Genomic DNA, 144,179 nt, shown 5'->3' with positions numbered 1-144,179 from the left:
TTTACCATATTGTATTACCATCTATAAACTTTACTATATTGTATTACCAACTATATTCATTTTACGAGACTGTATTAAACTATATTTTGATATATTATGAAGAATCTGTGTTAAAATTGTACTGACAGGGATTAAACATTTGACTCATTCTAACTATTCTGATTCGTGCACTTTCTTTCATAAACGAGCACGAACACTGTCAATGAACGGTCTATTTTCCATAATTTTTCATACATAAGGCGCATTAAGAGAAACAAAACGTGTGCCACACAAAATCACTTCGAGGTCAGTTATTACAACCAGAATGAATCCATGAATACTGATTCTGTTTGTAATAAGGCGCGCTGTCGTTTTTGGGGGAAATCAAAAGCTTTTAAGTGCGCCTTATAGTGCAGAGAATACGGTACATGGTGTGGACTTGCATCTGGACTTCAGTTTGCTGCGACAGAGTCTGGTCTAAAGTAACGCCATTTCTGAACGACGCAGTTTCACTCTTTAGTTTGGAGGAAAGACGAGGCATCGATGAAGAGCTCATTTCACACAAAACAGTGGCAAAAAGTGACTAATAAACCCAGAATAAAAATTGTTCATCTCACGGCGTTCAGTGTAATCGTCAAATGGTTACAAGCCATTAATTAAAATAAATCCTAGTTGTATTTTGGTACTCGTAACCGTTCTATGGACTAAACAGACTTTTTATAACAAATCAAAATGTCAAAAAAATTTAACAATTTCCGATTTTGCTCAATTTTACACATTATTCGTGCATTTTTTCCGTCCGGACGATCTTCAGTCGCCATATTTCGCCCTGTATTTGCTTGATAATGTGTTGCAAAAGTCTCAACGGACAGTGTGACCGCTCGATGGCTAAAACAGTCGTTAGTCGCAGCAGAAAATGACTCTCTGCAGCACGATAATGAGTCTGACATAATCTCCCTGAGCTGTGGACGCCTTTCTCAAAGTTGAACCAGAAGATCTGCACATCCTTCACTGCATCTGCATCGTTAGCTCTGCGACAAATGGACTTCAAACGAGGAGAAGGAGCGACTTCTGCTGCAGATCGCTCGTTAAAACATCTGAGTGGGAAATGAAAGCTACAGAATCGTTAAGATCTCGTGCACTGAAGTATAAAGCGTCAAAGCCTTGTTTGTGTGAATCGTGGGTTGAATATGAAGCTGCACTCGAGATGAATTATACAGGAGCTCGATATTAGACCTGGTTTAGACTTGTTTTTGTCCTGGTTTAGTCCCATTTTAGACTTGTTTTTGTCCTGGTTTAGTCCCGATTTAGACTTGTTTTTGTCCTGGTTTAGTCCCAGTTTAGACTTGTTTTTGTCCTGGTTTAGTCCCAGTTTAGACTTGTTTTTGTCCTGGTTTAGTACCATTTTAGACTTGTTTTTGTCCTGGTTTAGTCCCAAATTAGACTTGTTTTTGACCCGATCAAGTCCTGGTTTAGGTCCAGTTTAGACTTGTTTTTGTCCTGGTTTAGTCCCAATTTAGACTTGTTTTTGTCCTGGTTTAGTCCCAGTTTAGACTTGTTTTTGTCCTGGTTTAGTCCCGATTTAGACATGTTTTTGTCCTGGTTTAGTCCCAGTTTGGATTGTGTCTTGCCTTCCTGATCAAGTCCTGGTTTGGCCCTGATTGAGACTTGGTTTAGTCCTGGTTTAGTCCTGGTTTAGTCCTGCTGTAGTCCTGGTTTAGACTTGGTTTAGTCCTGCTTTAGACCTGGTTTAGACCTGGTTTAGTCCTGTTTTAGTCCTGGTTTAGACCTGGTTTAGTCAAACTGCATCAAACACCAGCAGCTGTACATGACTTGAGTGCTAAACTCGTTCATCATCTGCAGCTCGCATCAGAGCGACGGAGGAAAAACAAGCTCAAAAGCCGGACTCCACACTCTGAAGACGACACAAAAAGACAGCTAAACGTGGATAAATGTAGATAAAAGCAGACGTACCGAGAGAGCGAGGGCGGTGTGCGCTCGGCTGTGCTCTGACTCGCCTGTGAGAGCTCGGTGCAGAGGATGACGCTGGGCAGAGGATGACACTCTGCAGGGGTCTGTGTCTGTGTGAGGACTGTGTGGAGCTGGAGCTGGAGGTGGAGCTGGAGGTAGAGCAGGAGGTGGAGCTAGAGCTGGAGGTGGAGCTGGAGGTGGAGCTAGAGCTGGAGGGGGAGGGGCCGAGGATGAGCAGGGCAAACGGAGGCGCGGGTAACAGATGAGCAACACATGACAATGTCTGTTTGTTTATTTGGATCCCTCCCCTTCCACATTTAAAACACATTTCATGAAACAAAAACGTAATAAAAGCCGCACAATTTAGAATACAAATAATATTATGACTGAATTTCAATGTTCCAATAATATCTCACGTATTTGTGACGTTTGCTAGATCTGCTTTAGCGTGTTTAGTCCTGGTTTGGACCTGGTCATGTTCTAGATCTGCTTTAGCGTGTTTAGTCCTGGTTTGGACCTGGTCATGTTCTAGATCTGCTTTAGCGTCTTTAGTCCTGGTTTGGACCTGGTCATGTTCTAGATCTGCTTTAACGTGTTTAGTCCTGGTTTGGACCTGGTCATGTTCTAGATCTGCTTTAGCGTCTTTAGTCCTGGTTTGGACCTGGTCATGTTCTAGATCTGCTTTAGCGTCTTTAGTCCTGGTTTGGACCTGGTCATGTTCTAGATCTGCTTTAGCGTGTTTAGTCCTGGTTTGGACCTGGTCATGTTCTAGATCTGCTTTAGCGTCTTTAGTCCTGGTTTGGACCTGGTCATGTTCTAGATCTGCTTTAGCGTGTTTAGTCCTGGTTTGGACCTGGTCATGTTCTAGATCTGCTTTAACGTGTTTAGTCCTGGTTTGGACCTGGTCATGTTCTAGATCTGCTTTAGCGTGTTTAGTCCTGGTTTGGACCTGGTCATGTTCTAGATCTGCTTTAGCGTGTTTAGTCCTGGTTTGGACCTGGTCATGTTCTAGATCTGCTTTAGCGTGTTTAGTCCTGGTTTGGACCTGGTCATGTTCTAGATCTGCTTTAGCGTGTTTAGTCCTGGTTTGGACCTGGTCATGTTCTAGATCTGCTTTAGCGTGTTTAGTCCTGGTTTGGACCTGGTCATGTTCTAGATCTGCTTTAGCGTGTTTAGTCCTGGTTTGGACCTGGTCATGTTCTAGATCTGCTTTAGCGTGTTTAGTCCTGGGTTAGATTTAAGATTGGTTCGTTTCTAGTTGAAAAAGGTTGTTGGGGATGCGATCTTTCAGTCTAAATTTTCTCATCGTAAAACAAAGGAGTTCCTCAAGGGTCTGTTCTTGGACCACTTTTATTTACAATGCATATAAACACAAATGATCACAATGATGCAAAATATACACAAGTGGATTTTCACTCAAAACTGTGTTAATTTAAAATGACAAATGAATTCAAGTGAAAAAATAAAATAAAAAGGCTCTACTGAGTTATAAAATATATATATTCTTACGCTCGATGGTCATGTGATTGAAGTATTACAAATACTTGGAGATCTGAATCAATGATACATTCTCTTTTAACAAACACGTGCAAGAGACAAATAATCTATCATCTTAAAGCCAGATCCTCATTCTTCATTGGACAGAACTGTCTCGTTTCTAAAGCTCTCATTTGGATTTGTCTGATTATTTAATACGTTTGTTGAACTTCAGATCAAGAATTCACCGCTTGAGATCTCAGGATATTATCATTTTATAATAATATCGCACGGAGTCAGGAAAACGGCCTTCGGACACTTTGCTCCCTGTGGAACAAAGCACTATTGAAATTAAACTATTTTATGCCTTTTGAGGATTTTAAAGCTCGGCATAAAAACTATCCACGATTTGGAAGCTCTTGTTTCACGTGACTTTGTGTTAACGTCCATGACCCGCTGAAGAAACATCGAGAGGTTCCTCCCTTCACTGTGTTTCTGTTCTGGAGCAGCAGCGGAGAACATGAAGCAACGTGAAGAAAGAACAGAATATGTCACAAACATGTTGAAAATGCAGAGCTTTTTCCTGCACGAGTTTCAAGAGAACGTTTGAACACAAAGTCCAGAATGTTTCAAGGGCAAAAATAAATTGCTTTTTTTCTGTGAAGAGAGAATTCAAGACAGAAGTTTCACTCACACGAAGAGGTCGTTATGTGTTTGTGTTATATTCACACGAGAAGATGTTCTCTAGATGTTCTTTAGTCCTGTGTTTGGACCTGGTTTAGTCCTGGTTTAGTCCTAGTTTTGACCTGGTTTCCACAAGACGGCTTTGCCTGAATAAAAGTTGTTCTGGGCCAGTAAACGGTCCAAGACCTGACCCTGGGACCACGAGTCAGAACCCAGACATGTTCTCCTGACCACGCCCTCCTGACCACGCCCTCCTGACCACGTCCTCCTGACCACGCCCTCCTGACCACGTCCTCCTGACCACGTCCTCCTGACCACGCCCTCCTGACCACGTCCTCCTGACCACACCCTCCTGACCACATCTCCTGCTGACCACGTCTCCTCCTGACCACGCCCTCCTGACCACGTCTCCTCCTGACCACGCCCTCCTCCCCACGTCCTCCTGACCACGCCCTCCTGACCACGTCTCCTCCTGACCACGCCCTCTTGACCATGCCCTCCTCACCACGTCTCCTCCTGACCACGTCTCCTCCTGACCACGTCTCCTCCTGACCACGCCCTCCTCACCACGTCCTCCTGACCACGTCCTCCTGACCACGCCCTCCTGACCACGTCTCCTCCTGACCACGCCCTCCTCCCCACGTCCTCCTGACCACGCCCTCCTGACCACGCCCTCCTGACCACGTCTCCTCCTGACCACGCTCTCTTGACCATGTCTCCTCCTGACCACGTCTCCTCCTGACCACGCCCTCTTGACCATGTCTCCTCCTGACCACGCCCTCCTCACCACGTCTCCTCCTGACCACGTTCTCCTGACCTCGTCCTCCTGACCTCGTCCTCCTGACCTCGTCCTCCTGACCACGCCCTCCTGACCACGCCCTCCTGACCACGCCCCCCTGACCCCGTCCCACTGTGTCCACTCATCATTGTGTTGAGCTAAATACTGAACGTAATCTGTTTATGAGTCTGATGCTCACGTGCGACTGAACGAGACACGAGACTCAGCGTTATGAAGCTAAATGTGGGTCATAGAGGTAAATGTGGGTCATGGAGGTAAATGTGGTTCACGGAGATAAATGTGGGCCACGGGGATAAATGTGGGCCATGGAGATAAATGTGGGTCATAGAGGTAAATGTGGGCCACAGAAGTAAATGTGGGTCACGGAGATAAATGTGGGCCACGGGGATAAATGTGGGCCACGGAGATAAATGTGGGTCATGGGGATAAATGTGGGCCACGGAGATAAATGTGGGTCATGGAGGTAAATGTGGGTCATAGAGGTAAATGTGGGTCATAGAGGTAAATGTGGGCCACGGGGATAAATGTGGGCCACGGAGGTAAATGTGGGTCATAGAGGTAAATGTGGGCCACAGAAGTAAATGTGGGTCATAGAGGTAAATGTGGGTCACGGGGATAAATGTGGGCCACGGAGATACATGTGGGTCATAGAGGTAAATGTGGGTCATAGAGGTAAATGTGGGTCATAGAGGTAAATGTGGGCCACAGAAGTAAATGTGGGTCACGGAGATAAATGTGGGCCACAGAGTTAAATGTGGGTCATGGAGGTAAATATGGGCCAAGGAGATAAATATGGGCCAAGGAGATAAATGTGGGCCATGGAAGAAAGTGAAATGAGATTTACATAAAAGAGTAAAGACTTTGGTTAAATGTGGCGCTGTAACACATGGTTTAACACAACAACAACTTTCATTACTTGGACCTGGTTTAGACCTGGTTTAGACCTGGTTTAGACCTGGTTTGGACCTGATTTAGACCTAATTTCATAGAGTTCTATGTTTCAACAGCACTGTTTTATCAAAATTAAAATATTTTCAAAGTAAAGCTCTAACCGTAGCTATAATCCGACATCGAGGCCCTAAACTTCACCGTTATTGCACAAAACGTCACCGTGATCATGTAGAAAGACAATAAACCTTACCACTGTTGTACTAAAAGGCCTTAAACTTAATCATAACCTTATAGCGAGGTCCTGACATAAGTATAACACGACAACAAAGAGAAGACCTTTGAAAAAAGCCCCTAAAATATGGAAACATTGGATCAATCTTTCAAATGTGGGAATTTATCCCGGTTCAGTTTTAGATTTAAAACTGGTTTTGTCCTGGTTTAGTCCTGGTTTAGTCCTGGTTTAGTCCTTTGTTTAGTCCTGGTTTAGTCCTTTGTTTAGTCCTGGTTTAGTCCTGGTTTAGACCTGGTTTAGTCCTGGTTTAGTCCTGGTTTAGTCCTTTGTTTAGTCCTGGTTTAGTCCTGGTTTAGACCTGGTTCAGTCCTGGTTTAGTCCTGGTTTAGACCTGGTTCAGTCCTGGTTCAGTCCTGGTTTAGACCTGGTTTAGTCCTGGTTTAGACCTGGTGCAGTCCTTGTCGTGTTTACGCTTCTCACTCGTCTTCGTGTGGATCTAAATGCAGAGCTTTAATCTGTTTATGAGGCTAATATTCACGTGTGACATGTCTAAGCTCTTCGATTCAGACATGATTTAATCCTGGTTTAGTCCCGTTATAGTCCTTGTTTGGACTTGGTTTAGTTTTGAGACAATTTCCACTCGTTTAAGACCTTGGTTTAGTCTCGGTTTAGTCTCGGTCTACAGTTTGTTTACAGTTTGTTTGTTTGTTTGTTTGCAGTTTGTTTACAGTTTGTTTACATCAGTTTGAATCTTGAGTTTTCCCAAAAGTCGTCCAGTAAACTTGGTCATTCATGGTTTGGACCTGATTTAGTTCTTGTCCTCGTCCTGTATCGTGTTTACCTCATGGTGTTGATCCAGATCCAGAGCTATAATCTGTATGAGGCTAATATTCACGTGAGACATGTCTGAGCACGACGATCCAGGCGGGACACGAGGCGCTCTGACCTGCTTTTGTCCCGTCCCGGCATTTTCCTGGTCTCGGTTTGGACTCGATCTGGTTCAGCGCGTTTAGTCCTGGTTTAGATCCAGGATCGGTTTGGACTCGATCTGGTTCAGCGCGTTTAGTCCTGGTTTAGATTAAGTCTCGATTTGGACTCGATCTGGTTCAGCGCGTTTAGTCCTGGTTTAGATTCAGGATCGGTTTGGACTCGATCTGGTTCAGCGCGTTTAGTCCTGGTTTAGATTCAGGATCGGTTTGGACTCGATCTGGTTCAGCGCGTTTAGTCCTGGTTTAGATTCAGGATCGGTTTGGACTCGATCTGGTTCAGCGCGTTTAGTCCTGGTTTAGATTCAGGATCGGTTTGGACTCGATCTGGTTCAGCGCGTTTAGTCCTGGTTTAGATTCAGGATCGGTTCGTCACATTTGTTCTGGTTTGAGTCCAGTTCAGTCCATGTTCGTGTCGGTGCTGTATGACATCGAAAAGCGCCAAAGAAACGACCAAATACTCCAAAGTGCGTGGAAAAAGAACGTGTTTCCGTGGCAACATCATGACTGAAGAAAGTACGACCAAGCAGTTTCTCCCTCCAACTGAGACCGTAAGAATAACCGAAATATCACGATATCGTCAAGAGTTTCACAGTAGCACGTTGCGCTATCGCCTCCTTTGTTTATGGTCTTCGTTAAAAGAACAGCAACTACATAGACCATGATCCTTTGCTCCATTTCGATGCAGACAACGTGAAGAAATGACGGTTTTAGGCACTTTTATATCGGAATTCTTTGACAGAAATGATTCGCACAAACGGTGGTCAAGGCCTTTTTAAAGTAAAGGATTTCTACAACTCTGTATCAACAATATCGAAAGAAATATCGTACCGTGAAATGAATATCGTGACTTTTATCGCACAGCGAGACTTCCCTAACGCCAACAAACCACATCCTAATTATCGTCTTCCCTCTGGAGATGTCATGGGCTCGTCACCGAAACATTGAGGAAGGAGGACTCCCACCCGATGACCCGATGACCTTGATGACTCAACTTCCCTCCTGAACTCCAGGCCGTAGATAAAAGTAGGCGGTGTTGTTCTGGAATTGGGAGGAAACTCTCTGTAGATTCAACAAAAAACACAGATTTTCCCTTTTTTAACAAACGTTTCCTGGTCGAGTCACAGCCGCGTCTTATTGAAGGTCGTTGACTTGGCGTTTCCTCCGAGAAGTAAACGGATTGTTCTGTAGGTGTTAAAGTACACGTGAATATTAGCCTGATACAGATTATAGCTCTGGATTTGGATCAACACCATGAGGTAAACACGGTACAGGACGAGGACAAGAAGGAAATCAGGACTAGATCAGGTCCAAATCATGAATGAACCAAGTTTACTGGACGACTATTGGGCAAACGTTGGATAAACCAGCGCTAAACCAGGTCTCGGGATTCAAACAGACGTAAACTAACTGTAAACAAACTGTAAACCGAGTCTAAACCGAGGTTTTAAACGAGTGGAAACAAGGACTATGGCGGGAATAAACCAGGATTAAATCATGTCTTAACAAGGTCTAAAGCAGGACTAAACCAGGTCTTAACTAGGTCTAAAGCAAGTCTTAACTAGGCCTAAACCAGGACTAAGCAGGACTAAACCAGGTCTTAACAAGGTCTAAAGCAGGACTAAACCAGGTCTAAACCAGGACTAAGACTAAAGCAGGACTAAACCAGGTCATAACCAGGTCTAAATCAGGACTAAACCAGGTCTTAACTAGGACTAAACTAGATCTAAACCAAGTCTAAAGCAGGACTACACCAGGTCTTAACTAGGACTAAACTAGATCTAAACCAAGTCTAAAGCAGGACTACACCAGGTCTTAACTAGGACAAAACTAGATCTAAACCAGGTCTAAAGCAGGACTAAAGTGAAGGACTAAACCAGGTTCAAACTTGGATTATTAAAGAATTGAACGTGTGTCGTCTGTTGTATTTCTGAATCTGAAGATAATTGAGGATAATTTATCTGTTGTTTTTGTTGTGACTAAATTGGTGTGAAATAAGGAACAAAAAAGCACAATCACAATCACGTCAAAATCAAATGTAATATAAGTGTGAAAAGAACAGAGCGCTCTCCGTTTTCTATGATTACGTTTAATCATCCGTCTGCTGCGTCCCATTTAGCCTGCATTATTCTGAGGAGAAACGTTACAAACCTCTGCAATGTCAAATCTGAAATATGATCGTGTTTTAGTGACAGTTTCAAGACGATAGAATGTCGTTTAACACAAAACAATAAAAAAGCTGAGAAAGATGATTCTCTACAGGATCTTTAATCATCTTTAATACGGTACATTTCTTTTAAATGATTTTCTTTCCCATTTTCCCCCATAAAAATTTTAGACATATGAAATCTCTGGAGTCTTTGGTGCATCGAAAGAACAACCTCCACCTCAGCGTTTGCAAACAGAAATGAATAAATACAGATCGCTTATGCCAAATATGAATAAAGTAGACAGTTTATAGTCTTTCTTTTTCATCATATTTTCGTTTTTTCAGTTTGTCGTGTGCGTTTGTGGTTTAAAACCTGGATTAGCGTTTGAGTCCAGTTCAAGACCAGTTTGGGACCAGTTTGAATCCAGTTCTAGTCCAGTTCGGGACCCGTTTTGTTTTAGTCCAGTTTTAATCCAGTGTGGGTCCAGCTTTAGTCCAGTATTAGTCCAGTTTGGGACCAGTTTTAGTCCTGTTCGAGTCCAGTTTTAGACCAGTTTTAGTCCAGTTCTAGTCCAGTTTTAATCCAGTTTAAGTACATTTTTAATCCAGTGTGGGTCCAGTTTTAGTCCAGTATTAGTCCAGTTTGGGACCAGTTTTAATCCAGTTTGGGACCAGTTTTAATCCAGTTTTAGTCCTGTTCGAGTCCAGCTTTAGACCAGTTTTAGTCCAGTTTGGGACCAGTTTTAATCCAGTTTTAGTACATTTTTAATCCAGTTTTAGTCCAGTTTTAATCCAGTGTGGGTCCAGTTTTAGTCCAGTATTAGTCCAGTTTGAGTCCAGTTTTAGACCAGTTTTAATCCAATTTGAGTCCAGTTTGAGTCCAGTTTTAGACCAGTTTGAGTCCAGTTTTAATCAAGTTTTAATCCAATTTTAATCCAGTTTGAGTCCAGTTTGAATCCAGTTTTAGACCAGTTTGAGTCCAGTTTGAATCCAGTTTTAGACCAGTTTGAGTCCAGTTTTAGTCCGTACTAATCTTGGTCTAGTCCTGGACTCGAAGGCGCTGGAACTAACGACAGCGATACATTTTTGGATAAAACCGAAACTTTATGGGTTTTAAGTACAATTCTGACCAAATAAAGAAGAAATAAAGAAATACGATGACCGAAACATTTACACATAAAGTGGTGAAAATTAGAAATGGTTTATTTTCTTTTAACATTTTGATTTAATAACGTTGTCTTAGTTCCTATAAAAATGTGTTTTCAAGTCCAGTTTGTGATGCTAAAACTCTGTAAATGCACATAATCCCACATAATCTGCCACCACAGTCGTCTCCGTGGGCAACGCTGCATTTGTTTGGCACAAAAGTAGAGTCCAGTCTGTTTGTGAGCGAGGCACACTTTAATGCGGCTGCAGAGTCGCCCCCTAGTGGCTGAAATCAAACCTGTTTCCACTTTCAAGTCCACAATCCTGTTTTGTCCAGTATAAAGCTGCAGAAAAACCATTATTTTAGCCGTTAAAAGATTATTTCTACTCTACATTGAGATTTAGCAACAAAATAAAAGCTGAAATATGTCGACTGAAAGCTTTGATACAGAATATTTAAGAATTAAGTGTATTTTTTCATTGTTTACTGACATTTGGATTAAATAATTGCACCATATATGTTATAAAAAGGTCTTTTTGTGTGCGTTTTGGAGTCTGTATAGTGCAGAAAGCGCCTACGATCATCAAAATATGACTAGAATTATTTTTTGTAGCCGACTGCAGCCTCAGCAACAACTCCAGCGTTTAATCTTCTCCAGGTGCATGTCGCCCCCTAGAGGCTGGAGTCAAACCTGTTCGTGAGCCATCCTAAAGTAGTCCCAGTTTTCCATTATAAAAGGCGCAGACTTATTGGCCCTGCTGCAGCTTCCTCCGCAATAAAAAAGGCTCTTCTCCGGCGCGTAATCTCCTCCAGTCGAGTTTTACGACGAACCAAAGTCAGAGCTGAAGACTGTGGTCCACAGCGAGCACGAAAAGCCAAGAAAAGTCAGTTTTCCTTCGTAAAGCTGCAGATTTGCCAGATTTGATGCTACTTTTTACGGCGTCCGGCCTTTGGGTTCAGGATCTTCAAGAAAATGGATTCAAACCGTTTTTTATTTTTCAAATCTGGACAGGTAAAGGCAATTCTCCAACATCTTCCTCCAGCACATCTTCACGTTCCCGTCGCCCTCCAGAAGATGAATTCATGACCTATTTTTCCATCATTTTCCTGCTCAGTTTGTTCCACGTTCGGTTGGATCTTTGGCGTCGGCGGGAGCTTTTCAAGCGCCGTTCAGAGCGTCATCGTGGTGATAGTTCTGGCCGAGTTCTCCTCAGGCCCAGTTGACTTGGGCGCCGGTCTTGGAGTGGCGCTTGGCCTCCATGATGGTGAAGGCCTCCTGCTCCTCGCTCATCTCCTTCAGCCGCTTCTCCTCCAGGAAGGACACCAGCGAGTCCCTCATGTCCACCACCTCGATCCTCTGCTGCAGGAGGCGCTCCTCCTCCGCCGCCTGCTCCGGGGTTTTGTCTGAGGGAGAGAAGAAGAAGAACAGGGCGTTTGGAAACGTTCTCCGGGCAGCTGAGAAGAAGAAGAGCCTCACAAGAAACTGAGGACTCGAACTGCTCCGACGGTTAAAGACTGGACTAATATAACAGACACAACCACAACAGGCTCCATGGGAAAAAGAACTTCTGGACACATTTAAGAAATAATGGACAAAATGGGACAGTTATTTAGGACTTAAGAAGGGTTAAAAGAGAGCATATTTATTTTTGGATGCCACTCCCTTATTTTATTTCATTTGTCTGTTATATCTGTTATATCTGTTTTATCTTATTTTATGTATTTTATTTATTTATTTTATTTATTATTTTTATATTTTACCCGGGAGGAGCTACATTTAGAGTGTTCAAGTTGTTCTCGAATGGAAAAATCTGTGTTATTTGATTCATATTCGACAGTAATTCATTTAAAAGACAAACACTTAATCTTATTAAAGGCGTTTAAACAGAGTAAAAGTTCTTCACAAAGTAATGCATTACAGAATAGAAAAAAAAAGAAATATACTCAACAGAAGCTTTTGATGAGTATTTCGTTTTTTTTCTTTTGCTGCAATACACAGTCCAAATTTTAAATATATTCATCTTAGCTGCTCTTCTTTTAGTTCAATGAGTCGGAGCGCTCAGAGGCACTTAAAGTTGTGATTCGAGGTGTTTGATATTTAAATCTATAACTATAAGGTTTATGTCGTTTTGTTTCTAATAAAATCCCCTAAAACCTGAATGCCTCTCCTCACCCGTCATGTCCATGTATCTGCGCAGCTCCAGCTCCAACATGCTCTGTTTGTCCTCCAGCTCCAGCTGACGAGACCTGGCCAGACAAACAGCAAAAACACTCACAAAACGTGCCACAAACAAGCCTGGAAAAAGTATATCATCTGGGAATGTGTGCGAAGTACTGAAGTGCACGTGTTTAGAATACACAAGGTTCAGAAAATATTTAAGAATTTGGCTAAAATTCCATCGTTCAACAAAATAAGGGCGTGTCATGTGATGATATTTGTTAAATTGATGTTTAAGCGGTCTGAACATGTGCATTCTTGTGAGTAAATTGTCTCTGTCTTCATTGTTTCCCAGAATTTGACGCTACCGCCTGTCATTTTCCCCCTACTTCCTGTCATTTCCCCCCCTACTTCATGTCATTGTTTTCCTACTTCCTGTCAATTTCCCCTCATCATTTCCCCCTACTTCCTGTCAATTTCCCCTCATCATTTCCCCCTACTTCCTGTAATTTCCCCCTACTTCTTGTCATTTTTTCCCCCATACTCCCTGTCATTTTCCCTACTTCCTGTAATTTCCCCCAAATCCTGTCATTCCCCCCCTACTTCCTGTAATTTTAACCCCATACTTCCTGTCAATTTTATCTGTCATTCCCCCCCACTTCCTGTTAATTTTCCCCATCATTTTTTCACAACTTCTTGTCATTTCCCCCCCTACTTCCTGTAATGTTTTCCTACTTCCTGTAATTTCCCCCCTTCTTCCTGTCATTTCCGACCTACTTCCTGTCAATTTTCCTTGTCATTTTTCTTTACTTCCTGTCCTTCCCCCCTACTTCCTGTCATTTCCCCCCAACTTCCTGTCTTTTCCCCCCTACTTCCTGTCATTTTTCCCCTACTTCCTGTCATTTTTTCCCTACTTCCTGTAATTTCCCCCCCAACTGTTTCCCATTCCTCTGGTTAGGCTCTGACACTCACGCCACCATGAGCTCAGACTCCTCGGACACCAGGGCGTTCTTCTCGTGCACCAGCTGGATCCAGTTCTCGATCATGTCGGGAGAACTGTCTGCGGGAGAGAAACATTCAGAAAAGCGTTTAAAGGAGACGTACGGGACTTTTCAACTATAACATAACATAATGAACGAAATGTAAATGAATAATCTGCATATTAGGCAGATCATTCATTTACATTTCGTTCATTGTAAAACTATAATATTTATGAGAAAAACATTAATAATAGATGGGTTTATTGACTTCCTGTTCAAAACTGCAGATCTGATAAGCCACGCCTCTTTGCATTGTCATTTTACCGTGACAAGCAGCAGATTATCATTTACGAGTTTTTTATGATTGAAAAGTGTCAAAACTCTACCACTGTCACTCAGAGCCTTAATTTGTCAACGAATCAGAAAGAAGTACAGGGATGTGGGCGGGGATAGGGGGTAGGTGACTTTTTGGAAAACATGAACCAACAGTTTTAACTCAAAATACAACTTTGATCAAGATAATGAGTTTTAGATTGTTTGGTTTGTATTCTGTTTAAAGTAAACTGTTACCATCTTCCCGACGTAAAGTCCTCTCGAGCTGGACGCCTTTTTCTTCCAGATCCTTAAACGTGACCTCGATCTCCTCCAGCCTCCTCTGGATCGACTGCGTTGGACAAATGAAGATGATTAAAACGTAAACTAAAGACTCCGCCTCCAGCTATTGTAACAAAGCATCAGGAATGTGCTAAATATGGTAAACTTGTTTCACTTTCTAGAACACAGACCTGGGCCTTCCTCAGTGTATCTAGAACACAGACCTGGGCCTTCCTCAGTGTATCTAGAACACAGACCTGGGACTTCCTCAGTGTATCTAGAACACATACCTGGGCCTTCCTCAGTGTATCTAGAACACACACCTGGGCCATCCTCAGTGTATCTAGAACACATACCTGGGCCTTCCTCAGTGTATCTAGAACACAGACCTGGGACTTCCTCAGTGTATCTAGAACACATACCTGGGCCTTCCTCAGTGTATCTAGAACACACACCTGGGCCATCCTCAGTGTATCTAGAACACAGACCTGGGCCTTCCTCAGTGTATCTAGAGCACATACCTGGGCCTTCCTCAGTGTATCTAGAACACAGACCTGGGACTTCCTCAGTGTATCTAGAACACATACCTGGGCCTTCCTCAGTGTATCTAGAACACACACCTGGGCCATCCTCAGTGTATCTAGAACACAGACCTGGGCCTTCCTCAGTGTATCTAGAGCACATACCTGGGCCTTCCTCAGTGTATCTAGAACACAGACCTGGGCCTTCCTCAGCCGCTGCAGCTCGCTCATCTTGGCTCTTCGCTCCAGAGTTCTCATCTTCATCAGCTCCACCTTCTGAGCCTCCACAGGGTCGGACGGCAGAGGCTGGAAAAACACAAGTTTTTCAGATTCTAGATTCTGCTGCTGTTGTGTCCTTCAGTCACTTCAGAGATGTTTTGTGGATGTGGTGAGTGAGTCGAGGCACCGAGTCTGAACAATCAACTATCATTTTAGAATTTCTGTCAGCAATGATTTTTTTCAATTAGTTGAGTCGTCAAATAATGATTTCTCTTGAACTGTGAGACTTTTAAATACATTATCAACCAAATATAGTGACAAAATGCCTCTAGAGATTAATAGAGACAGAAAAGTGGTTAAAAATTGGTTAAACTAAGAAATTATGTATCTCTTTTTGACATTTTAATTTAATAATGCAGCTCTTTTTGTTGTAGATGTTGTGTTTCAGAGGGGATCGTTGCTGGGTAAATCTAGATGATAAAACCAAAAACACGCAGCCCTTACTTTCTCGTTGAAAAGGTCGATGTCGTCACGCTGATACATCTCGTCCTCGTCTTCATCGTCGTCATCGGCGTCGTTCTCTGAGGCGCACTGTGCGTGTCTGAACGTGGTTTCTGGAGAACACAAGAGCACAAGTCATCAGCCTCGCTAGAAAAACTAAGACCCGGCTCATCTGTGCAGTTCATCGGATGTGAATGAAAACGTTTGGAGGAATCAGCAAAAGTCAAAGTGTCTTGCTTGTCCAGAAAAGGGCTGATTGAGGTGCACTTTATTGTCCCCGTAGGATCGTCCTCTTAATGCACGGCTTTAGAAAAAGATCTAGTTATATAATTATTTGTGATCACGATTAGTGATTCTGTTCAACGTTCGCATTTAAATTTAAATTGTCAGTTCATGGGCCAATTTCCAACTACTAAAAAACTCAAAGCATGCTTGCATACATTTCTTTTTCCTCTCTTGATTTTTAAAACGTATAACACAAAACAAGAACAGAGAAAAGACAAAAAATATATATGTATTCGCGTATAAATACACACACACTCATTCTTTTATGCTTGTATAATAATAATAATAATAATAATAAAAAAGTAAAGGCAGGGCTGGGTAGGACCTAAGGGAACTATACAATATAATAATAATAATAATTAAAGCCGCGGTAGCGGTGATGATGGCTCTTGCCACCTGCGCAACCGCCTTCCAGCGCGACCGTGTTTTGATTGCGATAGCCCCGACACTGCATTCTCTTAGACTTTATTCTTTACACCCCCTCCTCCCTGTACCTCCGTCACCTAGCAACAGAGACCCGCCGCTAATGCTGATGCTAACGCTAATGCTAAGACCACGGCACGAGAGGAAATGTTCCATCAAAATAAAAGAGGAAGTGAAGGCATTCATTGCGCCTCTGCTGGACAATTGTGAAAATACACAATATCTGTAGTGCAGTTTTTTCATGGCATCTTGAGGAGAATATAATCCATGAGTTTCAAACAAATCAGACAATGTTGAGTTTTTCACACAATGGGTAGGGGGCGCTATAGAGTAAATTTGTTACATGGTATTAATTTTTTCCAATAAGATCATAAAAACACATTAGTGAGTGAAATATGAGCTCCGTAGATCAATCCATTAGGTGCGACTTGTCCTTGAAAAAAACGGAAAATTAAGCCTTTTTTGAGGGGAGACCGTAAGGAAAGGCTTTTTTTTAGAATTTTAATAAAATTTCAATGTCTCTAAATAAAAACAGTGTTGTTTCGAGCTTGATCGGACGAAAAACCTAGGACAAGTACGATTTTGAGAAAAAAAGTCAAACATGTTCCTGTTTATCATAGAGCAATGCTGCCAGGTGTGTTTTACTCGTCAAAGGTCAGAGGTCAAAGGTAGCTCTATCACTGTCCCAAGTCTCATGTGCCTAGGCCAAAGATTAAGAGTTTCAGATTTTTTCCTTAAGTCAGACCTGTTCCCAGTGCATGTTGGACACCACCAGGGCTGCCCTTTGTCACCGGTTCTGTTGACAGAATTTCTAGGCGCAGTCAGGGGTCGGGGAAGACCCAGGACACGCTGGAGAGACTATGTCTCTCGGCTGGCCTGGGAACGCCTCGGGATCCCCCCGGAGGAGTTGGAGGAAGTGTCTGGGGAGGAGAAAGTCTGGGAGTCCCTGCTCAGACTGCTGCCCCCGTGCCCCGGCCCCGGATAAAGCGGCAGAAAATGGATGGATGGATGTTTTTTCCTTTTTTAACTAGTCGGCACTGTTGCGACGGGCGTTCTCGCAAGATGTCGGTGTAATCCCTCATTCGTCCAGGCGCGTTCCATAGTAGAAAAAGCTTCAGTTGTAGTCATCTGGACTCAGTTTGAAAAAATAGACGTTTCGACTCTCATCCAAGAGTCATTGTCAATAAAAGAATTTAGATCGAGAACTCCGATATTAATACTGTTCTGTGGTAAGACCCGCCCATTGGGCGGAGCCTTCCTGAAGTAGAAAGAGTTGTTTGTTTCAACAGAAACTCACCCCTTGTATCTACCGAGCTAGCCTATTCAGAATTTTAATGGCCTATTAGAATCCTCTTTGTCTTTGTGAGACCCTGGCTCAACCACCCTGAGTACCTGATTAGCATCTAAATGTCCTGGTCCTGGTCCAAGGAAGCTATTTTTGTTAAAAAGGAAAGACCTTCTTTAAACAGAAATGGAGGGCTCAGATTCTATCTTCCTGGTATCTATAATGGAATACTGAACCCCTGGAAAGGTAGAGGACCAGGACCAGTGTCAGCATATTCAAATTTCAGAGATCTGGCGATTTCCCCATTTTAATAACATGGGCGGTTTCTGTCATCGCCACGGCTACGCCGTAACAAATGTGACATGGGTCTCATTGACTTTTCTGATGCCAAAATGGAATTTTGTGCCAAATTTCGTAAAATTTCAAAAAATTTAACATTTTACCCTCCATATAAAATTGTATGTCACTCTGCAGGGGGCGCTGTCGCGCCAAATTAATTTATTTCACAATGTGGTTTAGGGCAAAGGGTTTAACAACTGATTCAAATTTGACGCAATTCGGACTTTATCTGCGCAAACGGCAGCAAATATAAAATTAGGAAATTTCCTAAATTGTAGCTACAGTTTACAGTTTTTGTACATTTGGGGGCGCTGACGCGCCAGTTTTAAATTTTTTAGAAAAAGAGGATAACCAGAATGTAGAGAGGCACGATTTTTAGAGGTGTGCAAGTTTTTGTAACATTTTGTTAATGTTCACTGGGTGAAAAGAAGAAGAAAGAAGAAAGAACAATATTCCGATGAGAAAACAATGTTTCTGGCCCTGCGACAAGTTGGCCACTGTCCAGGGTGTACCCCGCCTAAGGCCCGAAGTTACTGGGATAGGCTCCAGTCACCCGCGACCCCGAAAGGGAACAAGCGGTAGAAAATGGATGGATGGAAAACAATGTTTCTCATTTTTCAAATATCATAAACTACATTTTCGGAAAGCGCTCACGCTTTCCTACCTCATGGTGTGGGTCCCTGGTCACTGACGGGTACTTTCATTAACTTTGAGAGGGCTCCGCCCACTTTGTGTTTTTGGCTCTCTATACAGTAATAATGTTCAATTTTTGCATTTTTTGCATTGCAGGGAACAAGCGATAGAAAATGGATGGATGGATGTTTATATGCACGGAACATGCAAGAGATTCTTGAGCTACTCAGCGCAAACGGGTGCTTTATATGGGGATGTATATGTATGTAAAGTGCTCATTTAGTGCGCACTTTTGCACTGGCTTAGCCTGTTTACAAAGGTAATGTTCCATTTTCCTACTACTAATTAGTATGCACGGGGCGTGCATGAGTGGAGGAGTGCGTTAGTGAGTGTTTGGAAGCGGGCGAGTGCTTCAATTACGTGCGCACTGCGCACTTTTGCAGCCGTGCTTACGGAATTAATGGGCCTCTTGCCAGCTTGTGGCGCTCGGGCCTAAAAATAAATAAACACATTAAAAAAGGAAAGATTGGAAGCTTTTCCCCCAAATGGACAATGTTTTAAAGTCAAGGCTAAGTGGCTCTTCTCATCCAAGGGTTTTGTACATTTTGTACATCTGTAATGGGCCATCCTATTGTCACCTGACTGTAACGCCCTCATCACTGAGTACTAGAGCATCAGAATGCTGTGGTACTCAGTACTCTACCGGCCAGGAAAGCTCTACTGTGGGGGGCGGATATGGCCTCCAATCCCTTGGCGCAGGCGAACCTCTAGTGGCTTTCTTCTTAAGCTTGGCCATTGTCTCTGTGAAACGAGTTAGTGAGTTGCATTTTCTGTCAGACCCATGTGTCTCAGATGGAGCACAGATGACTGTCACTTTGTGGCTGAATCCAGTGTTTCTGCTGAAGGTGTTATCCCGCTCTCATTGCAACCAGCCTCTGGCGTTGGCTCGGTCTGTGCCTCTGATTGGACAGGGCAGGGACAGGCTGTTGTTGTGCCCGGTGAGGGCATTGAAAATCTATATTACATGAACTGCAGGTATAAGGCGTTCAGAACAGTTGTTTGTAAGTTATGGTGGTGCTAAAAAGGGATGTCCTGTTTCCAGACAGCGTCTTCTGGGTTGTTGATGTCATTCGTCACGCTTAAGGCGTGGCAGGATTCATCCCACCGCCTGGTGTGAAGACTCATTATTCCAGAGGCATCTCCACTTCCTGGGCCCCCCATGAATGTGATGCTGAATCTTGGGCAAAGCCAGGCACTTTCACCAGATTCTACACCGTCAATGTGGCCGCTCTGTATCCTCTGTTGTGGTTCTTCAGGAATCCTCGGGTTCTTCTCACTAAGGTGTGTGCTTGGGATTCTTCATGACATAGCTGGTATTAGCGAAGGGAAAATTCAATGCTTCAGCACCGCCCTTCTGGCGGTCGTCCAGGATTCATAGAACCGTAGTTACAATGAGTTTATGACGAGAAAGAGAAGATACAGAGGAAGGGAGGGGAATTGTGAAAAAGAACATAAAAGACTGCATAGACCAATAAGTTATCTTTGCACTCATTATCTTGTCATTCATTAACTCGAATTTGCCACAGGGAAGATTAAATAAAGTTACGATAACACAATGGTTGTACATTTACCTTTGAAAACAAACCCAGAGTATATATGCTGGTGTGGTTCAGATCTCACTCAGGCTGGTATCGACTGCTCTGACAATAAGGTAAGGATTATTTTGTTTTGTCTTTCACAATTTAATGAAGAGAATTTGAGTTTCCCTTTTTGACAATATAGTAGTCATTTCAAAAAATTAGCTACAGCTTTAGTGCAAGAGCAGACTGCTGCAAACATGTTTTAACGCTGGTAAGTTGTACCTCTGGAGAAGCTGTAGTTTCTGTGACACTGAAACATTAACATCACAAATATATTTATTTAAAGTCATGACTTTTTCTTATGGACCAAAATCTGTCTCTCACCTTGTCTTGTGGGAATTGGGTCCGGTCCCACCCCCAACTAAGTTGTTTTTATAGACAATCTGTGATAAAATGTGAATATATGATTATATTTCTGTGATGTATTTTATCTGCATAATAGTGATATTTTATCTGCATCATTAGTTGAAGTGAAAAACGGGTGTGTGACAGCATTTGTTTGTGAATGTGTCGTAAAGAATGTTGCCCCAGGGGGGGTGTGACAGCCCAGAGGAGTTTGTGTAAACATTACCCCAGGCTTTATCTCTACGGAAAAATACCAAGTGCCTTGATGTGAAGCTGACCAATGAGAAATGTGACCCGCCTATTCCAGAATATCTAATAAAACCAACCTGCATGAGAAAAAACGGGTGAGACGCAGGAGGGTCACGCAGTCCGGCGTTTTCTCCCATGCGTGCCATACAAAAGTCTGATATTTCTGTGTCGTTTCATATTCTAAGTTGAATTGTGTTCTCTATGTGTTAAGGAATATCATCGGTGTATGTCTAATTTCTTGACACAATCACACTTTCACACTTGAAAATTAAGATAAGATAAGATAAGATAAGATATTCCTTTATTGTCCCACATGGGGAAATTTCATTGGTGCAACGCAAATTGTGACTAAACTGTGAATAAACCCAAATTCTAACATGCAATAGACCAGGTCTAAACCGTGTGCACATCAAGCACCTAAAGTTTGAGCGTGTCAGAGACGAGACCCGGGTGTGTGAGAAGGGGGAAAGCTTCACGCTGTGGGGCTGGGTGTGCAAAGGGGGCGCTGTGACGTGTGTGTGGGGGGCAGAATGAGGAAAGGGTGGAGCTTACTCGTCCGTGTAGCGTCTTTAAAGACTAGACGCTTGCTTAAGAAGAACTTAATGTTCGTGATTATTTGGGCTCCACTTTGCTGTAAATAAAACGAAATCATCCTCCACCTCATTTTGATTCTGTGAATAAAAACCCTCAGATTTAGAAGAAATATAAAGGGAAGGGATCTAGATATATTGTTAACTAAACACAACTTAATGTATGGACCTCATTTTTATGTACGCACACACACTTTATAAATGAGAACCTAAGTGACGAATGTTACGAAAAATCTAACAATATTCAAACCGAACTCTTAAAAAGAATGTAAAAAAATTCTTCAGGAAGAAGAGCAAAGTGTGTCTTGGTGAACATGTGGTTTGAATCTAATTATTGTCTGCTTTTCTTTGTCTTTAGCATCTTGAGAGAAAATTCTCTACAATCTTCACAGAAGAACAACATGGTAATGTTCTGTTTTTGTTTTGAGAAGAAAAATAAAAAATGACACGGATCACTGGAAACTTCATGTGACTATAAGACGCTTTCTGAAAATATTTATTTGTAACACATTTCTACATTTTCTAAAAAAAGAACCATCCTATAGAGTAAAAAGATCCAATGTCTGGATTCAGTGGGAAATACAGTCACCACTGAGCCACATTCTATTTTCTTCCGTTGTGGAATCTCACAAAAATGCACTTGATTTTTTCCTTGTAAAGTATTTTTTTTCACCCACAGGAAGAACATCCAAAATCCGCTCCTCCCCAAACTCCAGCAAGCACAAGGTGAGTGACTGTTACAACATAAGACGACCTGTTTTCACTCATTTAAATCTTTTTTGGACAGTGTGGAAAGAAAATTGTCAAAATATATGACTGAAAGCCTCAAATTATCTGAAGGCCCTCCTGCTTGTTACCAGCTGAAAGTAAAGGGAGAGAATCTGGACGGAGAGTCAGATGAAGAATCAAAAATGAGGAAATTCACCCTCGGAAAACGTGATCTTAAACACCCAAACAAAACCATCCTCCTGGTTGGAGAGACAGGGTCAGGAAAGTCCACTCTGATCAATGCCCTGGTCAACTTTGTGATGGGGGTGAAATTTGAAGACAAACTTTGGTTTGAAATTATTCCAGACGAGAAAGCTGGACCTCAGTTTAAGAGTCAAACCTCAGAAGTGTCTGTTTATGAAGTCTTTGGCTTTGAGGGAACAGTTGTCCCTTATTCTCTGACCATCATCGACACTCCTGGATACGGAGACACCAGAGGAATAGAACATGATGGCATTATCACAAAGAAACTCCTGGAACTCTTCAGTGCCCCTGATGAAGTGAGTGGAGTGAAGTCAATGGATGCAGTAGGTTTGGTCCTGAAGTCTTCAAAGAACAGACTCGATGAAAGAATCGCCTACGTCTTCAACTCAATCATTTCAATCTTTGCTAAAGGCATGGAGAAGAATATTGTGGCCATGATGACTCACTCAGATGGAATGGAACCAAACAATGCTCTCCAAGCTCTGGAAGCAGCTGAGATAAAGTATGCTAGAGATGAGGACCATGAGCCAGTCTATTTCCTGTTTAACAACCGCCAAAAAGACAAGAGAGGAAAGAAGGAAACTGCTGCACAATATGCATTCAAAATAACTGAAGAGAGCATGTCAGAGTTCACTGATTTCTTGGTAGAATGTGAGCCTCGGCCGGTAAAGGAAATAAAAAATGTATTGAAGGAGAGAGCCAGATTGACAGCCTGCATTGAAAACCTCAAAGAACGTGTCACAAGCATTGAAATGGAACAAGAGGCAATAAAAATGACAAAGGAAGAGCTGAACAGACTTGAAAAAGACAATTCAGATTCTGAAATTGAAGAAACAGAAACCTATAAAGAGAAGGAAGCATGTGACAAGAAGGCCCTCAGTTGTTGTTGTTGTTGTTGTTTTATGGCGGTTGGCATCCAAGTGTTGCATTACCGCCAGACTTTATTCCTCAGACTTTGTCGTAGTCCTCAGACTCTGTCGTAGTCCGTAAAAGTACTCCTTCCATTGCTTTGGTGTTACAAAGCCCATGAGGTCATGATATGTCTTTGTGACCGGCTTTATTCCAGGGAGACTCTTCTTCATCTTCCTCTCCTTCTTTGACGTTCGGCGCTTCCACAGTACAGCTTTATTCTTCAGGCTTCATTCTATAGGCTTTAATATGTCCACTGATGTCGCCGTGCGTCTACGAGACTGGGCGAGGACAGGAGACCACCCCCACCCCCATCTCGTCACTCCGATCACTCTGACTCCCCACAAGCAGACCCCCATCACTCCGACTCCCATTCAGCGCCCCCAGCCTGCTTTCCATATCTGCCCAATCAAGCTCCTTTGTTCCAAGGAATCTCCCTGCAGCTTTAGCAATGATCCTGATCCTTTCAGTTCTGCTTTGAGTCTGAGCAGCACAGTTTACAACATCCACCATAAAGAGTACAAAATCCTCTCTATCCACAACCAGGGTATTCTCATTAATTCTGGAACCTGCACACTTGGGACCTCCACTCTTGAAACCTTCACACTTCTTGGGAGCCACGCTGGCCTCTCTCATTTCGCCCTGGCTGGGAGCAGCGCTGGCTCCTCTCTCTGTATTTACTCTAAACTCGTTACTTGAAACTTTCTTGACTGCATCTGCATAGGATATACCTTGAGAGACCTTTATTTTCTGCACCTCAGCAGCTCTTTTGCTAAACCTGCATCCCCCGTAGGCAGAGCTATGTTCTTCCCCACAGTTACAGCACTTCAGTTTTGCACCCACGTCACACTTCCCATACTCATGATCTCCTGCACATTTACCACACCTTTGCCTCCCTCTACAGACCGCTGCAATATGCCCAAAGCGCTGGCACTTAAAGCAACGCAGGGGCGGCGGAACATATGGCCTGACGCTATAGCACATGTACCCAATGAACACCTTACTAGGCAGGCATCTCCCTTCAAGTGTTACCATTACCGACAAGCTGTCACATCTTACCCCAAACCGGGTCACCTTCAAACGCCTAGCGTCCACCACCGTAACTCCCGTCAAATTCTCCTTAACTTCATCCACAGACGTCGCCGTAGGGACACCTACGATAACTCCTCTGACCGTGTTTCTTTCAGCATTAGACACAAGAATGTCCTTTCCACCCAGACGTTTAGTTCCAATCGCCTTCCGTTGCTGAGCCGCGTCCTTGCACATGACCAGCAGCGAGCCATCTCTAAGGACACTCGCACTCTTGATCACTCCCACAGCTACAGTTAGGCTCTTTGACAATGCCACTGAATTCCACTCCTTAAAGGATGCACTATCCTGTGCAAGCTTTATGATCACCTTACAGTCTCTGCTCTCACCCCGGATATCAATAGCTTCAGCCTCATCCTGCTGCTCATTCCCAGAACCCTCGGACGAGCTAAGGGACTTTTTACGTTTCCGGGCACGTGCAGGCAGAAAAGGCTGCTCCTCCACGCCGTCCAGAACGTCTTCCATCCCCGATCCACTCTCCTCCGCCATCTCCCGTCTCTCCAGACCGGGTGTTGAGCAAGGTCTCCTCACAGTTTTGTACAATAATGGCGGTTGGCATCCAAGTGTTTATTCCTCAGACTTTGTCGTAGTCCTCAGACTCTGTCGTAGTCCGTAAAAGTACCGCCAGACTTTATTCCTCAGACTTTTCGTAGTCCTCAGACTGTCGTAGTCCGTAAAAGAACTCCTTCCATTGCTTTGGTGTTACAAAGCCCATGAGGTCATGATATGTCTTTGTGACTAGAATAGTTGTTGTTGTTTCAGAGACCGACCGGCTTTATTCCAGGGAGACTCTTCTTCATCTTCCTCTCCTTCTTTGACGTTCGGTGCTTCCACCGTACAGCTTTATTCTGTAGGCTTTATTCTTTAGGCTTTAATATTTCCACTGATGTCGCTGCTTGGTAGCCGTGCGTCTACGAGACTGGACGAGGACAGGAGACCACCCCCACCCCCATCTCCATCTCGTCACTCTGATCACTCTGACTCCCCACAAGCAGACCCCCATCACTCCAACTCCCATTTAGCGCCTTTAGCCTGTTTTCTATATCTGCCCAATCAAGCTCCTTTGTTCCAAGGAATCTCCCTGCAGCTTTAGCAATGATCCTGACCCTTTCAGTTCTGCTTTGAGTCTGAGCAGCACAGTTTACAACATCCACCATAAAGAGTACAAAATCCTCTCTATCCACAACCAGGGTATTCTCATTAATTATGGAGCCTGCACACTTGGGACCTCCACTCTTGAAACCTTCACACTTCTTGGGAGCCACGCTGGCCTTTCTCATTTCGCCCTGGCTGGGAGCAGCGCTGGCTCCTCTCTCTGTATTTACTCTAAACTCGTTACTTGAAACTTTCTTGACTGCATCTGCATAGGATATACCTTGAGAGACCTTTATTTTCTGCACCTCAGCAGCTCTTTTGCTAAACCTGCATCCCCCGTAGGCAGAGCTATGTTCTTCCCCACAGTTGCAGCACTTCAGTTTTGCTCCCACGTCACACTTCCCATACTCGTGATCTCCTGCACATTTACCACATCTTTGCCTCCCTCTACAGACCGCTGCAATATGCCCAAAGCGCTGGCACTTAAAGCAACGCAGGGGCGGTGGAACATATGGCCTAACGTCATGGCACATGAACCCAATGAACACCTTACTAGGCAGGCACCTTCCTTCAAGTGTTACCATTACCGACAAGCTGTCACATCTTACCCCAGACCGGGTCACCTTCAACCGCCTAGCGTCCACCACCGTAGCTCCAGTCAAATTCTCCTTAACTTCATCCACAGACGTCGCCGTAGGGACACCTACGATAACTCCTCTGACCGTGTTTCTTTCAGCATCAGACACAAGAATGTCCTTTCCACCCAGACGTTTAGTTCCAATCGCCTTCCGTTGCTGAGCCGCATCCTTGCACACGACCAGCAGCGAGCCATCTCTAAGGACACTCGCACTCTTGATCACTCCCACAGCTACAGTTAGGCTCTTTGACAATGCCACTGAATTCCACTCCTTAAAGGATGCACCATCCTGGGCAAGCTTTATGATCACCTTACAGTCTCTGCTCTCACTCCGGATATCAATAGCTTCAGCCTCATCCTGCTGCTCATTCCCAGAAGCCTCGGACGAGCTAAGGGACTTTTTACGTTTCCGGGCACGTGCAGCCAGAAAAGGCTGCTCCTCCACGCCGTCCAGAACGTCTTCGACCACCGATCCACTCTCCTCCGCCAAAGGCCCTCAGTTGTACAAGATGTGAGGAAACCTGCCATAAAGAATGTACTTGGGCCTTCTTTATACCTTTGTGTGACGTCATGGAAGGTGGCGTATGCACGGTTTGCTCTGGAAAATGCTCTTTCATATTCCATGTTCGTGAGAAATGGAGATATGTGACCAAGATCAGAAAAGTGACAGTGACCAGTGAAGAGATGCAGAAGAGATGGGATGCTGAAGCCAAGTGTAAGGAAAAGAAAACCCTGTTGGAACATCTGCAGGAGAAACTGGAAGAACTTCAACGAGACAAAAATAAGTGTCTGGATGATGCTTTTGAGGCCATAGAGAAGCTGGAGAAGATCGCTCTAAACGCAGACTCAGTGTCCACATATGTCCACCTGAAATTCCTCATTGAGAAGATGAAGGAGAAGAAAGACACAAAGAAAGTCAGAAAACTGGAGAAAATTAAGTATAAAATAGAGCAAACATGCAAAGGCGGAGCCAGTTACTTCGGGCGACATCACAGCACCTAAAACGTAGAATCTATTCAACATTAACAAGAAATGTTCTAAATCAGCTCTATAGTTTTGAAGTTATATGCACAAAGAAGATTAACAAACACAAAGCAATAATTGTCCATGGAGACATAGATAGATCGATAGATACTGTAGATACATAGATAGATTGATAGCTGTACCGCTCCATGACGTGCTCTCCACCATTTTGTTTTTCCTTGGCATTCGGGCAATGTTTTAAATGTATCTTCTCTGGCGCACAAACTGAATCAGTGCTCTTCAATCACATTTAGATGTGGCTTCGTTAAAAGCTTTGTAACTTTTCCTTGTAATGTGTAAAAGTTTCACAATCATCTGTTTGATAGGTTTTACTGCTAGACCAATAAAACTCTAAAGAGCTAAAGACTGTGACAATAGTTTAGTGATAACTCAATGGAAATGGTATGTGCTCCAGCGGCTGAGCAGGAGCAGCCTCCCCCCTGTATCTGAATGGCATCTGAACATTTTGACATTCCTATTTGACATAATATTGTTCGATATTGGATTCAAACGGAAAGTGGGTTTATAATACCAGATGACAAAATATTAATATTTTTTTTATATTTTATTTAATTTTAAATTTTTTTCCAAGATTGACAGGTGAGGCCCTGCCTCCCCTGCCGCCCCTGAATGCACGTCCCTGAGCCAAAGGTGACACCACTGGAAGGAAACGTGAACAAAACTCACTAAATTATATTGTTTAACTGTGCAGCTTTATGTTTTAGTTGGATAAATATCAATTTCCCACCAAAGGGAAACTAAATAAACCTCTTCCACTGTGCGTCTGATTGAAGCATTTGAACTGCAATTTACTTTTTTAAACACAATGGAATGTAAATATTTATGCTTTTAGTTTTTGTCTTGTGATTTACATTATACTGTGATTATAATGTGTTTTTAAGATTGTAACGCTCTTTGAGTAACAATTGTATAAACTGTGCTCAACAAATACATTTTGATTGATTGAAGATATTATTTGGTTATTTGTTTAATACATTTATCATCAACCATTATTTGTGCCAGTTCCCAGCCTGAATAACTCTTTGTGTATAAGTATGTGCATACATTCATCATTTTGCCCTGAGGTTATGACTTTCTTCCAACAAATATATATAAATAAAAATAAAAATAAAAATAGATAGCGGCGATGATCGGCCCTCGCTATTGGGCACCCAATTGTCCTTTCATTACACATACTTCTGAATCCGTGACGCTGTCTTACATATAAAGGGAAAAGTTTGCAGCTCCGCCGCACAGACACGGTAATTTTTAAGAGAAAGATTTGGATAACTTTTGATGGCCCACTCCTGAAGATGAGTCTCACCAAATTTCACGTAAATAGGGCTAACGCCCTTGGAAGAGTTCGTGAAAGTATAAGGTGTCAGCATGTTCAAATTTCAGAGATCTGGCAATTTCCCCATTGGAATAACATGAGAGTTTCTGTCATCGCTACGGCAAAGCCATAACAATTATGACATGGGTCTCATTGACTTTTTTGATCGGGAGGCCAAAATAAAAAAAAAACTAAATATTTTACTCTCCATATAAAATTTGATTTCACTCTGTAGGGCACGATGTCACGCCAAATTAATTTGTTTCACTTCAAGTAGGTTTTGGGCAGAGAGTTTAACAACTGATTCTAATTTGACGCAATTCTGACTTTATTTGTGCAAACAACAGCAAATTTTAAATTTGGGAAATTTCTGTAATTTTTGCTACAGTTTGCGGCTTCGCCGCACAGAGACCGTGACAGATATCAAAGTAATTTGGATAACTTTTGATGTCCCACTCCTCAACATCAATTTCACAAAATGTCAGCTTTTTCTGGCCAACGTCCTGGCAGGAGTTTGGAAAAGTATGACGTTTGGAAAAACTCCCGAGTCATACATAGCCATTTTTTAACCAATAATAAAAGTCCATTTCCAAATTTAGTATGAATGTATTTTTTTCCTGCCGCCAAAAGTAGTTCCAAATGTATCCATTTATTGAGTCCATGGCAGGAGTTCTGAGCCCCAAGTACAAAGCTCTAGAGTTTGGTGGGATGACGACGTTTGTACAGATCTAAACTGAAGTCAGTTAGTTTTTATACAGAATCAATACAGATATTTTGTTGTTTGAGGAGGAAATCACGGTACCTCACAAACTGCAGCCTCTGTGATTTACTTATTGCGTTCGTTTGCAGCCGTAGTATTTACTGGTATATAATGAATCAGTAAACACTAGAAAACCCACCCAGACTCGTGCAAACTCCACACAGAAAAACACACAGAAAGGTCCGGGACTCGACCCTCTTGCTGTGAGGCGAGTGTGCTTGTCACTCTGTCGCCACGATGGAGGACGGTTCAATGTAAACACTTTATTGTGCAGACATGAAACACACCCCTAATTATAGTCACACCACAAGCATTATTAAGGATGTAAAACGTACCACTAAGCCACTTTTAGATCTGTGAGCATTTTGTATGATAATTTGCATTGAAACTCCGCCTACAATAAAGGCTAATTTGGCAATTTCTTTAGTGACATAAAAAGTGCAGAACATATTGTACACTACACCACAGACACGCCCACTCACCTGCGGTCCCGGGGTGGCTGAGGACGCTGAGCCGGCCGTCGCGACTGATCCTCGGCGACGACAAATTCCACGGCGAAAACTTGGAGCGGGACTTGGCCTGTCCTCCCGGGATCTCCTTCCTCTTGAAGCAGCGGCGGTTCCTCTTCTCCCGCAGGTTGCTCGCCGTGCTGCCGCTCCAGTAGCCCTCCTCCTCCTGCCCGTCCGTCCCGTGCGACTTGGCCACGGTCGCGGCGGACGACGACGAGCAGGACGACGACCCGCACGGCGTCTCGGAATCCGAGTCGGCGCTGAAGAAGTTCTGCAGGTTGACCAGCTGGCTCTTCTCCTCGTCGGTCAGCTGGAGCTTTCGCAGCGACAGTTTGGCGTCGCTCGCGGGGGACGACGAGTTGCTGCCGAGCTGGACCTTCCGCGGTTTGGCCACGGGCGCGTCTCCGGGGCTCGACAGTCGCGAGAGGCGCGGCTTCGGGACGGGGCAGGTCGTAGTCTCCTCCTCCGCCGCCGAGGGTCCGGTCGCGGCGTTGATTCTGCGCGAGAGGTCTCTAAAGGCGGGCTTCGGGTCGGTCAGGTCGTCGGTTTTGAGGGCGTCCGGGGCTTTGAGGGGACGTCGCGAGGGGCCCCGGTCCAGCGTGTGCTCGCACTCTTCTTCGTCTGAAGGGGACGGAGTGTAGTCACTGGAGACGCGGGCTTCTCCGCTCGGGGCATCGCCATCGTCCAGGACCTGAAATGAGAAACACAAAAGAACAGAAATTAGAATTAAAGTTAACCAATTAACTGTAGTCGGTCCAAAACACGCCGCGAGCTGAAGAGGGTTTATGACTGTAAAGTGACTCCATCAGGACGTCTTCAAACGGCGTCACTTTAGAGTCATCTGTGTCAAATGCGGAATAAAAACCTCATATTTACAACTAAACAACTAATCAATTAATTAAAAGAATAATTGCTAGATTCGCTAATTTAGAAGTTTATCTAAGGTTTTATTTTTTTTATTTTTTACATTTTAGATTTTTATCCGCTTTTTTGCAGCATTTTTCATTAGGCTGTCAATTTGATCACATTATTATGGAACTAATATAAAAATATAGCCGCAAGCGGCAATGATCGGCCCTCGCTACGCCGCCGCCACGCCGCAAGAGGAAGGGGCGCTAACGCGCCCCAATTGTCCTTTTATTACACCTACTGCTGAATCTGTGACGCTGTCACATCTTCTCCCCTTTGTTTTACCATCAAAAAGCTATTTTATTTTGAATTCTTGGCAAAATGTGCGGCTTTGCCGCACAGACACCGTGACTCTTTGAATAAAAATGTGGATAACTTTTGATGGTCCTGAAGATGAGTCTCACCAAATTTCAGGTTAATATGTCTAACGCCCTAAGAGGAGTTCGTGAAAGTCTAAAGTGTAAACATGTTCTGGCGATTTCCCCATTGGAATAACATGGAAGGTTTCGGTCATCGTTACGGCAAAGCCATAACAATTATGACATGGGTCTCATTGACTTTTTTGATGGGGATGCCAAAATTGAGTTGTGTGTCAAATTTCATATAATTTCGCAAAACTAAATATTTAACCTCCATATAAAATCTGTAGGGGGCGCTGTGGCTCCAAATGAATTTATTTCACTTCAAGTAGGTTTAGGGCAAAGAGTTTAACAACTGAATATAATTTGACGCAATTCGGACTTTATCTGCGCAAACGGCAGAAATGTTAAATTTGGGAGATTTCTGAAATTCTTGCTACAGAGACCGTGACAGGTATCAATGTAATTTGGATAACTTTTGATGTCCCACTCCTCAGTAGCATTTTCACCAAATTTCAGCTTTTTAGGGCCAACGCCCTGGGAGGAGTTTGTAAAAGTACGACGTTTGGAAAAACTCCGAAGTCATGTTTAGCCATTTTTGAAGCAATATGGCCGACATTTGGTTGGGCGGACGGCGTTGCCGTAATAATATTTTTTACTTCTCTTGTCACCATCTACCTCTGCGCCAAATTTCATGATTCTACGATCAAATTTTTTTTGGGTCATTTCCCATCTCTCAATGCATTTTTGGTACATTTGGGGGCGCTGACGCGCCAATTTTTTTTATTTTAGAAAAGGGAAATAGCCAGAATGTAGAGAGGCACGATTTTTAGAGGTATGCAAATTTTTGTGACTTTTCGTCAATGTTCACTGGGTGAAAAATAGGGGGGTTGGTCCCGAGAAGAAGAAGAAAGAAAGAATAATATTCCGATACGAAAACAATGTTTCCCATTTTTCAAATATCATAAACTATACATTTTCGGAAAGCGCTCGCGCTTTCCTACCTCATGGTGTGGGTCCCTGGTCACTGACGGGTACTTTCGTTAATTTTGAGTGGGCTCCGCCCACTTTGTGTTTTTGGCCCTCTATACAGTAATAATGTTCAATTTTTGCATTACATGCTTATATGCACGGAACATGCAAGAGATGGGGAACGTATTCGTGAGCTACTTAGGGCAAATGAGTGCTTTATATGGGGATGACGACCGCTTCGCGGTCGTCATCCCAATGTAAAGTGCTCGTTTAGTGCGCACTTTTGCACGGGCTTCGCCCGTTTACAACGGTAATGTTCCATTTTCCTACTATTAATTAGTATGCACGGGGCGTGCGTGAGTGAAGGAGTGCGTTAGTGAGTGTTTGGAAGTGGGCGAGCGCTTCGCGCTCGATTTTGTGCGCACTACGTGCGCACTTTCGCAGCCGTGCTTCGCACGGCCTTACGAGATTAATAGGCCTCTCGCCAGCTTGTGGCGCTCGGGCCTAATAAGTTTAATAGACCTTCATCACATTCAATTACGACAAAATTACAAAGAACTGTTTTGAGGCGATTTATCCTGTTCTTTTTCTTGCACTAGTAGGGATTTTTTATATATATATATTTTAGAATCACTGTATTCTGGCACATTTGGTCGTGCTCAGAATACAGTTACGAAACTTTTCACAATTTAGGCTTCAAACTTCACAGAATTAATGACAAAAACAGAAAACGCAGCTCTCGTCGTGAGCGTACGTGCGATTTGTCCTTCTCCATTTTGTGATCTCTTATAAAGAAATGCAGAAAAAACTGTGAAACAAAAACAAAGTGCGTTTTTTTAAAGTTGCGTTGCGACTTTGTCACTATAATATACTGCAACTCAAGGCGAAAGTATTATAAGTACCGTATTTTTCGGAGTATAAGTCGCATTAGCCAAAAAATGCATTATAGTGAAGAAAAAACATATATAAGTCGCACCGGAGTATGAAATGCGGTTGCAAGTGTGAAAATAACAAATAATATCACACAGTATAAATATAAGTGTAAGTCACACCCCGGCCAAAACTATGAAACAAGGTGCAACTTATAGTCTGGAAAATACGGTAATCAGAACTGAGCTCTCTGATTGGACCAAGTCACGGGAACATTTTACAGAATACACTTTACACATTCAGTATTCTGTGATTTAATAAGTATAATAAAGTATTCGTCCCGTCGCTGGCTGCAGACGGTCGAAACACTAACTTCTACGACGAGAACATTTACAGTTACGACTAAACTGCAAGCACTGGACGTTCACCTGACACAGGGCGAGGTCACAGGTCAGCGGGTCATCAGGGGTCAGCAGGTCGTCAGAGTGAAGCTCGCAGAAGAACCTCCCTGTGGAACAGAACACGGAACATGTATGTGACTCGCACATTATTCATGAACATCTAAGAGTCGTGTTTCTCAGGCTGTAAAACATGGAAAAGCTTTAACTGACTCGTACTGAGAAAGAAAAGTCTACTTTGAGTCAAAATGTATAATATATCAACAATTCAGTTCTAGAGCAGAGACAGATACTGAAAATGAGTTGATACTGCACAAAAAGCACAAAAAGACAAGAAATACAATAATACTTGGCAATAATTGCATTTCTATCTTTTAGTGTCTTGCATGAACTGATGTCGTTTATAAAGCACAATTTGTGAAGCAACAAAGTGCTTCACAAACGAACAATATAATAACATGCATTTGCCTTGTAGTAGTTTAATTTAGTCTGTAAATGTAACGTTATAACTCTCATCAGGAGCTTTCATTTGGACAAACTGAACATCAAATAGGTTCAAAATCTAGTTAATCTATAGTTTCGACACACATACAGGGCCCATCACTTTAGAGTGCAGTAAGATCGTTCACAGATCAAATTTAGATTCCAGAGCAGCAGGATATAAACCTGGATTAAATCAAGCCTAAATATGAACAAAAGAATGTCGAAAATGAGACTAAACCATGGATAAGTTTGTATGCATTTGTATCGCATGTGGAGGATCTAAAATGCAGATGGATGTGCGTCGTGCAATGCATTATTTCCCCCCTGGGATGATAGATAAGTTGTCCAGCGCTACAAAAATATTTAACACGGCTCTTGTTTGAGAAAACAGTCGGTGAGTCTGCAAGATTTAAGACAAAAAAAGAATTAGGCGTCATTTTGACAAAATGTTGATATTTTTTTTCAGTCGGCTAGTTTTTTACCGGGTCGGTCGGGTTACGGCAAACAGAAATATGTTTTAGCTCAGCCTAAAGATTAACACCAGATTTGTCTCTAACCAAAAGAGAACTGCAGCGTGTGAGCAGAGGCAGCATTAGGCCTGCAACGGATTCACCCGCAGCAGACTCACCCGCGGCAGACTCACCCGCGGCAACCTCACCCGCGGCAGACTCACCGGCGGCAACCTCACCGGCGGCAACCTCACCGGCGGCAACCTCACCGGCGGCAACCTCACCGGCGGCAACCTCACCGGCGGCAGACTCACCGGCGGCAACCTCACCGGCGGCAGACTCACCCGCAGCAGACTCACCCGCGGCAGACTCACCCGCGGCAACCTCACCCGCGGCAACCTCACCCGCGGCAACCTCACCCGCGGCAACCTCACCCGCGGCAACCTCACCCGCGGCAACCTCACCCGCGGCAGACTCACCCGCGGCAGACTCACCCGCGGCAGACTCACCCGCGGCAGACTCACCCGCGGCAGACTCACCCGCGGCAGACTCACCCGCGGCAGACTCACCCGCGGCAGACTCACCCGCGGCAGACTCACCCGCGGCCTGGTGGTAGGCGTAGCCCCCGAGCCTCAGAGTGACCCCACACTGATGACACTTGAAGCAGCTGCGATGGAAGAACAAGCCCTCAGCACTGATCCTCTCCAGGACATAAATCCTCTGTGCACAGAAGTAACACTCCTCAGAGGGCGCCAGAGAGCCAGGGTCCAGAGGAGAGCCAAGGTCCAGAGGAGAGCCAGGGGCCAGAGGAGAGCCAGGGGCCCGAGGAGAGCCAGGGGCCCGAGGAGAGCCAGGGGCCCGAGGAGAGCCAGGGGTAGAGGCTGGGGCCAGAGGAGAGCCAGGGGTAGAGGCTGGGGCCGGTTCAGGCTCAGGATGAGACTGGGGCTCTGCAGGTCCACACACCATCTGTGAGAAGAAAGTCAGGTCTAATTTATTTACACATTTACATGATACAGAAGAAAGACACGTCTGAGGGACAATGTGTCCAAACGGCTTCTGAGCATCGTAATGCAATTCACCAAGTTTATAAGAGCTTTAACAACAGAGGCCATGTTTATGTCATTAGCATGCTAACAAGCATTAGCATGCTAACAGAGCACTTCCTGCTTTGTGGAGAACAAAATGCTTTAGAATTAAATGCAGCTCTTGGGGTTTTATGTGGCAGGTACAATTTATAAATACAGACAGATTTTATTATATGGAATGATGTGTAATATATATAATAAGATTTTTTTTATAGAATAAAAAGAAAAAAATCAAGGTCAAGATTGACAAGTATATATCTATATACATTTCTGTGCTCAGGGTTGTTCATATGAATACAACAGCATTGCTTCAAAACCTGTGTAAAAAGGTGCAACATTTACTAATTCAAAATGCTGAACAATTATATTTGATGGAATTTTTGTTTACTTGATAGTTTTTATTTGCTAACTGTATTTAAAAAAAAAATCTGTTTAAAGAGTAAATCATTGGTAACTGTCAGTTTATCAGAATATTACATTATTATCTTTATTTCAGGCACAAAAACAAGACTCACTTTGGCTTCATCCCCCATCGCTTTGTCCCTCAGAGTGCAGTTTTTCTGAGACGCAAACTTTTCCTGCACAAAAGAAATCCTTTTATATAAAAACAACATAACACGCTTCCAGAGAGTTTCATAAACGCTCATGTTCAGATTCATGTGATTCTGAGGCCCGAGGGTTAATGACCAACTTCATCACGAAACAACAGAGGAATTCAGCCTGTTCTGAAATGCTCTGGTCCGGGCTCTAGTCCGGGCTCTAGTCCAGGCTCTAGTCCGGGCTCTGGTCCGGGCTCCGGTCCGGGCTCTGGTCCGGGCTCTGGTCCAGGCTCCGGTCCAGGCTCTGGCTCTGGTCCAGGCTCTGGTCCAGGCTCTGGTCCAGGCTCCGGTCCGGGCTCCGGTCCAGGCTCCGGTCCAGGCTCCGGTCCAGGCTCTGGCTCTGGTCCAGGCTCTGGTCCAGGCTCTGGTCCAGGCTCCGGTCCGGGCTCCGGTCCAGGCTCCGGTCCGGGCTCTGGTCCAGGCTCTGGTCCGGGCTCCGGTCCAGGCTCCGGTCCAGGCTCCGGTCCAGGCTCTGGTCCAGGCTCCGGTCCAGGCTCCGGTCCAGGCTCTGGTCCAGGCTCCGGTCCAGGCTCTGGTCCAGGCTCCGGTCCAGGCTCTGGTCCAGGCTCCGGTCCAGGCTCTGTTGTTTCTTGGGGTCAGTGTTGAACACGTACAAACCTTTCGTCGTTGCAGTGAGTTGTGTTTCAGCGTGTTCAGGAAGAAAACGGCCGAGCGTGTTTGAGACAGCGTCAGGCGCTTACGAGCGGGATTCAAACCCACAGGATCTGAAACAACAACGAAACAAGAATGAAATGGCAAATTTATGATCAGTGGAAATTTGGGAAACGCAGACCAAAACAAGAACGTACATGAGGCAAAATGACTTGAATTTACAATATAAATCTTGTGGTTTTTCCCGGTTTAGATTTTTTTCACTTCCTGTTACAACACAAATATCTGCAATTGCAAAGTGCCATTTCCCTACGCCAATGGAAGACACGGCATCTTAACAAGCGAACATTCAGACAGAGTAAACGACCAATTGTAGAAGTAGTTGTCGAGTAATGGAATAATCGTTAACCGGTCCAGATGTGTAAATCTAGTGTTTAAGATAAAAATACCCTTTTGTCAGTAAATATTGTCTTTTTCACCGGCCTATTGCGTTGGCCTAAACCACCAAACAATTAATCAAAAAAATAATCTCTAGACTAATCGATTAACAAAATAATCATTGGTTTCCAGTTTTCAAGCTAAACCAACCATCAGTGAAGTTAAAGTAAGAATAATAGAACTTTGAAAATAATTTGGGGCACCAACCCGTCATTAAATATACTCCAGCACCCCAACTCAACACAAATTGATCTAAACCAGAGACTGTGAATCGGGACGAGGGGGCACGAACATATTTATACTAAAAAACAACAACAACATCGAGCATGAATCCAAGTTGCTAATCCTAGGTGTCATAGTCCTTTGTAGATTTTTAAAGAATATTTTTCTTTAAAAAATCAAGGATTTTTTTTCAATAGCTCCCAAGTCAGCCAACCAAGATAGTCAACGCTAAGTAATAATAGTAGTTTGACTCTCTAGGTATCACGCACACCTAAATATGTTTGATATTTTTTTAAATAACACATTTTTAACAAACACTTTACGTATTTTAGAGACGGTCCCTAACTGGCGCACGAGCCGCGAGACAGTTTTGGACTAGCGAACCTTAGGACTTGTGGGCATCCACCCATTTAGCCTGAATATTAAACCAAATATATCCACTATTATGCAAGTATAGTTTTCAACAAATATTTTCCAAGCTAAATGATAACGGAATAAGAATAATTTAATGTAACTGGTCAAAGAGATTGAAAAATGGGGGGGAATTACAGTTTAGTTATTGATGTTGAAAATATAATTAAATCTGTTCAACGTAAGATTAATATCTGTATAAATAGATAATAACGCAATCGCTGTGTTGGAAATGCGCCTATCACACCTATTGACCTGCAAAAAGAGACACAGGAAGGTCAAGTGTAATCCCCCAAAACAAAGGTTATAACGTGATCTCTCTGCACTTCTGCGCTCACTTGAACCTCAGCAGAGACATTCACAGCCACGTTTTCACTCGCTCCCGACAACGCTGATGAAATATTCTCCGTGTATCGTTATGAAGAAGGCAAAAACGACGAGATATTCACTGCTGTCGATATATCGTCCGACACACAATTCCAAGTCGTTTTCCATACATTTCTGAAGCTGAACGATCTTGCCACTTACCTGGTTGACATTTTACCTGGAAACATAGACCAAAATGTGTAAAGAAACACACAAATAGCCCATTTTTGGCCACGATTATGATGATTTCAGGTCATTTTACCTCATTTCCAGCTCCGTTTGTGCAGTAGATTGAGCACGATAAGGTTAAACACAGAGATGACAGCTTCCCTCTGCTGCACATCAGTGACAGGAGCAAACGGCGGCGCCCCTCACACACACACACACACACGCACACACACACTCGGATCACACACACACTCACTCACACACACACACACCGATCATTCACACGCAGAGGCTAAACGCTACGTGCTAACCGCTCTGTCAAACGCGCACAGAGCCGTCCCAGCCGCATCAGAGGGAGCTTAGCCACACCGCTCTGTCCGCGAGCAGAGGGGCGGCAGGGGGATTGTGGGTAACAGGATCTTAAAGGGGCGGCGGCGCTCGTCTCGCTCTCTCTCGCTCTCCTCCCGCATCATCTGCCGTCAGCGCGATATACAATACAGACGATGGAACGTGATCTAATTGGGATTTTTCTCACAAGTAGAGCTGTGTGAATTGATCAGTAAACGTGACAGGTCGGCGATGCAAGTAATTGATAGTTGTAGTCTGTATTTGGGGTGTAAAGACACTAAAATGCAAACAAAAAGACGTTTCATTTAACAAAAACAGCAGCATTTTTAAATCAAAATGTCAAAAAATAACAAACAATTTCAGATTTTTATCAATATTACACTTTATTCGTAAATATTCTGTATCTAGAAGCCTTCATTCATCATATTGTCTATCTACCTTTGATAATCTACATATTGTATATCTACCTTTATTTGGTTGATAATGTATATAAAAAGTCTCTTGATTGGTCGTGGAATCAAAAAAAAATATTTGCTGCTCGTCGAAGACTAAATTAATAATAATCTAAAGTTGTAGCGCTACAAACCGACACTGAGGTTTGATCTGTGACTTTTGCAGGTGAAGAGGAAAACTCTATTTTGCTCATATAAACGTTTTCATCAGGTAAAATAAGTCATTTTATGTGTAAAAATGACAAAAATGTCTTGTTAATAGCCAAATTTGCTTTACAATATTATTATCAAAACGTGTCTTTTACTTTAAAAATATGACAAAAAGGAAAATGTTTTGTCATAAAAACCCACACAACTTATAATTAAACATAATAAAGTGTATAAAATCCTGCGCCTGCCCCTTTAAGGAGATGCTGATGCTGCGTATCCAAGCAACACGCTTACGTAAGACCTGTCACTTCCTCCACTTTCAAACGCTTCAAAAGAATCACTCAAGAATACAACAGGACTAAAGGATTTGATTTAACGTTGCAAATATTTCCTGAATATAACGTCCTCTCTCTCCTCGAGGTCTTATTCTGTGCAAAACCTGCCGACGCCGCAGTTTAGAGCGCTACAAACTCTAAAAATGTTCCAAAGAGTGTAAAAAAATCACTGGGAAAACGTGTCTATTCCCATCACGTTTGGTCTTCTTAACAACTCATTGGCTCGTCATTTCGTCAGACGTTAATGCTCCTGGGCGTGTTTAAAACGTGCGCTCGGAACCCAATGTTTATATAAGAAACAAACGGAGCTTTAAAAAAAAAATCGACAAAATCTGTCTGAAAACTAATCTAATAATAATAGTGCAATTGTTTTTAGTTCCGTAGTTGCGATATTTTTTTGTTAGATTAGTCAAAAAGTCAAAGGATTATCTCCAATGAATACATTTTTTACCAAATAAACATTGAAATATGGCAACTAAAGGCTAAAAGGCATTTATGGAAAAGTGAAGAAAATCAGGAAAAGTTGATTATTTTTTGGACATTTTGATTAAATAATGCCACTGCTTTTGTTATTAAAAATAGCTCTTCCAGAATCAGAGGGATTATTGCCATTGTCAATGAACAAAATTCACAAACAATGAACAATAAGAATAGAAATAAAAAATATGCTTAATATGTACACACATTTACAGTTGTACAGATTTACATATGTAGTGGAGAAAGTGAACAATTACGACATTTAAACTACAACTGTGATGGCGTTTTAAAGTCCCTGCAGCTCTGGAGCCAGGTCAGAGGTCAAATCTCTGGGGGCATGTTTTTCAAGACGTTTGAAATCATAGAAAAAAACAGTGCAAACATGATACTATACAGACCGATCCTGCACTCACCATTAGGGGGCGCCGTGAAGGCCTTCTGCACCTGCGTGAGGTACAGCACCATGGACAGTTTGTCCACCTGAGCGCCGTTGGTGAAGTCGTCCGGCGACATGACTCGAGCGATGCCCAGCTCCTTCTCCAGGACGCTGAAGGCCAAGTGATGGTTCAGGACCGGGTCGGACTCGCTCAGACCGGACACGTCGCTATGGAGACAAATGAGGCCGCGGAGTTTAATGGAGCTAAGGAGTGCGTTTTGTTGTAACTTCAGCCAACGTTACATCTTAATTAAACAGCAGTGTCAGTTTTTCAAAAATTCGCCCCCACCCTCGAGAAGAGCAATCCCTCCCCCGCCCTCCCCGTGACGTAGTCTCAGCGTGAGCGTGCGTTCCCCGCCCTCCCCGTGACGTAGTCTCAGCGTGAGCGTGCGTTCCCCGCCCTCCCCGTGACGTGGTCTCAGCGTGAGCGTGCGTCCCCCGCCCTCCCCGTGACGTAGTCTCAGCGTGAGCGTGCGTTCCCCGCCCTCCCCGTGACGTGGTCTCAGCGTGAGCATGCGTTCCCCGCCCTCCCCGTGACGTAGTCTCAGCGTGAGCGTGCGTTCCCCGCCCTCCCCGTGACGTAGTCTCAGCGTGAGCGTGCGTTCCCCGCCCTCCCCGTGACGTAGTCTCAGCGTGAGCGTGCGTTCCCCGCCCTCCCCGTGACGTAGTCTCAGCATGAGCGTGCGTTCCCCGCCCTCCCCGTGACGTAGTCTCAGCGTGAGCGTGCGTTCCCCGCCCTCCCCGTGACGTAGTCTCAGCGTGAGCGTGTTGGAACAAAAGAAGTAGCGTTTGAAGCTAACTGTGCCTAAATAGCCGCGGTTCCTCTCGAGCGTGGGGGCGGGGCGGTGGGCGTGTTACAGGTACAGAGTGCTTCCTGGAGGATAGGCTGAAACAGCGTGCTGCGTAACGGGGTGAGTTACGCAGGGTCTCCTCCGTTTGTCTGCTCTTCCGAGGAGAAGGAGAGAGACTGTTCTCTAGCTAAAGACTGCAAGAATCAAAAAACACTTTGGGCATACATGTGGCAGCGGTCAGTATATACACGCAGTAGCAGTGTATAAACCTGTGTTTCTCAGCTCTAGTGCAGTACATGTATGTAGTAGTACTGTACAAAGGCGTGTCTCAGCTCTAGTGCAGTACATGTATGTAGTAGTACTGTACAAAGGCGTGTTTCAGCTCTAGTGCAGTACATGTATGTAGTAGTACTGTACAAAGGCGTGTCTCAGCTCTAGTGCAGTACATGTATGTAGTAGTACTGTACAAAGCCGTGTCTCTAGTGCAGTACATGTATGTAGTAGTACTGTACAAAGGCGTGTCTCTACTGCAGTACATGTATGTAGTAGTACTGTACAAAGGCGTGTCTCAGCTCTAGTGCAGTACATGTATGTAGTAGTACTGTACAAAGCCGTGTCTCTAGTGCAGTACATGTATGTAGTAGTACTGTACAAAGGCGTGTCTTTACTGCAGTACATGTATGTAGTAGTACTGTACAAAGGCGTGTCTCAGCTCTAGTGCAGTACATGTATATAGAAGTACTGTACAAAGCCATGTCTCAGCTCTAGTGCAGTACATGTATGTAGTAGTACTGTACAAAGGCGTGTCTCAGCTCAAGTGCAGTACATGTATGTAGTAGTACTGTACAAAGGTGTGTCTCTACTGCAGTACATGTATGTAGTAGTACTGTACAAAGGCGTGTCTCAGCTCTAGTGCAGTACATGTATGTAGTAGTACAGTACAAAGCCGTGTCTCTAGTGCAGTACATGTATGTAGTAGTAGTAGTACTCACATGAGCGCGGGTCTGAAGTGGTGCACGAGCGCGCACAGAGCCAGTCCAGACCTCCACGACTCGGTGAAGTCCACGACCTTCACGTGTTCATAACCGGCCGTGTTCTTCTGACACCACCTCAGCAGCTCCTCGAAACCGCTCGAGGAATCTGCAGCGCAACAAACAAACAAACAACACAATCATGTCAACGTGAAAGACATATTTACTGCAAAGATCTGTGAAAGGGCGGGGTTAAAATGATGGTGATGAACATGTATTTTGGGGGTTTTAAGGTTTACTGTCGTTTGTTTTACTGAAAATGTTGCTACAAAATTAAACGGCATGAGAAATAAAAAATAAATATTTTTTTTTTTTTTAGTAAGTAATTACTATTCTATTTTATTCGAAGAAGAAAGAAAAAAAGGGAAAAGATAAAGAAAAAAAATAGGAAAAAAACAATAAATAAATTACAAAATTAGTAAACAAGGTCTAAACAAGGTCTAAACCAGGTCTAAACCAGGACTAAACCAGGTCTAAATAAGTTCTAAACCAGGACTGAAGAAAGTCTAAACAAGATCGAAACCAGGACTAAACCAGGACTAAACTTAAAGCAGGACAAAACTGGGTCTAAACTAGAACTAGACCAAGACTAAAGACGGACTAAAACAGGCCATATTAAACATTAGTGGATTTTTTTGGATGTTTACAGAAAATACTTATGCAGAGTCAGTAGTTACAGTAGTTTCAGTAGTTACAGTACTTTGCGTCCCTTTAGAACACTATGGGGATTAAAACACTAGGAGAACACAATGGGGATTAAAACTTGACCCATTAACGTGTGAATTGACGGGAGGAACCGACCTTGTCTCATGGGTTTGGTTTTCACTTTATTGTTCAGAGATTTGCCTTTATCCGTGTCGTAGAGATGCTGGACCTGAAAGCAACAAACACAAAGGGCTCTAGTTTCTGTGCAGAGCTTTATTCTTCAGGACTCGTGCGCAAACACATAAACCGCAAAACAAATGGCAGAAATAACTCTAAAATGAGAAGTGTGTACACAGACATGCCAGCAGAGGGCGCATGCACGGACTAAACGCAAAGGAACGCAATGTAAATGAAAGAAAATACAACTCCACTTTGTTTTGAGCGAGAAAACCACATTAGAGATGCAGTTTATGTATGTGATGTCAATTAGGGTCAAAACAACGTTAATTTTCAAGAGTTTATCGTCTTATTTAGGGCTGTAAATAACTATTACTGTAGTAGTCGACTAGTCTTACAGTTATTTCTAACCATTTTTAACCAAATAAAGGTTGAAATATGGTGACTGAAGGCTTTTAGATGGAAAATATTCACAAATAAAGTGTATTATTGACCTTTTGATTCAATAATGCCACTGTATTTGATATAAAAAGGTCTTATCTTACGTGTTTTGGAGAATGTGTAGTCGGTGTAACAAATATGAGTAAAATGAGGTGTGCTGATGTAAAGGACACATTTTATTAATGAGCTTTGACTCTCGTTACAGCCGCTTTCATCGTTCGTTTACTCAAAGTTACAGTATATTTCGATTGATTCTTGCACGTTTAGGAGTTAATCCTGTTTTGTCCTGCAACTGAGGTGCTAGTGTTTGCACCTACCCCACTAGCCCCGCCCACATCCCTGTACTTAGTGTGATTATTTGAAAAGGGAAGACTCCATGTGACACATGTAGGGCACAAAAATTTCACAAGCCACTTTTCACAAATAAAACAGGTCTATCTGCTGCTCGTCACAGTGACATGACACTATGAAGAGGCGGGACTTATTTATATTTATTTGATTTTATTATATTTTATTTAAATGTATATTATTTTAATGTTTTTATTTTATTTTATTTATTTTATTCATCTTATTTATTTTAAAAGTATCTATTTAAAAGTATTTTTAATTAAATGTATCTATTTAAATGTATTTTATTTAAACATATCCATTTAAATTTATTTTATTTTAAATGTAATTATTTAAATGTATTTTATTTAAATGTATTTTATTTATTTGTATTTAAATGTATTTATTTTTTTAATTAGGACAGTGCACATTAGAAGCACAGTCTTTTATCACTTTTAAAAAAATATTAAAAGCCCCACTCGTTTGACCCACTCTTGTTTTGATCTTTTAATGTTATATAAAATGTCTCTACGTTTGTTGTAAACGCGCCGGCCTGGACCGGCCTGGACTGGCCTGGACCAGCCTGGACCGACCCGGTGAACCTGGACCGACCCGGTGAACCTGGACCGACCCGGTGAACCTGGACCGACCTGGTGTGCCTGGATGGAGGACAGGTTGACTCGCTGGTACCGCGTTTTGGGGTTGAGGCTGTAGGCGGTGTAGTTCTTGTTGGTGTTTTCCGGATTGGTCTGCGACAGGAGCTGATACACGCTTTCCCTGCAAACACAGACGACACGAGCGCTTGTAAAATGGTAATAAACCAATCCAACACACGCACAGATTATACGCCTGACAAGGAAGTAATCACAGCAACTCACGGTGCAGAGTCTAGTATTTATGCCTACAGTCTGTTACTCCAAAACAAGCTGAACAATAAGACAATAAGGTCAGAAATTAATTTAAAAAAAAATTGAGAAAAATCATTCTCAACAGTTTGTTTCTTTTTTTACAGTGAAACAAACTTTATCGGCGTTTTAAAGATTGTGAATTTATTTATAGGGTGTAAATATTATTAAGGGCAGAAGAAAAAGACAAAGACTTTAACTCTAGATCGTGATAATGCGCCGCATTTCCACTGATGCTAACTCGTATGTCGAGCTTAGCAAATAAAGCTAGCAAAGCACGTTAGCATCGGCCGTTTCCTGTTTATCGACGCACGAAAACGATCGGCGTCGGCGATTGAAAACTCAGCGTTTAAAGATTATTATTTATTTATTTATAGGGTGTAAATATTAAGATTATTAAGGGCAGAAGAAAAAGACAAAAACTTTAACTCTAGATCGTGATAAAGCGCTGCATTTCCACTGGAAGCCAACTCATATGTCGAGTTTAGCAAAACAAAGCTAGCAAAGCACGTGAGCGAAAGCAGTTTCCTGTTTATCGATGCACGCAAGCGAACAGCGTTCACAATTGTGAATTTATCTATATGGTGTAAATTTAAAAAAAAAAGTGTAAAAAAAGCTAGCAAAGCATCAATAGCAGATGAAATAGACTTTAACTTCGTATTTGTGCGACTAAACGGGCCGCAGTAAATCAAGGCGCTCATTCATTAAGCTACAAATGAACTTCTGCATTCATTCGAGTTCATTTTACTTGTCATTTCATCAGCAATTGTAATGTTATTTGTACAGGTTTTATAATAAGGAGTAAGTGAGGGTCGCTAATGTTTTCTTGTAAACAAGATATTTTGTTATTCACGGCTTGATTTAAAGACAAATAAACTCCAAAATATGCACTTTTAAATGTATAAAACGCAAATGTTGAGAAGGTGAGAGGTGATAATTTCGAGATAGAAAGCGAAAGAGAAAAGCCTTATCTTCAGTCTGAAATAAAGATCCGCCCACGTCAGGGTAAATGACTGAGCAGAAAAAGGTGTGCGACTTATGGAAAATGCCAAATGACTCACTGGACTTTCCCGGTAAAATCATGACACTCGTGAAAAATAAATGCCCCATAGCGTTCAATTTGATTCAATTTATTTTTGTAAGGCCCAAAATCACAAAAACGGTTGCCTCTGAGGGCCACAGTGAGAAATGAATCAACAATATCTGTGGTGGCAGACATTGAATTGTTTTTAGATTGATTAGATATAACATGATCCTGAATCAATAATAAAAAGTGTCACCTCTCGGCCAGGAGCTTCAGGTGTGGTGTTCCCGAGGCCCAGCCCCTCACCATCCAGGCCGTGTCGAACGCTGCCAGGAACCCACGAGCAATCCCTGTCCCTAGAGGCCAGAAAGGCTGCGGAAAAGAAAAAACAGAAATAACACTTTGACTGGTCCTGAAGAACCTCTGAAGAACCTCTGAGGAACAACTGAAGAACTGCTGAAGAATCCCTGAAGAACATCTAAAGAACCCCTGAAGAATCCCTGAAGAACCGAGAGTCCCTGAAGAATCCCTGAAGAACATCTAAAGAACCCCTGAAGAATCCCTGAAGAACCGAGAGTCCCTGAAGAACCCCTGAAGAATCCCCGGAGAGTCCCCAAAGAGTCCCCGAAGAGTCCCCGAAGAGTCCCTGAAGAACCGCCGAAGAACCCCTGAAGAACTACTGAAGAACCCCTGAGAAGTCCCGAAGAACCCCCGAATAACCCCTGAAGAACCTCTGAAGAATCCCTGAAGAACCCTTGAAGAATCCCTGAAGAACCCTTGAAGAACCCTTGAAAAACCTATGAAGAACCCTTAAAGAACCCCCGAAGAATCCCTGAAGAACCCCCTAAGTCTCCCTGAAGAAACCCTAAACAACCCCTGAACAACCCTTGAAGAACCCCTGAAGAACACTGAACTTCACCTCCATCAGACAGTCCCCGACCAGCGCCACCAGCAGCTTCTTGCCCTTCCGCTCTCGGACCATGGAGGCATTCTCCGCGCGGTGCATTGAGGTGAAGTCGAACATGGCCACGTCCTTCCCCTTTTGGTTCTGGGCAAACTCCAGGTCGGGCAGTTTCCCGCCGGTGGAGAAGTCGGCGGCATCGTGAGCGTACTGACACAGAGCCTCGTAGTCCACGTTGGCCCGGGCCAGGAGCTGCTCTGCGTCTGCATAGTCCTGGACAGAGACGGCAGAAGGTGCGGTCGCAGTGAGAATGGAAGGCAAGATGGAGAAGTTAAAGGCTTACTGCGGAACATTTTAGGCAAGTTTAGACAAGCATTTGAGTGAGATGATTGAACGAGAGGTTCAGACAAAAGGGCAATAAGACAAACACAAAATAATCACTGGTCAACAAACTCTGACTTGATCTCGTGCTAAAGTGCCAAAGCTAGCGAAACAAAGCTAGCAAAACCAAGCAAGAAAAACCAAGCTGGCAAAACAAAGCTGGCAAAACAAAGCTAGCAAAACAAAGCTAGAAAAACAAAGCTAGCAAAACAAAGCTAGCAAAACAAAGCTAGCAAAACAAAGCTAGCAAAACAAAGCTAGCAAAACCAAGCTAGCAAAGCACGTTAGCAACAGCCGTTTCCTGTTTATCGCCGCGTGGCCGCTACTTTTTTCACACTCTTTGAACCCTGCGATACGATATACGGCCTCTAGGGGCGCTCTGACAGGAAGCTCTCTTTCTCTTGCTCAGGAGCAGAGCCAGACGTGGAGAAGACAAACGGACACGGGTAAATCAGCGCACACGGAGGAATCGACGACAGACGTGTTCTCTGCGTGTTAAGCTTCAAAATACTTCACGTTTTATAACAATACGACTCATATTCACGGAGAAATTAGTCGCGCGATACGACGGTCCGCCTTTTATCAAATGTGACCCGCAGGTCAAAAGATCACACGCATCACTACAATGTGCCATCTTTCCGTGCAAATATCTCATGTTGCTTAAATATGTAAACGTGTCTTTGTAAAGTGTGGTGGCGCGGCTTATACAACTGTATGACTTTTACGGTAGTTTCCCGTTTTACTACGGCGTCTCACCTCGCAAACACGGGATTACTACGTATATCTTTGTGAATCGCTGAACTCTCCCGAGCGAAGTGTAATTCCGGTCGAGTTGGGTACGATTTGGATTTTATTTACCGTATTTTCCGGACTATAAGTCGCACAGTAGTTTTGCCGGGGTGCGACTTATACATGATATTATTTGTTATTTTCACACTGGAAACCACAAGCCTCTACCTCTGGAGTTTGTGGAGTTGTTTAGAAGTGACGCAGAGGAAGAAGAATTCAATGGATTTAGTGATTTTGGGGCACCTGTTTTATGACTCCCTTCTTCAGCAGACTGTTCTTCTTGGCCGTCATCACAAAGTAGTGCGTGTCGTCTTTGTAGTACACTATGTTCTCCAGATCGATACCTGGAGGTGGAGGAAGGACACTCAAGTCACGGGAAGGAGACGACAAAGACCACAAAGAAGTCAGAAGGTCCCTAGGATCTCTAAAGACACGCAATGGGCCGAGGTCGTTCTTTTAGCGTAGATCGTGTTCGGGGGTCTGACCGGTTTTCGAGAGCAGCTCCTGGAAGAACTTCTGATTGTAGATCCGTGCGACGCCGCTGATCTCGCCGACCTGAGCCTCGGCGGACGTGCGGCGGTTCGTGAAGTTGGCCGTGATGCCGATGGCCAGTTTCCCTCTCAGCTCCTTACTCTTGAACCCTGTAGAGAGACGACCACGATGAGCGGTTCCTCTCTCAGCTCCTCACGCTTCAACATCTCAGCTCCTCACGCTTCAACATCTCAGCTCCTCACTCTGGAACATCTCTGCTCCTCACTTTGGAACCTCTCAGCTCCTCACTCTGGAACCTCTCAGCTCCTCACTCTGAAACATCTCAGCTCCTCACTCTGAAACATCTCAGCTCCTCACTCTGAAACATCTCAGCTCCTCACTCTGGAATCTCTCAGCTCCTCACTCTGGAATCTCTCAGCTCCTCACTCTGGAAAATCTCAGCTCCTCACTCTGGAAAATCTCAGCTCCTCACTCTGGAACATCTCAGCTCCTCACTCTGGAACATCTCAGCTCCTCACTCTGGAACATCTCAGCTCCTCAGTCTGGAACATCTCAGCTCCTCACTCTGGAACATCTCAGCTTCTCACTCTAGAACATCTCAGCTCCTCACTCTGGAACATCTCAGCTCCTCAGTCTGGAACATCTCAGCTCCTCACTCTGGAACATCTCAGCTCCTCACTCTGGAACATCTCAGCTCCTCAGTCTGGAACATCTCAGCTCCTCACTCTGGAACATCTCAGCTCCTCAGTCTGGAACATCTCAGCTCCTCACTCTGGAACATCTCAGCTCCTCACTCTGGAACATAAATCTAGATAAAAAAGGATTCCAGTCTTGGTAAAGCGTCACCTTCGGGGCGAAAGCTTCCTCCTGCAGCAGAGATGAACACATCGAACTGGAACGTGGAGACGGGATGAGACGCCGGCTTGATCTGGGCCGTCCAGCCTGAGACGGGGACAAAGGACATGGTGTTTGGACCTTTAAGAACATCATGCTGCTACATACTAAGGGAAAGGTTTAATATTCAAAAATCAACACTCAATACTTCATCTTAAAAGGTTTCCAAAGTTCAGGAATAATTGCTCTACAAGTGCTCATTGAAATAATAATTGAATCCTACATTAAAAAGTAAATAAACAAACAAAATAAAGAAAAAAACTAAGATTTACTAGTAATTAACCAAGTCAATAAATAAAATATAAATGACAAAGATAAAAACACAAAAAGGGCCATACGTCTTCCCTATGAAGTCCAAAACCTGCAAACTGTCAGGGTCTTTAGTGACCTCTACAGGCCGCTGAGCAGTACTGCAGGAAGCTTTAAAACCTGCAAACTGTCAGGGTCTTTAGTGACCTCTACAGGCCGCTGAGCAGTACTGCATGAAGCTTGGTTCTTCTTCTGCAGATGCTCAGTCTGTGGGCGTGTTCAGAGGCCCGTACATGCTCCGCCCTCTAACATGAGCTTTTAGAACCAGAGCGGATAGAAGCCCTAACTGAGCATGTGCAGAGGAGAAGAGAAGCCCTAACTGAGCATGTGCAGAGGAGAAGAGAAGTCCTAACTGAGCAGAGGAGAAGAGAGGAGAAGAGAAGCCCTAACTGAGCATGTGCAGAGAAGAGAAGCTCTAACTGAGCATGTGCAGAGGAGAAGAGAAGCCCTAACTGAGCATGTGCAGAGGAGAAGTGAAGCTCTAACTGAGCATGTGCAGAGGAGAAGAGAAGCTCTAACTGAGCATGTGCAGAGGGGAAGAGAAGCCCTAACTGAGCATGTGCCGAGGAGAAGTGAAGCCCTAACTGAGCATGTGCCGAGGAGAAGTGAAGCTCTAACTGAGCATGTGCAGAGGAGAAGTGAAGCTCTAACTGAGCATGTGCAGAGGAGAAGAGAAGCCCTAACTGAGCATGTGCAGAGGAGAAGAGAAGCTTTAACTGAGCATGTGCAGAGGAGAAGAGAAGCTCTAACTGAGCATGTGCAGAGGAGAAGAGAAGCTCTAACTGAGCATGTGCAGAGGAGAAGTGAACAAACCCTTTTCTTCGGTGGGCTCGACAAAACCGTGAAACTCCACTCCAGTTTGCACGTCCACGCCAAGGAGCAGCGCCACCTTCAGGAGGATCAACTGTAGCTGACGGATGCCTTCAAACACAGACGGGTATTTAAGACAGGGAAGCACAGACACTGAAATACTGAAGCACAGACACTGAAACACAGACACTGAAACAGAGACACTGAAGCACAGACACTGAAACACTGAAGCACAGACAATGAAGCACAGACACTGAAACACTGAAGCACAGACACTGAAACACAGACACTGAAACAGAGACACTGAAGCACAGACACTGAAACAGAGACACTGAAGCACAGACACTGAAACACAGACACTGAAACACTGACACTGAAACACTGAAGCACAGACACTGAAACACTGAAGCACAGACACTGAAGCACAGACACTGAAACACTGAAGCACAGACACTGAAACACTGAAGCACAGACACTGAAGCACAGACACTGAAACACAGACACTAAAACACTGAAGCACAGACACTGAAACACAGACACTGAAACACAGACACTGAAGCACAGACACTGAAGCACAGACACTGAAACACAGACACTGAAGCACAGACACTGAAGCACAGACACTGAAACACAGACACTGAAGCACAGACACTGAAACACAGACACTGAAACACAGACACAGAAGCACAGACACTGAAACACAGACACTGAAGCACAGACACTGAAGCACAGACACTGAAACACAGACACTGAAACACAGACACTGAAGCACAGACACTGAAGCACAGACACTGAAACACAGACACTGAAACACAGACACTGAAACACAGACACAGAAGCACAGACACTGAAACACAGACACTGAAGCACAGACACTGAAGCACAGACACTGAAGCACAGACACTGAAGCACAGACACTGAAACACAGACACTGAAACACAGACACTGAAACACAGACACTGAAACACAGACACAGAAGCACAGACACTGAAACACAGACACTGAAGCACAGACACTGAAACACAGACACTTAAGCACAGACACTGAAACACAGACACTGAGGCACAGGCACTGAAACACAGACACTGAAGCACAGACACTGAAACACAGACACTGAAACACAGACACTGAAGCACAGACACTGAAACACAGACACTAAAGCACAGACACTGAAGCATAGACACTGAAACAGACACTGAAACACAGACACTAAAGCACAGACACTAAAGCACAGACACTGAAGCACAGACACTAAAGCACAGATACTGAAGCACAGACACTGAAACACAGACACTGAAACACAGACACTGAAACACAGACACTGAAACACAGACACTGAAGCACCGACACTGAAGCACCGACACTGAATCACAGACACTGAAACACAGACACTGAAGCACAGACACTGAAACACAGACACTGAAACACAGACACTGAAGCACAGACACTGAAGCACAGACACTGAAACACAGACACTGAAACACAGACACAGAAGCACAGACACTGAAACACAGACACTGAAGCACAGACACTGAAACACAGACACTAAAGCACAGACACTGAAAAACAGACACTGAAGCACAGACACTGAAACACAGACACAGAAGCACAGACACTAAAGCACAGACACTGAAGCATAGACACTGAAACACAGACACTGAAACACAGACACTAAAGCACAGACACTAAAGCACAGACACTGAAGCACAGACACTAAAGCACAGACACTGAAGCACAGACACTGAAACACAGACACTGAAACACAGACACTGAAACACAGACACTGAAACACAGACACAGAAGCACAGACACTAAAGCACAGACACTGAAGCACAGACACTGAAACACAGACACTGAAACAGACACTGAAGCACAGACACTGAAACACAGACACTGAAACACAGACACTGAAGCACAGACACTGAAACACAGACACTGAAGCACAGACACTGAAACACAGACACTGAGGCACAGGCACTGAAACACAGACACTGAAACACAGACACTGAAGCACAGACACTGAAGCACAGACACTGAAACACAGACACTAAAGCACAGACACTGAAACACAGACACTGAAACACAGACACTAAAGCACAGACACTGAAGCACAGACACTGAAACACAGACACTGAAGCACAGACACTGAAACACAGACACTGAAACACAGACACTGAAACACAGACACAGAAGCACAGACACTGAAACACAGACACTGAAGCACAGACACTAAAGCACAGACACTGAAACACAGACACTGAAACACAGACACTGAAGCACAGACACTGAAACACAGACACTGAAACACAGACACAGAAGCACAGACACTGAAACACAGACACTGAAGCACAGACACTAAAGCACAGACACTGAAACACAGACACTGAAACACAGACACTGAGGCACAGGCACTGAAACACAGACACTGAAGCACAGACACTGAAACACAGACACTAAAGCACAGACACTGAAACACAGACACTGAAACACAGACACTGAAGCACAGACACTGAAACACAGACACTAAAGCACAGACACTAAAGCACAGACACTGAAGCACAGACACTGAAGCACAGATACTGAAGCACAGACACTGAAACACAGACACTGAAACACAGACACTGAAACACAGACACTGAAACACAGACACTGAAACACAGACACTGAAGCACAGACACTGAAGCACAGACACTGAAACACAGACACTGAAACACAGACACAGAAGCACAGACACTGAAACACAGACACTGAAGCACAGACACTGAAACACAGACACTGAAGCACAGACACTGAAACACAGACACTGAGGCACAGGCACTGAAACACAGACACTGGAACACAGACACTGAAGCACAGACACTGAAGCACAGACACTGAAACACAGACACTAAAGCACAGACACTGAAACACAGACACTAAAGCACAGACACTAAAGCACAGACACTGAAGCACAGACACTGAAACACAGACACTGAAACACAGACACTGAAACACAGACACTGAAACACAGACACTGAAACACAGACACTGAAGCACAGACACTGAGACACAGACACTGAAACACAGACACTGAAACACAGACACTGAAACAGACACTGAAGCACAGACATTGAAACACAGACACAGAAGCACAGACACAGAAGCACAGACACTAAAGCACAGACACTAAAGCACAGACACTGAAACACAGACACTGAAACACAGACACTGAAACACAGACACTGAAACACAGACACTGAAACACAGACACTGAAGCACAGACACTGAGACACAGACACTGAAACACAGACACAGAAGCACAGACACTAAAGCACAGACATTGAAGCACAGACACTGAAACACAGACACTGAAACACAGACACTGAAACAGACACTAAAGCACAGACACTGAAACAGACACTAAAGCACAGACACTGAAACACAGACACTAAAGCACAGACATTGAAGCACAGACACTAAAACACAGACACTGAAGCACAGACACTGAAGCACAGACACTGAAGCACAGACATTGAAACACAGACACTGAAACAGACACTAAAGCACAGACACTGAAACACAGACACTAAAGCACAGACACTGAAGCACAGACACTGAAGCACAGACACCGAAGCACAGACATTGAAACACAGACACTGAAACAGACACTAAAGCACAGACACTGAAACACAGACACTGAAACACAGACACTAAAGCACAGACACTGAAGCCAGTCCCAGGTTCAGTCCCCGGTTCAGTCCCCGGTTCAGTCCCCGGTTCCCTGGTCCGGTGGATCTTGGGTCACAAAGTTCATGCCCGTGGACCGCAGACCCACTCACTGATGTGGTCGAGGGTTCCGGTGCAGAATTTGCCGTAGAACTTCTTGGCGCACAGGTTGCGCAGGTCGACGATGGTGTAGGGCCAGAGGTGGAGCACGTTGTTCCTGGAGAACGTTTCCCTCTTCTCCATCACCACCACCTGAGCGCCGAGCAGAGCCAGCTCGATGGCCGTCCTCAGCCCACACGGTCCGGCGCCCAGAACCAGGCACTGACCACAAGACCACAAGGTTACAACCAAAGGAAGAAGAAAGAGAAGAAAGAGAAGGAAAAAGAAAAAAAGAAAAAAAAAAAGAAAAAAAAAGAAAAAAAAGAAAAAGAAGAAAAAGAAGAAAGAATAAGACTGGATGTTTCCCCTGATATTGATCGATCTGCATGTTCGAGATGGTCAGAGTTGCACTGGTTTTTAATGTTAATCTAATGTTTTTTTGTATTATTTTGCTTTGTTTTGTCTGTGTGATGAATCAAAACAACAAAACAACAAAATAGCACAATTTATACCTCAGAACTCCAAAACTTTGCTCCAAACTAATGCTTTTCCAGAGGATTGGCTTGTGGACCTCTTGATTAAAACTCAATCTTTCACAGTTAAATGATGAAACGCCGTCTTAAATGCCCAGTCCTACCACAGAGTTTACAGTTGTACTCCGGCGCACAGAAGTATCGTCACCTTGTTCTTGGCGCACACTTTCCCCTGCTGATAGTCCGCGTGCGACGCTCGCTGGTCCAGCTTGGCCCACAGCGCTTTGGCCTTCCACGAGTTGAGCTTGACCTTCAGCGACCGGTAGAAGTCGCGGTGGTCGCTCGGCTCCATCTGCAGCGCGTCGCGGAGCTCGGCGAAGTGCTGCTGGACCTCCCTGAACGTCTGAGCCTGGGCGAAGCGCTCGAAGGCCGCGTGCGACGGGTTACTGTCCGGGTTACTGTCCGGGTCGTCCATCGCTTTGTGCGGGACGCCTCTCGGTCGCTTTGTCAGAAATCTGTGAAGCGGAACATAAAGTAAAGTCCACGTGACGGTTTAGACGACACATGTCAGACACAATTATATTTCAGATTAGACTCAACGTTTTGCCCGTTTGTCCCACCATTTGATGTAAAGTTTATAATTGTACTTCCTGGTTGGACGTGCGCACAATTATGACATAGGTGGAGGTGATTCCGCAGCTGTTACTGTAGTAGCAAAAATAAGGCAAGGAAGCGAGTTGCTTTGTCTGAATGTTAAGGTGATTTAATCAGGCGTTTCTCTCTCTCTGGTACATTACATGGCAAGGCGGGGTTGTGTCAGGCTGTGACTTTGGGTGTTTGAAAATAAATTGAAATAGAATTGATTGATTGGCAAAGGGCCAGATTAAATTTTCCCACAATATTACCTAGCAACCAGGCTGTAAACAAGAGCCAAACTCCACATAAATGACACAACAGTTCTGAGCTGACACACAATAACACCGTTATTTAGTCCAACAATGGTTTGAACTGTGTCTGTGTCGCACACTGATGACTGATGATGGCAACTTAACGGAAGTAAAACTGTGATAAACATTCACCACAAGTTCTACGCCACCAAACTAAGTCAGAATTAGAAAAACAGGAGAATGTTTCATGAGGACTTCAAACTGGGCTTATACTGTGTGATTAGTCAAGCTGATTCTGACACATGGTGTCGTGGTCAGAAAAAACACTCTTTAAAACTTTAAACAAAGCAGTGCTAAAGCTAACAGTGCTAACAGTTTGTTAACATGTTTCTATGGTATACTGCCACCTAAGCAGTTATAAAGTGTCTTTCCAGGAAGCAACTGAAGCAGGAGTTTCACGCTGATAATTGAGGTTTATGGGTCCACTTTGTGTTTGTTGTCCTGGTTTATGGGTTCAGCTCTGAAGACCCCCTGAGACCCCATCATACTGAGCGCTTTCATTAAGGGACTTCCCATCTTTTACCTTTATGGAGTTGTTAAGTATGACGACTAGGGATGCAGACCTAAACCCACGTTCAGGTTCAAGTCTGGATTCGAATCCAGAGGTTTAGGTTCAGGTCCGGACCTAATGAGTCCGGCTGAACTCATGCCATTTTTGCATAATGTTATAACAGCATAAAACAAGCTACTTCGCTAAATTAAGTTGAAGACACTTGAACAAGGACGACTATCAAACACAAGGCTTAAAGGCGGTATGGACGATTTTTCGGCGATTTGAGAACGCAGGCGGAAGTGCGCATGCGCACTCCCCCGTGTGGACTGATACAACACACACGTGCATACACGGTTCACTTCAGTGTTCACGTGTGGATACACGGTTCACTTCAGTGTTCACGTGTGGATACACGGTTCATTTCAGTGTTCACGTGTGGATACACGGTTCACTTCAATGTTCACGTGTGGATACACGGTTCTGCACAGCTCGACACGTACGAGGCGCTCCTGTCCCACACGTACGATGCGCTTCTGTCTCACACGTACGAGGCGCTCCCGTCTCACACGTACGAGGCGCTCCCGTCTCACACGTACGAGGCGCTCCCGTCTCACACGTACGAGGCGCTCCCGTCTCACACTTACGAGGCGCTCCCGTCTCACACGCACGAGGCGCTCCCGTCTCACACGTACGAGGCGCTCCCGTCTCACACGTACGAGGCGCTCCCGTCTCACACGTACGAGGCGCTCCCGTCTCACACGTACGAGGCGCTCCCGTCTCTCGCATCTTTAAAATTATTTCACCGGCTTCAACTTATGCCCGGAAGACGCGTGCGTCACTAATTAGGGTCCGGGTGCGTGTTTACGTCTTTTTGCGATCAATGGAAGGTTTAAGATGGTCTAGATTCTAGAACGTAAAGGATATAGTATGTGAGTGCTATATTTTATATGAGTCCAGAACCGAATCACCGGGGTTTCGTTTTTTTTGGACCTGAACCGAAACGTTTTACAAGTCCAGATCCGGTCCGTCGTAGCGGTACGCATCCCTAATGACAACTAAACTTTACACACACTTTAAGCCAGAGTCCTGCTGTAGGACTACAGCAGGTTTTGGACCTGACCCCAATCCTGGTTTAGTTCCCTGGAAGTACTTTCCTAGAGTTTGTCCGAGTCTAAATTCCGTCCGGGTTTAGTCTCTTTATTACAGACTTTTGACCTGCTGACCTGGTTTAGTCCTGGTTTTATTCATGGTTTAGGCCTTATAAAGCACTGGTTTAGTCTGGGATTAGACCTTGTTTAGTCCTGTGTAGTCACCTGCTCTGCTGACTCACACTTTCATGTTGCGGAGTCACCTGCTTTAGACCTGGTTTAGATCTGAGTTTAGTCCTATTTATGGCCTTTATAATAAGTGGTTTAGTCTTGCTTTAATAACCTGGTTTAGCCCGGCTTGAGCCCGGCTTGAGCCCGGCCTGAGCCCGGCTTGAGCCCGGCTCAAGTCCTGCTTTAGCCCCGCTTTAGCCCCGCTCTGCTGACTCACACTTCCTGGTCATGTCAGATCTGGTCTTCACACGTGGAGTGTTCGTCACTCGGCGGTGGAAAAGCCAGTTCCAGGATGAAACGCTTTGATGGAAACAGAGTCAACACGAGGCACCAGGATGTAGAAAGCGCTGCTCCAGGCGACACATTGTAACCCTAACCCTTTGTTATTTACGGTTTATCTCTTCTACCCAAAGGAATCATAAGAAAAACAATATGATGCACTTTAAACAACAAATGAAAGCTTTCAAATCCAGTGCCATTTTACAAACAAACGTCAAACTTATCCCTCCAAAGTCTGAAGTAGAGAATTAACGATTAGTCACGATTATTGACTCCAAATGACAGTAAAACGACGGAGGTGTGCAATATGTTGAAAGTTAAATACTGTTGTTTTGACAAGTTGTACACGTTCAAATAAGTGTATGTGATATTTCTGCACTTTTGTGACTCATTTTTCAGACATTTCACGTTCGTCCGATGCTTAAACCTCAGCGAAAACGTTTAAAAACTAGTTTCAACACATTTCTGTTCGATTGACTTCATATTGTCTGAATTTCCTTATCGTAAAACACCCATAAAAAAAGTATTAAATTTTCCTTTTTGTCAATATTGCCCACCATCAAAGTAACATGCCTTTTCTCCTCTCATTGAAATGCTTAATAACACATTTATAACAACATGTACATTAAGCTTATTACAGTCAGGTTTTAGCGATTGAACTCAACTGACTTAATTTGCATCTAAAACTGTCACAAATATATAATTTTTAAGTTTGTAGGATTATATTACCCACATTTCACTTTTTGCGGGCCTCTGACTGCGTGAAGACGACGTTACAGACGCGCTAACGCTAACGCTCTGGCACGGGCGTGAACGCACAAACGCCACAGCAGACACGGTTTCCTGTTGGTGACACTTCCTGAAGACGACGACGCGAGAAGAAACGCCACAACGACGAGCACGGTTACGGACACGACGACGACCACACGCAGAAGTTTGTCGAGAAGATGAAACGTGCGCTCAAGTAACAGTCAAAGAAAAGTGACCAAAATAATCAAGTAAAGAGAAAATTAGCGACAGTTTGGACGTAAAATGTAGAGGAATCATTAGATAAAGCACAGATTCTAGTGTTTCCAAAGAACAGGCACAAAAAGGGCATAAACATGTGTCAGAAGAGATTAACTCAAGAGCAAAAGTATCTATTTTATTTGTATTTATTTATTCAAAAGTACAACCATTTATTCAAAAAGAAGCTCAAGTAAATGTAACGGTCGTTCCTCTAGTCTGTGACATTAAAATATGACATTACATTAACGTTCCTTTATTATTAAGACTGATACAAAGTACTTTACATTTAGGTTTACTTTTATGGAGAATATATTTAATTTAATTGTTTCTTTTTTCATTTTATTTATTTTAGTTGTTATGATCCTATTGTGAGCTGAATAATCATGAATGTTGAACAGATGAATGTCAAGGCTCTTCATCCGATTCGCTCTGCCTTTTCCTCGCTCTGGGCCGGTTCCGGCTCGTTTCTGAAGCTCGAGGCGAAACAAACTGAAACGTGTGAAGACAAAACAGCAGCGTCTGAGAGTCTGAGTCACACAAACACTTCAACATGTGCTTATTATGAGGCCTCAAAGTGTGGAGCGCGGACGCTTTCGGCTCTGCAGATCCAGAGCTGGTTTAGAGCTGGTTTAGAGCTGGTTTAGTCCTGATTTAGTCCTGATTTAGTCCTGGTTTAGTCCTGGTTTAGTCCTGGTTGAGAGCTGGTTTAGAGCTAGTTTTGTCCTGGTTTAGTCCTGGTTCAGACCTGGTTTAGCCCTGGTTTAGACCTGGTTTAAACCTGCATTTTTCCCTGTCTGTGAGCTCGCCGTCTCCATGGCGATACAAGAGTCTAATGTCATAATGTGGAACATTCAGGGCAAAAGCTAAACCCGGGCTGCGAGAGTCGTCACAAGAGAACAGGAACCACCATATAAATATAGTTACGATAATAATAAACATAATGTGGTCATAATGAGTCATAAACATTAAAACACTCGTGAATAACTCATGCTCCAAGTTCCCTTTTGTCATTTCAGACTTTTGCAGCTGAAGACAAGCTCGGCTCATGCTTTACACATTACAGCGTTACCATTATTGTTCTGATTATTGTTCTGATTGTTGTTCCGATTGCAGCGACGACTGCTGTTACGATTGTTGTTACGACTGTTGTTACGACTGTTGTTACGATTATTGTGAGAAGATTCGACGACCCTTTGACCGAACAACAGCAAAATCTAAAATAATTCCCCACCGACTTAACGAAATCACACGTCCCGACAACAACCATCCAAACTAGGAGGGTCAACCTCATTTTGGGTCATGGGCTGAAAAAAACGTAAAAAATAAAAGTATAAAAACGACAGTAAGACAATAGTTTTATACAGCCTAGTAATAGGCTAATGTGGACTCATGTTCATACTTTATTACTCTCTGACCTGTGTTTTTACCTGAGGCTCATGATCTGTCCAGGTTTGATCTGGTTTAGATGTTTTCCCCACAGAAGATTGTTTTCTTGGTGTTAGCGCGACGTTAGCTCCGCGTTAGCTCCACGTTAGCGGCACTTTTAGCACAGCTCTAACGTCCACAAAACTGTCTCCGTTCTTTCTTCCACATGTTTCCCAAAACCGCACGTCTCTTTCCTCGATCAGACCTTGTTGTTGTTGTTGTGTTACCAGACCTTTAGAACACCAGTATGACCCCTGTGGTCTAAAGGAACAGGCAGAAGTCTAAAGAGTCTAAAATCTAAAGTTTAAAGTCTAAGGAATAAAGTCTAAAGAATAAAGGCTTAAGTCTAAAGAATAAAGTCTAAGTCAGGGGTTGGCATCTGAATGCCACACCACCGAAGGACCTGCTAATGTCGTTATGAATGCACTATATTAAGAATAAAGTCTAAAGAATAAAGTCTAAAGAATAAAGTCTGGCGGTGATGTAACACTTGGATACAAACCGCCATAAAACACCAAAGAAGAAGAAGTCTAAGTCAGACAACTTCACCAACCGCCAAAAACACGGTAATGCGACACTCGGCTGTCGACTGCCATAAAACAATAACAACAGCAACAACAGTCTAAGGAATAAAGTCTGGCGGTAATGCAACACTCGGATGCCAACCGCCATAAAACAACAACAACATTTAAATATAACCATGTTTCCTCTTTTTTAAGTCTAGTTGAAAGAGTCACATGGACTTTGAGCGTGAGTGAAGCGTTGCATCTTGGGTAATAAAGTCTTTGCTCTGAGAACTCTTAATGAGAGACATTTCTTTCCTCTGAAAGGAAAACTCAATTTGGCCAGATCGATAAAACAAAACGATAAACTTTCTCAAACTAACGTGACTTCCTTCCCGTTTCCCCAGCACGTATAATCCGATATTTTGACAAAAACGTGTCTTCAAATGTGTTAAGTCGAGTTTTTAAGCGACACAAACGTGAAATGAAAGTGACATTACTCCCAAAGTGAATTAAATATGACTCTCTTCCATTTTACTTTGACAGCAGCTCGTTTTGCGCCGTTTTAAAGTACCGTATTTTCCGGAGTATAAGTCGCATCTGAGTATAAGTCGCACCAGCCAAAAAAGGCATAATAGAGAAGTCGCACCGCAGTATAAGTATATAAGTATAAAAAATATAAGTATAAGTCGCACCCCGGCCAAAACTAGAAACTACAAAAATACAGTAAATACAAGTGTGAGCAATATCCACAGAAACATAACTAGAATCGGATGATATTTTCACAAAGCGGCGAGAAAGTGTCATTGTCAAAGGTCAAAACGTGAAAAGAACATAAAATGAACCCCAAAAGTGCCGTAATATCATATTATTTCACTGCGTTTCTCTCTTTTGACATTCTAACGTTGCATATTTACGTTTATCTGGCACTTTTAACTCATTTCTCTCAGTTTATTTGAAAGATTACAGCTAATTTACCTTTGAACCGCCGCTTTTCAGACACTTTTTTTACCACAAACGATAAACGCCACGTCGAATTTAGTATTTCTTCAAAACGACAACACACACAAGATTAGCGCATACAAAACGGTTTCATGAACAAAACTCACGCCAAACGCCGGCCGCTGTCGAAACCAGGACAAACCCGCCGTCTTTCGTCTGCAGTTTGAACCGTCCGACTAAAAATAACTCGCAACAAACGGACATTTTGCGTTTGTTTCTTTGCAGCGACGTTGTGCTGTATTTATAGCTCTGTATTCTGCACAACACGACTGAACACACACACACACACACTGTCGACACACACACACACACACACACTGTCGACACACACACACAAACACACACACTGTCGACACACACACACACACACACACACTGTCGACACACACACACACACACACGGCTAAAGTAAGCAGCATGCGGAGGCTAAAGCGAACGGCATATAGAGGCTAAAGCAAGCGGCGCGCGGAGGCTAAACTGAGCAGCATGCGGAGGCTAAAGCTAACAGCAAGCGGAGGCTAAAGCGAACGGCATATAGAGGCTAAAGCAAGCGGCACGCGGAGGCTAAACTGAGCAGCATGCGGAGGCTAAAGCTAACAGCAAGCGGACGCTAAAGTGAGCAGCACATAGAGGCTAAAGCGAACAACACGCGGAGGCTAAAGCGAACAGCTGGATTTTCCGGTCAAAAACAACACTTCACACTTTGGACGTCACAATATAAAATTATCTAATACTATAAAATTAAGTGGTGATTAGTCGATCATTTTAGTTTCTAAAATATTTTGATAATAATCCTAATATTTTTTTAATGCAACGATTTTTAAAAATGTTTTTTCTGATCAGGCTGAGCAAAATAATATGTCTGTTTGCCGTAACCCGACCAACCCGGTATGAAACTAGCCGACTGGGAAAAAAAAATCTGCATTTTGTTGAAAAAACATAAAATTCTTTTATTTTTCAATTAATTCGCCGACTCACCAACCGGTCTTTCCTAAACCGCCATTTTGAATGTTTTTATCACGTTGGTAAACCTGTATTTTATCCCATAGGACTGATAAGACACTACGCAACGCGTGTACATCTTCATATTCAGTCCCACACCTATAACGGAACGCGCTTAAGTGTCATTATATTGCCTTTTACAAGTTGGTTTGCCTCTGTCGGTGCCACTGAAGTGTCCAAAGGACATGTCACGCTCTAACACAGTGTGTAATTTGACTTACGCAATGCATTCTGGGATTGAAACACGCCCAGCAGCATCATCACAACAAACATGGCGGCGCCTGTGTCCCCCGCATGTTCCCCCCTGCTCGCCTTAGCTACCAAAATAAAGGATAGCGGCGTACAAAAGGTCGATAGAAATATCTTAAAATGGTGAGATTTAGTCTCATGATCGGGTTGATCGAGACGATTTCCGTCATTGACTGTTGAAGCCTGACCCCTGGACTGTTGAAGCCTGACCCCTGGACTGTTGAAGCCTGGCCCCTGGACTGTTGAAGCCTGACCCCTGGTGGTCACTCCGAATCAAAAAATGGCTAAAGTTGGATCTTTTTTTTGCCTTCAATAGGAAAAAAAAATAAGAATTTGCCTACCGTCCGACCCACTTGAAAAATGTTGGCTCGGGTTACAGCAAACAGACAATTTATTTGGGGCAGCCTCATTAAAATATGATTCCGATGATCAGTTTTATAATCCATCTGCAGCGTTACATTCACTACATCCACTACAATGAGGTCAGAAACTTTGAAACTATTATCAACAGAAAGTTACACCAAAGCGGCTCTGGATAAAGCGGCACTGGATAAAACGGCTCCGGAAAAGCGGCTCTGGATAAAGTGGCTCCGGATAAAGTGGCTGTGGATAAAGCGGCTGTGGAAAAGCGGCTCTGGATAAAGTGGCTCCGGATAAAGCGGCTCCGGATAAAGCGGCTCTGGGAAAAGCGGCTCTCGATAAAGCGGCTCCGGATAAAGCGGCTCTGGGAAAAGCGGCTCTGGATAAAGTGGCTCCGCATAAAGCGGCTCTGGATAAAGCGGCTCTGGGCAAAGCGGCTCTGGGAAAAGCGGCTCTGGATAAAGTGGCTCCGCATAAAGCGGCTCTGGATAAAGCGGCTCTGGGCAAAGCGGCTCTGGGAAAAGCGGCTCTGGATAAAGCGGCTCTGGGAAAAGCGGCTCTGGATAAAGCGGCTCCGGATAAAGCGGCTCTGGATAAAGCGGCTCTGGGAAAAGCGGCTCTGGATAAAGCGGCTCCGGATAAAGCGGCTCCGGATAAAGCGGCTCTGGAAAAAGCGACTCTGGGAAAAGGCTCTAGGTAAAGCCACATTGACATTCACAGACTTTTTTTCCGCATTTTCAGCCGAAACTCGAGCGCAAACAAATAACAAGGAAACAACAACAACCACTGAACGTGACAGAGAAACGTCCGTAAACAAACGCGCACGCGCTCCAAACACGCTCCACACGCGCTCCAAACACGCGCCACACGCGCTCCAAACACGCTCCACACGCGCTCCAAACACGTACGCGGGAGAGACACGAGTTCTTACGTGTTCCGTGGATCGGTGTCGGTGACACGGAGGACACGGCGGAGGCAGGTGAGTGCGAGAAGTGAGTGAAGCGCTCTCCGACACTTCCGGGACGTTCTGGCACACCTCCGGAGCCGCGCGCCGGACCACGTGACGCACCGGGGGGCTCCTCACGCACGTGCATCAGCGGACACGCGCGTGAAGGTGCGTCACGGTCCATGGTCACGGTCCATGGTCACGGCGCGGGTCACGGTGTGGATGGAGCAGACTCAGGAGGAAGGAGCAGTCTGGGGGTTCAAATGTGAGCTGGGACTGACTAACCAACTAACTAAGTAAGTAACTAAGTAACAAAGTAGCTAACAAACTAAGTAAGTAAGTAAGAAAGAAAATAAATGAATAAATAACTAAGTAAACAAACAAATCACCAAATCAATAACTGACTAAATAAACAACTAAATAGACAAATAACTAAATAAATGATAGGTTCCTGTTGATTACCAAATTAACAAGAATCACTTCTGTATCTTCCTGCGTTGCATCAATGACTTTTCCCCATGTGGGACAATAAAGGAATATCTTATCTTATCTTATAAATAAAAGCATAAATTGATCTGTCACTCTGAAGCCACAGATCCAGGTCACATTATGATCGTGTTTAATGGGTCATTCAAAAAAGGCTTTTATGACATTTATGTCATTTAGTATGATTGATTTTATTATTTGGAAACATGTACAATAAATATGTCATCATATATCAGTTATATGCACATGAATTTCATGTGCATATAACTGATGTAGAGTGTTTATTTTACCATTATTATTAGTATTATTTTGTCTTTATTGTCCCCCTGCATTCCATATTAAAGTCGGTATGGACGATTTTTCGGCGATTTGAGAACTCAGGCGGAAGTGCGCATGCGTACTCCCCCGTGCGGACTGATACAACACACACGTGCGTTTGTTTATTAGCGCAACGGATCACATCGCATCTCTCGTCTCCCGTAGATTTCTGTCCACTTCTGCGTCAGCTCGAACTGTCTTTCTCCGTCTTCATTTTGCCCCGTACACTGAGGGAACTATATTATGATAGATCCATGCGCTTAGGCACGCGGAAACGTGAGGCGGAACCGCACGCGGCTGCAGGTGAGCGATAGGTGCGTTTTATGATTGATACGTGGCAGGACAAATGATTTATCCACGCCACGAGGAAATATGATAAAAAATGTGCTGAAAAAAATCGTCCATACCACCTTTAAATATGAGAGGTTTTGTCTATAGGAGCTTTTGTTTATAAGAGTTCTTCTATTAAGAGTGTTTTTTAAACTTCCTATAAGTTATGTCCTTTTCCTCTGGATCTACTGCAATGCAACAATGAAATTTCCCCATGTGTGGACAGTAAAGGAATATCTTGTCTTATATATGACCCGATTACGTCACAATAAAGTGCGACGTGTTGAGCAGGTTTCAGGAAATGATCAGGTTCAACATGTCCTTCTGCCTTTTGAAGAAACATTAAAGTCTTGTGTGTGCGCGCGCGTGTGTGTGTGTGTGTGGCGTGTGTGTGCGTGTGGGTGTGGCGTGTGTGTGTGTGTGTGCGTGCGTGCGTGCGGCGTGTGTGTGTGCCGTGTGTGTGTGTGTGCGTGTGCCGTGTGTGTGTGGCGTGTGTGTGTGTGAAATGGCTGAATTTGAGAGACAAACAAATGTAAAAATATATCTTCCTCCAAACAATTTAACTAGAAAGAAGTAACACATTTAATCATGTTAAAGGAACTAGACATTATAATATATTTTAAAACTGCTCAAGATTATATATATCTATATGTCATTAAAGCTGCAAAAAGGATTAAATTGAGGTCAAAATCCACTTAAACTTAAAATAAAACATAAAAAACAGACAGTTGTGGCATAAACCAATGGGCTTCACCGTTTATTGTCAGTCATACAAAATGTACAACCAAAAGTCCATGTTACAAAAATACACTCGGCCTTTATATCGTGCTCCAAAGTCAAACTTAAACTGTAGATTTCAATTTTAAAGTTGAAAAAAACAAACAAACGATTTCACCCATAAAAGTACCAAAGGGAAAACTGGAGTCAAATAAACCTTTGTGAGGAATAAATTATAAAATTATATGTACAGAATAAAACAATTTGTATGTACAGTGTTTGAGGACTCGTGAGTGTACCGCCCCCTGCTGGTGCCTCTCGTGTCACGCACTCATGTTCAGCTCCTGCACTGCAAAAAACACAGCCACAAACAGCTCAAAAGACTTAGATTCAGGGCATCAGGGTTAATTTGAGTCATTTAGATGCATACCCCGGACTTTAACCTAAATTAGAAGACTTTATTACTAGATTTCTGTTTTTTTTTTTCCACTTTCAAATAAGAAAAATGCATGAAAACCGGTTAATGTAGTTTGTGTGAGTTAATAAGTAGTATAATATTGTAATTGTTGCTTTGAAGATCTTCAAAATTAGAACGTCCAGTTTAACGTTTGGAATTAAAAGACAGAAACGTCGTGTAATCTCCGAATTGAGGGGAGAAAACAACGTTTATTTCGCTCCGTTCGCACTGAATCCGAGTCGTTTAAACTGGGAGGTGTTGCCCGGCGCTTCGTTTTTGCAGTGTCCGTCTCCAGTGTATAACGACGCCCAAAGAAGCGTTAAAATTAAATAAAAAAAAACACTATTATTATCATAACAACCCAATTACAATTCTGAATAAAATCATGTAAAAACAGAACAAACAGGAGGACGCTGAAGAGTTCCTGATTCAGCACCAGAAGTCGATGAGCCTCGAGGAAGAACCTAAAAAGAGTGAGTTATGCTCGTTATAACATTTTTACAAGTTAATAAGTTGTACCAAAATACTCTTATAATGCCACAGTACACTGGTAAAAAAAAGGATTTAATTGGCACAAAAGTCCATGCAGCAGAAAGATGTCTCCTCCCACCTGAGATGACATTTGCACCGCCAGTAGAGAACAATGACCCTGGTTTGAGTCGTGTTGACCAGTTTATTTATGTATATTTATATTTGTACTGCATATTAGATCAGCTGTTGGACTGGAGCGTCCTCACAACCCGTTTACTCCAGAGTCGTATTTCCATTGATTACTACATGTTTGAGTTAATCCTGTTTTGTCCTGCAACTGCATCCTGAGTGTTTTCACCTACCACCTACCCCCTAGCCCCGCCCACTGCTCTGCTTCAAAAATAACACATAAATGATAATCTGCTTCCTGTCACAGTGAAATGTCCCTGTGGAGGGGCGGGGCTTATACTTTGAAGAGGCGGGGCTTATCACGATGAAGAGGCGGGGCTTATCATTCTGGTGCGGCGGAACTTATTATGAAGAGGCGGGGCATATCACTATCATCTTCTTTGGTGTTTTATGGCGGTTGGTATCAAAGAGTTGCATTAGCGCAGTACCTACTAATACTATGAAGAGGCGGGGCTTATTACTATAGAGAGGCGGGGCTGTTCAATATGAAGGGCGGGGCTTACTATGAAGAGGCGGGCATTTCTTTTTTGTTGTTGTTTTATGGCGGTTGGCGTCCAAGTGTTACATTCGCACCAGACTTTATTCTTTAGATAAGGGCTTACCATTCTGGTGAGCGAGACTTATTATGAAGAGGCGAGGCTTATTACTTTGAATAGGCGGGGCTTATCGCTATAGAGGCGGGGCTTACTATGAGGAGGCAGGGCTTATCCCTAAGAAGAGGCAGGGCGTATCACTTTGAAGAGGCGGGGCTGATCAGTATGAAGGGCGGGGCTTATCAGTTCTCATTGGAGCCGGTTCTATCATGAGGCCGTTTCAGATTAATATTGTGTTTTAATGAACAAAATGTGAAACGAGGATCTTCTTCTGTCGACACAAAGTAAACACGATGTCGTACCACGAATACCAAAAGGGCAAATCGTTATTTCACCAAAAAAATGAGAATGAACCGTAATTAAAGGTGCACTCTGTAACTTTCCGAGCTTTGTAAAATGTTAAAGCTTTGTCAAAAATGTTCCACAGTAATAATATAAATGTACTAAAATGAATAATTAAATAAGCAAGTCAGCACTACTCAAAAAAAAGAACTCAAAAACTCTTGGCTCGTGCAGACATTATTTTTTGCAGTGTATTGATCAGTAGCTTTCGTTTGGAAGTCAGAAGAACGCTGCTCAAAGTCTTTTCTTTCCTCTTTTACGCTGCGTATTATAAGAAAAGAGTCTATAAAAATATCACCGGCCCGAAAAGGCAGAGCCTGTCATTTAAAGGAAGAAACATTTAGGGTAAAAATAATCCAGTTAACCCCGAAATTCAAAAATAAAAAGACACATTTGTCGTCATTTTCACTCCAAAAATGTCATCCGTTGAGAAAAATTGCATCGTGTTTTCGGTTCTAAGTGCTTCGCGACATCCCACGCCCTTTTATTTACACAATTTAAGCATTTTCAATCGCATTTTAACAGTTCTTCCTTTTTTTAATGAATAGTCCCGTTGTCGCTGAGGTTCAGAGGACGTTTTTCAGGTAAACGTTGTGATCACGGCGTCTGCATAGAAGGTCCAGAGGGTTTTGAAAACAGAAATCGTCCTCGTTTTGAGCACATCGTGGCGGCGAAACGTACCGTAAGTCGATTCCACACACGTCCATGTTAGCGACTGTACTCAAAGTTAGCATTTTACAATTGTCATAATCGAGTCCCCTTCGCTGCAGAAAGTTGAAATGACTTATATTCTGAATCTTGATTTGTTATTTAGTGTCATTTCCGACTGACGCTAAATTATCCGCCAGTTGAGAGAGTTATTTAGTGTAAACAAGTTGGATATATAATGGATATATGTAGTAGCTTGTATTAGCTTAGCGTCAGTGGGGAGTGACTGAAAAATGCAACGTTTAGTATCAATGAGTGTCGGTGTGTGGTTTGGGGGTTCACTTCCTGTACGTGTGCATAAACGGCGTGTAGTTTAGAGGTTCACTTCCTGTACGTGTGCATAAACGGCGTGTGGTTTAGGGGTTCACTTCCTGTACGTGTGCATAAACGGCGTGTAGTTTAGAGGTTCACTTCCTGTACGTGTGCATAAACGGCGTGTGGTTTGGGGGTTCACTTCCTGTACGTGTGCATAAACGGCGTGTAGTTTAGAGGTTCACTTCCTGTACGTGTGCATAAACGGCGTGTGGTTTAGGGGTTCACTTCCTGTACGTGTGCATAAACGGCGTGTAGTTTAGAGGTTCACTTCCTGTACGTGTACATAAACGGCGTGTGGTCTAGAGGTTCACTTCCTGTACGTGTGCATAAACGGCGTGTGGTTTAGAGGTTCACTTCCTGTACGTGTGCATAAACGGCGTGTGGTTTAGGGGTTCACTTCCTGTACGTGTGCATAAACGGCGTGTGGTTTAGAGGTTCACTTCCTGTATGTGTACATAAACGGCGTGTGGTCTAGAGGTTCACTTCCTGTACGTGTGCATAAACGGCGTGTGGTTTAGGGGTTCACTTCCTGTACGTGTGCATAAACGGCGTGTGGTTTAGAGGTTCACTTCCTGTACGTGTGCATAAACGGCGTGTGGTTTAGGGGTTCACTTCCTGTACGTGTGCATAAACGGCGTGTAGTTTAGAGGTTCACTTCCTGTACGTGTACATAAACGGCGTGTGGTCTAGAGGTTCACTTCCTGTACGTGTGCATAAACGGCGTGTGGTTTAGAGGTTCACTTCCTGTACGTGTGCATAAACGGCGTGTGGTTTAGGGGTTCACTTCCTGTACGTGTGCATAAACGGCGTGTGGTTTAGAGGTTCACTTCCTGTACGTGTACATAAACGGCGTGTGGTCTAGAGGTTCACTTCCTGTACGTGTGCATAAACGGCGTGTGGTTTAGGGGTTCACTTCCTGTACGTGTGCATAAACGGCGTGTGGTTTAGGGGTTCACTTCCTGTACGTGTGCATAAACGGCGTGTGGTTTAGGGGTTCACTTCCTGTACGTGTGCATAAACGGCGTGTGGTTTAGAGGTTCACTTCCTGTACGTGTACATAAACGGCGTGTGGTCTAGAGGTTCACTTCCTGTATGTGTGCATAAACGGCGTGTGGTTTAGGGGTTCACTTCCTGTACGTGTGCATAAATGGCGTGTGGTTTAGGGGTTCACTTCCTGTACGTGTGCATAAACGCCGTGTGGTTTAGAGGTTCACTTCCTGTATGTGTGCATAAAAGGCGTGTGGTTTAGAGGTTCTCCCCCGGCTGGTACTGGGGCTCTGTGGAGGTGAAGTAGTCCTCGAGGAAGCCCTGCAGGTACTCGAACGTGGGGCGCTCCTCCGCCTCTTTCCTCCAGCACGTCAACATCAGCTCGTGCATCGACTCCGGGCACTCGGCGGGACACGGCATTCGGTACCCGCGCTCCACCTGGTCCAGGACCTCCCGATTCACCATCCCTAAAGAATGTGGGAAATATGAGTTGTATCAGAGGTTAGAGCTGGTCTCTGGGGTTAGAGCCGGTCTCTGGGGTTAGAGCCGGTCTCTGGGGTTAGAGCCGGTCTCTGGGGTTAGAGCCGGTCTCTGGGGTTAGAGCCGGTCTCTGGGGTTAGAGCCGGTCTCTGGGGTTAGAGCCGGTCTCTGGGGTTAGAGCCGGTCTCTGGGGTTAGAGCCGGTCTCTGGGGTTAGAGCCGGTCTCTGGGGTTAGAGCCGGACTCTGGGGTTAGAGCCGGACTCTGGGGTTAGAGCCGGACTCTGGGGTTAGAGCCGGACTCTGGGGTTAGAGCCGGACTCTGGGGTTAGAGCCGGACTCTGGGGTTAGAGCCGGACTCTGGGGTTAGAGCCGGACTCTGGGGTTAGAGCCGGACTCTGGGGTTAGAGCCGGACTCTGGGGTTAGAGCCGGACTCTGGGGTTAGAGCCGGACTCTGGGGTTAGAGCCGGACTCTGGGGTTAGAGCCGGACTCTGGGGTTAGAGCCGGACTCTGGGGTTAGAGCCGGACTCTGGGGTTAGAGCCGGACTCTGGGGTTAGAGCCGGACTCTGGGGTTAGAGCCGGACTCTGGGGTTAGAGCCGGACTCTGGGGTTAGAGCCGGACTCTGGGGTTAGAGCCGGACTCTGGGGTTAGAGCCGGTCTCTGGGTTAGAGCTGGTCTCTGAGGTTAGAGCTGACCTGGATAGGGCACGCGGCCCTTGGTGGCGAGCTCTGTGAGAAGAACCCCGAAGCTCCAGACGTCAGACTTGATGGTGAAGCGTCCGTAAAGCGCCGCTTCAGGCGCCGTCCACTTTATGGGAAACTTTGCTCCTGAAACAAAACGATTGTGGTGAATATATTTATTATTTTTACCATGGACACTGAAGGTGATGAAGATACTGCAATACTAGAAGTTACTGCAGCAGTGGAAAGTAAGTACAAAAGTAAAAGTACTGTACACACTGCACAGTGTGTAACCTTCTGGAGGTGGAATGCATAATTCCATGGAAATAAATATGCAGAATATGGAGTATATGCAGCTGCGACGAGTTGGCCACTGTCCAGGGTGTACCCCGCCTAAGGCCCGAAGTCACTGGGATAGGCTCCAGTCACCCGCGACCCCGAAAGGGAACAAGCGGTAGAAAATGGATAGATGGATGGAGTATATGCAGTATATGAAGGATATGGAGTATATGCAGTTCATGCAGTATATGCAGTATATTTAGTACATGCAGTATATGGAGTATTTGCAGTATATGCAGTATATGAAGGATATGGAGTATATGCAGTACATGCAGTATATGCAGTATATTTAGTACATGCAGTATATGGAGTATTTGCAGTATATGAAGTATATGCAGTACATGCAGTATATGAAGTATATGAAGTATATAGAGTATTTGCAGTATATGGAGTACATGCAGTATTTGAAGTATATAGAGTATTTACAGTATATGGAGTATATGCAGTATTTGGAGTATATGATGAAGTATTTCCAGTAAATGCAGTACATGCAATATATCCAGTATTTGGAGTATATGCAGTACGTGCAGTACCTTGTCTGGCCGTGTACTCGTTGTCCTCGATGAGCCGTGCCAGGCCGAAGTCGGCCACTTTACACACCAGATTGTCCCCGACCAGGATGTTGGCCGCTCTGAGGTCTCTGTGCACATAGTTCATCCTCTCCACGTACGCCATCCCCGAGGCGATCTGAGGCACAAGCATGGTGATGAGCCACGCCTCCCACCAGTGAGCCACGCCTCCCACCACAGTGTGCCGCGCCTCGCCTCCCACCACAGTGTGCCGCGCCTCGCCTCCCACCACAGTGTGCCGCGCCTCGCCTCCCACCACAGTGTGCCGCGCCTCGCCTCCCACCACAGTGTGCCGCGCCTCCCACCGCAGTGTGCCGCGCCTCCCACCGCAGTGAGCCGCGCCTCCCACCGCAGTGAGCCGCGCCTCCCACCGCAGTGAGCCGCGCCTCCCACCGCAGTGAGCCGCGCCTCCCACCGCAGTGAGCCGCGCCTCCCACCACAGTGAACCGTGCCGCGCCTCCCACAGTGAGCCACGCCTCCCACAGTGAGCCACGCCTCCCGCAGTGAGCCACGCCTCCTGCAGTGAGCCGCGCCTCCCGCAGTGTGCCGCGCTTCCCACCACAGTGAACCGTGCCGCGCCTCCCAGTGAGCCACGCCTCCCGCAGTGAGCCACGCCTCCCGCAGTGTGCCACGCCTCCCACCACAGTGAGCCGCGCCTCCCACCACAGTGTGCCGCGCCTCCCACCACAGTGTGCCGCGTCTCCCAGCACAGTGAGCCGCGCCTCCCACCACAGTGTGCCGCGCCTCCCACAGTGTGCCGCGCCTTCCACCAGTGTGCCGCGCCTCCCACCACAGTGTGCCGCGCCTCCCACCACAGTGTGCCGCGCCTCCCACCACAGTGTGCCGCGCCTTCCACCAGTGTGCCGCGCCTCCCACCACAGTGTGCCGCGCCTCCCACCACAGTGTGCCACCACAGTGTGCCGCGCCTCCCACAGTGTGCCGCGCCTCCCACCACAGTGTCTCTCACCACAGTGTGCCGCGCCTCCCACCACAGTGTGCCACCAGTGTGCCACCACAGTGTGCCGCGCCTCCCACAGTGTGCCACGCCTTCGAATACGAGCCACGCCTTGAAATACGAGCCACGCCTTCAAATACGAGCCACGCCTTCAAATATGAGCCACGCCTTCAAATATGAGACACGCCTTCCACCATGCAGGGTTATTTTTTATAAATAAAGTGATAGACTAAAAACATCTGGACCATTCTTTATCAAGATCCCCACAGATGCCCTCATTTACAGAGTGTTTTTTTTTGTTACGCTGCGTTAGATAAATACGCTGGGATCAAACGGGCAAAACGGGACGCTGCGGCGAGCCAGAGCGGCGTCGGCGAGAGGATGAGAGACGGTTAAAGACGGTTAAAGATGGTTAAAGTGAAGCAAACCTGTGATGCCATGTCCACCAGCTGAGGGAGGCGGAGCATTTTACCCATGTCTCCTTTCAAGAAGTCCAGTAAGCTTCCTGAGCAGACAGAACACCAAAGAATCACATGTCGGTCAAAAAAGACGAGTGAAAATGTAGTTATCATTTATTATTCTGTTGTAAGAGTAGGAAACGTCTGTAAAGATATGTATTGTAACGATTATTTAAGGGTTTCTATATGAGATGAAGACTTTTAATTTACATTTTAAACTGACTGAAGACGTCTAGATTGAGAATATTTACAATTAATTAAAGTGTATTATTGATAACATTTTGTCATCATTTTGTTATAAAAGGACTTTTTATGCATTTTAAAGTCCGTTTAGTCCAGGGAACGATTACGATTGTTAAACACTGACACTTTAAAGAAGAAACTAAACATTTTGTTCATTGTAAACTGCAATATTGATCTAGAAACTGTCCCATCGACTTACATCACATACAGTGGATTTTCATTTACAGTAGGTGACTAGTAAACTATAAAAATAACTTGTAGAAAAAGCTTCAGTTGTAGTCATCTGGACTCAGTTAGAAAAATGGACGAATGAGGGATTACACCGACATATAAAAATAACTGTACTTTGTCCATCATTATACATTATATATCTGGACTATACGGAACATTTTATAACTGGAAGTGGAAAAAGAGCAAATGACCTGTGCTTTTCCTCAATAATTCACTTTATTTGGAACTATTCTGCATCAGTCACCACAGTTCAACCTTTATTTTGGGTAAAAATGACATGTCAACCACTAAAACACTCGTTATTACACTCGCTAAACAAACACGTTTCCGGTCGGATTGCCCGCACCTTTGCCCATGTACTCCGTGACGATGTAGATGGGCTCCTCGGACACGACGGCGTAAAGCTGCACCAGCTTCTCGTGCCGCAGCTTCTTCATGACCTGCGCCTCCTGCAGGAACGCCTCCGGGGACATGGTGCCCGTCTTCAGCGTCTTGATAGCCACTCGCGTCGTGCCGTTCCACGTGCCTGCGGCGGGAGAGGGGGGGTCAAACCTGAGGGGCGGGATCGAACCTGAGAGGGGAGGGGTCAAACCTGAGAGGGGAGGGTCAAACCTGAGAGGGGAGGGGTCAAATCTGACAGGGGAGGGGTCAAACCTAAGAGGGGAGGGGTCAATCCTGAGAGGGGAGGGGTCAAACCTGACAGGGGCGGGTCAAACCTGACAGGGGAGGGGTCAAACCTGAGAGGGGAGCAATAAAACCTGAGAGGGGAGGGGTCAAACCTGAGAGGGGAGGGGTCAAACCTGAGAGGGGAAGGGTCAAACCTGAGAGGGGAGGGGTCAAACCTGAGAGGGGAGGGGTCAAACCTGAGAGGGGAGGGGTCAAACCTGAGAGGGGTCAAACCTGAGAGGGGAGGGGTCAAACCTGAGAGGGGAGGGGTCAAACCTGAGAGGGGTCAAACCTGAGAGGGGAAGGGTCAAATCTGAGAGGGGAGGGGTCAAACCTGAGAGGGGTCAAACCTGAGAGGGGAGGGGTCAAACCTGAGAGGGGAGCAATAAAACCTGAGGGGAGGGGTCAAACCTGAGAGGGGAGAGGGTCAAACCTGAGGGGAGGGGTCAAACCTGAGGGGGGGCGGGGTCAGTTCGGCCGCCACGGAAACGCGATCACGGCGTTCGTTTCACCGTATTTTAGTGCGAGGCGAACGGAATGGCAGAAATACTTGTTTTTCTTTTTAAAAATGCAGAATCGAGATGTAAAAGTGTTTGATTTAAGTTATTGCTTCATGTTTTCTGTACTTGCTTTGAAAATACTTTACTCGGGAATCATACCACTCAGATTTCCAAAGGGCGTGATTGACAGGTGGATTAACCAATCAGAGAGGCACGTGGTCCGTTCGTGTCTAAACAAAGAGTCGAGGCACTAAACGCTGTAAATACAAGCTAAATTAACTCATATCGTGTTCTGAGCGTTGTTCTGAGACGTCTTTCTTGCGTTTGAGAGACACTATTATCGGAGAGTTGTGTTTGGCGCCCCCTATAGTCCGATTCCAGACCCTTCTGCACTTGGAACAGAACGTAAGAGGCACTGGCTGCTCAGGAAACTGAAACGGAACAAATGATCGCTGTCAGTGAAGTTATGAGGCTTTTATATCTGTCACTTAATAAATGAATAGTTGAATGTGATTAAAATCTGTATTATTCTGGAATTTAAAGCTACATAACTGGACTTTTTCTCTTGTAAATCCTGTTTTCCCAGTGTAAAGTGGATTTGTAAATGCAGTAGTTTGTGAAAGAATCAGACTGCTGTGCACTGACAATTGATTGTCAATTGATTGTCATTTAATTATCATTTAATTGACATTTTATCACCCCCAGATGCTATTAGAGGCTTTAAAGTGGATTTATTCTTCTCCATTTGTCAAAGCGGTGCCCAAACTCAAGCCTGTAAATACCATAAACAACGTACCTTTTCAAGTACCACAGATTTAACATCTATAACAGAATATTTACTCAAAAGTATTTGAACGATCGCAAACCGTTTAATACTTTTGGGACGTTTTGATTCAAAGATTCCGGCATCTCTGCGATTAAACCTCTGCCCTATTATTAAAGTAGTGAAGGATTATCATGACTATTACGATTATCAGTGAGTTCTCCAGGATAAACTCGGAGAACGTCCTGACAGAAGCTCACAAGGATCGAGGCGTCGTGACTCACCCATCCAGACCTCGCCGAAGCAGCCCTGGCCCAGCTTCAAGTCCAGGCGCAGAGAATCGCGCGGAATCTCCCACGCGTCTTTGGACAAGCCCTGAGTCTGAGGCTTCAGGACGGGGCAGATGTCTGTGAGGCTGTGGCACAGGCCGTCTGCGTGTTCTGAGGGAAGAACCAGAGTGTGAGGAACCAGGAGAACCAGAGGAACGTGTGAGGAACCAGAGGAACGTATGAGGAACAAGAAGAGCCAGAGCAACGTGTGAGGAACCAGAGGAACGTGTGAGGAACCAGAGGAACATGTGAGGAACCAGAAGAACGTGTGAGGAACCAGAGGAACATGTGAGGAACCAGAAGAATGTGTGAGGAACCAGAAGAACGTGTGAGGAACCAGAGGAACGTGTGAGGAACCAGAGGAACGTATGAGGAACAAGAAGAGCCAGAGCAACGTGTGAGGAACCAGAGGAACATGTGAGGAACCAGAAGAATGTGTGAGGAACCAGAAGAACGTGTGAGGAACCAGAGGAACGTGTGAGGAACCAGAGGAACGTGTGAGGAATAAGAAGAGCCAGAGCAACGTGTGAGGAACAAGAAGAGCCAGAGTAACGTGTGAGGAACCAGAGGAACCAGAGAGATGTGTGAGGAACCAGGAGAGATAGAACGAAGTGTGAGGAACAAGAAGACACAGAGCAACATGTGAGGGACAAGAAGAGCCAGAGGAACGTGTGAGGAACCAGAAGAGCCAGAGCAACGTGTGAGGAACCAGAAGAACCAGAGAGACGTGTGAGGAACCAGGAGACAAAGAGCAACGTGTGAGGAACCAGGAGAGATAGAACGAAGTGTGAGGAACAAGAAGACAAAAAGCAAAGTGTGAGGAACCAGAAGAGCCAGAGCAACGTGTGAGGAACCAGAAGAAAGATAATGGAGAGAAGAGAGAACCCTCACTGCGGTAGTGGTTGACGAGCTGCTGCAGCGTGAGGAACTGTGTGCGTGACGTGATGTAGAACCCTCCAGAGTCCAGTTTCCTGATCTTATAGTGCTTCACGTTCAGCCCTTTGGTGTTGTCATAGTCCAGCACGGACAGGCAGTAGGCACCTGCGAGAAGAACACCAGAGGTTACAGACAGTTCCTTCACTTTTCACGAATACTCAGGTTTAATTACATTTATTTAAGTCGTCTAATGTGTTATATTTGACCAGATTTTTCTGGCTTGAATCTACACTCGTTTATACACGTCACAAATGAAACCCAGACGTCAGGGGCCCAAACTTCAGTCTCAGTTTCACACAAAGTCCAGCTCGACGTCAGCGCTCCAAACGGATCAGTTCAGTCCAGAGTTTTAGTGAAAAAGAGGCGCCAGGATAATCAGCCAATGAATCCCATCACCAGCAGAGGGCAGTGTTCATTCATAAATCCACCCTACTTTTTGGGAGCATCCTTGGGCAAACCTGCCCCCCTTTTGTCCCCCTTTTGCCAGTCTATTGTTGAATTTGGATGGCTGGGTTTTTAGAGGTTTGCTGTGTACTGCTGTGTACTGCTGTGTCCAACTCAAAGAGTTCCTCTTTTTAAAAAGTGAATTGGACTGAATGTTCTGTACGTTTGTGTGCGACTGCTCCAGTTGTCCGGCCAATGAAGTGTCCTTTGGGATCAATAAAGTTTTCTGAATCTAATGCCCTGACTTTGCCCCTCCTCTGCCCCGCTTCTGCCCCCCCGCTTTTGCCCCTCCTCTGCTCCTCTTCTCCCCCTCCTCTGCTCCTCCTCTCCCCCTCCTCTGCTCCTCCTCTCCCCCTCCTCTGCTCCTCTTCTCCCCCTCCTCTGCTCCTCTTCTCCCCCTCCTCTGCTCCTCTTCTCCCCCTCCAAAGTAATAATTCGTTCTCATTAACGATGCATTTCCCTCAGATGTTCTGTTTTTCTTAGTCGTTTCAGCCGTACCTTTGGTGGTCTCGCTCTCGCGCACTAAAAACGTCCCTCGTCTGTTCTCCAGGTTCAGCAGAAGTCTTTCTGAATCGCGGCGAGTGATTCTGCCAAAGTACCACCTGTAAAAGGACAAACGGGTGAAAATTTTAAACGTGAAGTAAGAATCAAGTGTTTAATGAGAAACATTTAGCAGGTGTAAAAGCTGCGACAGTGACAGATTGTTAGCATTAGCACACAGCGGCTTACCTGGACTCTAGGATCAGCCTGAGCTGACTGAGGGCGGAGCAGAAGACACAAAACAGAGCTCATGGTTAGTTAAAGCAGCAAGAGCCAGAGGAAAACAGAGCAAACTACTTCACTCATAGATGTGTCGTTTTGTCTATATCAGACAATAAGAAACATGATGTCATTACCTTGACACGTTTCCATGGAAACGTCTGCCTTTGGCAATATCAGATCACTGCTAATGCAATAACCACATTATGGACTGAGACGAACCCGGGTCATTGACCAAGAGCGATAAATACAAAGACCGGATCAAAGAAGCAACAGAGGAAACGAGGCACAATAAGAGCTTTGCACCGCACACTGGCCAGCAGGGGGCGATGTCGACCTCACAGACCTCAGGTACAACAGGAACCAGGGCCAGCAGGGGGCGATGTCGACCTCACAGTCCTCAGGTATAACAGGAACCAGGGCCAGCAGGGGGCGTGGTCGACCTCACAGACCTCAAGTACAACAGGAACCAGGGCCAGCAGAGGGCGTGGTTGACCTCACAGACCTCAGGTACAACAGGAACCAAGGCCAGCAGGGGGCGTGGTCGACCTCACAGACCTCAGGTACAACAGGAACCAAGGCCAGCAGGGGGCGTGGTCGACCTCAGGTACAACAGGAACCAGGGCCAGCAGGGGGCGATGTCGACCTCACAGACCTCAAGTACAACAGGAACCAGGGCCAGCAGGGGGCGTGGTCGACCTCACAGACCTCAGGTACAACAGGAACCAGGGCCAGCAGGGGGCGTGGTCGACCTCACAGACCTCAGGTATAACAGGAACCAGGGCCAGCAGGGGGCGAGGTCAACCTCAGGTACAACAGGAACCAGGGCGAGCAGGGGGCGTGGTCGACCTCACAGACCTCAGGTACAACAGGAACCAGGGCCAGCAGGGGGCGTGGTCGACCTCACAGACCTCAGGTACAACAGGAACCAGGGCCAGCAGGGGGCGTGGTCGACCTCAGGTACAACAGGAACCAGAGCGAGCAGGGGGCTTGGTCGATCTCACAGACCTCAGGTACAACAGGAACCAGGGCCAGCAGGGGGCGTGGTCGACCTCACAGACCTCAGGTACAACAGGAACCAGGGCCAGCAGGGGGCGTGGTCGACCTCACAGACCTCAGGTACAACAGGAACCAGGGCCAGCAGAGGGCGTGGTCGACCTCACAGACCTCAGGTACAACAGGAACCAGAGCCAGCAGGGGGCGTGGTCGACCTCACAGACCTCAGGTACAACAGGGACCAGAGCCAGCAGGGGGCGTGGTCGACTTCACAGACCTCAGGTACAACAAGAACCAGGGCCAGCAGAGGGCGTGGTCGACCTCACAGACCTCAGGTACAACAGGAACCAGGGCCAGCAGGGGGCGATGTCGACCTCACAGACCTCAAGTACAACAGGAACCAGGGCCAGCAGGGGGCGTGGTCGACCTCACAGACCTCAGGTACAACAGGAACCAGGGCCAGCAGGGGGCGTGGTCGACCTCACAGTCCTCAGGTACAACAGGAACAACCGCTCAAGATAAAAACAACAACCATCGTGACGACGTCTCTGTTTAAACGTGTCAAGGTTTTCTCTTTTGTCTGATACAGAACAAACAAAACACTGAACATTCTTCATCCATCAGTTTTTGTGGCAGATTTAAATGACCCACCAATAATTGTCCCTCTGCAGCGTGTTTTAACATGTGGCCACAGGGCGGAGAAAAGCATAAATAAAAGCTGATGCTCGGACACTAATCAATACTAAAACTAGGGCTTTAGTCAACGAGACAAAGTCTTGGTCGACTAAAAGCGTGTTCATCGATTAGTTCTAATGGGACAAAAGGTTCTCTATGACACGACCATGTATATGATGAAAAGTGCCCAGACAAGTTATACGAATATATTTATATATAAATATAAATCCTAGATCGTGAGAAAAGTCCTGGTATTTATCAGAACTACTGTACGAACAGAACAGTTAGTAGAACCCGTTATCGGGTATTGAACCTTTTCCAGAGTGTGCAATTGAGAGGAACTAACCTAGCAATCAAGAGGAACTAAGCTTGGAATCAAGAGGAACTAAGCCAGGAATCAGGCGGAACTAAGCCAGGAATCAAGAGGAACTAAACCAGGAATCAAGAGGAACTAAACCAGGAATCAAGAGGAACTAAACCAGGAATCAAGAGGAACTAAGCTTGGAATCAAGAGGAACTAAGCCAGGAATCAGGAGGAACTAACCAAGGAATCAAGAAATAAAATTAGAATATCATGTTTATTGCCTATGATGGAAACTATTAAAAATACTCAATGGGTAAACATATTTAAATGTTCTTTTCACACAACTTTAAAGTTTTTCCTCTTGAGTACACCGACAGAGACATACGCAGAAGCAGACGTGCACACACAGACGCACACACAGACGCACACAGAGATAATAAAGAGGGTTTTTTACTCTTCTGCCTGGATGGAGTCCGATGGAGCCACATAATTACTGGGGATGTATCCGCTCTCTCCAGTGGTGAGGGACCGCGCCAGCCACCAGTCGCCCTCTCTGTCAAGAAAACACACACAACTGTCAGGAAAACACACACATCTGTCAAGAAAACACACACATCTGTCAAGAAAACACACACATCTGTCTTGAAAACACACACAACTGTCTTGAAAACACACACAACTGTCAGGAAAACACACACAACTGTCAAGAACACACACACATCTGTCAAGAACACACACACATCTGTCAAGAACACACACACATCTGTCAAGAACACACACACAACTGTCAAGAAAACACACACAACTGTCAAGAAAACACACACAACTGTCAAGAAAACACACACATCTGTCAAGAAAACACACATATGTCAAGAACACACACACAACTGTCAAGAAAACACACACAACTGTCAAGAAAACACACACAACTGTCAAGAAAACACACATCTGTCAAGAAAACACACACATATGTCAAGAACACACACACATATGTCAAGAACACACACACCACTGTCAAGAACACACACACAACTGTCAAGAACACACACACACAACTGTCAAGAACACACACACACATATGTCAAGAACACACACACAACTGTCAAGAACACACACACATATGTCAAGAAAACACACACAACTGTCAAGAAAACACACACAACTGTCAAGAAAACACACATCTGTCAAGAAAACACACACATATGTCAAGAACACACACACATATGTCAAGAACACACACACCACTGTCAAGAACACACACACATATGTCAAGAACACACACACATGTCAAGAACACACACACAACTGTCAAGAACACACACACATGTCAAGAACACACACACAACTGTCGAGAACACACAACTAATGATGAGCAGGAAAAGAGTCAGATTGGAGACTGTTATGAGGTAAAAAACAACAACTTTAAAACATATAATTTCAAAAGGACCACAAACCTGCAGTTGACCTTCCTCCTGATTTAAAAAGGGAAGGATAGAAAAGAGGAATAGAAACAGAAGAAAGTTAAACAGTGGAATGCAGAAAGAACCGCACGACGACAGGACAGTGAGGTCAGACATGTATTTAAAAAAGTACAATAGGTACAAAACAAGTACAATATCACAGTTGTTGTTTTGAAGATACATGCACAATTAAGTACAGTCTATAATTAAAAACACCATAAAAAGAGTCAGATTAACAAGTATGAAGTGACATTGCTGTATTTTGTGGTTAATTTTATGATTCATTCTCATTTTTTGTGGAAATCAAGACATTTACAGACACATTTTAGCACTGGGAGATTGATTTTACACCTCAAATCCAGCAAAATGTAGAGAAAGTGCAGAGAAAGTATTCAAGAACAAGAATACTGTATGTTCATGATTTTGGATTAGGGTGCCTTCAGATTGAAAGTTACTTCTCCATGTCGAAATGTCTCAATTGAACATTGAAAAAGACAAAAATGTATCAAGTAAATGTATTTTGAGTGTAATTTTCTTTTTTATTACTAAGAAATAAGTTGAGTAATCTAAACTACAGTCAAATCTACTCAAAAACAAATGAAAATTCCAGTAACAGAGGTTGGTTAGTAGAAAAAGCTTCAGTTGTAGTCATCTGGACTCAGTTTGAAAAAATAATCTATTTTTTCAAACTGAGTCCAGATGACTACAACTGAAGCTTTTTCTACTATGGAACACGCCTGGACAAATGAGGGATTACACCGACAGTAGAGGTTGGTGTTTACGGTGAAGAACCCTCACATGAGCCTTAGACTTTGTGACAGGCCGGGCTGGTGTCTTATTGTCGGGTAATCTTGGTCGACAGAACAGGAGTGACCCAGAAATGATTCAGGTCGGTGGCTCGGGGGCAGATGCAGATATAATCCACTATTGTCCGGCTCGTGCCTTCTAGGTCAGCACTGGGGGGCAGCTCTATAGCACACATGCTCCACTGCACTGACAGTGTGGACCCACAGAGCGACGACATGTAGACCCACAGAAGGACGACATGTAGACCCACAGAAGGACGACATGTAGACCCACAGAAGGACGACATGTAGACCCACAGAGCGACGACATGTAGACCCACAGAAGGACGACATGTAGACCCACAGAAGGACGACATGTAGACCCACAGAAGGACGACATGTAGACCCACAGAAGGACGACATGTAGACCCACAGAGCGACGACATGTAGACCCACAGAAGGACGACATGTAGACCCACAGAAGGACGACATGTAGACCCACAGAAGGACGACATGTAGACCCACAGAGCGACGACATGTAGACCCACAGAAGGACGACATGTAGACCCACAGAAGGACGACATGTAGACCCACAGAAGGACGACATGTAGACCCACAGAAGGACGACATGTAGACCCACAGAGCGACGACATGTAGACCCACAGAAGGACGACATGTAGACCCACAGAAGGACGACATGTAGACCCACAGAAGGACGACATGTAGACCCACAGAGCGACGACATGTAGACCCACAGAAGGACGACATGTAGACCCACAGAAGGACGACATGTAGACCCACAGAAGGACGACATGTAGACCCACAGAAGGACGACATGTAGACCCACAGAGCAACGACATGTAGACCCACAGAGCGACGACATGTGGACCCACAGAAGGACGACATGTAGACCCACAGAGGGACGACATGTAGACCCACAGAAGGACGACATGTAGACCCACAGAAGGACGAAACGTAGACCCACAGAAGGACGAAATGTAGACCCACAGAGCGACGACACGTAGACCCACAGAGCGACGACACGTAGACCCACAGAAGAACGACATGTAGACCCACAGAAGGACGACACGTAGACCCACAGAAGGACGACACGTAGACCCACAGAGCGACGACATGTGGACCCACAGAAGGACGACATGTAGACCCACAGAGGGACGACATGTAGACCCACAGAAGGACGACATGTAGACCCACAGAAGGACGAAATGTAGACCCACAGAGCGACGACATGAAGACCCACAGAGCGACGACATGTAGACCCACAGAAGGACGACATGTAGACCCACAGAAGGACGACATGTAGACCCACAGAAGGACGACATGTAGACCCAGAGAAGGACGACATGTAGACCCACAGAAGAACGACATGTAGACGCACAGAAGGACGACATGTGGACCCACAGAAGGACGACATGTAGACCCACAGAAGGACGACATGTAGACCCACAGAAGGACGACATGTAGACCCACAGAAGAACGACATGTAGACCCACAGAAGAACGACATGTAGACCCACAGAAGGACGACATGTAGACCCACAGAAGGACGACATGTAGACCCACAGAAGAACGACATGTAGACCCACAGAAGAACGACATGTAGACGCACAGAAGGACGACATGTGGACCCACAGAAGGACGACATGTAGACCCACAGAAGGACGACATGTAGACCCACAGAAGGACGACATGTAGACCCACAGAAGAACGACATGTAGACCCACAGAAGAACGACATGTAGACCCACAGAAGGACGACATGTAGACCCACAGAAGGACGACATGTAGACCCACAGAAGAACGACATGTAGACCCACAGAAGAACGACATGTGGACCCACAGAAGGACGACATGTAGACCCACAGAAGGACGACATGTAGACCCACAGAAGGACGACATGTAGACCCACAGAAGAACGACATGTAGACCCACAGAAGAACGACATGTAGACCCACAGAGCGACGACACGTAGACCCACAGAGTTTTGTTAATCTTGCCTAAGATCTTAGTTAGTCTTGCCTAATATGTTTTGGTTGAAATAAACCTGTTTAATGAAATGTGAATAATCATTTACTTCAGAATATTGTTTATTTTTTTCAATGTCTTGCATTGATAACTATAATTATGTAGAAATGTAGAGAGGTGGGAGTAGGAAAATTATTTAGAATAAAAAAATATTTTTAAATTGAACTTTTGGATGGTAGAAATGTGATTTGATAATGGGAAAATAAAGCTTTATTTTTATTTTGTCCTCCCCTTTTAAAAATACCAAGGAAAATCCGTGAAACAAGAAATTAAAAAACTCTCGCCCAACCAAAACATATAGTTTATAGCAAGGAAATTAAACATAAACGCAACATTTAAAACAAGAACTGAACAAAAACCTAAACTAAACAAGCCAAAGGAGTCCTGTGTACCACCAGAGGAGGCCCAGGTACCACAGTTTGGGAAACACAGTGTTAGAAGAAAAACAGAGAAGTCTCCAGAACTTAAAGGGACACCGGAGTTTATCTAAAGGGAAAGTGGAGATTATTTAAAGGGACTGTAGTTTCTTTATAGGGAGAGAGTTTCTTAAAGGGAAAGTGAAGGTTATTTAAAGGGACGGTGGAGTTCCTCACATGTTGTTGACGATCTGCAGTCGCTCTCCTTTCCTGAACGACAAGTCTGAGGCCGTTCTGGACTCGTAATCGTACAAAGCCACAAACGTCGTCACTCCTCCTGAAATCAACCACCAGACAAACATTTATTTACTTCATAGTTGGGCCGGGCCATACCACATCGCTGGTCATGTTAGCTGATGTATATTGGGGATGATATGAAGTTTTGAATATTGTGATAGCTTGTGTATTGAGAACTTACAACTATCACTTCATTATCCTCAAACCATTTAGTACAAATATAGAAATATATATGCCACTTTTATGTATTTTGCCCTACTACATGGAAATGTAATTTCCTTCCTTGAAATATCCCACACTATGGCATTTATTCAAGTACAGGTGTTTTTTATTGCTTGGAAAAACATGCACTCCACAGATCTGACCTGTAACTTGGCCTGTTGGCTTGTCTCAGTTTGGGAGCTCAAATTTTATGTGCTACGCTTATTGTGAAAAGAAAGATAACTGTTATTCACACTTATTCTCGCTTATTGACACAAAACAATCGTGGAATCCTTAAATAGCCTTCCTCTAGTCTCCAGCTTTATGAAATTATACTTTCTGATTGATAATGTAAAGGTTATGAGGCATAAATGCTCAGATAAAAAGCACTTACCGTATTTTCCGGACTATAAGTCGGTTTTTCCTAGTTTTGGCCGGGGTGCGACTTATACTTATATACTTATACTTATATACTTATACTCCGGAGCGACTTATGTGTGATATTATTTGTTATTTTCACACTTGCAACCGCATTTCATACTCCAGTGTGACTTATATATATTTTTTTCTTCTCTATTATGCATTTTTTGGCCGGTGAAACTTATACTCCGGAAAATACGGTAGATTTACTTTTAACAACTTAATTTTGATTCTAAAATAGACACAATAGTATGTATTTTGGTGGCAGAGGTGTTACCCAGTGCACCTTTGACTCCGCCCTACAGCGTTTCCTCACCTGCGATGGTGCACCTGTTGGGCGAGGTCATGTTGTTGGCGTCGACACCTCCAAACAGCTTGATTTCGGACGTGCCGCCGAGGTGCTGCCCGCCGAGGCCTCCGTCGATGGTGGGGCTGCGGTTTGGTATGACGTTGGCCTGCGTGGAGCTCGAGTGACCGCCCGACCCGGAGCCGAGCGCCCCGTCCAGGCTGCGCGTCCGCTGGCCCGCGTCCTTGGACTTACTCTTGGAGCCCCCCATCGCCTAGACCTGCAGCACAGAGAAGCATGATGGGATTTAAATAACAGTGTCATCTACAGAGACTAAAGACAAGCCTTGGGTATCGATTAGTTGAATAATATGATCGTGTCAAACTAAGCACCTGATCATAGTATCAACCCAAATATTTATAATCCCAGTAAAGTTTAGGAGTGGTTTATGGTAGAAAAGGTTTAAGAGGTCGTCATGATCAGGATGGCAATCGAAAAGTCAAACCCAGGCCCCCCCGAGTCCAGGCTAGTCAGACCGTTTGTTGCCCAAAGACACGGCCTTTTGTTGGATGTCACATGATTAATAGTGGCTCCAACCAAAATGTTACCAAAATCATACAATGAAAATGCAGCTTGAGCCAATATCATGCTCTAGGTGCCAGTGGGAAAGTAGTACCAGTTAGCAGACGCTAGCGCTACATGCTAATGAAGTTTTTGTATTTATTGCAACCAAAATTGTGCAAAACATCACATCACATCACATCACATCACTGCTTGATAGAAATGCAGCTCGTCTGTCAGACCTAGGAGCCACCATTTTTTATCTTTATTAGAATAGACAAGATAAGATAAGATATTCCTTTATTGTCCCACATGGGGAAATTTCATTGGTGCAACGCAGGTAGATACAGAGGTAGATACAGAAGAACAGATCACTTATAGGAAGTCTGAAAAACACTTTCAGTAGAAGATCTCCTATAAATAAATAAAAACTCCCATAGACAAATAAATAAATAAATACCATTGCATGTGATCCCGACGGTAATTGCACATGAATATGTGTCACGACAGCACATGAATTGCACATGAATTCCAACAGCAATTGCACATACGACAGAATTGCACATCAGTATTAGGTTAGGTCAGTATTGCGACGGGATAACGTGACGATCTCCGGGTAAGACGACTGTTCTCCGCAGTTTCATCAGTTCTTCCTTTGTGTAAACGCGGTACGGCGCCGGCCGGGGGGCGGGGCCGGAGCCGGGGGGCGGGGCCGGAGCCGGGGGGCGGGGCCGGAGCCGGGGGACTCAGAGCCAAGACACATCGCCACGACACGACGAAAACACTCAATCCAGCCGAATAAAGTCAAAACAAGTTAATTTAAAGCGATTCCAGTGCGTGTCCCGATCGTTCGTGAAGTTCCTCTTTCATATAAACGTGTATATAAACGTGTACCAAGCCCCCGGAAGCCAAGATGGCCGCCATTGAAACCTATGGAGCTGCTCATTGGCGCATGGTTCCAAAAAAGTTTTTTAGTTCCGCATTACTTCCTGAACAGTGGTATATCTCCTCCCACTTTTGTGACGTCATCGCCGTGAGGCTTTGGCGTCGGGAGCGCGCACGTCACAGCAGCGTGAAAGACTGAGAAGAGTCAACACCGACTTTTGGAATAATTCGGCTTGAAATAGTCTGTTTACGTAACGTATAATGATGAATTGTTATATCCATCTATAAATATACATGTATCATGGTGTAAAGCTCTGATATTTAAGAGAATTATAAAGAAGTGTTAAGATAAAAAAGTCTGGTTTAATGACAATGAATTACATTTAGAGGTTTAATAACGTCCTCATCATTTTCTGTAGTTTTTGGTTTGGGTATTTATTTTGTTATTAACTTTTCAGTTATTTATTTACATAATATAATTTGGCCAATATGCATTTTTTTTAATCAGATGAGAAGAAATATAAAATATAATCATCGATTCTGTTACATAATTGAGTTAAGCAGTATTTAATTATATTCAGTTTCCTTTTGTGTCGTTTTTTTATCATGTCAATCTTTAATAAATACAAAACACATTTGTTTATTAATGTATTTAATACAAATAATGAACATGAATGAACTTGTTCAATAAATGCAAATCTGATTATAACTACAAATGATAAATTGATTTTAGCCAGTTTTAGTTGAGTTTTAAAGCTACAATGAGTTTTAAAGCAACAATGTGGGAGTCCCTTATTAAGGAGTTTGAGTCTGTGTAATGTTCATTATTATTATCATCATTAATATAATCAGAAAAGGTTTATTCCATTGTCAAAGAACAGAATTCACAAACAGTGGAACTTGCTTTGGTGATTCAGTGCAACATAAAAATATTAACAATGATAAAACAACCTGTATAAGTCAAAAAGAACATACTGAATAAGATAAGATATTCCTTTATTGTCCACACATGAGGAAATTTTGTTGTTGCAACACAGTAGATCCAGAGGAAAAGGACAGAAAACTTATAGGAAGTTTAAAAAACACTCTTAATAGATCGATCTTAATAGAAGAACTCTTATAAACAAAAACTCCTCTAGACAGAACCTCTCATACCTTAATAAAGAATGGAGGGGGAAATAAAGATAAAATAAAAACAGCGTAAGACAAAATAATACTAATAATAATGGTAAAATAAACACTCTTTTTACATCAGTTATTAAATACTGAATATCTCAGTATTTAACAAGACTTTGTTTCCATGGCTACGCAGTCTTCTGTACTTCAGTAACTGCACCGTTCAGCTCCATCGTATGACTGAGACAAACAGAACATGTCACAGCTTTAGATTATACAAGTCATATAACATACACTTCATATGTTTTAGATTATACAAGTCATATAACATACACTTCATATGTTTTAGATTATACAAGTCATATAACATACACTTCATATGTTTTAGATTATACAAGTCATATAACATACACTTCATATGTTTTAGATTATACAAGTCATATAACATACACTTCATATGTTTTAGATTATACAAGTCATATAACATACACTTCATATGTTTGTCCTGAAGCTGCTTCACAGACACATGTGACACATCAGTGGCTCTTTTGAAGAACAATTATCATTTAGTTTTTTTGGTCATAACAAAACAGACATTTTATAAATTCAAAATACTGATTCTACACAGTTTACTTTTAGTCGAGGCAGAAGTTATTATTAAAATACCTTTTGCTTTGGAGTCGTCAGGAGTTTACTTGAGATGACTCTGTGTCTGCAGTGATTGGGTCTGCAGTGACCTGTAGTGACCTGCAGTGACCTGTAGAGCTCTGGACAGCACAGACAGACTAAACTCACTGGTCAGCACTCTGAAGATGAGAAAGATACTCATTAGAACATTGATATATTCTGCACATTTAACAGAGAAAAGCTGGAATATGTTATTGACAGATTTACATTTCGCTCTGTAACACAAAAGTTCCTCTTTTCACATTAATTTTTAAATCTAGAACCAAAAGTCATTTATTTATGCATAAGTTTAAACCTTAGAAGTTAGAACATAACTCACATGTTTGCTAAATCTCTACATATTCCATGGAAGTAAATCCATGACATTCCTATAGAAAACAAGCGTGTGCTTTGTTTAAACACAGCACACGTCATTATGAAATATGTAATAAAACCTCAAATGTGGTCTCAGCCCCTGTAAGTACAGCACTGTCACTTTTAAACACCTTTACATTTATATATGTAAGATATGACCCATTTCAGCAGGTTATATTTGAATTATTGGTTGTGTTTTAAAGCACATAATACAAACATCACTTTATTTCCCTTCTTTCTCTAGTTTTCCTTGATCTGTGCATAACCTCTTGTCTAATAGAACATTTAGTAAGAGAAATAATTAGTTATTTATTTGCAGAAGCACGAGCCATCACGACGTGTTATTGCATCTTTGTGTAGCTAAACTTTAGCTTACGTTAGCTCGTGTTAACTTGTGTTAACTGTGTAATCGTTGTTTTACACTTCATATGGAACGATGTGTGAAACGTGAGGAATGACATTCAAACACAACTTACGTGTATCGTGGTCTCGTCTGGTCACATTCTTCTGCTTGTGTTTAGTTTCCGTCACATGTTCTCCCGAGGCTCGTTCATGAGGGTCACGTGCGCGCTCGGTGCGCGTACACCGTTCACCGGAAGGTTAAAAATGTATTTTTTAAGTATTTTAGAAACAGTTGAAGAGTGAATTTCCTTCTATTTTATTTTTAGACTAAAAACAATTTAGCATGTTTGGTAATTTTAGAGGCCGAACTCCTGAAATGGTCCGACCAAAAGGCTGCATTCTGCGAAGTGGCCACTACTCAATTTGGAGCCAGAGGCAGAGGGGGCGTACCCTATCCAGATATTATAATAGATCCATGACGTGTACCGACGACACGCCGTACTTTAGCGCGGCCGGAGGGCGCGGGGGGGGGGGCTGGTGGGCTCGCTCGGAGCTAGCTCACGTCACAACAACACAACGAACGCAACGAAAAACGCTCAAATCCAGCCGAAAAAAGTCAAAAACAGTTGAATTAAAAAACTATTCCAGCGCGTGTCCCTATCGTACAGTAAAATAGAAAAAATATGCTAACTATATTTACAAAATATAGGAGATAAAGCACAATAAGTGTGAGAAAGAAGAGAGAGCGTTTACACCGGGCTGCCAGCTGTACCAGCGCCTTATGACGTATGAATCAGACACAGCATGAATCAGAAACACGAGCAGACGTAGCACAATATTGTAAATAGGGAAAAAGTAATGTTGATAAATTAAGTATCAAATCTAACATTCTATATCTTAAAGTAACATAAATGTGTTACGTACTAGAGGTCAGTGAAAAGTTTGGGAACCTTCCAGAAGCCACTGTCCTTTATAACCAAGACCTCGCTCGAACTTCATTAGTCTCGCTTTCTCACAGAAACATTCTTGTGTCGTGTGGAGATGCAGAGGACCAGAGGAGCCCACAGAGGGGCCTCCTCACCGGGCTGAACGCACCACACGGGCCTGTGCAGCTGTCAGTCCATGTTTCACACAGAGATCATCCTCGTGCCGCCCGCGACCGCACACGCTGCAAAACGCTGCAGGACCGAACATGACGTGAGATTGCAATTTATATCTTGATTTGAGTAGTTTTTTTACTGGATTCATTTAGTTTATGGACATTTTTTTACAGACACACTTTTCATAAATTGTACTTGTCTTGAGTAGTTTTCAGAGACAATACTTTTCCTCACACTTGAGTAATATACTGTACAGTGTAACAGGCCTTTACTCTAGTGAGTTTTGTTTCTCTTTCACTGTGAGTAAATCTACAAGTGACAAAAGATTTATGTCGACGATATGAAATTATTTTGTGTTTCGCTTCTTCAGATTTGATGTAGTTTCTCTCATTCAAAATACCAGATTCTTGTGCATCATTTCATGTTTTTTCCTTAGAGTTAAATTCCCTTCAAATGATAAACTCAAGTCCAGACAGTTTCTCTTAGAATCACCCGTACTTCAGTAGATGCTAGTTTCCTGAGGACGGCAGAGAAGACAACATTTGCAATTAAGAATAATATCGATGCTACAGTTTGGATCTTAAATGTATTTAAAAACTGACGTATGATTTATGAGTTAATGTAGTCAAATATTCATAAATAATGTACATATTCTGGTATTTTCAAAGAATATATGGACACAAAAAATAATCCGAATAATCTGAAGGTGTAAGAACTGCAAATGTTCAAATCCTTTCATATGATCAATACAAAGCTTTTGTCACTTGTACTCAAAGAGGGAAACGGAAGAGTGTTGTTCCTTAAACAAAATAAGTAATAGAAGTAAAAGTATGGTGACAGAAAACTACTCTAAAAAGTAAAATTTCTTCAAAACACAAGTAAAAGTAGCCACCTCAGATGATTTCAACGTTCATACGCACACCACTCATCATCACGCAGTAAACTTGACCTTGTATAGTGGTTTGAGCTTGTGCGTTTTTGCAGTGCACGCAGGAGGGGGCAGAGGGCGTGGCAGAGGCCCGGCTGCACATGTGCCGTCACAGATGCGCTGGGACGTGGAGCAGGGCAGTGGGTCAGGGGATATAAAACGGCAGAACTCACAGCGTTTACAAGAGCGTACTGCTGAATGTCAAAAGGCAACGTTTCCTTTTTTGCTCGAGAATGTAGAGCATTTTTTATTCAATATTGTGTAAACATGAACTTATTTCAGTCCTGATACAAAAGTCAAACTATTATTTCTATTGTACGTGAAGATTATCAACCAATTAAAGGTTGAAATATGACAAATGAAGACTTCTAGACATGCTTTTAGCTAGAGGCCCGTCTCCCCGTATTTTGGACGGGCATTTTTGAGTGCAAGGATGGGGTCATTTTTAGAAAATTTTAGAAAAGGGAATATTATCATTAAATCGGACCGGGAAGCGTTTGACGATAGTCCGCCACGGTCCGCGCCATGACAGTTTACTGTTTACAAGTGAAAATTTGCATGCCACGCGCTGATTGGTCGATGAAATTTGTGTGCTTGGCTCTGATTGGCTGCCGAGCCCTGGCCCATAGTATTCCAAAGCTACGCGTTTCCCGAAGCTCCGCGTTTTTTCGTGCACTTTGACAGAATTTCATCGAAACCTCATTAAATTGACGAATATCGCTGAAACTAGGTAAAGCGCGCTGGATTTGCACAAGGTTATTTTTATATGACAATAACGTTGACGATTTCCATTCTGGTCCCAAATGTTTATTTGGCACTTGTTCACCAGATCACCGTCCGTGCGAGCGCCGCAGTTTAACTTTTCTGCTCGCGCCGCCCACGGCGACAATATGATCACACTCCGCCACAATAGGAGCGGCGTATGACCTAAATTAAGAGAACGCAGAGCGCCATCTGGCGTAGATTACGGTGCTCGTTAGCGGCGCACAGCATAACGTCAGACGGCGCAAAAAGCGGCGCTTTATTTAGTAAAAGCGTCGGAAAATACGGTGCGATACGCCGCTCCTAAATGCAGAGTGTCATTAAAATTTTGGCCTTCCGTATCCGGTAAATGTTTAAAGTTCTTTTTGGGACAAAATTATTTGGACGGGGTGTTTTTAAATCTATCTAAAAGCCTGCTTCTAGATAGAGAATATTTACAAATAACCTGTATTTTTCATGAAAATCTGAAATTGTTTATTCTTTTTTTGACATTTTGTTGTAGTTTTTGCTATCAAAAAGGTATTTCCGTACGTGTTTTATAAACCGTGTAGTCCAGATAACGATTACGATGCTCAAAACACAACAGATTATTTTTTATAATTGACTAGTCACGATTAGTGGATTCATTGTTGCAGCCCTATTAAACATGTTTAAATGAACATTACCATCAATGCTGATTTATGATTTAAGAAGTTCCACACAGCGCAGGAAACCTCTGGGACTTGAATCTGAATGTAACCTCGTAAACAAGATTAATGACACAAGCGTGGATGAAATACAACTCCAGGTACGTTTTTATTGAGGGAACAATGTTAATGGAGATAAACCGATATGAGAAATTGTTCGCAAATCTTCAGCACGGACCGATATATGGTTTTGGTTAAACAGGGCTGTGGGTGAGTTGAAATAGTAAATTTACAGAACATAATTTGGGGGGAAATTATCAAAATCGGCCCCACGTGGAAAGTTTATTGGGCCGAAACCATCTGCAGAGATTCTAAACACAAATGTTCAAATCATTTACTAATTACTCGGGTAAAAAGTAGTGACCAAAATAATTAGTCAAGTAAGAAAAAGAAGAAATCGTTCAAATCCTTTAATATTGTCAACATAAAGCTTTTGTCACTTGTACTCAAGTTACACATATAATGCAAAATGTACTTTTTCTCTTTGGCTCTGCGAATCGTCTGTTGTTTCTAACTTATAAATCATCTCCAGACTCGTTTTAAGCATTTCTCTCATTTAATCACGATCAGTACAACTCCGTTCTGAGACCAAGAAGTGAGAGGCCAGCCTGACATGCGTTAAACTGTGTGTAAATCCCTCTGCAGACAGTAGGTGGAGCCAAAACCTGGGTGCGGTAAACAGCAGACGTCCAATTCTTCTTTTAGTTCTAAAACATGAGATGCCAAACTGTAATATTTGTCCTTTAAAAACAAACGTAGAAATAAAACAAATATGGCGTCAGAAAGGCACAATTTCAAATATTACTCTGCTAAAACAAAGTAGGCAACAGCCATGAAACAAAAAAAAAACAACATACGATATATTGGTTGAGTTCGAAATGTTATTCAGGGTTAAAAGCTCAAAAAAGTAAATTTAGCATACTGTGTCCTTTAATGCACTGTGCAAAGCCATTACATCTCAACAGAAAAGTTCCAGAGTGCAGCTTTGCTATAAAACAGTGAAGAAGGACGTTTTGAATAGCTGTGGCTCCTCAGCACGTTTCTTCATTTCCTCCGCGGCTCCGCCCACTCGCACACATGAAGTATCTCTGTAATCACAGCTTAGCGCGGGAAATCATTACGCTAAAGCCCAGGATCATTTAAAGAGGCTGGGCCCGCTGCTATCGCACGCAGGAACCACAGGGGGCAGCGGAGAAATGCTAATGAACAGGAAAACCAGGGTTTGCTGCACTCGCACATTTGAGCGGTCGATGCAGAACGAGAAGCTACGCTGGGATTTTGCTAATATAACGTTCAGATTTAAGATCAGAGATTCATGGACTAAACCAGGGCTAAACCAGGACTAAACCAGGGCTAAACCAGGACTAAACCAGGACTAAACCAGGACTAAACCAGGGCTAAACCAGTGCTAAACCAGGTCTAAACTCGAGCTAAACCAGGTCTAAACCAGGGCTAAACCATGGCTAAACCAGGGCTAAATCATGACTAAACCAGGTCAAACCAGGACTAAACCAGGGCTAAACCAGGGCTAAACCAGGTCTAGACCAGGTCTAAACCAGGTCTAAACCAGGGTTAAACCAGGGCTAAACCAGGGCTAAACCAGGGCTAAACCAGGGCTAAAATTGGGCTAAACCAGGACCAAACCAGGACCAAACCAGGACCAAACCAGGGCTAAACCAGTGCTAAACCAGGTCTAAACCAGGTCTAAGCCAGGGCTAAACCAGGACTAAACCAGGACTAAACCAGGACTAAACCAGGACTAAACCAGGACTAAACCAGGTCTAAACCAGGTCTAAACCAGGTCTAAACCAGGTCTAAACCAGGTCTAAGCCAGGGCTAAACCAGGACTAAACCAGGACTAAACCAGGTCTAAAGAGATCTAGAGTTCTCTTGTGCTGCTTTTAAGTCCATCAATCATCTCTGCCTCACGTTCATCACAACTGCGTGTTTACATCAGCATGTTCAAAGCTCACATCATAACACAAACTGACAAAAAGCCTTAAGCAGAATTGGACTGGACTTTTTGTGGAGGAAATTATGACACAAAATCGCGAGTCAAGATGGAAAAATACAAGGGAAAAAATGGTGCAAACTCTCAATAACCAACACTAATTGACAGTGTGACATCTCGACTGAACAAAAGCGACTAAACCGAAGCGTGAGAGGAGGAAGTGGGGTCACCGGGGACAGAGAGAGCTTCCCCCCCTGCTGCCCCCCCCCTCGTTGTCCCCCCCTGCTGCCTCCCCCCTGCAGCCCCCCTCGTTGTCCCGCCCCGGGCCATGTCTGCATTAAAGGGGTCGCGTCAGCCGTGTAACAGTAACAGTTACAAACGTGCGACTTATACTTATACTCCGGAGCGACTTCTATGTGATATTATTTGTTATTTTCACACTTGTGTGTATGTATTTTTTGGCTGGTGTGATTTATACTCCGGTCCGAAAATACGGTATATTTGTTTGACCAAATCCCAAAATCAAATAAGAGCTAATTTAGTGAAATTTGGAATGTTTTTCAGCAGTTTACAGTGCAATTCCGATGACTTAAAGCTTCAATAAAGACCTTTTTTCCTCTTTTCTCATTGCCAGATCTTTAATTTGAGCTAAATCATGTTGAAATGATGTAATGCATGTGAAACAAATAGTCCAAATGCCCTCAACCAAGATTAACACACTAAATTCACATCATTTTAGAACAGAAAACGACGTCTAGTAGTTTTCACATCGGAAACGCATTAAAAGACCGTTCCCTTCAGCCAAAGCTCTGGAGATTTGAGGATTTGGAATTCATTGGCCGATCTTATGCATAATTAAACCAAAACCCCCTCCTTTTAGACGCCGCCCCCCTTCATCGCCGCGGGGTACTCTTCTCACTCTTCTTCACGCTCGCAGACACTAACCAAAGATCTCTCCTCACGCCATGTTCGCTGCCCGTTAACCGCCACAAACACGTGCTGAGCCTCGATTGGGCGCGAAAAGCTCTCAAACACACGAGTGTCTTTAAGTTCACCGACGAGACGTGGACATGACTGGAGTTCACGGTTACAAAGATCTCAACAGTAAACGACGTATTTATCTGTGAAAAAGGCAGATTAAACTCCCGGCCTCGTCAGCTCGGGTGCCCGGCCTCGAGAGCTCGGGCGCCCGGCCCTGTTAGCTCTGGCGCCCGGCCCCGTTAGCTCTGACGCCCGGCCCCGCTACCTCGGGTGCCCGGGCCCCGTTAGCTCTGGCGCCCTGCCCCGTCAGCTCGGGCGCCCGGCCCCGTCAGCTCGGGTGCCCAGCCCCGTCAGCTCGGGTGCCCGGCCCCGTTAGCTCGGGTGCCCGGCCCCGTTAGCTCGGGTGCCCGGCCCCGTTAGCTCGGGTGCCCAGCCCCGTTAGCTCGGGTACATTTTGATGACCTGGAAGCTTAAAGGCGGTATGGACGATTTCTCGGCGATTTGAGAACGCAGGCGGAAGTGCGCATGCGCACTCCCGTGTGGACTGATACAACACACACGTGCGTTTGTTTATTAGCGCAATGGAGCGCATCGCATCGCTCGTCTCCCGTAGATTTCTGTCCACTTCTGCGTCAGCTCGAACTGTCTTTCTCAGTCTTCATTTTGTCCCGTACACTGAGGGAACTATATTATGATAGATCCATGCGCTTAGGCACGTGGAAACGTGGGGACGAGCCTGACGCGGCTGCAGGTGAGCGGTAGGTGCGTTTTATGATTGATACGTGGCAGGACAAATGATTTATCCACGCCACGAGGAAATATGATAAAAAATTTGCTGAAAAAAATCGTCCATACCACCTTTAACAGAGTATAAAAACACACGAGCTCAAACACACGTGTGCGGTAGAAATCCACATGTGTGTCGACCAGAACAGTATTTATCTCACCTTATCCATTTGTGCTGGTTTTTTTATACACATACACAGATTTTTCATGAGTTTAAGATTATTAGGTTAATGTGATCATTTAGAGTCTTTTTTTGTTCAATTAAAATAAACAATGATTTCAGAAGTAAAATTAAGTCCTTTCTGCTCAGCCTCATAAAAGTACATTTAAATCTAAAGTGCTTTTTTATCTCGATGTTTAAGTCAAATTGCTCGTTGATAAAGTTTGATGGAGCAGGTCATATGTCGAGCTGTGATGTGTGAAGGAAAGAACTTTCAGGATTTTATTGTCTTTTTGGTCGTGATGTAAATGACAATAATATTAGTTCAATTGCAATGTTTATTCTCATAAATTCAATAGTTTTCTGAACTCGGCTCCAAACATATTAGTGATGATCTGAAATGACTGAATCTCGGTCTCAAATCAGTTGATTTAGTTTCTTGTTCTGGATTAACAGATAACAGTCTCCTCAGTGGGACTTAATAACATCAGATGCCCCGGGACGACCACATGAGCTTTGCCTGGTACGACACAACACTCTCCTGATAAGGTTAAAGTATACTGTGTACTGTGTACTATCCCAGTCTCAAATACATTAGACAGATCCATCTTGACCAGTGCAAACAGACTGCAATTGAAATGAGAAAAGAAACTAGTTAAACGATCTCTAATAAATAAACATCTGTCCTCTTTTTTTTACAGTGCAGCCTCCATAATCCAGGGCTCTGTTTTTACAGTGCAGATTATCAGAGTCTCATCGCGGTAATCTCATTTACAAACCAGGTCCGAACCGGGTCCGAACCAGGTCTAAAAGGTCCAGTTTGACCCGGTCTGTTTTGGTGCTGTACATTTAACAGTCCAAAAACTACAAACACAGACACGTTCTTTAATTAGACATGTATTCTTATGTTTCTGTCGGAGGTTACACAATGACACAACTCATTACTCCAGTCATCTCTCTTTTATGTCTAATAATGAGCAGAAGAATCGGCTCCAGTCGGTTAAAACTGGACATTTGTGCTAAATATAAACGTGCGGTTCCAGAGTTTCAAATAAGTTTTTTGTGTTCGAACGCAACAGCCCCAGAGCAACCGATGTGGAGAAGACAAACAGCACAAACGAGGAAGCGCCGTTTTAACCCTAAACCTTATTTTATCCTGAACGTGAAAGGAGATATTGTCCAAAACAAACATTTGCCAATAAAAATGTGGGGGAAAAACATAAGAATTCGAACATTTCTCGCCCTAATCTTAATGCTGACCCAAATCCTCTCCTGAATATGATAAATATGTTGTCAAAAATAAACAGACGCCGATAAAAATAGTGTAAAATAACAGAGTCCCTAAATTCACCACATATTCTCTTGCAACGACAGAACACGCACCAAAACACTAAAATATATACTGTATTTTCCGGAGCATAAGTTGCACCAGCTAAAAAATGCACAATAAAGAACAAAACATATATAAGTCGCACTGGAGTATAAGGATTGAGAAAATCCAAAACCAAGAACAGACATTTCATCTTGAAATGCAGTTTAAAATAATAACAGAGAACATGGTGAATAGGTGTACGTATGCTAACGCTAACACCTTCAGCTACATGACGTGTGCTAACGCTAACATCTTCAGCTACATGAGGCAAAGACAGAACTGTGGTAAGTGTCTGGTATGTTAACGTAACATATGAACAGTTATTCAAATAACTAGCATAAAGAACATGCTAACAAGTTTACCAAAGCATCAGTTTTACCCCAAATCACTAAATCCACTGAATTCTTCTTCTTCTGTGTCACTTCTAAACAACTCCACAAACTCCAGAGGAAGTGCAGATTCTTCTTCTGCGTCGCTTGGAGCCTAGAGCGCCCTCTTGTGGTTGCCAGTGTGAAAATAACAAATAATATCACATATAAATTGCTCTGGAGTATAAGTCGCGTCCCGGCCAAAACTATATAACTTATAGTCCGGAAAATACGGTATAAACTGGAAGGGTTATTGATGAACTATAAAAATTTAATAAATAAAAAAAACAGAATTCAGAGGCCTTTAACGGCGCTGTAAACATGAGGTTAGATAAAAAGTCCAAATGTCAGCGCAGTTTGGTCTGTTTGATCGTAAATAGAGGAAATGTGTGTCTGAACGCCCCCTCACTGTCCGTCCACACTTCCCCTTCTCCCTGCAGCAGATCGGCCCGTGACGACTCGCCGCAAACGGACCGACGCTCGGTTCAATAGCGACACGTGGAAAAACTGGACTGCAAGTCTACAAAATATGTTTATAAAAATCAAAACGAGAAGTCATCTTGTTTTGACGGATGAAGAGTGGGAAAATATGTGTTCATCCCAGTGGAGGATCAAGAAAATATGCATCTGGAGGGAATTCTGTTGGGGAAATGTGTCATTCATTCACGTTTTTATCATAACTCAATGTCGAGGCGCTCATTACTCACAGGGAAATACAAACACCAGGAATCACACCACTATGACGTGTTCTGGGACTGTCCTGTCGCTCAGAAATACTGGACTGAAGTTCACAAAGCTCTGCAGGCTGTTTCTGACATTTGCCATCGCTCTGAACTTTAGAACTCGGGCTTCAAAACGCCTGCAGTGGACACAATCAATGGATACTTTTGGAATGTGGTCCTGGCAGTGGGAAAAAGGCCATCACAAAGAGTAGACTGGTATAATATAGTGACATCAGACGAATGGAAAAATTGCCCTTCAGACTTTATTTGAATAATTTGAAAATTTCAGGAACTCTGGACAAAATGGGACTTAAATGTTGGACTTTTTATGTGGTCATTTTGGCTTTATTATTATAATTATTATTATGATTGTCGTTGTTCTGCTTTTTGGTCTTGTTTCTTGTTTTAAGTTTCTATTTAAAAAAGAAAAAAAAAGTTTTTCCCACGCTTTGAACCCTGCGGTCATTACAACAGTGCGTGTAATTCATAGATTATACTGGCTAACGACCATCGGGGGGCACTCTAGCAGGAAGCACAAGCATTTGACACACTGTAGAAGAAGACGTCAAAATTAGATATTTGAATGTATCTCGTTTTGATATAAAATAACACTGAGTAACAGGGTGAACTTTTGAGAAAAAATCTAAACTATTTCGACTATATTGAAAGGATAATTGAAAGAATAACACTTGATTAGCGAAGTATAATCTGCTTTAGGAGCTCGACCTTGAGCAAAACGACGTCTCTAAACACACCGTTATTCCTGGATGTGTAAACGTCACCCGTCTCCGCCCCCGCCCCCGCCCCCATCCCGCGGGTAAACACATGCCCGCTTCTCGGACTTTGCTGACTCTGTGGACTTGTTGACGGACGCCTCCTCCCGCGTCCGGTCCTCCCGCCTCCTCCCGCGACCGGTCCTCCCGCCTCCTCCCGCGACCGGTCCTCCCGCCTCCTCCCGCGCCCTCCTGCGCCCGGTCCTCCTCCCTCTTCCCGCGCCCGGTCCTCCTCCCGCGCCCGGTCCTCCCACGTTTCCAGGATTTAATCAAGAAAGATCATGTAAATTTGACCAAAAAGCATTATCGTCTTCCTGTTTTTGGTTAATTCCTTCTACGAATGCTGTAAATTATGAAAATAACTGCAATATATTCAACAAAACAATGATTTAAAATGATTGTGATGGAAAAGCCAACTGACATGTCTACTCTGGAAATTCTAAATCGTCGCTTGAAACCATTAGAATTGCGATTTGACGATGTTACGTTTTGGAACGTTTCGCCTCCATTCTGGAATTTCGAACATTCTGACGACGTTTTTAAAGGGCCCACGGTACAACGCGTCCACCTAAGTCAATATTTACCATGTGAAAACATCTGTGTTTCCGTGGAGCCAGGTCCAGGCACTGCAAACAAACCGCAGCTCTCGCCGTGAACCCAACTCTCTGAACTTTTTGTCCGTCTGCGAAGAAGAACGCCGGACGGAAAACGCACGGTCGACCAGGTTTGTTGTAATATAGTGAGTTCCAGGACCTTCAAGTGGAGGCAGTTTGCATCCTTGTGGCTTTGATTTGCTTTTAAAACACTTTTATAGTCACCTTGGGATTAGTATTTCACACTTTAAAAATGACACGTCCCTTTTCCATTGAGGTTCTAAGGCGCTGGAGTGAATGAAGAACGAAAAGGTTAATAAAAGAGGCCCCGTAAACCACAATAGAGCCACGTGTTTGTCGTGAACGCAACTCGAGCACAGAACGAGTCCGGGGATAGTTTATGGACACGGTAGAAGTCTGGATTTTCACTTGCGATGCAAAAAATTAAAGTTATTAATGTGTTAAATGTGTTATAATTGCGTTCAAGGCGCATTATGTGGATGTTAATGCACTTGTCTCTCGAAATAAAATCTAAACTTAACAGACAAAACAAAGACTTGAGGCGTGTACATTTTTGTTTGAATTCAACTGAAATTATTGTGTAAAAAAGTATGTTAAAATATCATGTTACCGATACAGCAGCAGTTAGGGACAAATATTATGCATTATTTTTTATATTGTTATTGGCCTTTTTAAACATGCTCTGGAGAAACTCTAGTTAGTTTATCCAAGGCAAGCAACAGATTGAAAAAACGTCAAGTAAAACGTCACGGATCGAGAAAACTAGGAAGGAGAGGACTTTCCAACCAGGATTCAACTAGTGTGACTGAAGCTAAATGCTGCTCTAGGTGTGTTTCTGATAAGGAACAATGTTAGAACAGGTTTAAAAGAGAGAAAAAGTATGTAATATGCGTCCTTTAACACCCTCACACACATTATAATACTTTATGTTGTGCATGTTCTCCTAGTGTCTGAAACCGCAACCTAAAACAATCTGAGTAAATCCTTGTGCCCCGGAACAAATCTGGAGAACGATAACCGGACGGCGCTCTATAATATTTTGCCATCACCTTCTGTTTACACGCTAAGCTAACCTGACCCTCTTCCACACAACAGCTGGTGCGTCTCGATGCTAACGGCTAACACGGGCGCTAACAACCCAGCACAGATCAGGGCGGAGGATTTTCCGCTCTCCCACGGGGCCTAATCCGACTGCGACAAGCACCAAATTATTTCAGGATTGCGACGATACATCTGGGCCATTTTTTTTGGATGCCGCGCGCGAGGTGAAAACGAAGAGGGGCGGCGAAGAGGAAGCAGGTCGTGACACGCCCAAGCCGGAAAAAAACGAGCACAGACGGCGATGAATGTGGCCGTGCTGTGACACGACGCGGGACTCTGGGTCGTTACTTTTGTTTTTCAGATTAAACTTTGTGCCTTTTCCCAGAGATCGTCACTCGCTAACCGTGGGACTAAAACGACCGCTAACATGCTAACACCCTGACACGTTGTTTAAGGGACATTAAACGCAAATCGGGACGGGGCAAGATCTCATGCCACAAGATAAAATAAAATAAATCGAAAAAAGACATTTGTATTTTTCCGGACTATAAATTGCACCAGAGTAGAAGTTGCACCAGACAAAAATGCATAATAGAGAAGAAAAAAACAGTTGCACTGGAGTATAAGTTGCATTTTTGGGGGAAATGTATTTGATAAAATCCAAGACCAAGAACAGATATTTCATCTTGAAATTTTATTTTTATTTAAAATAATAACAGATGAGAGAACATGGTGAATAGGTGTACGTATGCTAACGCTAACACCTTCAGCTACATGAGGCACAGACAGAACTGTGGTAAGTGTCTGGTATGTTAACGTAACATATGAACAGTTATTCAGATAACTATAGCATAAAGAACATGCTAACAAGTTTACCAAAGCATCAGTTTTACCCCAAATCACTAAATCCATTGAATTCTTCTTCCTCTGTGTCACTTCTAAACAACTCTACAAACTCCAGAGGAAGAGGAAGTGCAGATTCTTCGTCGGTCTGGAGTAAAGTCGCACCTGGGGCAAAATTATATTAAAAAGGTGCGACTTAATGGAAAATACAGTAGTTTTCTTACGAGTTACACACAAATATTAAATAAAATTAATAAAAACATTGTGAAACTGCACACTTGTCCTGCAGACCCGATCTCGGGCCTTGACTCGAGGGAAACTGGTCTCGTCCCAACCTCATGTCTCATTTACACTGAAGTCAAAAGCGGAGGCATGTTTGTGGCCCCTGAACGTCCCTCGGGTTCAGACTGGGTGCAGCTCCTCCGGCTTAAACAGACCCGGGACACAAGTAAGCTCCGCCTCCGCTCTGCCCTGCTCGGCCCGTTCTGTTTGTTGCAAAACAACCAGTAAATTCCAGCTCCTAATCCACAAGACGGCGTTACATAAGCATCGCTGCGTTACAGTCGAAGGGCCAAAACACAAACACGGCAATGCACCGATCTAAAGAGTAGTTTATAATAACCAGCTTTTACAGGCCTCAAATTACAATGACTTTAGGTATCATGGTTGTTGTTATGGAGAATTTAATACATATTAAGCATTTTGTCTTTAAACTAGTCAAAAAGTTATATACAAATTGCTGTAATTGTTAAAATAAGGGTATTTCCGCCCTTTTGTCTGCACTTTTTCGGTTCATTCATAAATGTTTGTGCATTTTTGATGGATTATAATAATATTGTCTGAATAGTGCCATCATAGGGGAATAGTTCTGTCCATTTTCCAGACTTGAATGTCCCAAATATGTGCAATTTTGTCAGTTTTTACAAATCAAATGCTTTATTTCTACATTAAATCAAGACATGATGAAAAACTTATAATACACTTTTTCTTACATTTATGATAAGTTTCAAATCGATATTTAAATGTTTAGATTTTGTGTCTAAGTTATGAACCATGATTAAAGCACCCCCTACAGGTCGGACGACTCATTGAACAAAAATGCTGTAAAGATCAATATTTGGAATTTTGCTGAAAAATTATCCCAGAAAAGCAAATTTTTTAGGTTTATCATTTCACTTCCTGTTTGTAATTGATGACATCACAAAGAAATTACCCAGCAAACACAGGGCCAAAACTCATCTAAACGAAAATATATGAGAGCGACTATTTTGTTGAATTAATGTTTAGAGTCAAAAAAGTTGTTTCTTCGTGTAAATTCTGTATGAACTGGAATGAGTGTCCCTGGTGTGATGTCACTTCCTGTCATTTTCTAAGAATTTTTCAACGTTTTCTCCACAAATACCTGCTCGATTGGTGAAAAACTGTCATTTATATGTACAGCAGGTACACATATACAAAATAAAGTCAAAATTAGAAAATGGTAAAAACCTATCATACGTCACTTTAAAAAGGGACAAATGCGTCTTTGAGATGATTTCTCAAAGAAAGAAAAGTCGTACGCTGTGAACTCTATTGTTCTGGTTCTTGTAGGTGACAGTTCGGAGACGCACACGACAGCGGCCGTATCTTTTCTCCTGAAGACTCCGAGGTATTTGAAACATGCAGCAGAAGAATAAAACGGAGCATTGTGAACCAGGAACGACGACGCGATGACATCACGTCATGCAACTGAAACTCGAAGGTGACGGCCCTGATTCTCAACTTCTGAACTACTCCAATGTTGAAAAAAAAAAAAGGGGGGAATTGAGACTGAGACACCCCGTGAGAAACCAAAGTACACAAGACTAGGCGCGGCCGGGCGATGTTGTCAATCCAACAGAAATATGTTGAAAATGTGTCTTTAAATGTGTTGGCTGAGGTTTAATTGTCAGAAAAATGCTGTAATATTTGGTAAGACCTTTAGCTTTGATTACAGCTTTGTTTCAATAAGCTTCTGTAATATTAAAAAGGTTTATTTCCAGCCAGTGTGTCGTTGTTCCACACAGATCTTCAGCCATTTGGACTCCGTCCGGTCCCCATTTGTTTGGACTCCGTCCGGTCCCCATTTGTTTGGACTCCGTCCGGTCCCCATTTGTTTGGACTCCGTCCGGTCCCCATTTGTTTGGACTCAGTCCGGTCCCCATTTGTTTGGACACCGTTCGGTCCCCATTTGTTTGGACTCCGTTCGGTCCCCATTTGTTTGGACTCCGTTCGGTCCCCATTTGTTTGGACTCCGTTCGGTCCCCATTTGGACTCAGTTCGGTCCCCATTTGGACTCAGTTCGGTCCTCCAGTGTCTTCAAATACTTATTTTCCTCACTGTATGACATGGACTTTGCATAATCTGACTCAAATAAAGGCTCTCTGCTGTATGTCCCATCCCTCTTGTGCTTCACAGACTACAGCTCATGTCATTGTACTCTTCAAATGATTTTTTCTTCATGCCCGTGTAAAGAATGTCCCTGAACTCCCCGAAGCAGCTGCAGCGCCACGTCTGAGAGACACTCTACACCAGAGAAACATCACAAGAGACATGAGATCTATAAACAGAGTGTGGACCAGAGGGAGGGAGGGAGAGAGGAAGAGAGGGAGGGAGTGGAAGCAGAGAGAGGGGGGAGAGAGAGAGAGAGAGAGAGATGGAGAGCTGAGAGAGGGAGGGAGAGGGAGGGAGAGAATGGAAGCAGAGAGAGGGAGAGCAGAGAGAAAGAGGGGGGGGGAGCAGAGGGAGAGGGGGGCTGGGGTGCATCCCTCCTCCTACAGGATTAAGCCCCTCCCGCCCCTCCTCCATCGCTGCAGTTCCCATGACCTCTGCTCATCCCTTCACATGGTGTAAATAATACAGTAGATGAAACAAGCTCCACGTTCAGACGCTCTTCCAGGAGTGATGAGGACCAGGATGTGCACGCAGCCTGCTTCTTGTGTTTACCATCCATCCATTTTCTTCCACTTATCCAGGGCCGGGTCACGGGAGAGGCAGTCTAAGCAGGGACTCTCAGACTTCCTCTCCCCAGACACTTCTTCCAACTCCTCCGAGGCAATCCCAGGCCAGCTGAGAGAGGGCAAGGACTCCCCCACCCACCCGGAGAGGGCAAGGACTCCCCCACCCACCCACCCAGAGGGCAAGGACTCCCCCACCCACCCGGAGAGGGAAAAGACTCTCCCACTCACCTGGAGAGGGCAAGACACCCCTTTCTTGTGTTTACGTTCTATTAAAATTGGAAAAATTCATCGGCACATACTCTTGGATTCACGGTGTTTGAACCCAACTGAGCTCATTTCTGGAACAGCCATGTGGAAAGACGAATCCCGTGGTCATGGAGCAGATGTCTGTGTGTTTGAGAAGGGCCAAATCAATGGCATCGAGCAGAGAAAACATCCAATTGCAGATCTGAACCCCAGTGAGAGTGTTTGGGACGAGCTAGAGAAGGAACAATGACACGCTGAAGATCTGTGTGAGGAACAACGACACACTGAAGATCTGTGTGAGGAACAACGACACACTGAAGATCTGTGTGAGGAACAACAACACACTGAAGATCTGTAAGAGGAACAATGACACAGTGAAGATCTGTGTGAGGAACAACAACACACTGAAGATCTGTAAGAGGAACAATGACACAGTGAAGATCTGTGTGAGGAACAATGACACACTGAAGATCTGTGTGAGGAACAATGACACAGTAGACAGAAATACATCTGTTAATGTTGCAGAAGCTTAATTGAAACTATGCTATGGTGAACGTGTGATGTGAAAGTGTTACAATGTGTGACCCTTTTCTTCTGTGGCGACTTCTCTTTTTGGATGGGCAGAGTTCATATTTACCATCTTTACTCAGATTCTTCACTTCGACCTTCACAGACTCTGGTTCAGCTCTTTACATTTCAAACGCATCCGTCCACAGAGACCAGGCCTCACGGTGAACTCCCGAGGCTTACGTTTAACCTGTGATCTCACACTGTTCAGAGCGAGTTAAAAGCACGGTCTCTGGAGCACGGTCTCCCCCAGAAGGGTCGCTGGCGGTCTCCACCAGAAGGGTCGCTGGCGGTCTCCACCAGAAGGGTCGCTGGCGGTCTCCACCAGAAGGGTCGCTGGCGGTCTCCACCAGAAGGGTCGCTGGCAGTCTCCCCCCCCCCAGAAGGGTCGCTGGCAGTCTCCCCCCCCATAAGGGTCGCTCGCGGTCTCCCCCCCCCATAAGGGTCGCTCACAGTTCCCCAGAAGGATCGCTAGCGGTTCCCCAGAAGGATCGCTAACGGTCCCCCAACGGTTCCCTAGAAGGATCGCTAGCGGTTCCCCAACGGTTCCCTAGAAGGATCGCTAGCAGTTCCCCAACGGTTCCCTAGAAGGATCGCTAGCGGTTCCCCAACGGTTCCCTAGAAGGATCGCTAATGGTTCCCCAACGGTTCCCCAGAAGGATCGCTAACTGTTCCCTAGAAGGATCGCAAGCGGTTCCCCAACGGTTCCCCAGAAGGATCGCTCGCGGTTCCCCAGAAGGATCGCTCGCGGTTCCCCAGAAGGATCGCTCGCGGTTCCCCAGAAGGATCGCTAACGGTTCCCCAGAAGGATCGCTAACGGTTCCCCAGAAGGATCGCTAACGGTTCCCCAGAAGGATCGCTCGCGGTTCCCCAGAAGGATCGCTCGCGGTTCCCCAGAAGGATCGCTAACGGTTCCCCAAAAGGATCGCTCGCGGTTCCCCAAAAGGATCGCTCGCGGTTCCCCAGAGGGATCGCTCGCGATTCCCCAGAAGGATCGCTCGCGGTTCCCCAGAAGGATCGCTAACGGTTCCCCAGAAGGATCGCTAACGGTTCCCCAGAAGGATCGCTCGCGGTTCCCCAGAAGGATCGCTCGCGGTTCCCCAGAAGGATCGCTAACGGTTCCCCAAAAGGATCGCTCGCGGTTCCCCAAAAGGATCGCTCGCGGTTCCCCAAAAGGATCGCTCGCGGTTCCCCAAAAGGATCGCTCGCGGTTCCCCAAAAGGATCGCTCGCGGTTCCCCAGAGGGATCGCTCGCGATTCCCCAGAAGGATCGCTCGCGGTTCAGGAATGTGTGGACACGACGAGGCGAGTTTAAACCGAGCTCTGAGCCTTCGGCAAGAATGTGGCGGCTCAGGCAGGTACAGACTCAGCAGGATCGAGTCCATTTGCAATTTATGTAAAAAAATAAAAATGGGATTCTCTTTGATTCAATTAATTAAAATGTATTAATAGAACACATTTAAAACCGAAGTGCTGAAGAAGAGCAATAAACGGAACAAGAAGGTCTAATTGAAAGTAAGATGATTTGAGCAAAGAAAGTCCATGTATTTCAGAAACGTTTGTAGAGGTAAATGAAGAGGATGTTTTGTTGTTTACAGAGGACATTCTACTGACCAAATAACTGCAGCCTTTGCGATTTGATAATTGGATCATTTAATCAGCTCCAATGAACACGAAAAATACTTGAATAAAAGTCTGAACTTGCCACAGTTTAGTTCCAATGTTTCTAGTGTCAGGATTGGCCCTGAACCTCTGCATCACAAAGACCAGAGCTCGTCGTTAAGTCCTACAGACCTCAGACTTTAGTGGTTTAGTCGATTAATCTGTCGATGGTGTTTTAATCACCCAACTTTGACTAAATATTTTATTCAGGTTAAGGATGTGTACAGGACAACAGCGAGAAAAGGAAGTGAGGTCACAAACTAGGAACTAGGACTAAGTCAGGACTAACTATGGACTAAATATGGGCTAAACCAGGTCTAAACCAGGACTAGATGGAGAACAGACAAGGACTAAACCAGGACTAAGGACTAAACCAGGACTAAACTAGGACTAAACCAGGACTAGCTCAGGACTAAAATGCACAAATTTTAGGACTAAATAATAACAAGCTTTAACCCTAATGTTCCTTTTTACACAGTACTTTTACTAGTACTTTTCTCTATAAAATAGTTTTTGCGTAAACTCCGTACAATTATCGTCTCGTGAGTGCGATTTGAGCCAGATACGTGTTTAGATCATAGAGATACAGTAAGGTTTCGAGGCCTTTTGCCAGTTTCACTCTTGAGTCGAGCGTTTACTCTGCACATGTCACACGGCCCATGGTTAAAAGCGTAAACCGTGTGTAGACATTACATGAGTTAAACTTTCCACCGCGGAGGGTAAAACTAGAGTCTGAGCCACCGGGTTAAACAGTAACCGCTCTATTGCTCATCAGTCATTCCACTCATGTGCTCTGGTCCTCACAGTGGCTCTGCAGGAGACGTGACGAGAACCAGGGCCTAAAGCAGAAGAGAACTGAGAACTGAGAGCGGAATGAACCCAGAACCCAGAGCCTCACAACACACGACACAACTCAACACACGACACAACTCAACAAACACAACACACGACACAACTCAACACACGACACAACTCAACACACGACACAACTCAACACACGACACAACTCAACACACGACACAACTCAACACACGACACAACTCAACAAACACAACACGACGCAACACAACGCAACAAACACAACACGACGCAACAAACAACCCAACATTAATCAATAGTTGGGATTTTTTGGGTCACAATATAATCATAAAGACTAAAAAAATTATCATAACATATGAGAAAGATTTAGTTCTTTTTTTTTATTTTATTTGAAGAAAAGTCACAATTTTCACGCGAAAATAAGTCGTAATATGTACTGTATTTTCCAGACTATAAGTCGCACCAGAGTAGAAGTCGCACCAGCTAAAAAAAGCTTAATTGAGAAGAAAAAAACATAAGTGGCACTTGAGTATAAATTGCATTTTTTGTGGGTAATTTATTTGATAAAATCCAAGACCAAGAACAGACATTTCATCTGTCTGAAATAGAGTTTAAAATAATAACAGATTAGAGAACATAAAAAAGTATGTAACGTATAAAAACATCAAATAAAGACAAAATCTGAAAATTGAAAAAAACCTGTCATAGGCACTTAAAGTTACAGAGGAAAGTGTGATTGTTTTGTGTTGAAAACGTCAGTATCAATGTAGCATCAAAAAGTGTTGAGCCTTTATCACGACAACCGCAGTGTTCAAGTTTTTCAATGAAATTTCCCCATGTGGGACAATAAAGGATTCTTATCTTAAATCAAGTCTCTTCCTGGTTTCAATATGCAAATGGAATATAACTGGCATTTGTTCTTGTTCATACACGTTTCCTTTAAAAACACACAGGGATTGCATCAAATGGTCGCCTGAAAGGGAGCGTGGGCCAAGTGCCAGAAGAGCCAGATCCGACCCAAAAATCATAAGAGGCAGAAGATCAATCAATAAGAATTTTGCACACAGCAAAAGACCAAAAACGGCACAAAAAATGGATCTCCAGCTTCTTCACTTTGTGTCTTCCGCATAAAAAAGTGCATAATCCCAATAATACGTTTTAAATTGACCAATAAAAATGTGGGTCAACTAAGACGACATCAACCGATTAATCGAGTAAACGACAGAATGCTTACAGCCCCAGAACGAACCAACATTAACAAACACATTACTAATTCTGACAGAAAGGTTGCATACGAGGAAAAAAAGAAAAAAGGTAAAAAAAAACTTTAAAACGTTGCCGATTTATTTATGAATCAGTGAACAAAAAGCACAAAGCGTGGTTCATCTGACGTCATGATTCCAGACCGTGTTTTGTCGGAGGAGGACGCGCCGGTTCTCGCCGCCCTTCTCCACATGTTGGAAACCCGCCCGGATAAAAGCTTTCCCACCGCGGCACGGACGCGACTGAACACGCTCGAGCTCGTGATTGTAAAACCACACACCTTCAGCACATGGAACCAGGTCTGAAAAAGGCCTGACTTTACAGAGAAAAACTGGAGAATAGCACTTTCCTTTGTTTTTATTATTATTACCCTCATAATCATTATCATTTAATTCATTATTATTTTTTTCTTAATTTATTTTTCTAAATTTATATATTGCCATCATCATCATCATCACTATTAGTATTATTATTATTTTATTTATTTATTATTATTTTTCTTAATTTATTTTTCTAAATATAAATATTGCTATTATATTGTTGTTACATGTTGCACCTTTTCGCCGAAGAAAGTGTTTTTATTCACTGGACAAACAAGGAATAAGACCAGAGAGCAAAACAAATATGATGATGATAATGATAATAATAATTAAATATAGCCGCGAGCGGCAATGATCGGCCCTCGCCACGCCGCCGCCACACCGCCGCCACGCCGCAAGAGGAGGGGGCGCTAACGCGCCCCAATTGTCCTTTTATTACGCCTACTGCTGAATCTGTGACGCTGTCACATCTTCTCCCCTTTGTTTTACCATCAAAAAGCAATTTTATTTTGAATTCTTGGCAAAATGTGCGGCTTTACCGCACAGACACCGTGACTCTTTGAATAAAAATGTGGATAACTTTTGATGGTCCACCCCTGAGGATGAGTCTCACCAAATTTCAGGTTAATAGGGCCGACGCCCTAAGAGGAGTTTGTGAAAGTCTAAAGTGTAAACATGTTCTGGCAATTTCCCCATTGGAATAACATGGAAGGTTTCGGTCATCGTTACGGCAAAGCCATAACAATTATGACATGGGTCTCATTGACTTTTTTGATGGGGATTCTAAAATTGAGTTGTGTGTCAAATTTCATAAAATTTCTCAAAACTAAACATTTAACCTCCATACAAGATCTGTAGGGGGCGCTGTGGCTCCAAATTAATTTATTTCACTTCAAGTAGGTTTAGGGCAAAGAGTTTAACAACTGATTCTAATTTGACGCAATTCGGACTTTATCTGCGCAAACGGCAGAAATGTAAAATTTGGGAGATTTCTGAAATTCTTGCTACAGTTTGCGGCTTCGCCGCACAGAGACCGTGACAGGTATCAATGTAATTTGGATAACTTTTGATGTCCCACTCCTCAGTAGCATTTTCACCAAATTTCAGCTTTTTAGGGCCAACGCCATGGGAGGAGTTCGTAAAAGTACGACGTTTGGAAAAACTCCGAAGTCATGTTTAGCCATTTTTGAAGCAATATGGCCGACATTTGGTTGGGCGGACGGCGTTGCCGTAATAATATTTTTTACTTCTCTTGTCACCATCTACCTCTGCGCCAAATTTCATGATTCTACGATCAGATTTTTTTTGGGTCATTTTCCATCTCTCAATGCATTTTTGGTACATTTGGGGGCGCTGACGCGCCAATTTTTTTATTTTAGAAAAGGGAAATAGCCAGAATGTAGAGAGGCACGATTTTTAGAGGTGTGCAAATTTTTGTGACTTTTCGTCAATGTTCACTGGGTGAAAAATAGGGGGGGTTGGTCCCGAGAAGAAAGAAAGAAGAAAGAAGAAAGAATAATATTCCGATGCGAAAACAATGTTTCCCATTTTTCAAATATCATAAACTATACATTTTCGGAAAGCGCGAGCGCTTTCCTACCTCATGGTGTGGGTCCCTGGTCACTGACGGGTACTTTTGTTAATTTTGAGTGGGCTCCGCCCACTTTGTGTTTTTGGCCCTCTATACAGTAATAATGTTCAATTTTTGCATTACATGCTTATATGCACGGAACATGCAAGCGATGGGGAACGTATTCGTGAGCTACTTAGGGCAAATGAGTGCTTTATATGGGGATGACGGCCGCGAAGCGGTCGTCATCTCAATGTAAAGTGCTCGTTTAGTGTGCACTTTTGCACGGGCTTCGCCCGTTTACAACGGTAATGTTCCATTTTCCTACTACTAATTAGTATGCACGGGGCATGCATGAGTGGAGGAGTGCGTTAGTGAGTGTTTGGAAGTGGGCGAGCACTTTCGCAGCCGTGCTTCGCACGGCCTTACGAGATTAATAGGCCTCTCGCCAGCTTGTGGCGCTCGGGCCTAATAATAAGAAAGGCACAACATTTAGGTCCCATTTAGTCTTAAGTTCATGAAATTTGTCCGTTTTCAAATGAAGTCTGAAGGGCACTTTCATCATCCTGGCACCATGACAACAAAAGATCATTAGAAGGAGTGAAAAAAGTCATCTAATTACACCTTGAATCAAACGTCCAAACACCGGCATTGACATTGAAGGAAGGATACAACCCCTCTTACATATACACATACACATATATATATATATATATATATATATTGTTTTTTTCGGCCGTGTCACGCCGCAGTCGCCTGAAGATCGACCTCGGAGCCTTAATTTGGAGACTTTTTTTTTTTTTACAAGTATGTTTTTCATTTGACCTCAAATCGTGAGAATCTGGCGTTCGGACAGTGCGAATCAACAGCGGACATATGCGCCGCCACCTGAATCAGTGAACGCGGCGACGTCGGTCAATGCGGCGAAATCGGTCAATGCGGCGACAGCGGTCAATGCGGCGACAGCGGTCAATGCGGCGACAGCGGTCAATGCGGCGACAGCGATGCGGCGACAGCGGTCAATGCGGCGACAGCGGTCAATGCGGCGACAGCGATGCGGCGACAGCGGTCAATGCGGCGACATCGGTCAGTCGTTTCATCTGTTGTTTTTAATCCAGCGACAGTGCAGAATCAATGAAAACACTTTGAGCCGTGAATGTGACAGGATTATGCTCTAATCATGACTTTGCTGGGATATTGTATTTATTTATCAAAGTTTCACATCGTTCAAGTGACAGTTTGTGAAGACAGTTGAAAAATGAAAGTTGAAAATTGTATTTCAGATTCGACAAAGACAATATTTCTACAGTTGAAGGCAAGGACAGTCAACAAATTGGTAGATTATAATGTTTTATAGACTATACAAAGTTAATGAGGACGTCTTTCCTATAATCTACAAAAAAGAGAGAAAACAAATTACTACGACTACCGTGTCTTTTGTAGATTACAAACTTAAATCTGAAAGCCCTGTTCTTGTTTATGTCATGAGCATTTGACTGGATTTCTGCGAAGTCTTATGATGGTATTGTAGACTGAGGGGAGGTTGTAACAGTATTTAAAGTAACAGTGTGTAACTTTCTGGAGGTAGAAAGTCTATTTTATGCCATACTGTGGAATATTATAGCCAAGGGAAAAACATTTTAGCAGGACAAGTACGAGTCAGGTTTGTGGAGATGCAAGCTCGCCAACAGTAAGGACACATGCTTGTGTGTATTTATGTATGTCAGTGCACTAAAAACCTTTTTTTTGTAGTTTTTGGCTAAAAAGTTAAATAAAAAAGGGTTTTCTTCAAAAACTGCCTCCTTCACTTCTTGCTCAAACCCATTTTTGCCTCACTGTCTTCAAATGTTAGTTGTTAGTCTTCATTTCTAAAACCATGAAGACCTTTGAACCCGTTTTCCACCATGAACCCCACAAATGAGGATTGCGTGGTTTCCAAAAATCGTTCACAGTCAAACATGTGAATTATTATTATTATAGTATTTTTCAGACTGGTGCCCCGCTTGTGCCCTCGCTTTCATAGTGGAGAATTTTTCAAACTGGTGCCCCGCCTCTACCCTCGCTTTCATAGTGGAGTATTTTTCAGACTGGTGCCCCGCCTCTACCCTCGCTTTCATAGTGGAGTATTTTTCACACTGGTGCCCCGTTCGTGCCCTCGCTCCCTTTCCACCGCCGCATCCTCCACGATTCCACAGCTGCGTCGACACAAAGCCGCCCACACAAGCGTCGCTCTTTCTGCATAACGCGGACCCTTTTCCTGTCACAAGGACCCCGAAAAAGTGACGGCCCCTTCTCCCAGAACAGAGGCGAGATTCAGGGGGAGATGGGCGCTGCGTGTCACCCGGGACTGGAAGCGCCCGTGGGCCCGGCAGAGCGAGACAAGCGCCCCTCTGTCCCGACTGCATCAAACCATCTGAAGCTCCATTCAAAACGGACTCGGCACAAAGAAGAGACACACAACTGCCGCTTATCATTTCACTCACTCCATCAAACGCCGTGGCACAAGTGAAAGTCAATAACATGGTTCTGTTTGGTACAATCGACTGCTGAGGCACAAGTTTAATAAGTCTGATCGTTTATAGCTTCAGAGGGAGGAAGTTGTGGGTTTAAACGCTCAACGGCAGCGAACGGTATGAACGTTACTGTAACTTCGCTCTACGAATTGCTGTTTATGAGCCTTGAGGTTAGCAACAGTCGCCGCAGATTTTGATACAAACGATTAGACATAAAACAATAGTACTTTATTATTTCGGAGAATCACAGGGTCCCTTGTGATTTTGCAATACCTCTCTGTAAACTAAACTGAAGCGCATGGCAATATTCATCGATCCTGCAGCCCAAAATATTCATATACATTTGGTGATACTGTAAGACCTGTTATGCTGCTCCCACAGCTCGGAACTCTTCAATCTCAGCTGAGGTTGCGTGATCTGGTTTCACAGAGGGGTTTTCACTTTATTATGAAAATTGCTAAATGTAGTTCTGTTTTAATCGTTCTTAAATGTCTCGTTTAATGCTAAAACTATTCAGGAAAGGTCATATTTCATAAGAGTTTTTTGTACCAGTACTTTCTCAAATGTTTGTAGTTTCTATTTCAGTTTTATCAGATACTTTTGATGACCCCAGTGACCCGGTGGATTTCCGCTGGATCCTCCAGTTTCCTAACTTTTAGTTCGATTTGGAACTCATTCATGTTTTCCAACGAGATGTTTGCCAGTCCAACCACAGACCCAAACGTCTCAATAGCTGAAGAAACTCACTGTACACAGAAGGAATCACAAACGGGACCAGATTGGACCTTTTCTTAACAGTTTTAGAACGGTCTTTATCCGAGCTAAGACCACATGGTAGTAACAGCAACAGTTGAAGAAGCTTCTACCATTTTGTCTCATTCTATTACATTAGTGTGTTTTTCTTCTCATTGTGGTCTTGACATTTGTGTAATTGAGTCGACTCCTTTGTATGAAAATCAATTATTGTAATTACACTGATTGACATCGTTTCATGCCCTGCACATTGAGGTGTGTGTGAACGTGTTTTTTGCTCTAACAATCTCTTTGAAGGGTTTTCTGATGCTGCTTGATCATTTATTTTACATCAACATTGTCTGCTTCGACAGTCCGACGCCCGATTCCCAGACGTTCAACGGTTCAGTCCGAGACGCGGCGCGAACAGGTGGCGGCGCATATGTCCAGTTTTTGCATGAAATATTCAGACGGTTATACACTATGGACCACTGGTATTGTCTTCTTTCATTTTCATTCATGGTTTTGCCGACATAAAATAACATGAACATGAAACAGACACTTTACCAAGTCAGCCACATTTCAAAGGCGGTTTCTCTCGCTCTTCTCGAGCCAAGCGTCAGCGTTGCGGCACTGGTGCCAATTAATCCGGATTTGACCCAAAGAAAGTGGGACACAGATGATATGACGCTGTCGGCAAAGCCACGACAGTCGGTTTAACGCGGGCGCTGCACTTAAAGGTTCAAACGCGGCGGTGCTCGGGGGCCAAACGCAGGGCTCAGGGCTCGAGGCGCACTTAAAACTAGACACATTATGATAAATATATTAGCAACACGTTATCATGCCATTTCCAGTTACGGGCGAGCGAAATGACCAACATAAATCCGTCACAATTTAGCTTTCTCCTCATATTGATGGATCGCGGTTTGGTTGAACTGTATTTTGTCTAATCAAAAAGATTATAAAAATGTCTTTCAGTATTAATTTCTGGAACTTAAGACAGACAAAGATTAAATCAATCCCAGTTAAGGCAAAAATAGTCACATTTCTTCCTCAAACAATTTGAACTCTGCTCCAAACCATATTGATAAAAAAAAAGACAAGCTGACCTCGTGACATCAAATAAGACTGGGTTGAATAATCTTTTCCTGCGTGTTTACATTTGGTTCGGATGAAAAAAAGTTAAAGCTCAAGTCTTCAGAAGGCGTAAAACAAAGTATAACTAAAAAAAAAATAGTTGTTGTTCGATCATCTTTAAGATAAGATAAGATAATCCTTTATTGTCCCACATGGGGAAATTTCATTGTTGTTATAATGTGATTTTTCCTGCTATAAACGCCTCTCCTGATGGTGCTTCCTCAACTAGTGCATCCTCAACTAGTGCAGTTGTTAAGTGCATGCGTTCTGAACATCCTAAAAATTCACCGGGATGAGTTTAGAAGCACTTCTCACGAGTTCAGAGCGAGTTTTGTCGTCGCAATAAAGCTAACAAACATTAGCATGCTAACGCCGCGCTTCCTGCTTCTCTGAGAATAAGACAAGATGCAAAGAAAAGTGCTGTGGTCTCATTTTCACCCAAAAAGATGTTTTCTACTGCATTACATTAACTTTACTACATGACAAAGTGGCACAATGCACTTTAAAGCACTTGTTAGCTGCGGCGCTACAGAACACCATTTACACATATACAGTATTTTAACTGCAACGCATAAAACGCTAACGCAAAGTGTCCCAAAGCCTTTCAAACCCGCACCGCAGAGCACAATACTGCAATGTCTCGGTCTTAAAACACGAGTGCTTCCTGAGGTTGTGCACAAAGGCGACTCTTAACGTGGAAGTGACTCGTTCAAAAGGCTCAGCGCAGGAGGAAAACAAGAGGCGCATTGATGCCAGCGACCGCCGCACAAAGACGCCAGCGCACAACACACTTACGGCCAATTAGGAGGAATTTGAGTCTCCAGAGCCGCTCTTGGTCCACGAGCTTCGGTGCCACATTCACGGCATTCCAAGTCCTGATGTGGACGAGGAACCGGTTCCCAGGGTCCCGATGTAGACGAGGAACCGGTTCTCAGGGTCCCGATGTGGACGATTCATTTACAAAAACGAGCTGCAACTGATGATCATTTCTACTGTTCATGTAGAGGTTTTCTAATGCATTTTAGCCAGATAAAAAGGTAAACATATATCAACTAGGGCTGAATCTAAATATCTAATTGCGTATTTGCAATTTATGTCATGGAGAATTAACAAAAATACTGAAATACTGTATGAACTAGCAATCCAATCACGTGTATTTAGCATGTTTGTGCAGATTTTAACTACAGGGTTTGAAGTTTTTATGAAGAAGACAGGATATTGTGTTAGTGGGAGAAGCGATGGTACTGCGTGTGAGTACTGCGTGTGAGTACCGCGTGTGAGTACCGCGGTGCGTGTGAGTACCGCGTGAGTACCGCGTGAGTACCGCGTGAGTACCGCGTGAGTACCGCGTGAGTACCGCGTGAGTACCGCGTGAGTACCGCGTGAGTACCGTGTGCGAGTACTGTGTTCACAAGCGCTTCACGATTGAGAATAATTACAAATATTGGGCACAATATTGTAAATTTTAGCAATTTTATTTAATAATGCCACTGCTTTTGTTCTAAACGTCTTTTGCTCGTCTTTTGCTCGTCGTTGACCCGGAAGTGAAGGTTCGGCTCGATCCAGAACACGTCATGTGCTTTTGTGTCGCTCCTGCCAAACATTTTAAATCCTCGGGGGAAAAGCAATAACGCAAACGAGCTCAGGGCAGGATTTGGACCAAACGCAGAGCGAAAAGAACACCATGAACGAGACAACAACGTGTTTATATTTATTTTATGTTTATTATATTTGTCATGATAATTAACACAATATCATCACAATCGAGTCAAAAACCGTAAAAGGTTTCAACTACACCTGTTATAAATGACAGAAAATAGTGCGAAAAAGAAAAGGATTAATTAACTAATCATGAACATTTTCATATCAAGCCTTGCGTAAAGTTACCTAAATTCAGAATAATTTTAATCTTAATTTGAGCAGTTTTGACCAGGTTAGATTTAAATGTAGAATATAGTTTCAAGACATTTTGAAATGGGAACATTAATTGTCCCATTTAATTAAGATTGGATTAATTAATTTAAGATAATTTGACTTTATCTAGAAATTCATATTTTGTGCAGTGTAATAATAATCGTTGCCTGGAATAAACAGAATCTAAAACTAAAAGATAAAATCCCAAAAATGGATAAAACTATTAGATTTTCTGTCAATAACACACTTTCATATTCATATATATATTTAATTCATATGAAGTCTAAGACTTCAGTCACAATATTTCAACCTTTATTTGGTTGATAATGTTTGAATGAGATAAAGTCTCATTGTACAATAAAATCATATAAACAACTATAACAGTTGCAGCCGGTTTAGACTCTTCAAATATGTTCTGAAACTCAGATTCTTGTGAGATTCAATTTTAGATGCAAAATTATATATTTTTAGTTCAATATATTGTCCAAAAACAGAGCTAAATGTAAAGAACTTTAATATCTGGCTGTTTTTAATCACATTTATTATTATTTTGTCTTTCAGAAAGTAAAATTGTATAAAATCCGCTCACAAATTTGAGGAACAGTCACACGTCAGAGCACGAGAATGAAGGAAATTAAGATGTCACTGCTGTTCTGTCACAGTCTCAATAATAATCGTTAAATCGTGATGTTTTTAATAATAAACGCAATACTAACATTTGCGTGACGTCCCTGTTTTTTGACTTCATATTTCAGTTTTCTTCACAATCTGCACGATTGTTTGACCGTCTGTCACAAATCTACAGCACTCGTGATCGACAATACTTAACAAAACAATAATCAAAGAATAAAGAGATTGAGACACATTTGTGACAATATAACGACGTTTTACTCTAAACATCTTCATTAGCTTCAGTCGGATCAAACGGCGACAGGAACAAGAGGAGGAAGAGCTCGGTGCAAAGAGCAAAGTGTCAAACTCTGATAAGAACACAACACGGACTCTCGAGGACGAGTTTCAACGCCACGCGGGAAATCTGGACCGGACCGACAATGGACCAACAATGAGCGACGATGGACCAACGAAGGACCAACGATGACCAACGAAGGACCAACAATGACTAGCGAAAACCAACGATGGCCCAACAAAGGACCGACGATGACCAACAATGACCAACAATGGACCGACGATGGCCCAACGAAGGACCGACGATGACCAATGAAGGACCAACAATGACTAGCGAAAACCAACGATGGACCAACAAAGGACCGACGATGGACCGACGATGGACCGACGATGGACCGACGATGGACCGACGATGACCAACGAAGGACCAACAATGACTAGCGAAAACCAACGATGGACCAACAAAGGACCGACGATGGACCAACAATGACTAACTATGGACCAACAACGATGGACCAATGATGGACCAACTAAGAAACTGAACAAATGCAAGATAAATAAAGTTTTACTGTGGGACATTCGGGAAAACGATCTCTCCATTGAGTCGAGCCTGATGCGATACTTGACACAACGACTAAAAACAGTTCTTCTTAAAACATAATGTCACAATCTAAAAAAAATTAATTAAAGATCCAGACCATAATCGTTAGCTGCATGTTGATGTTTTCAGGTCAGACAAGTTCTCGATACCAGAAACAGTATCGATCAGAGTCTCGGTATCGATACCCGTGTAGCTCAAGTAAGAGTACAGTTACTTCAATACTTTAGTTCAAGTCAAAACTACTTCTTAAGACAGGATTTCCACCAAAAGTTTGTCAATTAAAACAGTGAATTCGCACAATATCGTCCAACGAACGGGTCGAACGAGAAGCAGAACTGACCCGACACAACGACTTCCTTTAAATTCGACTCACTTCTACTTTTGTCTAATAATAGAAGCGGTTCACGGGACGTTTTGGCCTGGTGGAGCGGGAGAGGGACTATAATCCTAAACATATGACGACGGCGGCAGGAAAAATGTGAGGTATTTGAGCCGAGCGAGTCCGAACGTGCAGCGACAACGGAACCTTTGGGAAGGAACCGTCTTTGCACATCGGCCAAACAAACTCAGAAGAAGCGTTAAAATGTTCTGTCATCTGCATCGGTCAAACGTCTGCGTCCAAACGATGAGAGTTTATAACCTTTAGAACAAAAACAGCACTGTAGAGTTTAAAGTACAAAAGACGGAAACAATTTGACGCCTCAAAATGGTCACAAAAAGTATAATTTGCGTTAAAGTATGAAATATATCAGTGGATAAAATTAAAAACGAGAAGTATTTGTCGAAGTATTGATTTGCATCAAAAAATGCAAAGTGTGAATAATAATGTCATAAAATAATCAATATGAAATACTGACATTGTTCATGTGGTTTTCATTTGCCAAAAACACGTTGATTGTGATTTTTTTTGTGTTATTCCGAGGTTAATCCCAGTTTTCACATATAAAATAAATTATTTTTTATTTATTAAGTATACAATAATTTTCAAACTTTTAAGATGTCTAACCAGCCAAAGAAAGCCAATTTAAGAACAAAATACAATCAAAGTAATGGCAATAATACAGGGAGGTCATAAATAAAGCGCAACCGTTATTTAAAACCAAATCAAACACACCAATAACATTGAAAAAGACACTATTATACATAAAAACAATTTGTTAATTAAATACAATAGTATTAATATGTATCTTTGGACACACCTTCCAATACAATCGTACGGATTTACCGTAAAAAAACACGAGAAAACGAACACAAACTCGGCAATTTGACTTATAGACGTCAATTTAATGTACACTCCACAACATATAGTCCTCAATTAACTTTAAACATCTCATTGCAGTGTAAAAGTGACAAAATATCGCCTTAAACTTTGCGCAGTAAGATTTCAAATTACCGTAAAACCACGAGAAATGCGCACGCGCAGATCGGGAGCATAAGGTTTTTCCCAACGTTAAAACTTCACATATTGACACATTTTCAAACGCTTATTGTTGTGCCGAATCTCCGACACAAAGCAAAAGAAGCAACCAGTACAATAAAAATAATAATAATAGTTTGATAAATGTACAATAGAAGAAGTTTCTTACCAGAGTTCGTTCGCGCGACGGGAAATCTGCTGCTGGCGTCGTGTCTCCGGGTTTTGCCGCGGTTCAGACAGGAATTTTCATGAATAAAAACCGTTCACGAAGCGGTCCACGGGATGCAAAAGTCCCGAGTGATAGTTTGTAACGGCTGCGGCGGTTAAAACGACAAAACAAAACGAAGACGGTGCCAAAAGAAAAGAGAAGAAGAAGAAGTAGTGGCGGCGGCGGCGGCGAGCGAGCGACACGGGAAGAAGCAAGTCCCATTCAACTAAAAAAGAAGAAGAAGGCGTTTTTTCGGGAAAGTCATGACGCCGAACGAGCGAGGAGGCGACCGCGGTTCGTTCAAATCGAGTCTCGGCTCAAAACACGCGGAGCAAAAATGATAAAAACGTGCGAGAACGCTCAATCGACGCGACGCCGGGCGGGGTACGGCACGCGGCTGCGGTCCCATGCCACGCTGCGCAAAAGAAGCAGCACAAGCGCAAATCCAGACCAAAACATTGCGCTGTGACGTCAGGCGATTGGATGGGAGAAAGGGGCGGGGCTACTTGCCTACAAGCCCCTCCTCGAATTTACTGTAACATCGTGCAGGTTTACGATGTCCTGAAATATCGATATATCAATACATCGCGGGGCTAAATTCGTTTTCTTTACAGTGTCGATACTTTTTTTGGTTTATATATGTATTTATAGTTTTATTTGTACATTATTCTGTGACAGCGCTACTGTTTTTTTGCTTGTTCGAGCAAAACATTTGACGTAATCACGTATCGATGATTAAAATGGGTATATTTGTGCGTTTAGTATGAAGGTTATTTTGTGGTTTTATTAATTATATTTTTTTACATCGAATTTATTTATTTTTTTACATCGAATCTTGTAAAAATATTAATTGTATATAAATACGATTACTTTTTTTATTCAATGTTTTTTTTTTAATTCTATGTAATTTTTCTAATTTCATTTTTTTTACATCGAATTAAAAATATATATATATATATCGTATTTATATACAATTCATATTTTGACTAGATTCGATGTCCAAACAAAATCTGAATACAAACACAAAATAACCTTCATAAAGCGAAATCGTAATTATTGCATTTATATGACATTTACGTTATCGTATATCAGCCGTGTATTGAGGAAAAATAATAGAACACTTTTAAATGTTTTATAATTCACTGTACTTCCAAATTCCAAATGCAACAGTTACTCTAAAAACACAAAAAGCAGATGAAATTATTGAGTTATCTGTTTTTTTAACCATAAATGTGCCAAATGTTACTCGTTTAAATACTTTTTGGATTCGTGAAGGAGCAATCCTGGTTTTTAGTGATGATATGTCTCCCCCTAGTGTTCATGTAAGAGATGACAACAGACAAAACCCAACAAACCATCATATTTTCAGATGAATCCACTTTAAATAAATAAAATCATACACATTCAACATAACATTAAACACGATGCATGGATACAATTTGGACACAAAGGAAATAATGCTGCTTTTAACAAAATAAAAGCCTTTTTAAGAACATTGTTTGTTTGGTCACAGACGTCGGGGTCAGCCATGAAGACGATGCCTGAGCGAGCAGAAGGTTCACGTTAGAGTTAAAACGAACCTGGAGGATGCGAGCTGAAGCCGGTTCCATTAAGTCAACAGAGATACTTTAAAGATTGACTGACTTCCAGCTCACAGACGAGGTAAACCGTGCCGCGTTACAGCCATAAACACCATAAAAAGAGGATATGAGAGGTTTAAGCGGCACAAACAATGTAAAAAATATGTCACAGGTTAAATCAGCTCGTTTACTTTGGCACCTCATGTTTTAGAACTAAAAAGACAACAGATTTATGGCGTTTTCCCCATGGGAGTGTTTACAGAGCTGCGGTGCGCGGCCGAAACTGATGGTTAAGGTTAGAGTTAGAGTTAGGGTTAGGGTTAGGGTCAGGGTTAAGGTTGGGGTTAGCCATGAGAATATATATGGCCGTGCCGCGGCTCCTGAAACTGCTGAGCTATTTGACCGCGCCGGGTTAGGGTTAGGGTCAGGGTTAAGGTTAGGGTTAGGGTTAGGGTCAGGGTCAGGGTTAAGGTTAAGGTTAGGGTTAGGGTTAGGGTCAGGGTTAAGGTTAAGGGTCAGGGTCAGGGTTAGGGTTAAGGTTAAGGTTAAGGTTAGGGTTAGGGTTAGGGTCAGGGTTAGGGTTAGGGTTAGGGTTAGGGTTAAGGTTAGGGTTAGGGTTAGGGTTAAGGTTAAGGTTAAGGTTAAGGTTAGGGTTAGGGTTAGGGTCAGGGTTAAGGTTAGGGTTAGGGTTAGCCATGAGGCTATTTGACCGGGCCGCAGCTCTGTAGCCACAGCCTTTCCCCACGCTATAAATGACGTTTGGCTCCATCTACTGGCAGCAGAGAAAACTGCGTGAGATAAATGTGTATATTCTAGAAAACAGGATCACGTAAACACGCCGTTGTCATGATCACGATTTGAGGCAGAAACGCTCCGAACGAGTTTGGTGGTGATTTACGGATTTAAAAACGGCTCGGGATATTCTCAGGGCGTGTCACAGGTAGAGTATGACATCACACATCGAGGGGATTCAGAACGGAGTGTTTTTGACGCTCGGAGGGAGAGGACTTTCTAGACATGATGAAACTATTGTGACTGAAGCTAAAGGAGGCAGCTCCAGCGAGGTTTTTGATGAGGAACAATGTTAGAACAAGGTAAAAAAGAAAAAAAGGCAATATAGTATAAAATGTGTCCTTTAGCATTTTTAGCATTAGCACGTTTGTTTACATCCAGGGCTGGACTCAAACAAAGACGTTAATTCAGCTGGAAGTCTCTGAAGTCGGAACTCGTGACGTTGAAGAGAGAAATAACCGTCTTGTCATTAAACTTGAACAGAAACACTTGAAATGCTACAGGTTCCTGGACGTCCGTAAGCGTGTTCTTCCCGCGCTTTGGTCCCTTCGTACGCGTCGGCTCACGTGTGTCCGGTGTCCGCGGGCGGCCGGGGAAACAGCCCGTCGCCTTCCAGTGACGCGTCGCTGCCGAGCTCGGCCATGCGGCTGCGCAGGAGGCAGCGCGTCCGCCTCTGCAGCGCCCTCTGCTGCTCCTGCTTCAGCTCCACGTACGAGCGCGAGAAGGTGTGGAAGATGGAGGTGACGGGGAAGGCCATGAGCAGGATGCCGCTCAGGATGCTGCTGAGTGCCACCACCTGCCCGGGGATGCTGCGCGGCACCATGTCCCCGTAGCCCACCGTCGTCATGGTGATCACCGCCCACCAGTACGTGGCCGGGACGCTGCTGAACTCCCGCGCCGACGCCATCTCGTTCTCGATGAGGAAGAGCAGCGGCGAGTAGAGCGCGATGGCCACGCACAGGAACAGCAGCAGGAGCCCGAACTCCCGCGTGCAGCGCCGGGCGGTCAGTCCGAGCGTCTGCAGGCCGAGCGAGTGGCGCGCCAGACGCATCACGTACAGGATCCGCAGGGCGCGCAGCACACGCAGGATCAGACCCACCTTGTCCAGGTACGAGCCCCCGGAGCCGCCGGGCCCCCGCGAGCTGTCCACCAGCAGAGAGATGTAGTACGGCAGGATGGCCACCAGGTCGATGAGGTTCAGCGGCTGACGCAGGAAGGACAGTTTACTGCGATGCTGGATGAAGCGCAGCGAGAACTCCAGCGAGAACCAGGCCACGCACACCGACTCCACGATGAAGATGTGGTAGCAGCGCCGCGAGCACGTGCCCTGGACAACACAACAGAGGGTCAATACAACACAACAGAGGGTCAATGCAACACAACAGAGGGTCAATACAACACAACAGATGGTCAATATAACACAACAGAGGGTCAATGCAACACAACAGAGGGTCAATACAACACAACAGAGGGTTAATATAACACACAGAGGGTCAATACAACACAACAGAGGGTCAATACAACACAACAGAGGGTCAATACAACACAACAGAGGGTCAATATAACACAACAGAGGGTTAATATAACACAACAGAGGGTCAATGCAACACAACAGAGGGTCAATATAACACACAGAGGGTCAATACAACACAACAGAGGGTCAATACAACACAACAGAGGGTCAATACAACACAACAGAGGGTCAATATAACAGTATTGCAAATGAGTATGACAGTATAGCACATAAGTATTGCACATGAGTATGAAGCTAAATGACACATGTTCAGCAATTATTTAAGATAAGATAATCCTTTATTGTCCACACATGGGGAAATTGTTGCAATGCAGGTAGATATAGAGGAAAAGAACAGATCACTTATAGGAAGTTTGAAAAACACTCTCAATAGAAGAACTCTTATAAACAAAAACTCCCATGGACAAAACCTCCCATTTCCCAACAAAGGGGAAAAATAAAAAAGATAATAAATAAACACCATTGCATATGTCACGACAGTAATTGCACATGAATATGTCACGACAGTAATTGCACATGAATATGTCACGACAGTAATTGCACATGAATATGTCACGACAGTAATTGCACATGAATATGTACTCTTATGTGCAATTACTGTCGTGACATATGTGGTCGAATTTTGTCTAGCTGCTGATACTTTATTGTTATTGTAAAAGATGTATTTCATAAACCGTCCAAAAACCTGTTTTTCTGTTCATTATAAGATAAGATAAGATATTCCTTTATTGTCCCACATGGGGAAATTTCATTGGTGCAACGCAGGTAGATACAGAGGTAGATACAGAAGAACAGATCACTTATAGGAAGTCTGAAAAACACTTTCAGTAGAAGATCTCCTATAAATAAATAAAAACTCCCATAGACAAATAAATAAATAAATAAATACCATTGCATGTGCTCCCGACAGTAATTGCACATGAATATGTGTCACGACAACACATAGATTGCACATGAATTTGACAGTAATTGCACATGAATTGCACATGAATTCCAACAGCAATTGCACATATGACAGAATTGCACATGGTTAGGTCATTATTGCGAGTGTTCAGTACTAACAGTTTTTGTTATAAAGTCTGACAGCAGCAGGAAGGAAAGACCTACGGAACCTTTCCTTCACACATCGAGGGTGGATCAGTCTCTCACTGAAGCTGCTCTCCAGAGCGGAGAGAGTGTCCTGCATGGGGTGACACTCATGGTCCAGCATAGATGTGAATCTAGCCAGGACCCTCCTGTCCCCCACCTCCTGCACCGAGTCCAGAGCACAGCCCAGGACGGAGCTGGACTTCTTGATGACTCTGTCCAGCTTCTTCCTCTCCCTCTCTGTGATGCTGCTGCTCCAGCAGGCCACACCATACAGGAGGGCCGATGCCACCACAGAGTCGTAGAAGGTCTTCAGGAGTGGCCCTGTCACTCCAAAAGACCTGAGTCTCCTCAGGAGGTAGAGCCGACTCTGGCTCTTCCTGTACAGTGCGTCTGTGTTATGAGTCCAGTCCAGTTTGTGGTTCAGATGAACACCCAGGTACTTGTATGAGTCCACTCTCTCAATGTCCCGTCCCTGGATGTTTACTGGTGAGGGGGCAGTGGGGTGGCGTCTGCGGAAATCCACCACCATCTCCTTGGTCTTCCCCGCGTTGATGAGGAGGTGGTTCCGCTGACACCAGTCCACAAAGTCCTGCGCCAGTCCTCTGTACTCCGCGTCATCGTCGTCCGTGATGAGTCCGATGACGACAGAGTCGTCAGAGAACTTCTGCAGGACACAGCTGTCTGTGTCGTGTCTGAAGTCTGCAGTGTAAAGGGTGAAGAGAAAGGGCGCGAGGACAGTGCCCTGGGGCGCCCCCACACTGCAGGTCCGAGTGTCAGACACACAGTTCCGGGCTCTCACAAACTGGGGTCGGTCTGTGAGGTAGTCCAGGATCCACTCTGCCAGGTCATACTCCACACCAGCCGTCTCCAGCTTGTCCCTCAGGAGCAGCGGCTGGATGGTGTTGAAGGCGCTGGAAAGATCGAAGAACAGAATCCTCACAGAGCTGCCAGGCTTTTCCAGGTGAGAGAGAGAGCGGTGCAGCAGGGAGATGACTGCGTCCTCCACTCCGATGCCAGACCGATATGCAAACTGCAGCGGGTCCACGGCTGAGCGCACGGTGGAGCGGAGGTGGTCCAGGACTAGCCGCTCCAGTGTCTTCATCAGGTGGGACGTGAGAGCCACTGGCCTGAAGCTGTTGAGGTCTTTGGGGCGCGGTGTCTTAGGCACAGGTACCAGACAGGAGGTCTTCCAGACCTGTGGTACCACCCTCAGCTTCAGGCTCATGTTGAAGACATGCTCCATAACTCCACACAGTTCATCTGCGCAGGACTTAAGGAGCCTGGGGCTGATGCCATCAGGTCCTGCTGCCTTCCTCACTTTAATCCTCTTCAGCTCACTCCTCACCTGTGCTGCTGTGACAGTCAGTGGTTGGCAGGGGGACTGTGTGCTGGGGGGATGGGTGAGTCCAGGCGAAGTGGGGAGCTGATGGTCCGGGGCAGATAAGCGAAGAGGAACAGATGCAGGGCATTGTCCAGCTGTGGAAGAGGGAGCATGCAGCTGTGCAGGGGGAGGGGCGGGTGACCGATCAAACCTCAAGAAGTGAGCATTTAAATCATTCACCCACTGTAGATCCCCCTCTGTCTGGGCAGGGGGGATTTTGAAGCCCGAGATGGTTTTCAGGCTCCTCCACACTCCCTGAATGTTCTTTTGCTGCAGCTGCTCCTCCATCCTCCTCTTGTAGCCGGCCTCAGCCTGCCTGATCTTCCTCCTCAGCTCCTTCTGCACAGTCCTCAGCTCCTCCTTGTTCCCTGACCTGAAGGCTCTCTTCTTCTCCTTCAGCAGAGCCTTCAGTTCACGGTTAATCCATGGCTTGTTGTTTGGAAAACACCGCACCGTCCGGGAGGGAACAATGTTCTCAAAACAGAAGTTGATGTAGTCCGTGATGCACTCTGTGATGGTGTTGATGTCCTCCCCATGTGGGTCATAAAGCTCAGTCCAGACAGTGGTGCTGAAGCAGTCCCTCAGAGCCTCCTCGCTCTCAGCAGACCACATCCTCACCTCACGGGACACCACAGGCTGCCTGCGCACGATGGGTTCATACACAGGCCTCAGATGTACAAGGTTGTGGTCCGAGCTGCCCAGGGGAGGGAGGGGGGAAGAAGAATAAGCCTCCTTGGTGTTGGCAAAAAACAAGTCCAATGTTCTATTCTCTCTGGTGGGGCAGGTAACATACTGGGTGTATGTTGGTAGAACAGAAGAGGGAGAAGCGTGGTTAAAGTCACCAGAGATGAGGAAGAGAGCCTGTGGATGCTGTGTTTGCAGCCTACAAGTGCAGGAGAGCAGTGCTTCACAAGCATTTTCAGCATTGGCAGACGGGGCCACATAGACTGCGATCAAAATCACATGTGAGAACTCCCGGGGCAGATAGTATGGCCTCATGCCAATAGCCAATAGTTCAATATCCCTGTTACATAGCTGCTCCCTCACTGTGCAGTGTTCGGGTTTGGACCAGCTCGTGTTCACATACACCGCCAGACCTCCACCTCTTTTCTTCCCGGATTCTCTCGTTCTGTCCGCCCGCAGCAGATGAAAATTGTCCAAACCTACAATAGAGTCTGGCATTTCTGCTGTTAACCAGGTCTCTGTGAAAATCAAGACGCTGCTGTCCCTATAAATCCTCTGGGACCGCATGAGGCTCGCTATTTCCGTCATTTTATTTTGAAGGGACCTCACGTTACCCATGACTACGGCGGGAACCGACTTCCTGTTTGTCCCTCTCTTCTCTCGGAGTTTACGTCCAGCCCGTCTGCCTCGTTGCGTTTTCCTTAGGATGTCCGCCGGGATAACGTGGCGATCTCCGGGTAAGACGACTGTTATCCGCAGTTTCATGAGTTCCTCCTTTGTGTAAACGCTGAGCCGGGGGGCGGGGCCGGAGCCAAGACACATCGCAACGACACGACGAAAACACTCAATCCAGCAGAATAAAGTCAAAACAAGTTAATTTAAAGCGATTCCAGTGCGTGTCCCGATCGTTCGTGAAGTTCCTCTTTCATATAAACGTGTATATAAACGTGTACCGACGACACGCCGTACTTTAGCGCGGCCGGAGGGCGCGGGGGGGGCTGGTGGGCTAGCTCACGTCACAACAACACAACGACCGCAACGAAAAACGCTCAAATCCAGCCGTAAAAGGCAAAAACAGTTGAATTAAAAAACTATTCCAGCGCGTGTCCCTATCGTACAATAAAATAGAAAAAATATACTAACTATATTTACAAAATATAGGAGATAAAGCACAACAAGTGTGAGAAAGAAGAGAGAGCGTTTATACCGGGCTGCCAGCTGTACCAGCGCCTTATGACGTCTTATTATCTTTTAATTATATAAACATTTAAATTAAAATGCACCACTTCCGTCAGTCGCCACAGACTTAAATCAAACCACGTGGGCATGATCTTTAATGATCTGACTGTTGTTTCCTTTGACCGCTAGAGGGGGTGCACCGCTCCTGGAGGAACTGCAATACCAGGTCGATGCGCGGAGTGGGCGGAGCAAGCCCCGGATCCATCTCCTAGTTCCAAAAATCAATTTAATATATGGCCCTCGGGTAGAGGACGTATCAGATATTAAACTGATAAGAACAGATACTACACTTGATCTTAGCCAAAAGGCCGAGAAGCGATGACGTGAGAGAGGCTGAGTGGGTGAAGCGTTTCCCCGCCACGCGGCGCTCAGTCACGGTGCTAAACACTCACGTTTAAATTTGACATTTACAAGTTACAAACGTCTTTACATTAAAGACGCGAACACAGAAACGCGCACGCGCACATTTAGAAGCAACAAACTGACCCCAAAAGGCGCAATTTTAGACTTTTAAAGCAAACCGGCGCAGCATTTCAGGGTCACGTGATACGCAATCGTCCAATCACATTCAGGAAGCTCAGACGAGGCGGTTAAACGCACTAAAACTCAACAAACCTGAACATTTAAACGGATTCTCCGCGTTATTGTCGTTTAAATGTGTTTGTCGTTAGTCACTGTTTTATAAAATGATGATAAAAGCGCGTTTGAAGCCTCGTGAACGCCGCGGTCTCCCGCCTCGTGCCCACGGTTCAAGTCACGTGTTTGTGTTCGCCTTCTGAATTCAGACAATTTAACTTTTGAAAACAAATCAAGACATGATATAACTAATGTCGCACAATGACGTCGTAATGTGACCCAGACCTAATGATTTGACGTGTTCTTCTGGGATTGACATGTAAATTACAGTTCATTTAGGTTGAAAAGCGCGTCCAGGACTTTAAACTAGGCCTAATACAAATAAAACCCACTGTTTGCTTCATACACTGTCTTTAAGTGTCTTTAAACTTGTTTTTCGGTCTCATTTGACGCGCTAAACAGAATGAAATCTGCTGCTGTCTTTGCTTCATCATCAAAAACAAACCTGGAGTCGTGTTTTGTTGAGTTGGCGCTCGTTTCTGTCCACGTGACTCTCTTTTTATGATCCCGACATCTTCCTCGTCAAACCTCATTTATCTAAACGTCTTTTTATCCTTGTTCTTTTCAAATTGCCTCCGTTAAATGCGCCATTAACGCGAATAGTTTTAGTTCGCTCCTGTTTCAATGCCAAATACCGCCCTCTAGTGGCTCAGAATCACAACCAGAAAAGGTTTATTGCCAATAACAAAGATAAAACAACCTATATAAGTCAAAAAGAGAAACAATTTAAATCTGCTATAGGATAAAAAATAAAAGTAGGCTTGCTATGTACACGGCATGTACAGGTAAATGTACATATGTTGTGCAGAAAGTGATTCAATTATGTTTAGTATGATTAAAATTACATCTACAAATAGATGCAGTGATGGAAGAAGTACTGCACATGGGTTAGTAAAAGTATCACATATAGAATGTACTTCAGCAAAGGTTTTAAAGTAAATGTTTCAAAGTTTAGAGTTAGAGTAAAAAGTAAAAGTATTTCACACAGATTATTAATAATTAAAGAGTGAAATGTGCCAATTTCGATCTTAACAAACATTGCACAGGATGTGACCATAAATGTGCCACAATAATCCTTCAAACCCAATCAAAAAGTACTTTATACTTTTCAGTCTTTTTCAAAAATATAGTGGAGTAGAAAGTACATATGCCAACTTTGAAGTATTCACTGCAAACTGTAAAGTACATAAATATATAACAATGCTACTTGAGTACAGCACTATTGTATTTATTTATTACTATTTCATGTTTTCTGCTGCAGCACAAAGTACATTCTCACGACAATAACACTTTAAATGATTCTGACTTAGTTAAGTTAAGATGGCAAGCAGGGTTTATTTCCCTCTCTCCGGTCGACTTGAGACTTGGTTTGGTCAAATCTGATGGGGACTTTGGGACAATATTTCTCCTAAAAAATGATCTTGTACTTTTAGGGTTAAATTTTACGGGAACAAACTGTAAAACGACATGTCTTTTTTCACACTTTTCTTTCACAAAAATAATTATCAAACATACACAAACTTGATCATTTCTTTAAAACTAACAAACTCTGGATTGAAAAAGTAACTTAATATAGTTATTGTTTTGCCAGAAATGTTCCGCACTGCGGCATTAAAGTCATCCATCTCCACGGAGACGAGCATGTGACAGCACAGGCCAAGTTACAGGTTAGATCTGTGGGGAAGTGAGCAGCGAGAACGCGTGTTTTCAGGGCTAAGATACATTTAATGCTACGCAATGGAACATTCCGGACAAAGCAATGTCATCTCCAAGATGAAGATGCTAGACCCGCCGGCAGAAAAGTTTCACTATGAACATTTAACTCTGTAAAGGTCAATTTAGCGCATTTACGTGATATTGTAAGGTATGCTTTTATTTTGGTAACTTCCTGTGTGAAACTTATAAAAGACGCTAAATAAAGTAAGCGACGGTTAACGGGGAAAAAGTAGAAAAAATCATGGTGAAAGTTATTAAAACTCAAAGATACAGCTCCAGTCGTCAAGGCAACAAGGTTTGTAAAGTATTATTGAGTAATTTTATATGTTTCTTTTACAAACGCATGGGAAACCGTTATGCTAATGTCACGACCTAACCATAGCGACACAGAATGCTAATCATTCTTTCTTTGTTCTTTGGAAGACTAAATCCAAATAACCACCAGCTTTGGCCCTCTCAACTCGCCCGGACGTGGCACTCACCCGCTCCTCTTCCTCCCTCAGCGCCGGCATCGTGCCCACCGACAGCGTTACCGCGGTGATGGTCACAAACAGCACCGACAAGCAGGCAAAGATCTTGCCCGGGAGCCCCGACTGCGGCCGCTCCACCATGTCCCGGAGCTGCCCCATGCACCGGTTCAGCCTGGTCTCGCCGGGGCCCTCTTTGCCCTCCGCCTCCGCCAGCTCCTCCATCAGCTCCTCCTCCTCCGCCCGCTCCAGCGCCTCGAACTCCTCCACGCGCTGGCACAGGCGGCGCCGGCAGCACCACTCCAGGTTCCCCTCGGGCACGCCCCAGTACAGCAGCTCCTCCCTGAAGGACAGCGCGCACATGTCCCGCGCCGCCCGGAGCTTGCCCGCCCGCACGAACGCCAGGATGGTCCTGAAGGCGCACGGGCTGCGGTCGAAGAAGAACTCGTTGCGCGCCACGTCGTAGTCGTCGCAGATCTGCATGATGTCGTCGAAGCTGCTGCAGAGGCGGAGCTGGCCCAGGCGGGACAGGGGGAAGTCCTCCAGGGTGGTCCAGGGCAGCTGGTAGCGCAGGCCGCCCACGTTTATGATGGCGTAGAGTCGGCGAGCGCTGGACAGAGGCGTGTCTACGAGAAAAGGAGGAGAGGCGTTTAGCGTTTAAAGGGTTTGATTGTCCTTGAAACACGCTCTTGCTCTTCTCCGTTGGCAGCTCGTGTTTTAGAGGTGAAAATATTGACGCTTCTGAAAAACACTCGAAGTTCTTCTGGATTTGACAAGGGGATTATTTTTAAATGGACTGAAAACAACAACCTTTGACATCACAAACACGGGAAATTTGAAACCGAGGGACTTTGTGGATTTGTGAAGTGGGTCGGGGACATGAAGTGTGTCGGGGACATGAAGTGTGTCGGGGGCATGAAGTGTGTCGGGGACATGAAGTGTGTCGGGGGCATGAAGTGTGTCGGGGACATGAAGTGTGTCGGGGACATGAAGAGAGTCTGGGGCATGAAGTGTGTTGGGGACATGAAGAGGGTCGGGGACATGAAGTGTGTTGGGGACATGAAGAGGGTCGGGGATATGAAGTGGGTCGGGGATATGAAGTGTGTCGGGAACATGAAGTGTGTCGGGGACATGAAGAGGGTCGAGGACATGAAGAGGGTCGGGGACTTGAAGTGGGTCGAGGGCATGAAGAGGGTCGGGAACATGAAGTGTGTCGGGGACATGAAGAGGGTCGAGGACATGAAGAGGGTCGGGGACTTAAAGTGGGTCGGGGACATGAAGTGTGTCGGGGACATGAAGTGTGTCGGGGACATGAAGAGGGTCGGGGACATGAAGAGGGTTGAGGGCATGAAGTGTGTCGGGGGCATGAAGTGGGTCGGGGACATGAAGTGTGTCGAGGGCATGAAGTGGGTCGGGGACAGGAAGAGAGTCTGGGGCATGAAGTGGGTCGGGGACATGAAATGGGTCGGGGACATAAAGAGGGTTGGGGACATGAAGTGTGTCGGGGGCATGAAGTATGTCGGGGGCATGAAGTGGGTCGAGGGCATGAAGCGGGTTTGAGGCATAAAGCGGGTCGGGGACATGTAGTAGGTCGGGGACAGGAAGTGAGTCAGGGACATGAAGTGTGTCGGGGACAGGAAGTGAGTCAGGGACATGAAGTGTGTCGGGGGCATGAAGTGGGTTGGGGACATGAAGTGGGTCGGGGGCATGAAGTGGGTCGGGGACATGAAGTGGGTTTGGGACATGAAGAGAGTCTGGGGCATGAAGTGGGTCGGGGACATGAAGTGGGTCTGGGACATGAAGAGAGTCTGGGGCATGAAGTGGGTCGGGGATATGAAGTGGGTCGGGGACATGAAGTGGGTCGGGGACATGAAGTGTGTCGGGGACATAAAGTGTGTCGGGGACATAAAGTGTGTCGGGGACATAAAGTGTGTCGAGGGCATGAAGTGTGTCAGGGACATGAAGTGTGTCGAGGGCATGAAGTGTGTCGGGGACATGAAGTGTGTCGGGGATATGAAGTGGGTCGGGGACATGAAGTGGGTCGGGGACATGAAGTGTGTCGGGGACATAAAGTGTGTCGGGGACATAAAGTGTGTCGGGGACATAAAGTGTGTCGGGGACATAAAGTGTGTCGAGGGCATGAAGTGTGTCAGGGACATGAAGTGTGTCGAGGGCATGAAGTGTGTCGGGGACATGAAGTGTGTCGAGGGCATGAAGTGTGTCGGGGACATGAAGTGTGTCAGGGACATGAAGTGTGTCGAGGGCATGAAGTGTGTCGAGGGCATGAAGTGTGTCGGGGACATGAAGTGTGTCGGGGACATGAAGTGTGTCAGGGACATGAAGTGTGTCGAGGGCATGAAGTGTGTCGAGGGCATGAAGTGTGTCGGGGACATGAAGTGTGTCGAGGGCATGAAGTGTGTCAGGGACATGAAGTGTGTCGGGGACATGAAGAGGGTCGGGGACATGAAGAGGGTCGGGGACATGAAGTGTGTCGGGGACATAAAGTGTGTCGGGGACATGAAGTGTGTCGGAGACATGAAGTGTGTCGAGGGCATGAAGTGTGTCAGGGACATGAAGTGTGTCGAGGGCATGAAGTGTGTCAGGGACATGAAGTGTGTCGGGGACATGAAGAGGGTCGGGGACATGAAGAGGGTCGGGGACATGAAGTGTGTCGGGGACATAAAGTGTGTCGGGGACATGAAGTGTGTCGGAGACATGAAGTGTGTCGAGGGCATGAAGTGTGTCAGGGACATGAAGTGTGTCGAGGGCATGAAGTGTGTCGAGGGCATGAAGTGTGTCGGGGACATGAAGTGTGTCGGGGACATGAAGTGTGTCGAGGGCATGAAGTGTGTCAGGGACATGAAGTGTGTCGAGGGCATGAAGTGTGTCGGGGACATGAAGTGTGTCGAGGGCATGAAGTGTGTCGAGGGCATGAAGTGTGTCAGGGACATGAAGTGTGTCGGGGACATGAAGAGGGTCGGGGACATGAAGAGGGTCGGGGACATGAAGTGTGTCGGGGACATAAAGTGTGTCGGGGACATGAAGTGTGTCGGGGACATGAAGTGTGTCGAGGGCATGAAGTGTGTCAGGGACATGAAGTGTGTCAGGGACATGAAGTGTGTCGAGGACATGAAGTGTGTCGAGGGCATGAAGTGTGTCAGGGACATGAAGTGTGTCGGGGACATGAAGTGTGTCGAGGGCATGAAGTGTGTCAGGGACATGAAGTGTGTCGAGGGCATGAAGTGTGTCAGGGACATGAAGTGTGTCGAGGGCATGAAGTGTGTCGGGGACATGAAGTGTGTCGAGGACATGAAGTGTGTCGAGGACATGAAGTGTGTCGAGGGCATGAAGTGTGTCGAGGACATGAAGTGTGTCGAGGGCATGAAGTGTGTCAGGGACATGAAGTGTGTCGAGGGCATGAAGTGTGTCAGGGACATGAAGTGGGTCAGGGACATGAAGTGTGTCGGGGACATGAAGAGGGTCGGGGACATGAAGTGTGTCGGGGACATGAAGTGTGTCGAGGGCATGAAGTGTGTCAGGGACATGAAGTGTGTCGGGGACATGAAGTGTGTCGAGGGCATGAAGTGTGTCGGGGACATGAAGTGTGTCGAGGGCATGAAGTGTGTCAGGGACATGAAGTGTGTCGAGGGCATGAAGTGTGTCGGGGACATGAAGTGTGTCGAGGACATGAAGTGTGTCGAGGACATGAAGTGTGTCGAGGGCATGAAGTGTGTCGAGGGCATGAAGTGTGTCAGGGACATGAAGTGTGTCGAGGGCATGAAGTGTGTCGGGGACATGAAGTGTGTCGAGGACATGAAGTGTGTCGAGGACATGAAGTGTGTCGAGGACATGAAGTGTGTCGAGGGCATGAAGTGTGTCAGGGACATGAAGTGTGTCGAGGGCATGAAGTGTGTCAGGGACATGAAGTGTGTCGAGGACATGAAGTGTGTCGAGGGCATGAAGTGTGTCAGGGACATGAAGTGTGTCGGGGACATGAAGTGTGTCGAGGGCATGAAGTGTGTCAGGGACATGAAGTGTGTCGAGGGCATGAAGTGTGTCAGGGACATGAAGTGTGTCGAGGGCATGAAGTGTGTCGGGGACATGAAGTGTGTCGAGGACATGAAGTGTGTCGAGGACATGAAGTGTGTCGAGGGCATGAAGTGTGTCGAGGACATGAAGTGTGTCGAGGGCATGAAGTGTGTCAGGGACATGAAGTGTGTCGAGGGCATGAAGTGTGTCAGGGACATGAAGTGGGTCAGGGACATGAAGAGGGTCGGGGACATGAAGAGGGTCGGGGACATGAAGTGTGTCGGGGACATGAAGTGTGTCGAGGGCATGAAGTGTGTCAGGGACATGAAGTGGGTCGAGGGCATGAAGCGGGTTTGGGGCATAAAGCGGGTCGGGGACATGTAGTAGGTCGGGCGGCTCACCTGTGCAGTGCTGCGGCGCCCTCCTCGCCCTCCTGTAGAACACGCCCTTCTGCGGCGCGAGCTCGTGGGGAGGGGGCGGGTCCGAGGAACAGCTCACCGCGCTGAAGTCGTAGTCGGAGCCCTCGCCGGTCAACAACGTCATCTTCACTGTGCCATCCCGGGGTCAGCAGCTGCTCGCACACACGGACACGTCCTCAGTGGACAAACACGGGAACTACAACAACACTGAATCTTAGGGTCTGTTTTCATTCATTTCATTTCGAGGTTTAGGTTCAGGTCCGGACCTAATGAGTCCGGCTGAACTCATGCCATTTTTGCATAATGTCATAACAGCATAACACACGCAAATTGGCTAAATTAAGTTGAAGACACTTGAACAAGGACGACTATCAAACACAAGGCTTAACTGCAGATTGAAATAAACTCAATTTATCTGGTTTATTCACTGTTTTTAACAGAAGTTACAACTTACAAATCACAAGCTGCTAACACACATTCATGTGTTTTACTAGAGGAACAACTCCCGAACAAGAGCAAGTTGAGTATTGGTATTGGGGCAGCTGTTTCAGCTGATACTGTGTTTGTAAGTGTGTTACTGGTTTGACTGGGCTGTTCCCCACACCTGAAGTTTAATGCTTTAGATACATTTCCACTGTTTGATTTTGCAGATCCATTGGCATCAAAGTCATGTAAAGTCAACTCGAACCACTGTAAATCAATCAACTTAGCAATATCAAAAAAAGAATATGAAAATATTTTACACTACACACAATACATCATATTAACAGCATTAAACACAAGACCATATTTAACAACTGTAGAATATAAATACTATTACAAAATATAAGCTCCAGTTAATCAATCCAGCAATTAAACAATATTACTTTGACTTAGTATTTACTTAGATGTATAAATATGTATATTGCACATTAACCCACCTAAATAAATGCTACATCACACTACAACATAATACAGTTATTTCATTCATATTGTAGCGACCCTCGTCTCTAGTGCGCGTGCGCGGTCTCTGGGGCGGAGCTAAGAGCGGCTCAGGAGACGAGGTAGTTTCTGATGTTCCTGTTCCATCACCATGGTTACGGCCAACAGTAACCAACTCTGTTCAAGAAATAAAGTGACAACTTGTGAGCACTAAACCAGCATTACTGACCTGAGCGAGAAGTTACAATATTTACACCCAAACCAAAGCTCCTTTAACAGTCTTAAACTAACTCACGGAGCGGCACAAGCGGCGACGCACGCTGCGGCTTAAAACGATTCAATAAAGTCAGTGATCTTCCCGAAGGTTCGGTCTCTCGTGTCTTTAAACTCATTGCGCCGGCTTCAACTTCTGCCGCGGGGAAGACGCGTGCGTCGCTGATGCTCCGGGCGCCATTGACAGCGATGTCAGTGTTTACGTCTTTTCCAGCGCGAATTTCGCGATCTATGGAAGATTTAAGATGGTTTAGATTCTAGAACGTAAAGGATATAGAATGTGAGTGGTAGATTTTTAATGAGTCCAGAACCGAATCACCGGGGTTTCGTTTTTTTTGGACCTGAACCGAAACGTTTTTACAAGTCCAGATCCGGTCCGTCGTAGCGGTACGCATCCCTAGCTGCTGCACATCTCTCTCTCTCTCTCTCTGAATTCTAATTGACAGCCAATGAATGACTCCGCCTTTTCGCTCTGCGTGTCAAGAGAGAGAGAGAGAGAGAGAGAGAGTCTGTCGTCGATGTCACAGCTCAGCCCTCGCTCTCTCCCCCCTCCCTCCCTCTCTCTCCCTCCTCTCTCCCCCTCTTTGGCCCTGGTCACCAGTGCTCTCTCCCTCTCTCATCTCTCTCCCTCTCTCTCTCCCTCTCTCCCCCTCTCCTGCCTCTCTCTCCCTCTCTCTCTCTCTCTCCTCTCTCCCCCCCTCTTTGGCCCTGGTCGCCGGTGCTCTCTCTCCCTCTCTCTCTCTCTCTCTCCCTCTCTCTCTCCCTCTCTCCCCCTCTCTCTCCCTCTCTCTCCCCTCTCTCTCTAACTCCTCTCTCTCCCCCTCTTTGGCCCTGGTCGCCGGTGCTCTCTCTCCCTCTCTCTCTCTCTCCTCTCTCTCCCTCCTCTCTCCTCCACCTCTCTCCCTCTCTCTCCTCTTTCTCCCTCTCTTTCCCCCCTCTTTGGCCCTGGTCGCCGGGGCGATGGCAGCTCAGCCGTGGGCCATGTGCTCCAGATTGTCTTATGACTCACGTCTCGTTCTGGAGCTGCTCTGGTTCAGTTTTGACGTGTTTCTTTTCGCTCTGAAGAAACGCGACTCGTTCTGATCGAGAGGATTCTTCATGAGCAACGTCAGAGATAAACAGATTCTCTTGAAAAGCAAAGACTGTAACCTGGAACAAAAGTGGAAAATGCTGCCAAAAGAGCACAAAACAACAACAAAGTAAACAAAAGCGCAACGGAACGAACCAAACTGCCAAGTCGTTACTTTTATGACACTATAATTCAGCCTATCGTGTGGAACATCACCGACAGAACTGATGAAGTGAGAAACAAACAACAATAAACGCACTGATTTAACAGGTTTAAAGATTCAAGTCTCTGTGGGACATTTTACGATATTTCATTCAAACGCCGTCTTGTTTGATGATTCGGTCGATACATCTTCATAAACCATTAGTGTCCGCGTAATCCAAGGTTTCACGTCCATCGCAAGAGAAAAAAATAGAACAAAAGTGTGAATACGTCTCGCTACTCTGAAGGGAGGGGGCGGAGCTAAGTACACACGGGGCGTCAGTTGTGAGTTCCCCAGAAGCAATTTCATTTATGTTCAGAAACCGGTCCCGATCGTAGTTCAAGGACTTACTTAACGTCAGAGAATTAATAAATGTCTTTAAGCGACAAGTAACTGACGTACAAAAATCCGTAACACTATTTCTTCTTTAAAGGGGACGTATGGTGCTTTATTTCTATTGTTTTCGGCCTTTAAACACGCTCTTACTTTTTACTTTTGACTTCTCATCTTCAACAACTTAAAATAATGAATATATTGAAAACCAGACAATATTTTCTGTCAGGATTAGGCGTTAGAGCTCCACCTACTGGCAGCGCAAATGACAATGAGTGACCACCAGGGGTCAGGCTTCAACAGTCAATGACGGAAAACGTCTCGATCAACCCGATCAGGAGACTGAAATATCTTAAAATCGGGAGATTTAATCAACCTTTTGTACGCCGTTATCCATTATTTTGGTAGCGAAGGCGAGCGGGGGGAACTTGCGGGGGACACGGGCGCCGCCATGTTTGTTGTGATGACGCTGCTGGGCGTGTTTCCCTCCCAGAATGCATAGCGTAAGTCAAATTTAAATGAAGCCACACCATGACAAGGAGCGGTGGCCAGGCCAGTGGCGCTGACAGGGGCAAATCAACATGTAAAAGACAACATAGGTTCCTTCCTGCGTGGGCTGTTTAATACAAAAGCATATGGTGGACCAAAAATGAAGACGTTCATGCGTTGAGCAATGCCTTATTTATCCCTTGGGTTGAAAGATAGGTTTACCAGCGCAATGAAATTATTCTGCACAGCGCTTTTGAAAAGTACAGTCGATGAGTCAGCGAAATATTTGAAAAATAAAAGAATTTGACATTTTTTTAAACAAAATGCTGATATTTTATTTCAGTCTTTCAGTTTTATACCGGGTTGGTCGGGTTACGGCAAACAGACATTATTTGGCTCAGCCTTATATTCCGGAAAATACAGTAATATGTGACCTTCTAAATGAATCCTTTATCTTCCATCTACACAACCACCGTCTGTATCTAGTTCTTTTAAACAGCCATTCAGTGAACACAATAGACCTTCTCTCTCTCTCTCTATTGACTTAACTCATCTAATGGACCGTAAGAGGCTGTTTCCATGGATCGAACCACAAAAGCTGCTCCCTCTTCTAGCTCGACTCGCCCTCGAATCTGGTGAAACGTCGCGACCGACAGATGTGCCTGGAGTGGCCCGCGAGACGCCTTCCTGTCGTAAATAATAATCTGTCCAGAACGCTGCAAACGGAACTATTTCCACTGGTGGAAAGGATCGAGATACGGATGTCGAGTGCAGCAACGTAGAGGTGATCGTGCGTCTTAAAGCGCCCCCTACAGGTCGGGCGACTCATTGAACTGAAATGCAGTTACGATAAATATGTTTTGAATTCGGCAAAAAAAAAAAAAAAAAAATGTTTTAGGTTTATAATTTCACTTCCTGTTTGTAATTGATGAAATCACACTTGGGAATTACCCAGCAAACACTGAGCCAAAACTCATTTTGACAAATAAAGATATGTGAGACTTTATTTTGTTGAGAGTCAAAAAAGTTGTTTCTTTGTGTAAATTCTGCATAAACTTTGACTGGAACGAGTGTCCCTGGTGTGATGTCACTTCCTGTCGCTACTGTGATGTCACTTCCTGTCATTTTCTACAGATTTTTCAACGTTTTCTCCACAAATACCGCCTCGATTGGTGTAAAACTATTAAACAGTTATAAACACACCAAATAAAGTCATAATTAGTGACTCATTAGTGAGTCATACGTCCCTTTAATGCAGACGTATACTCGCGGCGTTGAGCGTCACGACAGTACGTACTTTACTCGTCCTGGCTGCCGTGCGTCTCCATCACTTCTTCGCGCTGGGTCCAGGTCCAGATCGTCCCGAGCTTCTGGCCCTCGGGTGTCGCCCCGGTCCATCGGCGCACCCACCTGGGAACAGCAGCGTGTAATGAGCCCGCGCCTCCTCCGACAGGCGCTATTATCAGCAAAGGAACCTCATTAGCGCCTCTGATTACAGCTGGAGGAGAATGTATTACACCTCAGACAGAACTTTGAGCTGCCGGCTTGAGATAATTAAAAAGGGATAATTCTGCAGTTGTTGTTTGGAGATGTCAAAGCCGTGGTCCTCAAACTTTACACACAATATTTAGCTCTTAGATCTGGAGCGGGTCTTAAACGGGACTATTTTAGGTCTAAACTACGGCTAAAAGAAGTCTAAAAGTACTTCACAATTGCTTTACTAGTTTTAGACCAGGCCAAACTCAAAAGGAGACAAAAACGCAGATTCAACCGTCATTCATTCATAAAGTTGACCATCAGCAAATATTTGAACTGCAGGAGAGCCCGCGTACCACCAGGGGCACACGCGCCACAGTTTGAGAACCACCAAAATCAAGTTAAAACGATTCAAATGACCTCAAAAAAGCCACAGAAATAACGTGATATTTTGGACTTTTTGTGGTTCATTTTATGGTTTTACGATTTTTTGTGAAATTTTACGATTTTGTGTGAAATTTGAACCATAAACGAGATTGTTACAGACACATTTTTAGCACATCACTGCGATAAAAAAATAACGTTTTTACAAATGTCTCAACCTATTAAATATGTACATGTTGTGAATAATTAATCGTACGTTATTAAGGCTGAGAAATAAATAATTGCAGCTCATTAACATGTTTGGCTGACCATTTTAGCCCCTATAAAACACATTCACAAACACAATATGCAACATCTAACTAGACTAAACCATGCGTTTTTTAAACCCTCATTTGCTTTATTGCTTAATTTGCAGCAAGTTTCCCAATTAGAAATGTAATTGCTCTGGTATAAACGAGGTCTGCCTCAGTATTTCGTTTTTTTATTGTACATATTTAGTTTTTAATCGTATTTCACTGCCTAAAGTTCACACAAAATGCCAGTCGAGGTGCATCGTGGGCAATTCGAAGCGCTCCGAGGTGGCCGCAGGTGCATCCTGGGTAAATGAACCAAACGGAGGAATTGTGAGGTTTTTCGGGTGAGACTTGGCAGAGCTTTGACGACGTGGATTTAGAAAAAACGTCCTGTTCAAACACCATCTGAATCATCGTTTTTAAGTCAATATCACCCACCACTCTTCCAATATAGACCGATACAAAAGATACAAAAGAAAGGCTAAAGAAAGAACATTTAACAGTTACAGGGGCAAAACAAAATCTGCATCGTGATGGAAAAAATGAAAAAAATACCAAATCTGCACCGCAAACAAGAGGAAACACTTCGCTAATTTGGCATAATTTAATAATTTAACTGGCCATATCTTCAAAATTATTAACATTCTACACATGTTTCCATTAATTAGTTACGCATAAATTATCATGTGGGTGTGGTTAATGCCAAAAGCAAGGACGCTGAAAAAGACGCATACCGACGCCTTTTTTCAAATATTAAAGTCCACATGAAGGTTCTGCTGTTTTTCTAATACTTTCTTTGGTGGTGTAGAACCCGCGGTGAATATTTATCATAGTTTTACATCCGTGGTGTCGCAGTTTGTGATGAGCCGAGTTTTAAACAGAATCCCTCTGTGATGTCATCAACGTGCGACGTGCTGTTGAAAACACAGACAGTTTATACTTAACTGACACGCTTTAGTGACAAAATAAAGGTGTTTGATGGTGTTATTGTGTGTCACATCAGAACAATGTTTGATATATATAGATTTTGGCTCTTGTCTACAGTCTGGTTGCTAGGTAACAGCTGTGGAATCACCTTTACCTACGTCATACTTGTTCTCGTACAATTATAAACTTGACAACAAATGGTTCAAACTGGGGACAAACGGGCCAAATGTTTCGTAAAATCTGAAATATGATTGTGTTTAATGGTTTGAGTGAAAAGTGTGGTTTGACCTCACATGCACTTTAAGGACCTAATCATATCACATGATGGGGGGGGGGGCACCCGGACGCTGACAGGTTCACTTTGGAGCATCTCGGGCCGCGTCTGCTAAAGGTGGATTGTGTTTCCATGGCGATAGTAGAAAAAGCTTCAGTTGTAGTCATCTGGACTCAGTTTGAAAAAGTAGACGTTTCGACTCTCATCCAAGAGTCATTGTCAATGACAGAATTTAGGTCGAGAACTCCGATATTAATACTGTTCTGTGGTAAGACCCCCCATTGGGAGGAGCCTTCCTGAAGTAGAAAGAGTTGTTGGTTTCAACAG

At 44.3% G+C, this 144,179-nt stretch overlaps 5 protein-coding genes, 1 long non-coding RNA gene and 1 other non-coding gene across 8 annotated transcripts in view; 1 reads left to right on the top strand and 6 right to left on the bottom strand.

Moving 5' to 3' along the window:
* Positions 1 to 2,030, bottom strand: part of camk1gb (calcium/calmodulin-dependent protein kinase IGb) — a 20,142-nt gene extending 18,112 nt beyond the window's left edge. Inside the window, exon 1 of the mRNA XM_072448866.1 lies at positions 1,954 to 2,030. The gene's annotated coding sequence lies outside the window, so the exon portion shown is untranslated. The remainder of the gene's footprint in view (positions 1 to 1,953) is intronic.
* A 7,327-nt stretch (positions 2,031 to 9,357) lies between these two features.
* Positions 9,358 to 54,640, bottom strand: mical1 (microtubule associated monooxygenase, calponin and LIM domain containing 1). Its single transcript, XM_072448874.1, has 23 exons — positions 54,345 to 54,640; positions 53,678 to 53,885; positions 49,863 to 49,970; positions 48,693 to 48,788; positions 47,840 to 47,995; positions 47,598 to 47,698; positions 46,203 to 46,457; positions 45,540 to 45,655; positions 44,005 to 44,131; positions 42,566 to 42,638; positions 41,726 to 41,873; positions 39,920 to 40,110; positions 36,146 to 36,252; positions 35,444 to 35,506; positions 34,443 to 34,809; positions 32,954 to 33,021; positions 29,377 to 30,094; positions 15,291 to 15,400; positions 14,766 to 14,873; positions 14,023 to 14,116; positions 13,445 to 13,532; positions 12,488 to 12,561; positions 9,358 to 11,718 (listed from the first exon to the last, which is right to left on the bottom strand). Exons 1-23 carry the CDS (start codon positions 54,609 to 54,611, stop codon positions 11,525 to 11,527), a joined length of 3,837 nt encoding a protein of 1,278 aa, XP_072304975.1. The 5' UTR covers positions 54,612 to 54,640; the 3' UTR covers positions 9,358 to 11,524.
* LOC140362514 (uncharacterized) lies at positions 21,868 to 26,780 on the top strand. Its single transcript, XM_072448600.1, has 2 exons — positions 21,868 to 22,920; positions 26,271 to 26,780. Exons 1-2 carry the CDS (start codon positions 21,889 to 21,891, stop codon positions 26,778 to 26,780), a joined length of 1,542 nt encoding a protein of 513 aa, XP_072304701.1. The 5' UTR covers positions 21,868 to 21,888.
* Positions 54,641 to 65,531: 10,891 nt separating the features above from the next.
* src (v-src avian sarcoma (Schmidt-Ruppin A-2) viral oncogene homolog) lies at positions 65,532 to 122,017 on the bottom strand. 2 transcript variants are annotated; one of them, XM_072448852.1, is made up of 14 exons: positions 121,607 to 122,017; positions 85,791 to 86,040; positions 84,794 to 84,893; positions 81,366 to 81,383; positions 80,366 to 80,464; positions 77,676 to 77,779; positions 76,689 to 76,838; positions 75,753 to 75,908; positions 73,886 to 74,065; positions 73,036 to 73,112; positions 71,617 to 71,770; positions 70,760 to 70,891; positions 69,847 to 70,049; positions 65,532 to 69,631 (listed from the first exon to the last, which is right to left on the bottom strand). In XM_072448852.1, the coding sequence occupies exons 2-14, from the start codon at positions 86,029 to 86,031 to the stop codon at positions 69,626 to 69,628; spliced, it is 1,620 nt and encodes a 539-aa protein (XP_072304953.1). In that variant the 5' UTR covers positions 86,032 to 86,040; positions 121,607 to 122,017; the 3' UTR covers positions 65,532 to 69,625. The 2 variants fall into 2 exon arrangements, with proteins under 2 accessions (XP_072304953.1, XP_072304954.1); XM_072448853.1 differs by lacking the exons at positions 65,532 to 69,631; positions 81,366 to 81,383 and having other exon boundaries at positions 69,678 to 70,049; positions 121,607 to 122,004.
* Positions 88,476 to 89,890, bottom strand: LOC140362590 (uncharacterized). Its single transcript, XR_011927112.1, has 3 exons — positions 89,840 to 89,890; positions 88,989 to 89,128; positions 88,476 to 88,562 (listed from the first exon to the last, which is right to left on the bottom strand). It is a non-coding gene; the product is annotated as an uncharacterized lncRNA (long non-coding RNA).
* Positions 122,018 to 124,534: 2,517 nt separating the features above from the next.
* On the bottom strand, positions 124,535 to 137,355 carry kcng1 (potassium voltage-gated channel, subfamily G, member 1). The gene is made up of 3 exons (XM_072448845.1): positions 137,194 to 137,355; positions 132,779 to 133,389; positions 124,535 to 125,344 (listed from the first exon to the last, which is right to left on the bottom strand). The coding sequence occupies exons 1-3, from the start codon at positions 137,333 to 137,335 to the stop codon at positions 124,580 to 124,582; spliced, it is 1,518 nt and encodes a 505-aa protein (XP_072304946.1). The 5' UTR covers positions 137,336 to 137,355; the 3' UTR covers positions 124,535 to 124,579.
* On the bottom strand, positions 130,074 to 130,264 carry LOC140363637 (U2 spliceosomal RNA). Its single transcript, XR_011927153.1, has one exon. It is a non-coding gene; the product is annotated as a U2 spliceosomal RNA (small nuclear RNA).
* Positions 137,356 to 144,179: the final 6,824 nt, after the last annotated feature.

Source organism: Eucyclogobius newberryi, unplaced genomic scaffold (assembly GCF_026437365.1).
Source record: "Eucyclogobius newberryi isolate DKJ021-1_F unplaced genomic scaffold, fEucNew1.0.hap1 SCAF_17, whole genome shotgun sequence".
Classification (NCBI taxonomy): domain Eukaryota; kingdom Metazoa; phylum Chordata; class Actinopteri; order Gobiiformes; family Gobiidae; genus Eucyclogobius; species Eucyclogobius newberryi.
The sequence above is the reverse complement of the archived record's forward strand: the minus strand, read 5'-3'. Positions and strand labels throughout refer to the sequence as shown.

Bases quoted from the DNA above. Each gene is read 5' to 3' on its own strand.
- kcng1 (XM_072448845.1), bottom strand. From the start codon at position 137,335: ATGACGTTGTTGACCGGCGAGGGCTCCGACTACGACTTCAGCGCGGTG. The intron at 133,390-137,193 runs GTGAGCCGCCCG...CTTTTCTCGTAG, and splicing joins GGCGCCGCAGCACTGCACAG to ACACGCCTCTGTCCAGCGCT. The intron at 125,345-132,778 runs GTGAGTGCCACG...TGTGTTGTCCAG, and splicing joins TGAGGGAGGAAGAGGAGCGG to GGCACGTGCTCGCGGCGCTG.
- mical1 (XM_072448874.1), bottom strand. From the start codon at position 54,611: ATGGACGACCCGGACAGTAACCCGGACAGTAACCCGTCGCACGCGGCC. The intron at 46,458-47,597 runs GTGCCCCAAAAT...GTCTCTGTCCAG, and splicing joins AGAAGGGAGTCATAAAACAG to GACTATGCAGACGCAGAGCA. The intron at 12,562-13,444 runs GTGAGTGTCAGA...TTGTCTGGCCAG, and splicing joins GAGTCTGAGCTCATGGTGGC to GTCTCGTCAGCTGGAGCTGG.
- LOC140362514 (XM_072448600.1), top strand. From the start codon at position 21,889: ATGACTGAAAGCCTCAAATTATCTGAAGGCCCTCCTGCTTGTTACCAG. The intron at 22,921-26,270 runs GCCCTCAGTTGT...CCTCCGCCAAAG, and splicing joins AGGAAGCATGTGACAAGAAG to GCCCTCAGTTGTACAAGATG.
- src (XM_072448852.1), bottom strand. From the start codon at position 86,031: ATGGGGGGCTCCAAGAGTAAGTCCAAGGACGCGGGCCAGCGGACGCGC. The intron at 74,066-75,752 runs GTGAGTCACGAC...CTCCCGCCGCAG, and splicing joins CTTCGGCGAGGTCTGGATGG to GCACGTGGAACGGCACGACG. The intron at 70,050-70,759 runs GTCAGCTCTAAC...CACATTCTTTAG, and splicing joins GGGCCGCGTGCCCTATCCAG to GGATGGTGAATCGGGAGGTC.